This window comes from Ostrinia nubilalis, chromosome 19 (assembly GCF_963855985.1).
Source record: "Ostrinia nubilalis chromosome 19, ilOstNubi1.1, whole genome shotgun sequence".
NCBI classification, from domain to species: domain Eukaryota; kingdom Metazoa; phylum Arthropoda; class Insecta; order Lepidoptera; family Crambidae; genus Ostrinia; species Ostrinia nubilalis.
In genome coordinates, this window is record NC_087106.1 from 369,144 (window position 1) to 513,322 (window position 144,179).

The 144,179-nt window shown below is 36.7% G+C and overlaps 1 protein-coding gene across 1 annotated transcript; it reads right to left on the reverse strand.

Annotated features, from left to right (window-relative positions):
* Positions 1 to 12,882: 12,882 nt before the first annotated feature.
* Positions 12,883 to 107,219, reverse strand: LOC135081010 (neuropeptides capa receptor-like). Its single transcript, XM_063975732.1, has 8 exons — positions 106,922 to 107,219; positions 63,654 to 63,744; positions 42,366 to 42,565; positions 34,591 to 34,750; positions 20,610 to 20,722; positions 17,084 to 17,267; positions 13,799 to 13,927; positions 12,883 to 13,183 (listed from the first exon to the last, which is right to left on the reverse strand). The coding sequence occupies exons 1-8, from the start codon at positions 107,217 to 107,219 to the stop codon at positions 12,883 to 12,885; spliced, it is 1,476 nt and encodes a 491-aa protein (XP_063831802.1).
* Between the last annotated feature and the right edge of the window lie 36,960 nt (positions 107,220 to 144,179).

Below are 144,179 nucleotides of genomic sequence, written 5' to 3' on the forward strand. Positions count from 1 at the left end.
GAATTCGATCGAATATGATAGTGTAAACTTACGGTTTAGTTCGTTCGTTTGTTCTGTGCGCGGTTTCACGCGTGTTCAATCAAGTTCACGCTTATAGGCCAGTAGAATTAAACACAAAAATTGATTAAATCGGAAATAATTCCTACAAAAGATTTTTTTGCTTTAATGGCTTCATTGGTTGCCCATTAAGACTCTCCTAAGTTTTCGACTTCGACGGAGTTGTGCTTAAGTGGTGAAGGCCCCCGAAAGGGGCGTTTTTTCGGTTTTCCGGTTATACCGCGTAAAGGACTTACCCTATCGAAAAGTGGTCTTCATGACGGTTAAAGGGCACTTAATCCTATTCATAAGAAGTCTTATTCATAAGACCAAATTCATATGTTTTGGACAAACCGTTCTCGCGCTAAAGTTCGGCAAAGTAGAAAATATACGTATAATTAATGACCCTCTCCACGTCCAATGGCTTGTTACCCACATGCTTCCAAGCCTTGTAAAGGGTCGCCTTAACCAGTGTAACCCTAACAAGGCTCACGAGTTTGATTCGCTTATCCTTGTTCGTCCCAGCCGTTCCTTAACTGCGGTTGCTGCACTGGCACTCTCCTGAACGACTCTGTGTTACCTAATGTGGCTGCCCCTCTTCCTTGTACCCTCCTGTACGATTTCATTGGTTAGCCATATGCCTGGTCCAAGGTTCGACGCCACAAAATCAACTTCGTACAAGTGAAAATAGTTTAAATACTATTTCCAGTGCTTGCAACATTTTTCTTTACTGCTTCGCCTCTATTGGTCGTAGAGTGATTGTATATATCCTATAGCCTTCCTCAATGTATGAGCTATTCAACACAAAAATTATGATTTCAATCAAACTAGTAATTCTTAAGATTAGCGCGTTCAAACAAACAAACAAAAAACTCTTCAGCGTTTTAATATGAACTTGTTGTTGTTGATTTTTGGCGTCGAACCTTAGACCAGGCATACGGCTAGGCAACGTAGTCATGCAGGAGGATACAAGGAAGAGGGGCAGCCACAGTAGGTAACACAGAGTCGTTCAGGTTAGTGCCAGGAAGAGGTGCAGCAACCGCAGTTAAGGAACGGCAGGGACGAACAAGGATAGGCGCATCCAGCTCGTAAGCCTTGATAGGGTTACACTGGTTGAGGTGGCCCTTTTCAAGACTTGGAAGCCTGTGGGTAACAAACCATTGGACGTGGAGAGGGTCATTAATTATACACATATTTTCTACTTTGCCGAACTTTAGCGCGAGAACGGTTTGTCCAAAACATATGAATTTGGTCTTATTCAATGCAGGATTAAGTGCCCTTCAACCGTCATGAAGACCACTTTTTGATAGGGTAAGTCCTTTACGCGGTATAACCGGAAAACCGAAAAAATGCCCCTTTCGGGGGCCCCCACCACTTAAGCAAAACTCCGTCGAAGTCGAAAACTTAGGAGAGTCTTAATGGGCAACCAAAGAAGCCATTGGGTATTTCGCCGAAACAGTAAATTTTCTGTGTCCAGGCAGGCGAACACATGTTTTTTTATATCTATCTGTATAAAACTATTTTTATGGGAAAGTTCATCAACAGTTTTATTTGTTTTTGCTATTACAATAGCAGAAACTACAAATAATACCGTAGAAAAACTTAATCAAAAGTCGTTTTTCTAATTTCCTTGTTATGTCCATTACTGTTGTTTGCCAAAATGAAGGCTCATTATAACAAATTGAAGCGTAATTTAATTCTAATAGCACTCTCTTTACATTTGAGAAACGTTTGGCTATCGGAAAATAAAAACTTTAAATGTCAAATACTTATAGGAAGAAAATAAAGTGAAGTTAAGTTCTTGTCCAGGTCAAAAGTATAATTTCCCTGGGTCTTCGTTTCGACCATTGTTGTAACGAAACGAAAAAACTTAGAATGTAACGCACTGCACCACTACACTCGGCCATTTCGTCCCAAGAGGCCATCGAGGCAGGACAGTACGTCGTTGATCAGTTTCGCGACAAATCGCATAAATAGGTCCCTCCTTGGGTTTTTGTTTACTAAAAAGTCAATTTCTTTGGACGGTTTTTTGCAACTAAACAATGGATTAATTTTATTGTTTATTTACACAAATGTAGTGTCTGTAGGGGTAAACCCATGATTTAAATAGTAAATGCATAGGGTAAATAGGTTTTTGTCTGTGGTGTCTTTTAGGCATAAATCTAATTTCTTTGGTCCTAATTTCCTTGTTTTCCGTGGCATAAAATGACCTAGGAAATTATAAAAGACCATTAATAATTCGGCGTAAAGTCAAATTTTGAGTATTTCTTTATTGGAATAAGTTTAAAATTTACATTTTATGAAATAGGTATCAGAATAGATATAGAAAAACTTGTTTTTAACTTTTAACTCAATCTACTGCATTTATCTTCCTTGGTTGTGTAAAAAGATCGTAATGATATAATATTCATTGGCATGTTTGCTTGCGAAAGTACACAAAAATGGGTCGAACAAAAAAAAAAGCAAACCACAGAAGAAAACTTAGAGAAAAAAATATTTATAATAATTTCCTTGGCTACCAAAAATGTATGACCTCATAACTTTGTTTCTAAAACGAATTATGACACCCCTTCTAGATATATTAACTTAGTTTTTACTACTTAATGCAATGGGAAACTAAAAATAGTTAAAAACAAAAATGAAATTCGTGCCAAGGAAATTAGGCAAAATTGACCATTTTTGACGAAATACCCCATTAAAACAATAAAATCTTTTGTAGGAATTATTTCCGATTTAAAAGCTAATTCTACTGGACTATTATTGTAACTGCTTCATAAAACATAAACTATTATGGTAATGGCCACTTTCTAGAGTTATTGTACCTTCTCCTTACAATATTAATTACTCCAAGGTTTATGTTACAGAAATAACATAACGTTAATACGTTATTTTCTCACCCATAGACTAATGTGATGGAACTTTTTTGTATAATTGAGAACATACTGATAAATTGTTTAAGTAATGTTGGTAGACGTGCTGAGAAAACGCGGGAAGTAAAAAGGGATGGTATTCTCAGTTACTAATTTAATGATTTTATATTTTCGAAATAACCCCCCTTTTGGCGCAGTCGGATAAAAATCATTGTATATATTTTTATTGTAACAAAATAATTATTTTATAAGAATCAGTATAGATTTAATTTATTTTATAATAAGGAATACTTTATTAAAATTATGATATTGCAATTAGTTGTCTATGGTACGGTTTAGGCGGAGAGAAAGTTTAGTCTGCGTTCGCGGCAAAATTAAAAATGGCGGGTTCTGTTTCCAATCAGCTTTGAGGATACCTTTTTAATTTTACCTCTAACTAAACTAGATTTGTCTTTATTTTGATTGCGCACAGTTTAGGTATGTGTATAATGTTTTAAACTTTTGCTATAATGTCACTACATAAGTAACAAAGTATCATAATTACGCTGCGCCAGGAGGGTTATAAGTGAAATTAAGGTAATTTTTTTTAGATCTTTACTATAAAAAAAGAAAAATAGATGACTTATATTACCTATTACATTTTTCTGCTTTCTTTCTTATATTCTGATAAGAATTTTACCCGTTTAGCAATTTTACTGTTTCGGATTTAATTGCAGGTTTGAAAAAGTAAATATTCAACTTTATGTTACTAGTTAGGAGGCAATAGAATGTAAAGGTTTTCAGTGAAGATCTATGACTTGCGTGAAAATGTAATTACTAATATTGAATCGTGTCCAATTTAGTTCAAAACAGTAAACGTATAATTTGTAAGTATAATAATTTAACCTGAATAATTTAAAGGATTAATTTACTAAGGCACTAACCTAGGCAAATTGTTTAAAGTCTAAACGCAATACCTACCCACAATAGTACCTAACTCAAAACACGGAAGTCATGTCATTTGTGTCTGATGTTTATAAATGACGTGTTCGTGCAGTCTATCTCATAATAGCTACCATTTATCAGGCCTTTGGGGCTAAGAAATGCTTACGAGGCCATAACGAATACCATACCGCTACCAAAAAGGCAGCAAGATAGATAGACTACACAAAACAAGGTTTCTTCGGTGCTGTTTGAAAAACTTTGATTTTTCATTTAATTTTATTCGAAGAATTATTTAGATTGTATGCTGTATGAGTTTCATGTCAATGGCGGATAATAATAATTTAAACAATGGGATTCGTCTATCTATGCTTAAATTTAAAACTCGCATCTGGAATGTTGGCAACCTTGTGATAGATGGATGAGTGAGACGGTAGGTGGGAAATTCTTAGCGACAGCGTCCAGCGCACGCGCTTATAATTAAATATAGGTAAATAATTTGAATTCGAAAAATTCAAACAGTACTTATATGCACTTATGGATTGTCTTGTGTTTATGGAAATTATTAATCAAGTTAGTGTGATTAAAAAGTGAGGCGTTAAAATCGATTATTTACATGACGGACAGTAATCAAATTGGTGGCGATATGAGGCGACCCGAGCGATGAAGTGGTTTGGGATTAAAACACTTGTTGTTTTATTAATTCATTTTCAGGTGAGCTTATTAGGCAAAATTTTGTTTGTTCGAAAAGGGTCAGATTAAGGGACAAAATTGGTTTAGAATTACATTTTTAGCTGTAGCGGAACAAAAAATTTGAAGGAAAATAATGTCAGTATGTTGAGGAAGGTAGGGGCACCTTTGCCTCCTGCCAGGCTTGTCAAGAGTGAATACAGAGATCCCCTTTGGTTCGTCACCAAATAACACACGTTATACTACAATAGGATCATCATCAACAGCCCTTTACAGTCAACTGCTGGACTATGAGCCTCCTCCACTATAGTAGAGGGTTTTGCCATAATCCCCACGCTTGGCAGGCGGGCTGGAGATCGCAGTTTAAAAGATTTATGTTTGTCAGAGAGCGCTGCTGCCCGTTCTCTGTTTGATGTGTAGTCCCTAAGTCGCCTCTTACGACACCCGCGGACAATAGGATAGGTAAAAATAATGTCATTCTCTAAAAGTGTACCTTTTTTTTAGTTTAATCAAATGTTTTCTCTCTTTACAGATAGCCACGTGTGACTGCGATGCTTGGGTAAGTTGTAAAGTAAAAACCTACTTACAATAATTAAAATTTTTGACTTGGGTTGACTAAGACAGGGATTTAACATATGGGGAAATGCGCAAAAGGTTAAGAAGAAGTGAAGAATTGATGGGTTTGGGTATAAAATTGAGAATGTAGGTGTAATGTAAGTAGGTACAATCAACTTTTTTTTTCAATCATCCTACTCAACCGAACAGATATTAATTTCTTCGGCGGACACGTTAAGCCGTCCCGGTTTGATTTTGAGCTATGTTAGAATAGTCATGACAGCAGTGTTGTGACTTTAGTTTTGTGCTTTAGTTTTGTTACAACTCCATAAAAAGGAATGAAAGTCGATTGATTTTGAACCAACTTCATTACTTTATGAGAAATTTAGTAGGTACCTACGAATACCTGGGTATCATGCCGAAGATAAATGCATGCAGGTTCACTTGTATTAATTTGAAAAGCAATAAATTTATTAGAATTTTATGTTAGGAAACTAGGAAATGTAAATTTAACAAAAAGTCAATTTCTCACCAATTTCCGGATCGGCTCCGGATAAATTATTTATTGGAATTCGTTAATCCCATCGAACCCTTAACATTTTTCTTTTTGTGTGGGAAAAGTGGCTAGGATCTTAACACTTGTTTACAAATTGGAATAAGTACCTACGTCTTTCAGGCATTAATCAAACGGCTCAAAACGTAACTGTGTTTGCCCATACATTAGTTGGGCTTAAATGACGGGAAATCTACATCTTGGGCACTGGAAACAATGGCCTTCAATAATGATGATGATTATGTTCGTTCGTTTCAGCCGAAAGACGTCCACTGCTGGACAAAGGCCTCCTCCAAGGATTTCCACAAAGACCGGTCATGCGCCGATCGCATCCAGGCACCTCCCGCGACCTTCACCAGATCGTCGTCGGTCCACCTAGTGGGAGGCCTGCCCACGCTACGTCTTCCGGCTCGTGGGCTCAAGAACTTTTCTGCCCCAGCGGCCATTAGCTCTACGAGCTGCTTATGATTAAGTAGTTGCAATAAAAACTTAGGTATTCAGTATATTTAACTAAGGTACTTACCTACTTCCCCAAGGTAGGCCTTTGTCCAACAGTGGACGTCATTTGGCTGAAACGACGACGACGACTTACCTACTTATCTTTTTTACAGTGCACCGGTAGAAACTGCACATCTGGGGTAAGTGTTTTTCATTATTTTATTTATTTAAGTATTTAGATTTAGCGGTCGGAACTTGGTACCATTTTATACGGATCGGTGCTCATCTAATAAGTGTGTGGCGTTACGTGCCAACTTGCGTGATGATCATATTTACTTAGTACCTACCACAGATAACATAATGCTAGTTGGAACTTAGTTTCGCCTTCAGCCGAGCTGCAAACTAAGTATCTGCAGTATCTGCCTATTTACTTACTACATACTTAGGTATGTACCTTCCGAGTATAGGAAACACGTGAAAGGTTAAACACAAAACTTTTTTTCAGATGTCCGAAGCCCAAGAATGTTTTTCTTTGGTAATTAGTACAGATTCATATTGTTAATAATATTATATTACTGTGAAAATGCTTACGTACATAATTACCTACTTAGGTACCTATCTACTTTTTTAGACATTTAGTTAAAATACATGTTTTTATTCCAGTGTGTAGATGGGTCATGCAACGCTGTTGTAAGTTAATTTAATATTTATAAATCGATCAATTGAGTCTAAGCTATAAATGTTGCCTAAATACCTTGTCTTGTATCGATACACATCAACGTAAAAAACCCCAAAAGGAAAATCCTGCACCATATTGGCAACACAAAAAGTAGATAGTAATTAAGATAGCGACACTACAACATAACTACTTATTACTTATATTCCATGAGTAATCTGTGATTACTCCCGACATCATTCGATCGATTGCGCAAAGTTATTAGTTAGCGCCTTTTCCGTCTCCCCACACTTCGGGGCCGATTAGATCAATCACGGCTGAAGTCGCGACTCATTTGCCTTATTGTAGGGTTAAAAGAGCGATTACCTGTCAGACGTACTTTTTACACGAATTTCGCTATCCAAGCGAGTAAAAGCCGAAGTGGGGCGATATCCTGCTCTTTAACAGAGTGTAAAGAAATAGAAATGTACATAATAGCTAAAAGGATTTAAGCCTTTGACGGCGAAAGGAAGTTTATTCAAGTAGTTACTTGAACCTTAATACAAAGTAGTGAGGTTCAAAATATGTTGACAACTACGTACTGCTCCTGCCTTGTAAAAAATAAACACCTCAAAAAGGCACTTCAGAAATATGTTTGCCAAATATCTAGGTTTTAACTTAAGTAAACCTAAACTGTTTATGATTTTCGGGCTACTTTCTACAAACTTTTAGTTTCTGTGAACTAACTACCTGCACTACCTCTCTGATTTTAACAAGCTGGAGTTACGTTAAAACTGTGCTTAGTTTGCGACTGCATAATTAGCGTGTAGTTTAAAAATAAAAAGAACCAGTCCTAACGACATCGCCTAACTTCAACCGACTTTAAAAAATATTATCTTTGCTGAGAATAAAATAAATTGAAACGCATTAAGTAGCTCCCTAAATACTACATCTTAATGCCGTGCTTCTTACTAAATGGGGCAATAAATAAGATGCACAGCTGTGTTGCAGTGCAATTTGTCTGACTTATTTCCCATTTAGCTGTAAATACCATAAATTCTTGTTAAACCCTTTAAAAATTGTTTTGGGTGAAACTGTATTATAGATTTTTAAATGATTTTGTTTTGAATCATTACTACTTAATGTTGAAAATAAGATATTTTTGCGTTACCATGTGCTTACCAAGTTACCAAAAGAGCTGGTAAGTAGGTACATTAACTAACGCATGAAAATAGTTTGATATTGCTGTTAGCTTATTTACTTAATGCCTCATAAATTATGAACATGAAATTAAATTTTGGATTTGGTAGAGCATGGATACATGATCCTACTAATATTATAAATCTTTCATAATTAACTAACTAGGATTGTACATTATCTAGAATTGTAATTCAATTATAAATTAACGCTCGATGTTGTTTGCAGTGTCGAGGTGAAAACTGTACCGCTACGGTAAAACTGATCCCTTTTTTACTTTATTTTTGAACTTTATTTAAACCAGATTAAATATAAATGAAACTTTAAACTTCCAGTGTAAAGGCATAAGATGCATGGCGGGAGTAAGTAAAAACTTTTAGCTAAAAGTAATAAGTTATAAAAATATTTAAGATGTAAAGGAAAACAGAGGGACTGATTTTCTCCTAATTATTTTAGTGCACTGGCCCAAAGTGCAAATCCAAAGTGAGTAATGTAATTTATCTAAATAGCACGCTTTAATACAGTTTCGGGTACCTATTTACTCATACTAAGGGCGTTAACTTTAAACCGAACATTATGAAAATATCTTAACGCTGAAAAAGTAACTCGCTTATTTCAGTAAGAATTATTTGTCTATTTAATAATATGCCTTTCCTCAAAGGTTACGTTATTTTTCCACAGTGCATTGGCATGAACTGTGATGCTTGGGTACGTACATAAATGTAGCCTTTAAGTTTAATAACTTTTGTTAAAATGTACCTATCAAAAGTTGAGAAACTTAGCTACACAGTAAATATTTTGTTCTTTTCAGTGCCAGGGATCGCACTGCGACTATGATAGTTTGATATGGTGATTTTAAATCTCTTTTTGATACGTTAATAAAAGATAATAAATAAATACGTTAATAAGAAATACTAATTTGTTTTGTACATTTGCATTTTTATTAGATAACCTAAACTAGAATACACAAACATTTCCACATCGTTTTCAGCCTGAAAATACCCCACGCCGTTCTTGAGGGTCGAAAAGTTCTTTGCCTTAACCACTTGACGGTAGAGAGGTGCCTTTTTACGTGTGTTTGTCATAAAAAAAGTCTGTTCCTAGGATATTGTCGGTCGGTCGGCCTAGAGCGTAATATGGACCCAAATACATAGTGATCTTAGTATATCCGCTTAACCAGGCTGGGCTAGTTCAAATGTTTGTTTAGGTTTTCTCAAATGTCAATAAATACTGTTTCTTTAGGTGTTACACCAACAACTTGAGTGCCTAATTAGTATAAAAATCTCTACGGAAATCTTGTGACCTTCATGTTACTAGTCTAAGGTTATTGTAATTTGTGCTACGACAGCACAAATTATCAGACTACACCCAAATAACATGGACTTTCAGTAACTAAATTCTTGTTTTATGAGGTATGACCTAAGGGATTTCATTTTATACCCATCTATCTATTCAAATATTGATAGAAGTTCACCCTATTCTAATTTAAATTCATTCCAATTGCGTAGAGTTTTACTGAATCATTTTAAGATTGGATATTAAGTACTTCTCCTTCTTCTACCTACTTATAAACTGAAGAATCACTTCTAAAGCATTAAAATACTACTTATTATTACAATCTCTGCAAAGTTTAATCTCAGCAAGTCCTTGACCTTTTCAGTGTGAGCTTCGGGTTTCGATAACTTTGCATTAATTTTCTAAGAGGAAAGTTCACTCTGATAAAAATTACAGGGATTTTCAGGAATAAGGTGTTAATATCAAATTTAAAAGTCAGTTTAGGAATTCAATATTTATTTTAATAATACAAGTGCAAACATTGAAGATTCTTAGATAGACACTTACTGAATTAATAATTACATTTCATTCTTATATGATACTAATTATTTAAACTTATTATTACCATAATACTTATTTATTACATACCTTTGATTTCATAATACTATAGTCAACTGGGTCTATACGTTGCTTTGGTTGGTTCATAATAAGATGGAATGGTAATTCTTATATTAAAAATTTGCCTCGCCTTAATATCTAATAAAATTAGAAAATATCTATTTGGTTTATATCAGTCCTTCAATTATTTATTAAAACTTAAAGTACTAATACTTACAGTTAGTTACGTATTGAATACACGCATACAAATGTTTACCTTATTTTACATGTTCTACTAAACTACTCGTATTGAAGTTATATTACCTACAGTAAGTAAAGTAAAATGTTTTAAAGATTGTAAATTTAAAAGAATTGTTTTTTTTTAAATGGTAATGACAAAATTTTGTTCATTGGTAATTTTGTAAATTAAATAATGCAATAATATAAAACAAAATCGATGAACGTAATACCCCGAATTGAAATACTAAAATATTTAATTACATTGACAAACTAAATATTTAAAATTTCACATTTATTATTATCCACTCCTAAAAAGCTTTTATTCCCAAGTTACACTATACCCCAGGATGTCCAGGAACTCTCACATTTCCCTAGAGATGCACCAAAGTTATTCTGCCGAGTGACCGAGTCCCAAGTGACGCCGCGGGCGCAACCTAGTGAATAAGGCTGCGCTGGAGTAATCTGAGGCACCTCAATGTTTAATTTCGTCATCAAACCACAGACCGCGAGTGTTTATAATACAGATTGAAAGACTTTGTAATGAACGGAAACAACGTAGAAGTACGATGGGCAGCACTTCAAACTGTCAGTTTAGTTACAAATTATACCAGCCACAAGAAAAGCGTTAATTGTAAATAAAAATCTTGGACATTTTAAAGTGCGTCATCCAGTCCCAAACAAAACAAAGCTTGTACTACAGGTGGTACCAGACAAAGGACATAAACATTCTAATATGTTTTTTCGTACATACATGTAGGTACATCTTAAGCTTAATACATAGAAACCTCTGGAATAGTAGTCCACGTACCTACCGTACGTGAACCAATACACAAAACGGTCGTCTATTATAATTTCATAGTTGTTATGTCCGTTAAGCTAAATGGGATTTATACAGAGTGTCCCAGAATGGGTGAATCAAACTGATAGGGGAGGTAGCTCTACTAATGTACTGTCCCCAAAAAATATGAAAATAAAATAAAGCGCATAAGGAAAAATAAAAAAAAAGATTAAAAAGTTAAAATAAATCAGCTTTGCCTAAGTATCTGGCTATAATTGCTGCGTTTGAAGTTTATAAATTTGTACTTTTTTCACTAATATTAATTGTACATGATCGCTTCGTTTATCTGTAAACAAACTTTTGAAAATAATGACTAGATTTCGAGTTTAGAGCACATTATTTAAAAAAAAATCCGTACTCAAATTTTTTTTTCATATTTTTTAGGGATAGTACATTATTAGAGCTACCTCCCCTATCAGTTTGATTCACCCATTTTGGGACACCCTGTATGTAAGTAAAGGGGCTTGTGTTGTAGGTAGACTGTTATAATGTCTTCTACGCTTTAACGTTTCCTAAACTTACTGATTTACAAGCGGCCACAGCTGGGAACATAACTTCATTATCGCGAAAAGAAAAAGCGGCTTTAATAACAAACTGGGTTAATACGAAAACGCGAATTGGTGACAAGATCACAATTTTTTGACTAAAATTGGGCTGTTCTTATTATTTGCGACTTCGAACTACAATAATTACGGATCTAATTTCAAAATATTGTCAAAAAGAATAAAATTATACGAGGAATATTATTCAACCAATCGAAAAATACCCATCTAAATTTAATTTCAGTAGATATTATGTTTCATTGTATCCGGATCGAGACACTTCAGCTTTTGCAAGATTGTAATATAGCCCCGGTCCTGATTGGATATTATTGGGAATCGCCCTTAGGGCGTGCCCACACGCTGCCGGTGCGTTGTAGGCGACAGATCCCCGCATTTTGTATGGGAACTCAACGGCGGAACGCATTGCTGTGATGTTTCAATTCTGTCATACAAACTATGATGTGAGAGATATGCATATATATGCAGTATTTTAAAAATTACACTACAACATTCCTTATTTCTTGTCTTATTTTATGCGTTAGAGAGCCCTTTTTTCGGGATCTACATACTCAATATTGCCGGATTGCCTGGCCTACTCGTTCGCGTACTGTTCTACCGTTCTCCGTTGTGGACTCCAATCCTGCTGGGGGCAAACAATATAATGGTCATTTGACGAGCAGGAGAATATACGAGTGCTATACTTTGAATCATTGTGGTATGCAAGTATATTCACATGTATCTCTTTTGTTATATTTAAAGTCAGCTCTGCCTGTTTGGGCAAAGTAGATAATATAATAGGGTGCTACTAAATGCGCTCTAAATAAAAGGTCTTCTTTGTGTAATCGCCGGCGAAGAGAGAGTGGGCTTAGCGATGGGAATGTTTCCAGGTGCTTCATCAAATACTTTTTGTGGGAAATCATCAAATTAAGCACGTAATAATCTTTTAGGAAGTTTTTACTGAATGTAATCTATCTGTATCTACAGACCAGAAAGACACATAGTGTGGCCGCCCTACCATATTACCTGATAAACTTCAAGTGATTGCTTATTAGTTTATCTTCTTTTCTTGTTGGATTATAGAGATATTATCTCTACCGGGTGAGATTTTATTTCATTGCGTGCTTATTTTGCAACGAAAGTGTTTAGTCTGATGTGCTGTCTACTGTACACCATTAGTAATTCCAAAATAAAAATACAAGCGTGCGACTTAACAGTAGAAAAATATCACCATCTCGATAGTATCAGTCAACATAGTCAGGGTCTAATAAAACGAATTCAATGAATCCAAAATTATTTTTCTAAGGGGTGGAGAAATCAAATTACTCTAACGTTGAATAGAATTTGAATAGGCGCAAAGGAGTTACTCTGATTCCATGGAAAAAGTTCCGCTTTTAGGAACTTCCGTAAATTAAATTGGTAATACATTTTATTCAAGTATATTACATTAAAATTACTTGTACGCCTACCCAATACGATTACTTGTGCAAATGTATCGAGATGTTGATATTGATGTTGCTGTCATCGTTCTCCAAGTCTGAATCGAGTTTGTAGTCCTCCTTATCGTTGAAGAGGACCTGGTTGGAGTCGTTGTTGTTGCTGGGCGAGGAGGTGGCGCTGGTCCTCTCGCTCCGGAGCAGGCTGCCCCTCTTCCTGTCCTTGTAGAAGTCCTTCCACTTGTCGCTGCAGAGAGACGTGGTCTCCGTGCCGTAGTAGCTGCACCTCCGGAACACCTTGTGGTCGAGCCGGTTGCGCCGGTCGTGGCTCTGGGACCGGACTCTGGCAAAAAAAAAAATGTAACCTCAAATGATATTGTGATGTGTACTATTCCTAAATAAATAAAAATATATTATTATTGTGTAGGGCGTAGGCTGTTATAGGGTATAAGCTAGGCATTACCCGAATTTCTGATTCATTCCTCGAACACTATGGGCCTTTTCAAGGCGAGAGTGAATAAGCGCTTACAGGGCAGTTATGTACCATCCTAGACAGTATCTCATTGAAAAACAGGTGCGATTTCGGTTAAATACCTGCCTTGTTCTGCATAAAAAAAAATCAAAAACAGTTTTTTAAAGGTCGTTTCCATCTCTGTAGTCAAGGTGCACAGTCTGTGAAGATTGAGTAATTCAGAGCACAATACTTAATTTTTCCACGAGGAAAAGTGTATCTTGGGACCTTCAATAAATTTAATCAGGCTTAACCTAAATAAGAGGGGTTCGAAGTTTAAGATCGATTGGAGAAATCCGTGCAAAGTGGAACACGATGAAAATAAAGCAACAATTTAGCCTTCAAGATAAGTTAACACTGTATGTATGTGTAGTTTAAGATATATCTTTGCATTGCGACTTTAAGTAGCCCAAGGCTAGCACGCTAGAGTTTATGGTAATGCCTCACCTGACGAGGTGGGCGCCCTCCGAAGTGTGGTTGACCATAGTCTCCCTGATGCTGGAGTGCTCGCGGTACTTGCTCTGTTTCCTGCGCGCCTTGCTACAGCACAGCGTCTCTTTGAACGCGAGCCGGTATCTAAGGAAAACGGTCAAAAGCTTTTATAAAAGGACGAGTGGTACTTTGATTCAATTGGGTATTGGACTTAATAAACAATCAAGTATCAATATAAGGTAAAATTTATTCAAATGCTACTTTTATAAGCACTTAGCACGTGCCAAAAATAAAGTAATATTTCAGTAATCGTCTTACACATATTATAATACACGTCATCGCGTAATACTTATGAAATTACAGCAATATTATCGTTCCGCGCCACCAAAACATTCGCCGATGTTTGCTAATAAAATAAAGCTTAGCAGTTATTGATGTGTGCGACTTATCGACAGAACTTATTCGGTGGGAAGAATGTTGCTCGCAGTAACGAGCTCGTGAAACAATCTACAAATAGATGGGAACAGAAATCAGATACGTCTAGATGGTTGATTGTTTATTTGGATGTCAGGTTCCCATTAAACCCAACAACTTTGAGGAATAGTATGTTTAGGATAAGTCCTAAACATACTATTCCTCAAAGTTGTTGGCTTAAGACACAATCAACATAATTGAACTAGTTGTGCTAAGCTTAAGTAGGGGAGAGTTCGGTATATTGTACCGCCGGGTAAATTGTACCACCCTCATATTTCGTAAAGTATTTATTGAATGTTTGTAATTGCAACACTCAGCGATACACAACTAAAATCAATTAATATAGGCCATGTGGTTATTGCCGTGACAACAAACACGTGTGTTTTATTTTGAAAAGTATTTTTTCATTGTTTTCAAGTAACTTTTGACAATACATGTTTAGTTTGTAATTTTGTTAAATTTAATCACAGGGTGTTTCTAATATATTATTTAGAAGCGTAAATTAGTGTGGATTACAATTATTTCAAACATTTTTCTGTATTTATAAGCTATATTTTTTACCAATTTTTTAAAAGCACTATCACCTAGTCGGCTTAATTGTACCACATCAAGTTGTATGGAACTTTACTAAAGGATTTTGAATTTTTTTTTTGTAAATCATATTTTGAAGTTATAATAGCGTAGTTATGTTTGACTTACAATAAATGAAAGCAAAAGACTGGCAAAGTAGATTAGGTACAAGTGTGCGTTACGATAATTGGAATTACAAAACTTGTACTCAAAATCGTTATAACGTGTAAAACAATATCGATTGTCTGTGTTATTAACTACTGTTCCTTTTCGTTTCCTAATTTGTTAAGAATGTATCGTATAATATTTTGCCGTAGTTTTATTATAGGCTTGAAATTTATTGAAATCCAATTTAGTAACCCTGTGGTACAAATTATCGAACCGGTTGGCTAAATTGGACCGAAGCTCTGAACTCGTACTTTGTTGATTTGTGCTAAATATACAACAATCATGTTAATTAATACTTATGAAATAGTAAGTTGAATAATGTATCTTTTATTATATACCATGGACATTAGCAAAAACAAAAGAAAACTGTGTGTAAAATGGGATTGAAAAAAACTGGTCCAAATTAGCGGACTCTCCCTTATATTTCCCAAATATTTGAGTTTTGTGTGATCGGAGTTCACTGTTATTTTTTCCTGTAAGTTGGAAAAAAAGGCTCTGAGGATTATTGTTTATTGTCAACATGTATCAATGGTTAATTGTATGGTTCAATATTTATTGATAGGTATTTAAAGGTCAACCGTCTACTTTAATTTGATAAGGTAAACGGTGGAGCTTAAAAAGACTCTACCCTCATTCAGCAAGAAACGTAAACCCAGACGTTCATTAACACAAAGTTATAATCGAGATTAGCATTTTCCAGCCGATTTTATCATTAGAATAAGAGCCTTTTTCTGCCAATAGAATATTGATGGGCTTCAGACTAAGCTAACAGGACTCCCTTCGAAGGTATTGGAATTAATGGCGAGACAGTGGAAGCGTCGGTTAGAACTTGGATAAAGCGTTTAATTTCGACTTCACCCCCAAATTACTTTCGAATATCAATCTAACTAAGCCCCTTGAAGATTCCTTAATAGAGTTCTCAGTGTGCAGGTCAATATTGAGTTGGATGAGACCGATCTTGGAATGAGAATGCGAGTCTAGGATACGGAAATCAGTTGGAACTTTCGAACTCAGTTAAACAATATCCTATTCGTATGTAATTATCTCATGGTATTGACGTCATACTCCTAAACATGCCAACTTTCCTCGCTTTTGCTACTTTTCAAGCGGATTCCATATTTTTTCCAATTTATTAAAGTTAATTTTGTATGGTGATAGAGTTGGAGACTATTACTCGTACATGTATCTAGTACAGAGGGTTCAAAAAGTAATGAGAATGGGATATTTCTAGCCATCACAAAAATCTGAAAAAATTGTGTAGGTACTGCTTATTTCTTTACTGGTCGTGGTGAATGTAGTTCTTAACCAAAATGGTAAACTTAATGATTTTCTTACCAATTTCTAGTGAAGATTAAGCTACCCAATGTTTTTCAGATTTTTGTGATGGCTAGAAATATTCCATTCTTATTACTTTTTGAACAACCCTAGTATTAGGTACGTTATTTTCCCTGCGGGACTAACGTCAAAAATATAAATATAAATGTGCGTAATAATTTCCATAGCTTATCCCTAGGGAAATCAATGTATTTTAGAATTACAATATATCTCGTTAACTAAGATGGATTTGAGCGTTGTACCAGTTGTACCAAAATGATTTTATGCGAAGATACTAATAATCATTCCTAATTTTTTGTGAAATAATTCTTCAGACTGCTATTGTAGCATTGTTCAGTACCTATCTACTGCTAAGCTATGTAGTAGCTATCTCTATGGACCGCCGAACTTAAAAAAATAATCGTCGATTCACTGAATGACGTTTTTCAATTAGGTAGCCGGCATCGCCAACGGAGTGGCACCGTTTCCGACGCTACGTCAGTGTTTGGACTTTCCACGAGACGACAGCAGCGTCTGACTTTTGACGTTGATGGCGGAAAAGCAGCTGTAATAATAATTACTAGCCTTTACCCGCGACATCGTCCATGCAGAATTCGATGGAAAATATTGTAGAAGGCATAGTAGGTATGTAGTAGGCCCCACTGATTCCAACTTGAAAATCTGGAAATCATTATTTTTATGTTCAGCAGTGGACGTCCCGTGACTGAAACAATGATTTGATCCACCACACAGACAATCAAGACTATAACTTACCTGTGGCTCATCAAATTGTAGAGAATTGGGTTGACAGTGGCGGAGACGTAGTAGAAGGCCCCTGCCACGCTGAAGAGGTGCTTGTTGATGGTGTGGTAGTGCTTGGACTCCGTGCCGTAGATGAAGAACAGCCGCTGGAAGTGGAACGGCGCCCAGCACACGAAGAACGCCACCACCACGGCCGCTGTTGATACAATACTCTAGGTTACTAATGATGGTGTAGTCACTAATGACAAGAGTAACTCAACGTTACTTTAAAATTTATTTGAGAAATCTCCAATATTTTGTTGGTTGTCCGCAGTTCAGTCGTTTATGACGACCTGAGTGGTATAGTGGTCAACATGCCGACATACCACGCAAGAGGTGCCGTGTTAGATTCCCGGCCGGGCAGAAATTGTTTTAATTTCTGTGATGGGTCTAGTTGTTACTATGAAATGTATATAGGTATGTATGTATTTAAAAATCTTATGTACGTAAAATAACATGAGACTTGAAACAATGGGACAAGCTGCTTATCATCTTACATGCCTGAGCTCTCTTTCATAGAAAACTGATTAATAATTTAATTTGTAATTAAGTGCAGAACAAAAGCAGGTGGTATTTAAAGTACAGTGATTCCAGAAAGCGAAAAGCTAAGCTGGTTTAATTACGTTATTGTTAACAAACGCCCCGAAATTAATTTCAACTGGCTACCGCACGTTTTTGTTCAGCTCGTAGCCGCAATAAAAACGCGCAGTAGGTGCCATTGGCTATTGACTTAAAAATATTTGAATTTGAATTTAAGTAGGTAAGTCTCGCAAACCTAACAAAGAATCAGAATTTAATAACGCGTAATTATTATTCTTTAAAGAGAAAATAAGCTAAAAATATTTTTTCTATCGTACTAATCTGTTCCAAACATTTTTCCAAGTGAGGAAAAGGCAGTGGGAGAAAATACCAAGAAAACCTTAGTCAACACACTCAACTTCCTCAAATATTAAATGAATTGTTGTTTTAGTAGAAAATAACTCGAAATGTTATTCGTGGGTGTAAGTACGAATTACATATTTACTGAAATCAAATACATATTCCGTAAATACGGTCACTCTGCAGAATGTCAGATCCTGAGCAAATAGCTCACAGGCAAATCCTTTTGAGAAATTCCGAGAGCATCTCCTTGGGCTGTCACGTGTAAGCTTGTTATGCACCAAGGTCCACGTGCAAGGTCTCACACTAAGTTTACATTCTACAGCTCTTCGATATAATAGAATCAGTATCTGTACGTACTACGTACAGTTCAGGGAATCCCAAAGTGTGCTCCGTAGTAGGAAACAGGGATGTTATGGATATGAAGTTTCGGTTATGGATACGGTTACGGATATTAGAATAATATTATACCGGTTTCGGTTACGGTTACGGATATGAAATCATTTCGGATTATACGAAAGTATAGTAAGACACGGGTCTTAACGCGACGTTTATTAATGAGTTACATTATGTACTCACGGCTTGTGCCAGTCTGCTTGTGACCACGGCTGCAGCATAGCAGCCGAAACGTCAAGCCGTGAGTACATAATGTAACTCAAAACGTCGCGTTAAGACTCGTGTTTAGCTACTTTAGTTGAAATGGAACGCGAAAGTTTAAAATCTTAGATTTTCGCAAGTTTGGAAGTCGCTAGTATAGAGTGATTCAGAGACAGATGTCTATTGGCTATGAAAGGATTCTATTGTACGAGTATTTTATACACTCGTATGTAGTAGTAAAGTAGACGGCACCAGAGTGATGCAGCCTCGACGTAAAAGTTTAAGTTTATTTGATCAGTCGGCCGATAAATACTAATACGTTTGAAACAGTTTGTCATTCCAGCAGGGCCGGATTTAAAGGTCTGGAGGCTGCAGGGCAACACAGGAGTGGAGGCCCCCAGGCCCAAAAAATATCAAAGAAAAAGTTGTTTTCTGGTCTGAATTTGATTCTTTTTCCGGTCTATTGTGGGGGCACCTCTTTTATGGTACTTAGTGTGTGATCGGTCCAATTAAGTTAAAAGTTTACATCGCCTTGGGCACTGTAAAAAGATACTGCATGTACCTTCATTGTGAAGTACAATTTTAATTAGATGTAATGTTATAATTAGCGCGTTTGGATTTGACAGATTTAATTGATGAACAAACCGCCGCGCTTAACTAAGGAATTAACAATGTCTCGGGGCGTAACTCACTTTACATTCAAATTGCTAAGAATACAAGCCTTAAATCCAAACACGGTATATCTCGGATCCAGTAATGAATTTCCCTCTCCTTAATTAATAAAACATGTAAACTTAATTAAACATGTGAGTAGGTGTACTAAAGGTATTACTAAATTATTTTTAGACTATTTTAGATTTACGAGTAATACAGGGCGTTATGGATATATGAGCCACCACTAGCCTATGTTAACATATGCATATAAATGGTATGGTGAAGTTAGAAAGATTTAATTTTTTTAAATGTTCATACAAAATAAAATTTATAAAATCAGATTTGTATGAAAATAAAAATAACTAAAATGATGATATCAATTTTCTAACTTCACCATACCATTTATATGCATATGTTAACATGGGCTAGTGTCGGCTCATATACCCATTTACCTAACACCCTGTATAGTAATGTAGAAGTTAGGTAATTAATTAAGAAGAGTGGGCGAAACTTTATTTAACCAAAGTTGTTTTTCTGTTTTCTCGCTCAATAAATACTCTTATACAAATATTTTTCTCCCTATACAATCAAACTGCTATGGCCTTCAGCTTTATTTTTTCACTCACCGTAATGTAACGGACAACGTACGTTTAGGTTGATAAAGGTTGGTTCTTTGTTGGTGTTTTTATTTTAAGCTCTCATCAATTACTTAATTCCAGTTCTATTTATTTCGTGAACCGAAACTAGTGTATTTATATTAGGGCGTTAATAGTAGATTACCGGGAAGAGGGTCCTTAGGGAAGAAGCAGAAGGTTAGGAGGAGAAGTCTATCTAAAATTATCGTTAATAAAGAAACGTGGTACGGGCGCATTGGGACTATTTCCAGTGAGCTAGGTGAGTCGCCAATAAACCCGACAAGTGACTAAGTACCTAAGTACTAGTCTTAGTGCGTCCCTGGGCAATGTTAAACTCCTAAGGAGAGTCGATACTGTGCTAATGGATAAGTGGTAATTCGTGTGTGTGTAGTAATCTAATTCTTATAAGCGTGTCCTACCTAACCTAGGTCCTTTTTAAACACTCAAATGTACACATCTCAAAGCTTACCCTCCCACCAGGTTAAGTCCATGCACTCTCGTCATTTTAATATTCCTCGTTTTATTTACAAACATTAGTGGTAAACATAAAGATATTTTTATTTACCAGAACATGTGTGACAAAGCAATACAGAAATATATTTTTGGTGTTACTCGTAGTAGCTTTTGTTAGTATCAACATGTCTTACCGATATTCGGCGTGTAAAAATTATAATTTAGTCTGGTTTTACAAGTCATGGTAATATTCCCAACATCATAAGGTAATGTTAACGTACCTAACATCCTGATGATGGTCTTCCGGGACTGCGCCTGGCGGGCCTCGCCGTGCACGCTGCCGTTCACTCCGTTGAGCGTCCCGGGGCTGCCCGGGTTGTGCGCGTGCGTCGATCTGAGGGCAAAAGCTTAGATTATTTACATTATATGTGTTTTTTTTTAATATGTACTAATTCATATGATGTGAACTTATACTATCAACATTATACTTAATACCTAAGCCAATTTCATCGGTTCCTTGAATAGTTCCAGAGAGTAATTGGACCTTTCAAGCCAAATATTGTAGTTTACCTGACAGACAATTTCCTTATAGTATAAGTAAAAGATGTTAGATATTTCAGCAAGTAATGAGATTTCTGAAAATTATTTACCTATTAGGCTAGTGAGTCTAACACATAAATTCTTGTAACATATCACAAGGCGCCCGCATGTATAACTATAAATCATGAGCGTGACATAGGCTCAAGACCTATTAGGTAATCTGTGTCCTACGCACCGGCGTGACTGGCGGCGCTTGCCCTTCGAGGTTATTTATTATATCTTTCTGACTACCTAGGACGAGCGGAGGCTGAGCTAGACACCGAAATTAATGGATTTTTAAAGGATTGTTATTATTATCTAGCTAAGCAACAGGGTTGAAGTGTACTTGAGATTGTAATTGTTTGCCTCGCTGGTCCGGTCTATTCTTGAATGTAGGTAATTTTGTTTCTTTAGTGGCTTATTTTAAGTATATTACGAACCGTCTAATCGAATTTGTGTTGTTGACAAGTCTGTTTTTAATGAAAATCTCTTTTTTGTTACTATGATACTTTTCATAAAATCGCTTTCTTAAAGTCTATTAATGTTTCTGTCAAGCCTCAATATCCTGGTCGGCACGTGAGCCGTGTTTCAACTCGGTATCAGGCGTCAAAAAGAATGCCAAAGCCAACGAAAGTGCCAAGAGCACGTCCGATACTCAAACGTTACTCGTTATTGCGGCTCTCTTTAATCCAGCTTCAATAAGTAGTGTCGAGGAATAAGGTCGCCAGCACTAATATGACCCTCGTCAGTGACACTGTTTGTAGAACGCGGACAAACGTTTTGCCGTCAAATGTGTTCGAGTTTTACTCATTTTATTATGAAGTAGTAGAGATATATCCAAGTCATTTCAGTCTCTATTCTAATTGCATACTCTACTGTGCCTGTGCTGTAATTTTTATTAAATTCGACCATGAAAACGCCGGTCCTTTTCGATAACGGTATCACTGAGCGCGATCCTCGCCTATTCTTTTCCAACGGCTCTCCAAAATTTTTACCGTAAACCCTGGTTATTAAGTTGCGGTGAAAAGGCAAAAGTCGTACAATTTTAGGTGCTCCACAGCATTACACAATACCCTCATAAAGGCACGCCCGGGTCAGTTCCGATTAACGCAAATGTAAATGGGGAAATTCCTAAACTTACTCGGGGACTCATTTCTAAAAGTCCCCAAAAAGTAATAAGAAGATTGGGGCTTATAATCCTACCAATCTGTATTTGGGAGTCGACGGAAAGTTTTCAGCCTTTTTCGGGAAGTCCGTTATTTGGTTGGGGCACGCGCGGGAAGTAATTACGCAATTAATGTGGTTGTTTGCCCGGGGGAGTTGGATATTTTTAGTTTTTATTTACGTTACTCTATGTGTAATTAATACCTACACAGAGTTCGAGATTAATTAATTAGGATTTAGATTCTGGAAACTGTTTACTAAGTATTAGTCTACTGAATTTCAAGATCGATCTCTAACATGGTGTGATACAGTTGCGAAACTTCTGAGAACTTTGCGTAGTGTTTAGATTGGGAAATTGGTGAACGCACCGCTTGAGCCTGGGAGAACTTTCAATTTGTCGAAATTCGGTTAAATTGACCATCCTTTTCCCTTTTACCCTTAAGATTACAAGACAAAAGTCGGGGTGTGCGTAATACACTGGTCCGTTAAAATCTGAAAATGGTGTTTGTTATATGTAGAGTCGATTTTATGTAACTTTGGAATGTCTTCAAATAAATTAATTGCAAAATATCATTAATTCATCATCATAATGCATCGTAAATCGCAAATAGTACGTACCTACTCGTATATTCCGTCAGTAAAGGCAACCTCTAAAGACTACTGTAGCATTCTTAGTTGAATGCCCTTAGAGCTGTCGAAGCCAGATGAATATTTCACTTATTCGGTAGCAATTGCTACATTTAGCGCCGAATGCCTATTTAATTCATTGCCACCAATTGATCAGCTATTACAGGCTCCTGAACATGATGGAGATTTGCATTTAAGGCTTCAACCGCACTCAGTGGTTCTATTAACCATTTAATTGTAAAGAAAATTGGGGTTTAGTACTCGAAATTGCATTTGAAGAAGATTTTACTCGTACACCTAAGTTCGTTGGTCTGGTGATCGAGGCAATCAGTCATTAAGTATTTCTGTTAGAAACTTGATTGAACATTTGAAGGACTAGGGAGCCATTCAACTTCAGAAGTTTTGTTTTCATTAATTGAAAACCAGTTTCAGTATTATTTGAAGTCCTCTGCTACATTTATTTCGGCTTGTCTCGTTTCAGTCTGTCATGTTTTATCTTAGAAAAGAAAGAAAGTAGGTACTCTGTATCACTTTTTTATTATTTTGGTGGTAACAGAAAATCGTTGAAATAGCAAAAATTAAACGTTCCTAATGCGATATAGCATCATGTTGGAAAGAAATAGCCATTAGAAGAAAAAGAGAAGCTTTCGCCTTTAGTCGAAGATTTTAACAAGTAAAAAAAATACTTAAATTAACTTAGGTACTCTCTCAAAACTTACTGAAAGGTAAAACTTATAAAGATCTTGTATAACTTTGCTAAACAAGTTGTAGTGTGTTTTTACTGCAAAGATATTTCCAAAGCTTATTTCTCTTACTTTTAGTTGCGAAATTTTTCCTAACTTAGTTGTGAGCAATGTGTGTGAGCAAGCAGTCCGTTATGAACGTAGTTTTATATTCTGATAGTTATTTTAAATCCAGCTGTAACAAACGGAAAAAATATAACATACAGTATTACTCTGCTTATTCAATTAGGTGTTAAATTATTGATAGGTATAGGTATTAACATTATTTCTATAGCACATTTTCTATTTAAACGTTATTAACGAGTTTTAGATAGTTGCCTAATTGCCTTTATTAAAACTTTAAACTTAGACAAGTCCTATAGACATTCTCTAGACCGTTTCCAAATTGATCTAAATACTTGTTGATTACTTCACAATTGAAAAACGATGCTCAATTTGTAGCTTAGGCCCCGTGCACGCTAAACGTTTTGTCAGCGGCTGGCTATGAACGCCATACTGTTCTTTAATCATATTATGCTGATAACTTGCCTACCCTTTAGTTTTTGTGATCTCTGGTACCTACAGTCAACCAGTAAAACTTAAAAATATTTCAAAATAGTACAGATTATCACAACTAAGTATTTTTGATGCCACACACTCAATGTTGAAAAATACTTAATAATAGATATTACATTCATCTACCTATTTATTTCTATAACGATTGATATAAGAGTAAGTATGGGTATGAACCCTAATAAGAATAATTTATGTCTTGTAGCTGTCGAACTTACACGTGCGTTAACTTTAGTCAGATTAATAGATTATGTCTTATAGGTCGTTACCTTCGAGTCGCGAAGGCGTTGACTGCTGAATTAGTCTTTGATCGTTCGGAATAGTTACAAAGTAGCGTTTAATTGCGCTTCTATTGTTGTTCTGAAATGTCAAATGTATTCTAGAGAATTTGGATAGAATTCCAATAATTAAATCTATGGGTAATACGACTAAAGCATTAGTAATGACTCAAGGTAATCTACAAGTAACTTACGTAATCTACAAGTTACTTTACACGCTTAACTTTTATTAAAATAGATTATGTAAGTTAACAAGATACATAAAAGAACTTTATAATTAAATCAATAGTTGCATGAAGTTTCTTCTATTTTCAAAATTAGTTAGCATAATAAAATTGTATTTACAATGTTCGAAATTATTTGAATTGGAGTTACTCAAAATCATTCGCGAAGATTTCAATTTATGGTAATAGTTATAACTAAGCGTAAAGTTTGTGCGTAACAAACACGTTGCAAAAGTAGAATTAATTTTAATAAATACCCAATAATATTATCTTGTTGACCATTCTAGTGTGGAACAAAAGCCAGGGTTCAACGCTGACTGCGTGTTTGCGGGTTTGAATCCCCGGGAAGTCATAAGTAACAAGTACGAGTGTTGTAACAAAAATGTTGAGTACACCTTATTTTCCATTCTTGTGTTGCAACTTCGAGGTACCAGATAAGGGAGAATTTACTGTAACCGTATTCCCCAAGTATTTAAGGAATTTAATGGTAACCTGGAATTTGGAGATAAGAGCAACAAAATTATATTTCGGCGCTAAGACGTAAATGTTAATTGCGTAATTTTAGTAGATACCTTCTAAGTCTAGATCTCGGTCTAGATAACTTTAGCTGTACAGTTTCTGTTTACACTCTGTATGCGAAATACACTTGACCATATCTTCACTCATACCGTCCCATTGTTGGCTCGATTATACAAAACTAATTGAACTTGTGTGACATTCCAACCATGAAATTATAATTATTCCATAACAGCGAACCAAATTACAATGTTCAATACCCCATAGGATTAGATTATCCAGCAATTGCTTTAAATTGCGTCGGTGTTTACAAGAAGATTTATTATTGCCTACTTATTCAGGGTATGCGTGCGTGAATTTCCAATTTTCATCAGTACATTATTATTTGATATTGATTGCGCTCAAGTTTTGTTAAAATGATTAGGAATTATAAGGAGATGGATAGTAAACATATGGTTACAAGTATAGTGACAAAGCAATGAACAGTATAAGGTTCTCGACATAGACTTGGTGAAGTCTGTTGATGGGGAGGCGACCACACTAACGATTGCAAGAATCATAGGTAGAGTGCTCTAATTTGCAGTAAAATAAAATGTTTAATTGATCATTATCATGACGTCCACGAGTATTCTCAAATTAAAATTATTTATTTTTACGAGTGCATACTCATTTGTCCTTTTCAGGACAATAACCTACGAAGATGCACGTTCTAAAATACAATTGCCTCTTCAGAACTCCTGGGCTAATTTGGAATTTGTACATTGTAATTAATAATTAAGTTGTTCCTTGTGGGAATACGTTACTATAGTAAAATTATCATCGTTTTAAAGAGGAACTTGCTAACCTTCTAGGAAAAGTTAACTTAACCGAGGGATTGGGTGATAGATGACAATGATGTATAGTTTTTATAGAAGTTAATTATCTTGGCTTATTCGCCAACTTAAATATTAATAACTCTAAATCAAAACTTTCTTAATATACGTGGACTAAATGAATAAGTACTTTTAAGTCTCCTTAAGAGCAAACTTAAGGAGCCTTTACAAGCATTTGGAAGGAGCTGAGAAGAAGCGCTTCAAAAAATACAGTCACTACTTACTTATCCTGTAAAATCAAAATATGTTTTTTATTCCACAACGAGGATGCTCCTTGTAGGATTGAGTGGTCTAATGCTCGTAAACGTGATAATTTGAAGTTTTAACAATCAATAAAACAAGGGCCTTCACGTAATGACACGTAGGTAATACACAAAGCTATGCGATATTAATTACATTAGTTCTAATTGATCTCCCTTACATGTCCGAATTCGAATGCGCGCGAGGGCAGCGCCCGCGTCAACCGATTTGGGAGTTTAATTCAATCTGATTACCAATGCCGGCGAATCCAGTTAGAGATTTACTCCTGTAATTGTATTACGTACTTCAGTAGAGGTAATAATTCAATCTCCGCGTAGTACGTCAACACGGTAAACTTTTTGATGCGATTTCATCAATCTACATTTAAATAAGTTGTTTGTGACTGTTTACGTAAAATAACGCTAATGCACAGCCGTGACTTTATTCGCAAATCGTTCGGATAGTATATAGGTAGGTACTTTATTAAAGTATGTTTATTTCACGACTACAAAACTAGGAATCAATCTTCTCATACGAAGATAATAAAATGTAAACATATTTTGTTGATACTTACACCCTAATAAATAACTAGTTTACTATTAGTTTAACTCCCACGCCGAAAATTTCCAACACCTTCGATGAAATTATACAAAACTTTGAATGGATATTGTAGGTAAATTAATTACAGGCTCAAATACATCCGGTATGAGTTGCACTTTTACAATATGTTCAGTGATTCAGGTCATGTGATTAATTATAGTTTTCAATTTCATTTGCTGCAAATAGGTTGTTTGTCCCACAAAAGGTAAGAATCCGGAATAGGTCAGCCCTTTCTTCACGCGTGCAGAAATCTAATCACGTTGGACCAGTGGTTGTCAACCTTCTTTGATAAACTTCTCGGATAGATAATAAAGTCTTCGAACAATCATATTATACCTCGAGCAGCAGAAAGCGTACTTGTAAGCGTTACCAAAGCTGATGTTGAGCTACTTTACACCGAAGAGCTATTATTTTCTTTAGTGTGGTAAAACTTTTTAACTTTTTGTGGTAACTCTTTTAAAAAGGACTTTTACACGTCCCAGTATTAACACTACCACTGCTTCGGGACAACAGGTGCCTTAATAATAATAACAGCATGTAATTGATAGATAGTAAACCATTTCTGAAGAGGATGACTATATTTTCTCGTTTTACTGAGTTATAAAGAAAATGTTGAGTACCTCTGTGTTTGGCGAGTAATTTGCGGCGGGCTCAAACGTCTCGGGTAACAAATTATGGCGCTCGAAGAGTTTCTTGAATCAGTTCCAACTTTAAATTGAAATATTTTTAGCTCATTGACATCGACACTTTGAAATTCGTTCTCCGAGTACGTTCTTTGAAGACATTTGTCTATTTCGATTTTATTTAAATAGAAAAAATACAAAGTTTTCCACTACTTCTAAATTACATTAAAATTGTACCTATCTAATAGTAAAAGCTTATTAAGACTTTCAGCGTGGTTCCTTTCTACGCTAAAAGTTTTTTAATATTTTAGTTTGCAATACTATGTACACACGGCCACACTGTTAAATATCCATTTCCGTTTTTGCTCTCGCTCTTATCAAATGGAGATTCTTTGCGATAGAACGAGACGACATGACAGGCAATGGATAGTTAACACTGTTGCCGATGGTACATGTTAAATATCTTCAAAGCTAACTCTCCTTCACAGATGTCGTAATTAATATGGCTTCTTCATTGAATAATTGTGTTCAATCACACATGTCCAGAGGTTGGCGAACTCTGTCAGTCTCTGTATTATTAACTGTCAGACGCCGACCCTGTTGAGGGTGCCCTCTCAGACGCATAACATTTTTCATCATAATTTAGTTTGGTATAACAGTATTTGCATAAAGTTTTTTCGCATAAACTTTGATATGCATAGTTTTCTAAATGCATAAAGGTTTCTTAGGCATAATAATAACTTTCTCTAATTTTCAATACCATAATTTAAATAATCATAAATGTAAAGAACATAATTTTTATTTACATAAAGTTTGTTTTTAATAAAATACTATAAACATAATTTAATTATTTATAACATATAAAGTCATAAATATTGTCTATAAGAGCAACCAACATTGAAGAGTAAATAATTATGTATTTGTGATGTTGCGAACGATCCTCCTTCCACCTTTATACTCTTTCGGCTTATAGATTTGCAAAAACTAAATTCTCTGTATCATTGTCATTTTTGTTCTTAATTTTTGACCTGTTTCTTAGAAAACTTAAGCTCGTGAAAATACATTCTGTTTGATCTCGAATCCCTCTTATCTATTATAACGCAAATATTATACAGTCCACATTTCTTTTACAACATTAAGCTTGCCTGGTCTGAAATTATGTTGATCCCGACTGGCCGTGGTCTCTTCCACGTGGTACTAGTCTGCCCTATACTAGAGTGTAATTTAAAAGCCGGAGGCGCGGAGGGAGTGCGGTCCTCGCTCGCTGTAACATATTATCCGGCAGCCGTGCGAGCTGGAGCGGCTGAGGCTGGTTGCGGAAGCGGAAGGAATATTTTTTATGCAACCGAATATGGACCCCCCTGTTGATGTTAATGACATTAAATGTCTTGTGTTGGATAAAGCTGTCACGCCAATGATCAGTCAGCTGTGACACTGACAGAAATATCATCACTGGTTATTGCTTATTAACTCAACCTTTTCAATTAATTACCCAATTTTGATTACTTAGATATTATTATGAGGTGATTAAGTATCGCATTAAATTAATTGAATACACTTTCGTATTAATATTGCAAGCAGCAATAAGTAGTATTTCACTCATGAATGTTGCTTTTTTGGGTGAAAGGCAAAATATAAATAGGAAAGCTTTCCTCGTCTGATTTACTACTTATTCAATAGCTTCACTAACAAATTAACAGAGTTATTCTCACACTGACGATTTCAATCAAGCAAATCTTGATAAGCTTACATATTTTGCTACCGTACCAGAGCTTGTTCTGAGAAACGCCTAAACTCGTAGAGTTCAGACGGCGTACTCGAATTGCAATACGCACCACGTTAGGATCTGTAGGTATTTCGGTTACCTATTCATTGCCAATCTATTGAACTCAATGTACCTACAGTTAAAGCTTGGCTTAGTCTCAAAATAAGATAATTTATCGAATATTTAAAATTAATCACCCAAAATAAAATTATGCTAAAGTTTGTTATGAATTTCTTAAAATATCAGTAATAAAAACTGTTAAAATATCAGTACCTAAGCGCCTACACTAGTTTTAGTAACTAATGATTATGTAGCTTTGAAGTATCAAACTCCACCTTAATACAAAAATGTAACGAAAACTTTTTGCTTTATGAAGCAGAAACATAATTTCAGACGGTGTATTCCACTGTTAAGGCTTGGTATTTCTGCTAAAGTAGGTATTTCGCGCTGTCAAAATCTGCGCGCGCAATACTTCGCCGAAGACAGCGCGCCAAAGAGCTCTCGCGGCTACACAGTATAGAAATACGCAGTTGGTTAGGTTAGGTTGACTTCCTTCCGTTCAAGCGTCACACTCACAGCACTTTCTAATACAAATCATATCCAAGTGATACAAATTAAAACAACTTTCAAAATTTTTGGGAATATATTTTAGAATCGAATAAATATAGAATATAACTGCCAAAGTAAACACGGTTCAAAGAGGCGTGGCGTCACCCGACCTTCCGGAAGTTCCGCGCCGGCTAAAAGAATTTCAAGATTACGTCACCCGACCTATCGGTAGATCCTCGGGAGCTTGAGCGATTGGAAAAACATTTTATGATCAGTTATGTTACTCGTAGTAGCGATTATTTAGAGCTTGGATAATAAATTATAGTTGTTGCAATTCACAAAGCTTTGCATGTGGTTAATTACATTAATCAGTACACGCATCAATTTTGTTCAATCTTTTTGTTTATTAATAAATAAAAATATCATACTAAAATTGCATACATATTTGTTTGTATTGGTCTGGGTGTTTTCTTTCCATAATTTATGTATAACGTATGTACGGGGCTCTGTATCGAAAATCACTATGAGCAATAAGCATCACACACGGTTACCTGGAGTGCATTACCGCAGCAAAAAGCTTGCCATCTTAAATTAACGGTATAATATCGAGGTTTCGTCAGTACAGTTGCGAACAAAGGTGTTTGTGTCAGATTATTGAAATAATAAAACGAACATTTTATTTTTTAAATACATTTTAAAAATAATTTACATTACAGATAACAATGAGAGGATGACATTGCAAGGTGGTGCCAGTCCAGTCTTAAATCCGTTGATATATGCTGCATCTGCCATGTTTTTGGCTAGAAGATTCTTCTATCTTGCAGCTTAGACCTTTAGCTACAGACCTTAGACAGTATTTTTGTGAAAATTCTTACGCATGGTGGAGGAAGGGACGCTCTAGAGACTCAAGTCTACAAGGAGTCATATGAACTCCAGTTTTAAATCCGTTGACATCTGCTGCATCTGCCATCTTTTTGGGTAGAAGATTCTTCTATCTACAGCTTAGACCTTTAGCTACAGACCTTAGACAGTATTTTTTATTATTTATTTGTGTCAGTGTGCTCTTCTAAAGAGTGTAAGACGATTGTATGTAGGTACTATTAAAATGTAATTTTAATTAATTGATTTTGTCTCATATTTGAGGAATGTACTATGTATCATGAGTAGAGTCTTCGCTTAAAAGGATGCGAACGATTAAAATTTCAATAGGTAGACAAAATTGATAATTTTTAATTATCAAAAATTTAAGCTTTCTCCAGTAACACTGATATTATTATACTGTGACTCATCAAAGTCATCATTGTCAAAAATATTGACAAATCGCGAACTGTCACGGCCAAAAAACTGACACGCGTCCGTCCTCCGTAAGCGCCACCGCGCGACTGATTGAGATTGTCCAAGCCGTCATGGACGATTTTTTCCACATTTTTTAACATAGTAACTAAATAAGACGCAATATAAAAATTTCATCCGTTAAAAGCCCTCAAGTTATTTCTGAACTTTAGTTTAGTAAAAGATTTAGAATCTCAAATCGCTTATTTTAAAAATAAAACCATAAATAGAAAACGAATAGAGGTAACTTTGGGAATTTATTCTATCGAGTCAACTTCATCAAATCGTGTTTCCATCCGTTAATAGCCCTAGAAAATATCCTCAACTATGCCCAATAAAAATCTTAGCCTTTAATTTTACTGTTTAGTACCTCAAAAATGAAAAATGAAAACCTCATTTTCGCCATTTTCTCTGCTACCCGGCCTTAAATAAAATATCAAAAAGTTTGAACGTTTCGCCCGCTGTAGCAAGCATCAAACGTTTGTTTCTGATTGCACGTTTGGAATAAAAGAGCTGCATACCAAGCGATTTACCTAAACTGAAACGAATATTGCATTCATGAAACTTTGGAGCTTTGCTACGTAAAGTTTTAAGTCGGTAATTTTACAGTTTGCCCGTGAAATCATGTTATTGGTTGCTAGCACGTTATGACTGCTAAAATAAATTTTCCACTATGAAAATATTTCATGGTACACTTGTTATATTTTTAGTACAGAAATAACGATGTTCATTTGTCTGTAGGAGGAAATTTATTCACACAGAGCAAGTTAGTTATTTCTTCTTCGTGTTAATTTTCAAAGAAAGCGCAAAGATTTGTGTTGAGTGAAATGTTGGTACCTAGTTGCAATCAGCAGGAATAAGTTTGAATATAATACCAGACCTCGCCAATTTACGTAGTTTCGATCGTTAGGACGAGTGAATGTAGTGTGGCTCACTCGTACGTTCCGCCATCCACACGATCTTTAATATAAGAATTCCTAAATTATACACCACACCCGATGGATTAGATTCACAAAATGTGTGTTTTGAGCTTAAAACCATGTCGTATTTGCGATGTAATGTTACACAATTTGTTTCCCATAAAGCCTTACAATCGTCTTTTCATCCATCCTATGTTGTGGCGAAGCATAAACATAAATTGTTCCTAAGAGTCTTTTGTTGAATAACTCCAACGGTATCAATTTCAATAACGGGAAGAATGTCAGTAGAATACGAGAACTTCTGGTTTGTTTTACTTCGTGTAAACGAGAATCAAGAATCTTGAATAAAACATACTTTTCTCTCGTAATTAATTGAAGGTTTTTAGATAGAACACAAATAAGGCATATTTCCAGTTAAACACGTGTAGGTAGGTATATTGCATATTTTAATACGTTAATGTTAATACTCGTAATTACAGTGCCAGTTCTTCTAGATAAAGTAAAATCAGTGACAGTTTTAGTTTACTTATTTCCGTAAAGCTATTTCGGATATAAATCTGGCACGAGAGTTGCTTTGTCTCAACGGGGTTACAGCTCCAGATAGCTGATCATTCCTGATCCCAAGCTAAGGGCAATAACTGATTATTTTGTACTACCTAATTGTATCTTTGCACTTTATAGAATCAATAAATATGACAGATATATTTACTATAAACGCACTGAACGGTACTAGGCATTTGTCTATATTAGTTAATGAAAGATTTAATTTACACAAAAGATTCAGTTTCAAAATAAAACATTCCCTTGAAAATATCAACTTACATTGTGTGTGTACGAGTATATTAAGAGTAGTACGTAGAGTTACTTTTCTCGTGTTATAAAGCTTCGTTATTTAGAGATTAAATAGGGCGTTTTGTTGCTTTATCAATATGTCTCTACGCGAGGATAATGAGGGCGGGTTCTTTGAAAGATATGGCTATATATCTTTGGAAATATTTAGAATTTTACTGAGAGCTTCTATCCACACCCACATGACCCACATCCCATATCTCGTCACTGGCACTTCAATTTCTAAAATGTTAATGTAGCTTAGTAAAGCTCATAGTAGAGTGATATGGGTTTGTACCAACACATCTGTCAATTTCCTGTGAGTTTAAAAAGCGTGTTGATTTTTTAAAATTACAATTAAGAAATGTTGATTACCATTACATGGATCATTAGATCTAATTTTGTTCTATTTGAGTCTTCAAAGGTTCATCACCCCTGGTATTTTCACAAAGAAAGTAATTTGTAATTAAAAAATTCCTTTCGTTCAGGTTGATTTCGTTACAAAGCTTTGTGTCTGTTATTATTGCGAGTCGGGGTACATTTTTAAACCTTTGTCGACGAAGCCTAAATGTTTGAGGGGCTAATAATAAACCAGCCGTAATTAGTTTTGGGTCATTTCGCAATGCCCCGGCGACATAGTTACGTTTTTGCTTTTTGCCCTTATTATAATCCCTTTGTATAAAAATATCTCTCACTCCTTTAAAAAATATACTTATTTGAACTCAACTGTCAAGGTTTAGAATGAGCATGAATAATTATTATTCTCATAATCTTATTCTTTATTGTAATTTGTTAAAGTAACTTGACAAGTTTACTTGAAATGAAATGAATGAAAATGAGGAAGGAATCACGATTTACAGATAGTATTAGTACGGCAAATTTTACTTAAAATTTACTTAAAATTGAAAACAGTTTAATACATGTGAAAGTAAATAAAAGCTTGTAAAAACATCGACTTTAGTATACCTGCTCGTAGTTTTAAATCTTGCATGTTTAAGCTTGATTCATTTGACTAAAAATAGACACCGATTACAGTCGTCATGACGGAAAATGAAGAAAATTCTAAATTGCCGCACCCACGCTCCCTTAGCTTTTAAAATAACTGCTTACAAACGACTCAGAGTAGAGCCTACAAACGAAAAAACTTCTTTAAGGATCAGTATAAATCCGCCTAATTGTTACAAATGTCAAGCTAAAACTAGATAGTTGATTATTTTGCAAATTGAAGAGGAATTATCGTATTTTAGAACTTGTTATTACCTTTTACACTTTAACCTTCTATGATATAGCATCTAGTAAATCTTGTAATTAATATTAGACATTTAAATTAAATTAATTCTAAATCTGGTTTTGAACGACAAAATATTTATAACAACCAAGGTTCATCCTTGGTTGTTATAAATATTTTGTCGTTCGTCGGACTCGGAGGCGAACTGTAAGGAAAATAGTGGCGATCACAATAGATCGGTACCGGTCGTAGTGATACTGGGACTTCATAGACCCAGAATAGCCGCTCAAATTAAAAAAAAACAACCATGGAATTCAGTGTCTCTAGAAGTCTAGACAATGTGAGAGGCGACTATAACCCAACGACCTATCTGACTGCCGACTCGAGAATCGAGGAATGCTGGTACGGATCCTGCCGCCGCTGGATTTTTGACGTGAATTTACTCATAACATTATACTTAAACCTTAGCACGAGGGGTTAATTAAAGCAACACACATTACGTTTTGGGCTGACGCTGTGTAGGTTTGTTGTCGACACGACATGAAGAAGAACACACATTACTAATATTCTATAAAAAATATAGAGAGCAACATAACTTATATCATAATCAAATGATACCTACCCCATAACGTACCTAATGCGCAAGCCCATGCGGACGTAGAGGCACAGGATGATGAGGCCGGGCAGGATGAAGAACAGCAGGCTGCTCAGCTCGCACAGGTACCACGACGGCATCTCCAGCATGGCGCAGAAGGCCGACTCCAAGGACGAGTTGCCGGATCCTGGATATACAGAATTATTTATCATTCAGGGTATAAAGGCCTGTCAAAATCAAAATCAAAAATATTTTATTCAATTTTGATCACTGGTGGCACTTACGAAAGTCAAACACAGTAAAAAAAAAGTAGCCCTTAAGGGGAACTTTACATGTCTCATTATCTTTTGGGCCATACCAGCGCTTCGAGACAAACATAATAATATAGCAAGTGTGATCAAGTGATCATCATACTATACAAGCCAAAATTCGTGTATTGTGGGCAACTTACGAGCCTCGAACGAGTACGCTTCGTGCGTTTGGCTCGTGCTCGACTGCGTTCAGCCTAATCTCGGTTTTTTGACGAACACGAAAAAATTTGCATTGCGCAAATGAGAGAGATTATTGTAGGCTCGTTGTACGTCCACACTTGACACCGCGAGTAGAGCGGCTCGGTCGTGCTCGGCTCGTTAGCATAGACCCTATATAATAGTGTTGTAAACTCAAAAATTACTTGACTTTTTCCAGAATTTACGATAATATTGACTATTTTAATAACTCAACTACGCGATCTCTTCAAAACAACCTGGGAGAGGACAGTTTTACGGTTGTAGTAAGATACACATACAACCTGGCTAGAAGGTCAAAAGTTAAGGAACGACTTTGCCGTATTTAATAGAATTGCTTAAACCGCCTTAGGTTACCTACCTAGGATACCTATTTCAGTGTTGACTTTCGTCCTTATGAGAGAGTTTACTAAAGTTAGGTACACAACAGAATTCCAGATCTAGTAAACGCCACAAATATTTCATAGCCTTTGCCAAGCTCGACTGGTCTAATGAATAGCAATCCAGACTACAAAGATAGTGGCTGTGATTTGGTATTGAACCATCTAAATCTGTTATTAATTTAGACGACCATTGTTCAAGTATCTTAATTACTGAGTTAAGTTATAATATCTTATCACTGTAACCCATATGTAGCCAGTCTAACTGCTTGACCAGGTAAAGCCAAAACTAGGCGAGTTAGTTCGGGTTAAAAGTTAAACTGTCGGATGTGGCCGAGAAGGGTTACGGGTCAAAAAGGCCACTTAATGCGTTGGAGCTGGAACGATAGCAATAATACTTTTCGCAAACCTAATGTTTAGTGTAGCGCCAAGCCCGTTCTATTTTTTCGGCATTTTATACACTTTATTTAGTCCATGACTACTAAGCATACAAATGCTTAGTCGTCATGGACTAAATAAAGTGTAACTAGAAAAACGTGCATCGATCTCCACTATCTTTTCATTTTTGACCATCCAATGTCGTGTTCAAATATTGGCTAAGGAATTGTTTACATTTCCTGGCTCAAATTTACATGTGCACACGTGGTAACCTTTTTCAGGACACAGTTTACAGGCGGACAAAATATTTAAAATATTGGTAAATCTCAAATAAATTTTCCTTTTATTTCACATCCTGTGTTCATGACCGCATAAGTCAGCGGAGCGACTTGAGACAATGGATTTTCTGTCGCATAAATTTGCGACTTATTTACACAGTGGTAATAAAACGGTGTAATATTTCTATTAACCTTAATAACGGAGACATTAATTTGATTTAGTTCTAGACTGTATGCCCTTTCTGTTTACTGTAAACGTGTATTGAATTTTTATTTTAAGCCGTATGTTTCTGACTGTTCGTGGCCGTATGTTAGTGACACGATAACATCACTCGTGTAGAGCTTTTTATTCCACGATCTGCGAACAAAAGAAGCAACCGTTTGTTAAAATCTGGGTTTCGGAGCATGCAATATTGTCACGCATGTATGGTCGCGTTTTTTCATGGAATGCCATTGTCAAATTTATCTTACTTATGTAACCACTTAACTTCAAGTTGGACGAATTATACGGAATGCGGATCGCATTGTCATGTCCCGAGTGCGGTCTACTGACTACTATTTAAGATTAGGATACGCATCAACAAATAGGCAAGTTTGCAGGAAGGACAGAAGCCAGTAATGGAATTAATTTGTATGTAACTAGTGGGCACTACGCATCCGGTGGCGGATTGCCTGAATTTCATGCCAAATTCTGACGATGAACTGAATAGGTTGACGCGTTATTGAGTAAAAAACACAATAAGAATGCTAACTCGTTTTATTGATAATATTGATTTTTAAAGCTCGTAACTCGTAATTCCAAATAAGTAATTGATTTTGTAATTTTACTGCACAATAGGCTTTTCACGTGCCAAATGCGTCTGTATTTTTAACCTTTTACATCTATTCCAATACGTTTGTTTAGACTGGAGGTGATGCATTAGTATTCATCGTGCGCACGCTCGTCCAACGGTTAACGCATTGTGGGCAGCGGAAAAGCCTCTCCATCAAGTTGACTGGGCACACACAATAGCTGAAGGACATCCATTTGACCACTAAGTGCTTAATGTAGAGAGCATATGAAGAAGCGCTTATAATTCCACTAGTGTCATAGATAAATACCTACATTCGTTCAAAGTCATGGCTACTTGCTAAAAATAAAGTATACGTGTAACGAAAGCGTGAATTTATATTTCTCCAGCTAAAATGCCGATTGTAGCTAAGCATAATTCACTTTGTAATTAATCTCTCCCCCCTATGCAGCGTGTTAATAATAATTTACGTTACTTTGCGTTTCCTTTCATAGTCCCTCAACACGCGTAGGTGCTTATCGCCGAATCGTTTTAGTCCATGTCGTAATTTTCTAAGCAAGTAGCAAAGCTACGCAAGCTAAAATCTGCTATTGAACTTAGTTAAACTTTGTGAACTAAGCTAGATTATTAGTAGTATGGCCTATGCTTAAAACCAAGTGTAGACATTGTCGCGTTACACGATTATTTTATAGTGTTGTGTCAGTCTTGTAAGTTTCTTGCCATTTAATTGGGTTTGTTCGCTTAAGCCAACAAAGACGTGTCGCGCTTCGATACACACAGGCAGCCCGAGGAACTGGAAGAGGAAGTGTGTTAATGGTTGTAAAAAGTTTTTGTTTTGTACGGCCGACGCGATCCCACGGGCATTGCGCTGCGTTGCGTCGACACGTGTTAGGGACTACGTTGTTGGAGAAATGTAAAAATACACTGAAGGTTTATTATTCAAGCTTTTACTAAGTCTGATAAGCTTACAATTTGAATTTCAGTCCGAATGAGCTGAACGTATCAAAGTCAGGATAAAATGCAACATGAAATAGTTACCGCAAGGCCAGTCAGGTTCAAGAAAAGATTATGTCGAAAAAAGTAGGTATTTAAATAAACAGATGAAACTTAGGTGAATGAAACTATTATCCGTGGGAGACGTCCGTGTGTGAAGACGTAGGTGTTGCAAATTGAATTGTTCTAACCGAATCTGCATTGAGCCCTTGCTCGTAGTTACGTACATCTTAACCTTTACTACGTGCTGAACTAACACTGCTATCATGTGGGTGGTAATGTTTAACTTCAGTAGTTAGGTCCTAACCAAAGTGGAAAACATAGAGTTTTTGTTATTGCGGGTATCATAACTCTGAATTCGACTCGGAACTTTCAGGATCAAATAAATCTACTACCTAACGTCCAAAAAGAAGTCTAATGCCCGTTTTCACCATCAATCCCTAATTTTTAAGTGACCCCTATGATAACACAGACGCGCTCGGGGCAGGGCACCGACGAGATGGTCGGACGCGGTGAGGAAGACGGTGGGCGGCAGCTTGCATCGTGCGGTCCACACAGCTTATGACCGCAGTCTGTGGAGGAACACTATCTGTGGTCGCGATCCTCATCAGTGAGGGAACGAGGAAGAAGAAGAATTATAACACATAACAGGAATTTCGTTTTCATAAGGGTCACTTAAAAATTAAGGAATGGTGGTGAAAACGGGCATAAAACACTCATTGGACAGAAGTATCTTTACGTGGTTCCATCCGCTTGTGGTATCTTCTGTGCTACTACCACTGCACCGTTTCCAAGGAGTCCAACTCTCACTACCGCTCATACCAACAAGTAAGATGAAAAACTTCGGACGAAGCCGTAGGTTTCCGCGCAGGTTTTCCCTGGGGACTTTTTACGTGGCTTTAAGATACGACTTATTTTAATAATTAAACTCACACCACCACTTACTAAATGAGACTGCACAAAAAAATGTTTTCTGTTGTGTTTTATTTTGCTGCGCTTTGTATACTGAGAGAGGTTATGCATATAACTATTACAGAAACGCAAAAACTTACCAAAACTGGCTTTGACGTCAACTCCTGCAAATGATATAAAAAGAAAAGTTTTGGAGCCAAACAGAACTGAGTGTGTTTGTAGATAGCATATCGGAATATACGGCGGGGTAAACAAAACTTTACGCGCTATATGTGCCCTTTCTGGCGGAGACAACTGTTTGAGATTCAAATAGGGCACAGGATCTTTTATACGCTACAGAGTTGTCAGTCTTAAAAATAAATTGTTTGGAAAATTTTCATGTGTACGAAATAGGTAGGTAGGTACTTACTTTTTAACTTTTCCTAGCAGCTTAATTAATATTTTTATTGATATGTTTTGATGTGTGAAAAGTACAGTGAAATAAACTCCAAATCCTGTTTTTAATAAACAGGCAACTCTCAAATATTCTAATCCAGTTACAATAAAAGTAAATAACAGACATTAACACAAATCTTCACTTTAAGGAATAAATTACATTGTAAATAATTTTGTGGAAAGGATGTTAATATGCAGAGAGCAATTTACAAGAAGATTTTATGTGACAGTAAAGCCAGCTCTGCGGGAATAAGCATGTCAGTACTTACAATATTAAAATATGCTAACGCTACGTACACTCAGAAGCATGCGTATTAAATAAACATTCATAGAGTAAAGAAGATTATTTTTAGTTTGGGTAAACTTCATCTGCTTCAAAAGAAACATCCTTTTTACTTTGTCTACTTAGGTTGTCTCCTGAATAACTTACTATTTTCGTTCTTTGATGAGCTAGGTATAATTCAAATAAAACTTCTTAAAAATTACTTTAGTCATTGAAAAAGCAAACTATGGTAGTTTTTGTTTTCTTCCATATTTTTACATTCAGACGGTTTTTTTTTATCGCAAGGACTTGTAATAATTCAGTGCTATCTAGGAAAAATATTACATATACAACATTCGCGGCCAAGTGTACACAACAGCGCAATAAATATTATTAAGAATTCATAAAAACAAGACGTATGACCCTAAAAGGTTGTAGGTAACTTTTTGTTTCATTTGTATATTACTGTCCGTTTTGGGATAATAAATAAAAGGATAATATTAATGGCAGCTGCCACTTTTCGAAACAAAGAATATACCTGCAGGCTGTCTTGAAAGTAATGTCAAGCAGAGTTCACAAAGTAGCTCCAGATATGACCAAATTATTCCAAAGTAGGTATCTTATGTTAGTTTTCGACTGATGTTTTTATTATAACATTGACATGATTTTCTACTCTATTGTAAGTGTACTGGCGAACAGGCCTAGGGCATAGCCTAGGGGTTGCATGCTGGTATTGTTTCGAAGGGGGTATGTTGAGTAAAAGTATTTTGATACTAATCAGGAGCAGTTATTATGAATACCTCGTTTTTTTATGCATAAGAAGGCAAGTATTTGATAGATTAGATAGATTACTCATTTAGTTTGAAAATCTTTGTTGGGCTCAAGGACAGTGTGTTGTATGAGTGGTCGCAGGTATACTCTTTGGTATCCATTTCTTTCATCAGTCCTTACCGGGAGGATACAGAGTGGTGGAGAGCGTGAAGGACGCGGCGGCCACCAGCGACACGGCCCAAAGCGTCGCCACGATCCGCAGCGCGCGCCGCAGCCCTGCCAGGCTTGCAGGTGCAGCGGGTGGAAACTGCCAGGTGCTCACCGGGCGGATAGTCGTGCGGATAGAGCGTGAAGGGCGCGGCGGCTACCAGCGACACGGCGCGCCGCAGCCCCGCCAGGCGTGCAGGTGCAGCGGGTGGAAACTGCCAGGTGCTCACCGGGCGGATAGTCGTGGTAGCTCACGGTGGTGTAGAGCGCGAAGGGCGCGGCGGCCACCAGCGACAGCGCCGCCACGACCTGCAGCCCCGCCAGGCGTGCAGGTGCAGCGGGTGGAAACTGCCGGTGCTCACCGGGCGGATAGTCGTGGTAGCTCACGGTGGTGTAGAGCGCGAAGGGCGCAGCGGCCACCAGCGACAGCGCCGCCACGACCTGCAGTCCCGCCAGGCGTGCAGGTGCAGCGGGTGGAAACTGCCGGTGCTCACCGGGCGGATAGTCGTGGTAGCTCACGGTGGTGTAGAGCGCGAAGGGCGCGGCGGCCACCAGCGACACGGCGCGCCGCAGCCCCGCCAGGCGTGCAGGTGCAGCGGGTGGAAACTGCCAGGTGCTCACCGGGTGGATAGTCGTGGTAGCTCACGGTGGTGTATAGCGTGAAAGGCGCGGCGGCCACCAGCGACAGCGCCGCCACGAGCCGCAGCGCGCGCCGCAGCCCCGCCAGGCGTGCAGGTGCACGCACAGGAAACTGCCAGGTGCTCACCGGGCGGATAGTAATGCGTATAGAGCGTGAAGGGCGCGGGGGCCACCAGCGACAGCGCCGCCACGATCCGCAGTGCGAGCCGCAGCCCCGCCAGGCGTGCAGGTGCAGCGGGTGGAAACTGCCAGGTGCTCATCGGGTGGATAGTCGTGGTAGCTCACGGTGGTGTAGAGCGCGAAGGGCGCGGCGGCCACCAGCCACACGGCCCACAGCGCCGCCATGATCCGCAGCGGGTGCCGCAGCCTCGCCAGGCGTGCACGTGCAGCGGGCGCAGACGGGTGCTCACCGGGAGGGTAGTCGTGGTAGCTCACGGTGGTGTAGAGCGCGAAGGGCGCGGCGGCCACCAGCGACAGTGAGACCACGATCCATAGCCCCGCCAGGCGTGCAGGTGCATCGGGTGGAAACTGCCAGGTGCTCACCGGGTGGATAGTCGTGGTAGCTCACGGTGGTGTAGAGCGCGAAGGGCGCGGCGGCCACCAGCGACAGTGAGACCACGATCCGCAGCCCCGCCAGGCGTGCAGGTGCAGCGGGTGGAAACTGCCAGGTGCTCACCGGGAGGGTAGTCGTGGTAGCTCACGGTGGTGTAGAGCGCGAAGGGCGCGGCGGCCACCAGCGACACGGCCCACAGTGCCGCCACGATGCGCAGTGCGCGCCGCAGCCCCGCCATGGCGTACAGGTGCACGCACAGGAAACTGCCAGGTGCTCACCGGGCGGATAGTAATGCGTATAGAGCGTGAAGGGCGCGGGGGCCACCAGCGACAGCGCCGCCACGATCCGCAGTGCGAGCCGCAGCCCCGCCAGGCGTGCAGGTGCAGCGGGTGGAAACTGCCAGGTGCTCATCGGGTGGATAGTCGTGGTAGCTCACGGTAGTGTAGAGCGCGAAGGGCGCGGCGGCCACCAGCGACACGGCCCACAGCGCCGCCACGATCGCAGCCCCGCCAGGCGTGCAGGTGCCGCGGGTGGAAACTGCCAGGTGCTCACCAGGTGGATAGTCGTGGTAGCTCACGGTGGTGTAGAGCGCGAAGGGCGCGGCGGCCACCAGCGACAGCGCTGCCACGATCCGCAGCGCGCGCCGCAGCCCCGCCAGGCGTGCAGGTGCAGCGGGTGGAAACTGCCAGGTGCTCACCGGGAGGGTAGTCGTGGTAGCTCACGGTGGTGTAGAGCGCGAAGGGCGCGGCGGCCACCAGCGACACGGCCCACAGTGCCGCCACGATGCGCAGTGCGCGCCGCAGCCCCGCCATGGCGTACAGGTGCAGCGGGTGGCAGATGGCCAGGTACCTCTCCAGGGAAAACGCCACGATGGTCAGCACGGAGACGTAGGATGCCCTGTTGAACAACAAAAAAGAATTAAGATCATATAGCCACATGTTTGAAAGAAAGAAAGAAAAAAATATTTATTTGGTACTAAATGATACACATTGACATTAAAAAGTGAAATAATACAATTGTTTGAAAATCTTTTTGACTGATATTCTTTGATTCTGTTCTTTCGGTTAAGTGCCAATTTTTTTCAGATATCACAAACACACATCGAAATATCCATGTTGTGACGGCATAAAAGTTAGGTCCAGAACAGACGGTGAAACGCAACTGCAATGAAACTGCAACTTTCTGATGATTCTGATGAATGAAACTGAAACTGAAAGTTTCAAACTGGTCGCGTCATGTGTGGTCTCTCAACGGACGCTATGGCAGAAACTTAGATGCAACTCAAAAGTAACTAGCAGTTGCAGTTGCGTTTCACCGTCTGTTCTGGGCCTTATTATTTATTTTTGCATTGCATCAAAACATGAGTGTAAGAACGTTAATTTTCGAGTTGATTCGTGTTTCTGCTGTGTCCAGTATGTTACGAATAGACGAGTAAAACAAAAAACAAATTAGAAGTATCCTTTCGGTTGCCATTTCCGGGGAACATTAATGAGATCCTATTCGGGATAGAGGTCGGAACTTTTTGACTGTTTTTACCAATCGGTCTCTTTCCCTTACCTACACTAATGCTAAGTAGGTATAGTAACATAGGTAGGTAAGTCTCTTTCATGAGCCGCGTAATTTCAAAGTACGCAAGAGTGTAAGGGCCCTCGCCCACGGCGAATTTTTGTAGTGATGCTGTCGCGCGTTTCGTAAAACAGCGACAGTATCGGTACTAATGGGCGTTTTTCGCATTTGCAACGCGCTACTAACGCGCTACAGCATCGCGACTGAATCGTTGCAAACGCGCGAACTTCGGACGACATCGGGGAGAGAGTGGAAGGAGGATGGAGCGATCGCATGGTAATTTTATGCCGCGCGTTTGAATCGCAACAGAAACGCGATAGTATTGCGTTTGCATAGTAACCGCATTGCTACTGTATCGTTGCGAATGCGCGATTGAATCGCTACTGCATCGCTACAAAAAGTTGCCGTGGGCGAGGGGCCTTAGAAAAAACTTACTCCAGTTTGAGAGACAAAAAATATTTAAACACTTTTTGGGGCACTTAACTAATTCGTGACCATCCATTTTAACACTTTTTCTAACCCGTGATTTGCATTTAGAAAGCTTCATTTTTAACGATGTCGGGTTGTTTGGTTTGTGTAGTTGTTAGCACGTAGTAACAGTGGTGGCACTGAGATAATAACGGATTATTGTGTAAATATGTGTACGATTTATGTAGTGTGAGTTATTGCCCTTAATGCCCCTGGTTTTTTTTATGCATAACGAGGCAGGTATTTGACCACCATCGCACCTGATGTTAAGTGGGATGCAGTCTAGGATGGTACATATCTGCCCTGTAAGTGCCTATTCACTCTCGTCTTGAAAAGGCCGTCTGGTGCTTGCATTGGAGATAGATAAATGTAAATGGTGTCAACATTCACATTCTAAGTACTACTCGTAGTAGTCGTATACAGTGTGTCCGGGCATGTAGTGATCAAACTTTAAGGGCGTAATCTATGGACAATTTTATCGGTGAAAATACTTTAAATTTGGGGCTTGACCCATTTCTCGCATATTTACAAGGATTTAAGTTTTTAATTTTAAGTTTTCACCTCTTCCTTCAAAAACAAGTGATAGCGTGGGTAACTTAACATTAATAAGCAAATATTTTATATCATGCGATAGCCAATAAAATTATCTACTAGTAGAAGTAGAAAACAGACACAAGTTTCATACATTTTAAGGGAGTAAGAATGGATTTAATTAGAAATAAACATGATTTTTTTCACATCTTTTTCAGTTATTTCCCAACACAAGAAAAACCAGGTCGTTAAGGTATGTTTTATTTGCATTATATTATTAGTATTTGAGTCATTCTACAAAACGAATGTAAATTTATTAGTCTACGTCTATTAGTTTCGACGTAATTGTTGAACAGAGATACCCATTCCCAGCGGTGTCCATAGTAATCGGAATAGGTTGTGTGATTCTTTCAGGCAGTGCATTTTCGCATGTCGCGTGCGCTATGGAAACCGCTGGGAAGGGGTATCTTTGTTCAACAATTACGTCAAAACTAATAGACGTAGACTAAAAAATTTACATTCGTTTTGTAGAATAGCTCAAATACTAATAATAAAATGCAAATAAAACATACCTTAACGACCTGTTTTTTCTTGTGTTGGGAAATAAATGAAAAAGATGTGAAAAAAATCATGTTTATTTCTAATTAAATCCATTCTTACACCCTTAAAATGTATGAAACTTGTATCTGTTTTCTACTTCTACTAATAGATAATTTTATTGGCTATCGCATGATATAAAATTTTTGCTTATTAATGTTAAACTACCCACGCTATCACTTGTTTTTGAAGGAAGAGGTGAAAACTTAAAATTAAAAACTTAAATCCTTGTAAATATGCGAGAAATTGGTCAAGCCCCAAATTTAAAGTATTTTTACTGATAAAATTGTAAATAGATTACGCCCTTAAAGTTTGATCACTACATGCCCGGACACACTGTATACTCGTACCATATTATACAAACTGCAAATGTGCCGAAATATAAGGTACTGACTCTTATTGAGATAAAATAGTGATGTACTCGTATAATCAATAGTGATGTAGCGGCAATAGTTGTCAATGTCGACATTTAGCGATCGACAATCGGCAATTATCACGCCCTAAATGCGTTAGCGCTTAATGAAGTACTCTATTGGTGCAATCACGGATTCACAGGGCAATTATTTAATTTTAGGAGTAATGATGACTAAGTTCCTGGGAGGTAAGTACTTTTATTTTTAATTGTAATATCTAGTTAACATTCCATAACATTTTATCGTTACTGATTATTATGGTGTAATTTATTTTCATGTCTCTAACATAGCCTATTTTATTGAACGAATTTTATCTTGAAATAAAAAGTGCACTTCTCATTAATTTAAAGTAGAAAAAAATCTCTTTTTTCTTGAGTAAATCCTCTTCAAGGCACAGCCAATTAGACAGCATTATGCCACCCGTACACCACAGAAAACATGGTGAACAAGCCCTCATTAAAATAAACAGGCTACTAACGGAATTCTATTAAAAAACCGTAAAGCGAAAACCTTTTTTGTGATAAAACGAAAGTTCAAATAAAATCGGTTAATATAAATATTGTTACTTATCTGAAGACATGTTAATTTATGTTATCGAAATAATTTCATTTATTTTAAACTGTAAAATTTTCAGTTAGCCTCCGTGATCATGGCGTTTGCCACAGTATCGGATGCTCGTAATTAACAGGCAATCCCGTGGATAACTATTCTAATGTTAGTAACCATGAAAGTTTAAAACAATATTTTTATCTGTTAGTATTTTCGCAGTCGAAATAAGGCCAACCCAACATTTTATGTATGTTTGCGTGTCAATCTCGTAGCTGCTACGACAGGTGTACTACGATCGTAGCTATCTCGTAGCAGCTACGATAGGTATACTACAATATTACGAACTGTGGGCACACGATGCTACGACGCCGTGCATTGCTACGGATCGTAGTATGATATGTATTTTTCATGAGGACAAGTTTTGAGCAATGACGAAAGGTCAACCTTTCAGTAAAAATAATAATATCTTATTATAAAATGTTTAACCTCGTGCAAACAATTTTACATTGACATTGCTAAAGTTATGTACGTATAACCGGGCATCATTTCAATTCTTTGTGAGTATACTATAGTTTTATGCTGTATTATTTTAACATGATATTAAGTTTATTACCCAACTATTTTGGACTAGCTAACTAAACATGACATGCCATGTTTGTTGAAAGCACAAAGTTTGCCACAAATTAATAAGTTCTCAGTGAAACGGAACCCAATGCAGTGCGCAGGCACATTCTAGTTCTGCGGCTAATTAATAATTAAAACTTTGCCTAGCGCGCGTGTTGTAATGTGAGACTTTGAAGGAATATGCTGAACAATATGTTTGGTGTTGTCGGCTGCACTGTAGGTGTTATTATCGCCGACGCACTGTCATAATCTATTCTACCATTATTATTATGTATAACTGCATTCAAAGAAAGACTTGTGTTTAATTTTGGCTTCTTAGTTCAGTTAGTAATTAATGGCGCAGCTATGATTTATAAATTAGGTTAAACAAACTTAAGCTCTGTGATGGAATGAGCCCTTGAGACATTAAACATAATGTAATTTCAATATATTTTTGCCATGAAAAGACATCAAAAAAAATCTCTATCAATTATAAAAAAAAATACCGAATGAATTTTTATGGTATGTCTTAGGTACATTGTATTGAAAATACATATTTATCATGCAGTTTAGCAAGCAAGTAATTAGCTATATGTATAAAGATACCACACTTCTCAAAACACTGGCCACACCATTATCGGAATCGGCTCGCGCCCGCACTCGAAGGCTCTGGAATAGTTCACGAGTTGTTTCGAACCAGTCTCTCCTGATAGAGCATTGTCTGAGATCTAGCACCAGAAGCGGTTGAGTTTAACCCGCGGTTAGTCACGCGGGGTCTTGGAAGCCTGGAATTTTTTTGTTTTTTTTTTAAATTATCCTTTACGCTTCAACAGTGAAAAAATTAGTGATGGCAGTTTTCTTCTCGTATAAGGACTTCTTAAAACTGTGGGGTGCTCTTGATACCCCGCAAGCGTCCGGGTATAAAACAATTAAAAGATTTTATTGGGCTACTTATTATCCCCATCACATAAATATACTTTTATTAACAATTTTTATAACGGTCATCATATCTTCACAAATCTATGGGTGGCAAAGATCCACGAGCGGTCGGTAAAAACCGCGCGAGTGACACACTTAATTATTCACTGATGATAACTTCACTCTATTGTCCTGTGACAATTATACTAATTCTGTTGTGATCTCCGGAAATACAGTAGTACTTGACTAGTTTGACAGCTAGCTGGTATTTATTTTAGGATCATCATTTGACATTTCATTACATATTTTGTTTCTATAGTAAAGCCTGTTGAAACTTTAGAACTTAAATTGAATCTAGCTTCAAAACGAGGCAAGAAAAGACGGAGTTAATCCGCAGACGCTGTAATTTTAGGCCCACAATCGGCTTCATAATTAAATAATTTGGCGTGGAAACTACGTGAAAATATTGAGTTCATGAAAGGTCCATTATACACAATTAAACATTAATTCATTTCAGGACATGTCATAATCACAGTTTATTCAACTCTCATATTAATTAGTCGTTAAATATTACACAGAGTGAGGTGTTAAGTAATTACTGGGTGTTTTCGTTGGGGCCATATTAACTTGTGAATTGGAATGTTTTGTTTAATATTCGCCCGAGTGATGGGTGATTTTTCCCCTTCAAGCCCTTAATTTATTTTGACGTTAAGCCGGGTCTTGCCTACATGCTCCAAGTGGAGCTCGGGTAAAAACGAAATTTATTTATAGAATAAAGTAGGACTACCCTTGTATTTTTAATAGCTTTACTGAAATAATAACTACAAGTTTTTGCATAATACATCATGCTACACAGTACACATGTTTATGTTATGTTTTATTGGAAGAATTTGTGGATAAGTTGTCTTAGAGATAAGAAAACAAATATCTCTATGCCGTTACCATACTTTCCCGTAAAATTTTTTTAAACCTACGACTTTGTGTAAAATAACAGTACCTACCCTAAAGGTATTCATTACAGTGACTTCAGCTCGCTGTTCTCAAACAGACGTGGCGCATACCTTAGCAAATTGTATTCAGAATGACAAAAAGCTTAATTCAAATTCTTTTTAAGCGTGTAGGCCCTTTTCAGAGCGACCTACGACAGAAATCTCGCTAAGAAATAAAACCTATCTCAAGAATTAGATACCTGAAAAGATGTGTCACGGAAGAATCAGATAGTACTGATATGGCACGGATAAGTATCATCAATCGGCCATAAATTTCAAACCCTTTTTGTACTTTCAATTTATTTATTTATGAATAGAACGGTAGCACCAATTACACTATTCAAACAAGACGTAACAAAGTTCAGTATAACATGTAAGTACTTATAAACAATTTAACTTAGGAAAAGTCCATAAATCAGATGCGATTATTTTCAAAATCAGATATTAGCAATACATTCAATTTTGTGAGTTTACTTTGACAGAGACTGACGATTATGTCTCCTCGTCACCATATTTTCGTTCTTTCTGTAACATTCCGTATTAAAGTGACAGCTTGTAAGTGAAGCTCTGGAGCCGCCGGTGCGGAGTTTGGAGCTTAAAATGAAATTCCGCCAGTCTTTGTCATCTGGCACAGTCGAGCCAGTGCTTAATGTCGCTTTACTCGTGCTGTAGCAATGTAAAACCAGCCTTTTAAAAATATGAATTTGGGGGAATTTTTTGAGGGTTCATGTGGTAGCATAATGTCATTGTTTAGGACTGCTACTGTAAGTTGCAGCTATTTATCGATTGACTGGAAGAGACAGTAAAAAATGTGTAAAATGTATTTAATAAATAAATATTTTTTGTCACACTTCAATTTTATTTTGTACTAGCGGCCGCCCACGACTTCGTACGCGTGGACCCCGTTTTACCCCTCGATTTTTTTAGGGTTTTCCTGGAAATTATTCGAACTTTTCTCGCCGTAAAAACCATCCTTGGACTTCAACGAACATTTAAAAAAAAAAGAATTGGTTAAATTGGTCCAGGCGTTGACACATTTTGCGATTCATATCTATGTAAAGCAAGGTAACTTAAACTTACTCTCCGTCCATAGATCTAGTTAGCGTAATGGTAGAGATCGGCGCGAGATCGCATGCATGGGCACCATTTCTCGCTTATTTCCGCCGCGCAACAGTTTTCCTGCAGTCGCAATTTTCTAGATGAAAATGCTGTGATGGGTAGTTTTGAATTTTAAATTGATACACAATGTTAGTGACCAAAACGATTATCCTGATGTATTTACCAGGCCAAGAAGTTTTCACTGAGTTTCTCAGAACCCAAACGGAAGTTGATTTAGAAAAAATATTTTCGAAGAAATTGAAATGGTAGACCCAAGTCGTTCCAGGTGGTATTCATTGCGCTACAGAGCTGTTTCGTCTAATAAACCGAAGCTCCTCAAACGTAGCGTTGTCTATCAGCACTTGTAGTCGAGGCACGCGCAGACACAGCTATTCGCTTCGTTAGCGCCGGGCACTCGCCTGATAATAAAATATTACTGGCTTTATCATAAAGAATATTCATGCTAATATATGGAAAATAGTCTAATACAAAAACTAGCCTTATGTAGGTATTGCCTAAAATTATTCATGTCATCCTTCCCTAACTACAGCATAAGGACAATTTATTTAAATTAATTTTACACTGATACAGTATTAAACCTGAATATCACCTGGGCTAGGCTATGATTTAGTCATTCTAGTTTTATCAGTAGTTCGAGATCAGAAGTTACTATCCTTAACGTGATAACAATGTCAATCAACCGTATTAATCTACTAAGTAATTATCATAAGGATCCTTTACAAAAAAAGACAAATAAATTACATTAAAATTGGTTAGGTGCGGTTTTTAAGGATGCGGATTTTTTATCGCGCTTGCGTTCGTCACCCAATCGGCCCTTGACCTAAACCGATCGTGCAACCGCTGTCTTTGAAATTAGGATCTCTAACCACCAGAACAGGGTGCCGCCAAATATAATTAGGATATATTTTTGACAACAAACCTAATTTTAAATAAAGCTAAGGCAATATATAAAGAGCGTAAAACAATAAAAGGCTATTTATTTAACTAGGTAAACGGTTACTTTCCTATTTTGAGCAGCCCGTAAACATAAACTTTCTGTTTACTCGGGCACAAAACTCAGAAGTGACCTAACTTTTAACCGTGGGTATTCATTTACATAGCAAATCGAGTTATTTCAACCTAAAAACAAAATTAAAATATGGACCAATAACAAAGAAATATTTTAACCACACTATACTATGTAGACTAAACATATGAATATTACATAGGTACTATATACTTTATTATGCTAAAACATCTGGCTCTAGACATTGTATACGTCATAAGTAGGTACGCTATGACTCCAGAATGACCATTTACTCATAATATTGACAATTCCTATCAGTATTCCTGCAATAAATCAAGGTCACTTCAGTGTGCATGCCTCTCTACATATGCTCGAAGTAATTCGCTTTTCCAATACACAATTTATTAAACTTTTAACTAACTAGTGACGACCACGAGTAGCTATCAAGCAAACCAATGTGCGGCAACTGCAAGTTAGGCTAATGGTTTGACGAAATTTACGAAATTGGACCTAAGCCCCGCGAAATTGGCTAAGTAATTCACGCCTTCACCAAATTGGCTTTCACGCTGTATAGGACCCGATATTCGTTAAATATTTAATACACAGAGTTAATAATACCTATAACGATACACACTTAATAAAACGTGGATGAAACAGGGACAAACATTTGAATAAATATAATACGAATATGCCCCGTTTGTTTTCTGACTAATTTCCATACACGTAAGTAGGGGTTGTGAATAAAAAATATTTTAATGAAGAAAAAAATCGAATACTCCTAAGCTTTTTGTGAAACGGCGGCCTTAGTGTGATGAGGGTTCTAATGATATGACAAAAAATAGCAATAACACTCCTTCTGGCGCAGTCGGTTAAAAAAATCTACATTAGGTAACCTACACTCTAGAATCGTAATGATTAAACGTCTTCTTTGACTGGACGAATGTAATCAAGAGTTACAAGTTACGGCTTTTTCCGCAAAACTGTTTGCTCAACAATCTCTTGGGTTACCAAGCAAATAATACTTACTAGATTTCAATTTAATGGAAAAACTCACAAACATCAAATAAGAAAGCCTTAGCAATATCCCTAAATAAACAAGCAGAGTAAACCAAACATTTTTCTTATACACATAACACGACTTGAAAAAATATCAAAGTGAAATTAATTTGTGTTACCTTTGCAGAAGTTCGAATTGACATAAAAGCCTTAAGGCATATTTTTGTCGTGAAAGTTGTAAGCTGGCACCAAATTAATCTATTAATAATTTATTTGTAACGAATAGAATATATACTTTATTACATACTAGCTTTTGCCCGCGGCTTCACCCACGTGAAATGTAACTTGTCACAGATTGTCATAAATTATAGCCTATATGTTATTCTGGGTTATAAACACTAATACTGTAAAGTTTCATCAAAATCCGTTCCGTACTTTTTGCGTTAAAGAATAGCAAACATCCATACATCCATACAAACTATCGCATTTACATATAATATTAGTAGGACACGTAGATAATTTAATGGAGATACCTTAGTCACCGAGGAGTACCTACCTACATTTAGGGCAGCACCACACGAGAGACTCGGCGTTAGTGGTTTTCCAATATCTACCTCCAATATATACCTATCTATTACCACAATACTCTCTCGCACCTGAATAAGTTATACAGAGGTATCCAATGTCAAGTACAAGCCGGTAGACGCCGGTGACGCATTGGCACTCCCTTCTATAATGCAAATGTCCATGACAATAGGCACTTTCTGTCTGATGGATTGCTTGCGTACCGTCTCAAATGGAGAGAAGTATTAAACCTTTCTGAAGCTATTTATTGTATAAACAAAATAATTAGGTTCCATGACAACCCTGTATTAATTACACCTCTCAAAATAATCATTAGCATTTGTAATTTGCCTGAATATTTTCTTTGTCCCAAGTCGAGAGGTTGCGTACTTTGTTATTGTGCATTAATGACTTCGAGGCTTGCCCAGTATTCGATGTAGTGAATTGCATAACGAAGCAGGTATTTGACCGCAATCATATCTGCCGTTTCCCTCACATAGGTAGCGTGAAAGTCTAGCGAAGTCTAGCGAATACTATAAAAATGATACTATGAAGTAAGGTTTGCATTGTTTACATAAACAAAATACATTCGGTACATTTTAAAAGCATCGTATTTAGAAGGGATTGAAAAGATTCGCATAAAATCCATGTGGATACCTAAGCAATTTTCCTTCGCTCGCGCGATGTGCGGTGGGCGTGCGAGCTATTTTACCGCTCGAGTGGCACTAACACTACAGACTTTTATACAGAAGTCTCCTCCCAATTCACTGTCAAACTACATACTGTCAATGTCAAATAATGTATCATGTTACATTTTTTATTTTTGTAACTTTTACATATCCCAGACACTTCTGCAGAAAAAAAAATGAAAGTTTAAGTTTAATATAATGATAATAATAATACGTTTATTTCAGACCAATTATGATCCATACAGAGTTGTGTTAGTAACAATATTATACTTTAAATCTAGGTTAGTATAGTCTATCCAATATAGCTTGATTAGAATGACAGCTGCCATTAAAAGTAACGACATAACTTTGTAGTAGCGATCAATCAGAGCTAAATATTGGCGGACGTGAAATAATTCACGTCTGCCTACAAACAATATTTTCGACGACATTGCTTCCAATAAAAATGTTAATTTCGTGTAAATGCAGCGTTAAATTACACCAATAAGTAGTAATTCGAAATCATAAAAATCAAGCTAGATTATTAACGACGTCTCTACAAGGTTATCTCGAGTTACAAAAATGTTAGTGATGGGACATATCGACAAATGTCATATTAAAATTAAAACGTAATTTTTTAACATAGGTACCTATTTAACTAAATTTTTTTCTAACTAACTTTTTAACATATAAGTCAAGTTATACGTTTTTCTGACGTTTTTTTTTTCTGAGCGCGCGGCACAGGACCGGTCTTTGTGGAAATTCTTGGAGGAGGCCTTTGTCCAGCAGTGGACGTCTTCCGGCTGAAACGAACGAACGAACGATACGTTTTTCTAAATGTTCACTATTAAAAACCAAAAAACATTTCATTCTTAAATAATCGTTCGTTTCAGCCGAAAGACGTCCACTGCTGGACAAAGGCCTCCCCCAAGGATTTCCACAAAGACCGGTCCTGCGCCGCTTGCATCCAGGTACCTCCCGCGACCTTCACCAGATCGTCGGTCCACCTAGTGGGAGGCCTGCCCACGCTACGTCTTCCAGCTCGTGGTCGCCACTCAAGAACTTTCCTGCCCCAGCGGCCATCAGCTCTTCATAAATAATCAAACATCGGAAATCAATCACCGGTAATTTTTTGGGTATTCATAGCACCGTTGCTCTAGAAGAGATGCCCACCGCCCTCTAGCGAGAGGAAAAAACCACTGAAGAACACTGATGATGATGACTACGACTTAGGTTGTACACCCTTGACACAAATTTTAAATTTTACTGTCTTTAAATATAAATTTTTATTGTCATTTTTATGAATAAAGCTATGAAGAAAAATTGGGTGTATTTTTTAAAAAATTTTTTCGAAAACTTATCGATACATTTATGTGAACCGTACGAAACATACCCACCACTAGTCACATTCGTTTGACAGCCGTCATTCTAATCAAGCTATATTGGATAGACTCAGGGCCGGATTAACCATCTCGGGGCCCCTAGGCACAGCTCATTTCGGGCCCCCCTTTTTTTCTGGTCGCGGAGGAAATGCTTTGCGCCCCGTCACCACTGCCGGGGGATAGGGTGGTGTGTGGGACTCCCGGCGCCCTAAAAAGGGCGCTGCTCCGTCCTGAAAAGGACGGGGTATACCCCGCGGCGTTCCGTCATCGCCCAAGTGGGGGTGTCACGAGTATCCGGCCGTAGCCTTAGACTTCCGCAACACCACCGGCGACAGCTCGCCTACACGGCGGACCCTACACGCCCCCATGTGGGGGTCCGACGGGAATGGCCCGAAACGCCAAGCCGTTCCCGTCAGACGGAGGTGACAAGGGTGGCCCCGCACCCCCGGCCTGCTGGCCGCCATCTGGGGGCAGAGTAGAACGGTCGTACAACCGCCTTCTCCACCAAGGGGGTGCGGAGTGATGAGGCGAGAGGATCGTTCTCCCGCTCGCGCTCCGCTGCCTCCTTCTGAAGGATGACCTCTTTGCAAAAGGAGGCGACCGCCATCCAGCATCCTCCACTTCCCAGCATGGCGTTGACCAGGCTCAGAAGCGAAAGATCCCGGCCCACGACCGCAGTGAGGACACGGCGCTGCTCCTCCCAGCCTGTGCAGACCGCGAGGGTGTGCTGCACCGTGTCATCCACCGCGCCGCATTTGTGGCATAGCGGGGATTCCTCTCGCCCGATCCTATGCAGGTACGAAGACCAATGGCGTCCAGAGTGCGGCGGCCAAACTGCGCGCGAGTCATGTCTTCCTTCCAGCGGTCGATCATGATCTCGCGCTCTTCCTGCCTGACGGCGACGCGCCGCTCCGGGGCCGGGCGCTTTCCACGCGCCTTCTAGTCTGCCATCCAGTGATAGATGACAGACAAGACCCCAGCTTCTAGCTCCCAAGGAGGAGTATCAGCGAGGACGCACGCCGCAGCGTAACCCTACCGTGCGGTAGGTCCTCGCGAATTTCTGCGCTATGGCCTGCTGGGGCCTGCACAGAAGGGCAGCATTCTCCCTGTTGTTGAGTGCGTCCGCCCAGATTGGGGCGCCATACAGCGCCGGCATAAAGTCGACGACACCTCGTTGGTGGCCCTCCCAAATTCGAGAGGAGCCAATTCAGTGCGCCAGCTGCCTTGAGTAGGCGTGGCGCTAGCCCGTTGAAGTGCGGGCTAAAATGCCACCTCCCGTCAAGCGTGAGGCCCAGATATTTCATCTGGCCTTTGACGTCAATCCTAACGTCCTCAACCATGTGGGCGTCGGGAGGGGCGCGCTGGCGAGGCCCCGGAAAGAAGAGGGCCTCAGTCTTCTCCAGCGCGACTTTCAGACCGAGGCGTCGTATTCTGCGAGCGACTAATGTGCCGCCCGCCGACGCCAGCCGTGCCAAATGTCTTCCCCGGGCAGTGACCAGAGTGTCATCCGCATAGCATATAACACTCATGCCCTCGAGAAGGACGCCCCGGAGGAGCTAGTTGAAGCCTAGGTTCCACAACAGTGGACCGAGCACCGAACCCTGCGAAACCCCGCTGGCTACGCCGCGCCGTTTGAGCTGGCCATACAGGACTTCGCGGTCCCGTAAGTCATCGGCCAGCAGCGCTCGAAGGTACTAAGGCAATCTGTGATGTTGAAGTGCCTCGAGTATGGTGGAATGAGGGATGGTATTGAAAGCGTTGGCTATATCGAATGACACAGCCAACACACCCTCACCCCTCTCCCTAGCCTCCGCAGTGATGAGATGTTAGCCCTCCCTGTCTTACCCCACATTCAAGAGTGTATTCATCAGACAGCTCTCCAGACCATCTGACCTGGTTAATCTGATTACCATACCAGTACTGAAAAGTAGTAATTAGTTCAGGTGGTAATGCTATGTCAGATAGTTTCGACCACAATAACTTACAATCAACCAGGTCAAATGCCTTAGAGAGATCTAGGAAAGCAGCATACACAGGCGTCCTTCTCTGTGTATAGTACCTGACTGTATGCTTAAGCGAAAACACAGCACTCTCAGTTGACAAACCGGGTCGGAACCCAAACTGAGCATCATTAAGCCTGATTAAGTCGTCGCTCAAGCACACCGTCAAGGACCTTTGCCAGTATGGTGGCCAGCGAAATAGGCCTATAGTTGCCTTTGCCTGACATGTCCCCTGTCTTGTTTTTGACTATAGGGACCACAATAGTCTTCATTAGTGCAGAGGGTAGGTACGAGTGCCTAATACAGAAGGTGTACAGCAATGACAGAACCCTAGGAAGATGAGATCCAGCATGGTGAAGGTGTTCTATACTGAGGCCGTCGTGTCCAGGCGATTTACCCTTATTCATCGTCTTGAGTATCGCTCTTACTTCACTATGTGTAATATAGACAGGAACACCCGAGACGACGTCCCCAGTACACGCAACCTCCATGTCACTCGTCCGGAGCACTGGCTTTAGAGAAAAGTCATCTCAGAACAAATTTGCAGTTTCTTGCGGATTACTGACTAATAGGTTTTCCACGCTAATAGGGGCAGCCGGCCTTGGACTTAGTTTTTTAGTGTGTTTCCAGAAATTGGGGAAGTTTTTATTTTCATGTTCTGATGCCAGTAAATCCATCTTAATTTGATCGTGTTTCCTTTGACATAATTTTAACTTCGCCTTAAATTTTCTTCTGGAATCACACATATCCTGATACAGAGGACCCGATCGAGGTTTTCCATGCCAAACCCAGTCCAAATATTTTTTTTTTTTTTTTTTTTTATGCTAGACAAGGCAGGTATTTGACCGCAATCGCACCTGGTGTATACCTGTCTAGCCCTACCATGAGCTTCCTTGACAAACCTATTCCAACCCGGAGTGTTTCGGCTTCGTTTATTACGGTTGCTCTGTACGCAACTAGACTCAGCTGCCTCCTGAAGCGTAACTAGGATATCGTCATAAAACCTATCTATCACTAATCTATGACCCACATCGCTACACATACTGTCACAACATGAAGCAAATTCCTTGGGAAAATCTATTTCTCTTAGACCTTCAGCACACCTTTTGCGATAACATTTAACCTGACAGGAATTTCTCGAGCCCCATATTACTCTATTAACCGACGTTCTTATCGCGGGACTAAGTAATGTTGGTCCAATTACTCCCAAATTAACTTGAACTATTAACGGATGGTGGTCCGACCAGTATATGTCATAGTATACTTCGACATGCTCCACAAGCATCCACAACTTAATTAGGTAGGTATGTGTAATGTAACTGAACTGTGTGTTATGTATGTTAATTATTTTTTTATTTCCTTGGTACTGTAAGTGCCTTTTCACACGTTCCGGTTGCCGGCTATCCGGCGCCGGGTACCCGGTGGTGAAGTGTATGGGCATGGTACGGAGCTTTCACATGTTCCGGCGTAATTAATCCGGCATTCGGTCGCCGGGTGCGCGCCGGATCCACCACTGTACGTCCGGTCGCCGGGCATCGGTTAGCCGGCGGCCGAACTGACAGTGGTGTATGGAACACGCAACTAGCTTTCACACGCGCCGGCCGGTCAGTCGTCCAGGTACAGTCTGCGAGAGTTGCAGTTTCTCATTTTTGTATCATGACGTTGCAAAGAGTTCTTCAAACGGTTATGTAATTCATCAAAAGTAGTTGTACCTACTTGAAAAACCTGTCTTCATGTGCTCGTAGATCTGGGAATAATGTATAGAATGCACCTAATGCTTCTCTTTTCATATTAATTGTATGAACCCAATAACTTCTTGATGTTTCTTTCCGGCGCAGATATTTTCGTCTTCGATATTTTATTTTATTTTATTTATTTTTTTTATGCATAACAAGGCAGGTATTTAATCACAATCGCACCTGATGTTAAGTGGGATGCAGTCTAGGATATAAAAGCCACATTGCAATTATTTGTTCACGGTCCATCTTTGAAAGTATGAAATGAACGAGACTGTACTCTTGTCGGCTCTCTAGTCGATACTGCCGTCATCAACCGGGGCGTGTGAAAGCTCATTTGACGCCGGGTAGCCGGCGCCGGATAGCCGGCAACCGGAACGTGTGAAAAGGCACTAACAGGTATGTCACCACATTTTTCCTAGAATGGTTGTAACGTTATCATCTGTCTGTCAAAAACGAGCCCTCTGTACATACCTTGAGTATTGAGGCTTTAGAATATTCGACACCTTAGGAAGGTCGACGAGAAGTAACATTTTATCCAATCCATCCTAATATTTTATAATCAATATGTTTATAGAAACATTTATTATTTTTTATGACATGTTAATAATTGTGTAAAAGGGAATTAACGCGTTCTAGGTTAGGTCTACGGAAAATCTTCACGTTTTTTCCAGCGCTATAGACACAACAATATTCAAACGTGTGCAGCCGTCTATAAAATACCTTTGTAATGTCTAACATCTCAATCGAGTTACACTGACCTGGTTTTAGCGATCCGTACACGACGTACCTACCTAGATCACCTAAAGTCACCCCTCAGGCCCGATTAAAGCGTTTGCCCAGTCAGTGTGTATAAAATTCTGATAATCGCAAAACACCGCGTATTAAGATGTAAAAATTGACTACTAAATTGAATCAGTAAAACGGAAAGGGAAGAGAGAAATCTATATTTTCAAGAAAATCATTATTTTGTAACAGTGTGGACATTACAAAAAACATTTAACTAAAGAGTAATCTAAAAAGGCTGATTTCCTGTCTTACCTTACTCAACAGATTGTTCTTTATTTATTGTTCATATAACCGGGCGTTCACCACGAGAGGCGTGATGCGATATCTCTAATTAAAAGTATCATTAATAAATTACTTGTATCTATTATTACCGACAGAACATCTTATTTTGCACAGGACATTGCATCGCAAACTGAACATTTTCTTATTTATCTATTTATTTATTATCAGAAAATGTATGTTTACAGACAGGTCCAAAACACATACATATAATATAATTAAATTAACATTTAGATGCATGTCATAAATTAGGATTACCATGTCAAATCAAATACAAAAATAAAATACATTATCATCAATATGGTCATTAAATACAAGTAAGGTACAAGTCATAGCTCCAGAAACAGGCGTCCAAGGAAGAAGATATTAGATGTAACGTAAATGCGCCTATTACCGCCAGTTTAAGCTCACTTCGGATAAACGTTAGAAAATTAGATATAAGACGTGGTGATAGAAAAGACACTTTAATTTATTTATAACAATGATGAAGTAATCTTTAAATTCAAATAGTAAAAATGAGTATTCAATCACAAAATAATTAATAAATAGCAATTTAATCTGAAAAAGCAGTTGTTTCTATTACCGACCTATAGACGAGGTGTGTTTCTATTAACGTTTTTTCTGTTTCTATTACCGACCGCTAAGAATATTGCTCTTCAATTGGGTATATTCCAAGAGGCACGGGTTCGATTCCCGCTCAGAGGCTCGGGAACTACTTGATTTTTTGACGTTAAATTTGTTTTGCTTTTAGTTTTAGTTAAATTTGTTTTTTTTTCAAGTCAATTTTTTTTATTATTAAAAGAGAAAAGGCACGCTTCTCGAAAATCAATAAATAAATCAAGCAAAAACAGTAGAATAATAAATTCCTCTATTATACTTGATTACGCGGTACCCGGTGTTCTAGTGAGTAGTGGGGGTCATTATTTAAACTATATTTGAGGTTTAATAAAATTAAATAAGTATTCATTTAATATTTTATTTTTAATTTGACTATAATTTTCAATTAGTTTTTGACTTATGTTTTTGATTTTAATTGTGTGTAATTGTGTATTTTAATTTAAACTATGGATAATGGACACTGTCTGTATAATTATTTTAAATATTTTTTTATTATTCAAAAGATCTTAAAAAGTTACATAGTAGTTGTGATAACGCATGATTGGTTTGGTGTCATGTCATAAATGTTAGTTAGATACAAAATACAGGCTTATAAGTCTTCGCAGGTGGCGTTATAGTTATGAGGCGGTAATAGAATTAAGTATGAACATTACTTTATTCTATTAGCGACCGTAAAAAAAAACAGTAACCAGCTAAAATATCTACTTTAATGAAGACGTGATCAGTGAAGTATCATTTTTATTAGGTTTTATTTTATATCAAATAGGTACTAATTAGAATTTAACAGGTTTTTATAAAATCTATTGTCATACATTATTAGAGATATTCTTTAATGTTCATTGCAGTTTTATGCCAAACCTATGACAATTAACGTATGGCGTTAATTGATTTAATTATGTGAAATATTCTTATGAATCGATCAAGACAACAAAATGGAGGTTAAATGCGTAGTTAAAGATATAAATACTAAAATAAAAAACTTTATCAAAATTCTAACAACGCCATGGGTCGTTATTAGGAACCAAATTATGAAAAGTGTTTCTATTACCGCCCTTGTTTAAAATTGTATTTAAGCCACAAAAATACAGCGAGAGGGCTATATTGAGGGTATATTAAGGAAACTAAAGTACGAATTAATATTGTTATGCAAAAACATGTTGGTATACTCATTTTAAATGTGTTAAAATCGCTAATTAATAACAAGGTGCACCTTAAGTAGCTGGGAGCGCGTCAGTATGAAAAGTGCGTCCGTTGCGGGCGCGTCCCATTTAATGTCAAATAACTCCGTTTACTGGTTATTTACGAACACAAACTTTAATCGTTTTGATAGTCAATAAATATATCTAGATATTTTTTAGGTAACGTGTTTTCTGGAACCTGTTATTATGTATTTTATGAAAGAAATAAAAATAGGGCGGTAATAGAATACAAATTTTGGGGGGTCGTTAATAGGCGCACTTACGTTAAAACGGTCAAGTCAACACAAATCATTGCAAAGTCAGAAATAAACAATAAAAGAAGTCACACAATGTTAAGTACAAATGTAATTAATAAACGAAAAGGCTTTGCAACACAACTGCCCAAAACTGTCAGCAAATAGGTCGGTATCATAATCGTGAGCGAGCATATCCCCAATTAGACGCAGAGCACGAGTGGTGGGCGCGTGTGCGGCGTACCTAGTGCGCGTTCTTGTAAAATTGACGTGCCGTCGTCTCTACATTAGGAGTGAATAACACCATTAGCTTTTACTTCCGCGAGATAAGACTAATGATTTCGATATCGGATGAATGTTTTGATCCTTACAAGTCGAATGAAAAATGAATTTGGCGTAAATAGTACAAAGGTCTTAATTAATGTAAATTTTTTTGTTAATGACTCTCAGAAATTATGCTTCAAATGAATGCGTCTGCCAAAACTCTTGTAATTGCTGTGTCTTTGTACTTTTTAGAAACACTAATGGCTGAAGAATACCGAGGGTAATCAGCGAACTTTGCCGCCCAACTATCATCCCACAAATTACTAGCGATTCATATTCCAAAAATATAGAGAATGAAAATGACGCAAGATACTTGGATTTGGTAGGATCTGATCCTACCAAAAAAAACTATTTTTTTTATATTTTTGGCCATTTTACTATCCTAAGGAGAGGCGCACTTTTTGGTTCTTTTGTAAACTGATTCGCATCTGTGAGTGGGAGGTGTCAGGCGAAAATTCGTTGTCTGGTAGATACCTATCTCATAACAAAGGAATATAGTCTTTTGTTTTGAAACAGTATACGGTGACATTGGTTAGATATCTGAAGCACATTAAATAACAGGTAAAGATACATTCATGCAGGCAGTGTGGTGGTAAAAGAATACAATCAAATTTTGACCACATTGTTGCTATTTTATTTTATTTTTCATGTGATCATATCATGCATAAATAAAAGCGTTAATTGCATTCATTTAATGAAACAAATTCACGTGCATACGTGAACGAGTGAACCTACCGTGTTAAGGGTTTGTAGGAGCTGTTAGAACAATGGTAGGGATTAAGCAAATGCCAGACGAAATCTGGCGGTAATTTGATACAGTCCACTGGCTGCGACTTTGATTATCGCTTTCTTCCACGCAATTTGAAGTAATAACATTTGCGTAATTTCCAATCAAAACGAAGTCGCGTTGTTCGTTATTATTTGCTCATTTTTTAATAAGTACGTTAAACCTTCAATCTCCACAGTTTACATAGTTATAATGCGAACCACGGCTCACGGATCATGATGTTATTAAGACACTCATGTTTCAACAAGGTGTAAACATTTGTTTCATATCAAAATAAAATATGTTAGGACATTCCTGTAATTTCACAATGAAGTGCTTATTGTATTAAATCCCCTATCTTTATTACCTACTCAAATAGCATTGTTCAAAAAGTATTTTAAAAGTTTTAACATTCAAATTACAATCAAAAGTTATACCAAATTCGTTGGTGCCAGAATACTAACGATACAAAACTTAGCCGAACAAACACCTAAAGTATTTTTTTATTTAGTCACTCATAATTTTTGTTTTCGAGACAACCCACCTGATAAACTTTTTGAATTTAAACTTATTTATGACATTGAAATTGATAAGTAAATAAACCGAGTTTCAATCTTAATTATGCAATAAACTGCAAATTATTCAAAAAACTTCGCGCAAACTTGTTTTCGATACGGTAAAGTTAAATAAATCGGCATCTTTAAAAAGCTTGTTGGATTCTTTACAACTTTCGGGACTTTCGAAGTGATAATTATTTCGGGCACTTAATAAATACATTTTCTTTAGTGTAGGTAGACCTTTGGTATTGTAGATGGTATTTATCCTAGCAACCTTCTATAAAATCTTAAAAAAGTAGTAAAATAAACACTGAAGTTCCATAGGGAACGGAAGACATTTAACATTCAATTCAGGTGTACTCTTTGTTTGTGTTTCAAAGATATTTCTCATTAAAATCATTAATTTATGTTAAAATCAATTTTATCAACACTATTATCTAATGCTTTTGAATTTTAAATGATCGTTCGAAAGGCTTTATTCCAATGAAAGCATTATCATGTTAGAATCATGATGAGGATTGAAATCCATATTAATTAGTCAAGTTAATGACTTATTACTTGTTTCAGCGGGCTTATTTTAAATCAAAACTTGATAGAAGATAGGTAGATATATGGTTTATTTGCAAAACACATTGACACACAAGAAGCAAAAACACAGGAGTAGCAGGTAAGATATAGTACATTACAAAGACTAGCACAGGACTTTTTTGTTAATTCAATATTACATTGATAATAGTATTTATTTACTTGAGATAATTTATGTTAATTTTTATCAAATAAACAGCAAGTCATTTTTTCCTTAATTTGAGTAGAAGGAAATCGAAAACCTTAAGCGTGAAAACTCAGGTCTAGAAGAAAGTTCCTCGTATAATCGGAAAAAAATACCTTCTCCTGATTTGCGTGGCACTTCTGTGGTCGGCTTTCTACCAAGTTCCTACTTTGTGAAGTTACCGTGGAAATGTGGGCATGTTGTGGCTTCCCAAAAATTAAAATAACTCCGCAAATAGTTCGTAACACCCAAAGTGTCCAAAAAGTTGACAACACAACCTTATTCCAATTGTAACAAAGACGTGTTTCGAACTTTTTACGCTGCCGTCTGTACAACGAGTACTTACGCTTCAGATATGAGTGCTCGTAACTTGCAGAACACGATGCCCAGGCTGTAGGGGTACTGGTGCCAGTACACTGACAGATCGTTGGGCAGACCTGGAACAAGCAAACACAGTACAAAGTTTAATGCTGCTCTTTAAAATAAATGACAGCTATTGTTCTATTACAGCTGTGTATTACGGAATCTCAAAGTTAAGGATAAGATTCTCTGCCAGCGTCAGTGTTTGACTAAAAAAGTTATATGTATAAAGTATAAGATATAAATAAAAGTTACAATTGTCGTCATAAAACCTGTCAATAACGAAAAATATAAGAAAAAGAACAAGTTGTAAGAATTTAAGGTAGTCCAGTCAATGAATGCTTTAACGACGGTGTAGAGAGAAATCCGTGGAACACAATTTCTGACCTCGGGACTTTATTTAGACTAGTTAGGAGGTGAACATAGCAAAAGTCCCCGCCCTTAGCCCTTGAGCCGCCGGGGAGAGGGGGGTTTGAACGTCAATACCTAAAGAACCGTTTTAGGTATATTTATGAAATTTGAAGCTGATGTTTATCTTGCAAGTCTCAACACATGAGCCAAATTTGAAGTGTTAATGCACAGTAGTTTTTGAGTGATGAGGAGTCAAAAGTGGCTCCAATTGATTCTTTTAAATATACGCACAGTGCAGTCCCCTCCCTGGAACTAGGCTTAACATGCTTCCGCATGTCTAAAATATTTGCTCAATGTTGATTTAGTCGATTTTCTCCTGATGGGAACATGTAAGACAAAAATAAAATTTCCAAGATTACGGACCTTCTAGAACAGATGCCGCAAAAACTATACAAGATAAAGAAAAACTTGACTATCTCACCTGTAGCAAATTGAATAAGCTTTTTTTGGTTCATAGTAGTCATGTCACTAGGACACATAGTTTTCGAGGATTAAGCGAAAAACCGAAAAGTGGTACCTTTAAACCCCCCTCACCCCGCCGGCTCAAGGGCTAAGGGCGGGGACTTTTGCTGTGTTCACCTCCTAACTAGTCTAAATAAAGTCCCGAAGTCAGAAATTGTGTTCCACGGATTTCCATCTATAATGCTTTATTGACTGGACTAAGGTCTTATCGCTAGACTTGTGAAATAAAAATTCACAATCCATTCCATCACATACATAAATTCCCATTGATTTGCCCCATCAATGGGAATTTGGAATAACTTTTCACATTCATTTCTCGAACATGGCTACTGATTCTTTATGATGTTAAATATTTTGTTTGAATCTTAAAACGTTTTTCATAGTCAGTTAAAATTAGTTTTCAGCTTCCTGAAAATCTTGCAGTCTCAATTCATTAATTAAGTCTTGAAGTTCAAGTAGCTGAAAATGTTACGATTTTCCTTTAAAGTCCCTAAAATTTTAATTAAAATAGTTCTCGCTGCGAGATGTTTGGCTTTCTGTTCGGAACTTCGACAAATTGCATCCGATTTGATTACAACCTTTGATAAAGGATGACATCTGACTTGATTAAAGTTTTATTTCATTTGTTTTACAGTTTCATACTTATTTCAAGATTCTTCAGATATCAAAGTTGTTTTTTAGTGTAGAAGTAAAAATCAGAGTAACTATTCCTACAGAAAGAAAAAGACCTGAATGTCTCCAACTTCCTCATTGGCCCTAGAGCAATTCCAAGTATACCATCAATAAAAGCCTAATTAGAGTCATCAAACCTCTCAGTCATTCAATTAGAGCCATTAGAACTTCATAACTATGAGTTGTTTTCTATGTGTAAGCTGAGGACACGTGTCTCCAGCTGACACATCTGTATCTTCGTAAATATTTATGCTACGATAATGTATTATACCTCAAAAATTACAGTCGAATCCAAATAGTAGGCTTTCCACTTTTCAAGACTTTAGCTCAAATACTGTTAAAACCACGATCAAAAAACTATGTGCGAGCTGGAGTACCGTGTCTCCAGCTTACACATCTGTATCTTCGTAAATATTTAAGCTACATCAATGTTTTATATCTCATAAATTAAAGTCGAATAAAAAAACCCGACTTCAATTCTTTCAAAGCTTTATTTCGAACCGTTTTCGAACTACGAACCGATACGTATGTGTAAGCTGGTGACACGTAACACACGGTGGATTATTAAAACCGTATAAGTTAGAGTTGCGTTTTAAAGATCAAATAATTCGTTATAATTAAAGTACACACGAGACATAATTTCAAATCTCTAGGTCTCTTAGTTTCAGAATTAAAAGCCAAAAACTATTTTCCCGCCAAATAATTCAAATAATATGGGTCGACTGCGACGTTGCCGTTCCGTGCGTCCACTAGAGCAGTCGAATTTGAACCTAAAAACTAGTACTGTTTGAATCATTTTTATTTGTAGTTTAAATCATTTAATTTCGATTATAAGAATTTTAGACTAGGAGCCGGCTGAATTCTGTATTGAGTACCTAATAACCTATAAAATATTTTGATGATAAGTTTTTATTTTGATCACAATGTTTTATTTAATCGAGGCAAAAACATTGCATCTATACTAATATTATAAATGTGAAAGTAACTTTGTCTTGCTTTCACGCCTAAACCACTGAACCGATTTTGATGAAATTTGGCATAGAGATGGTTGAGTCCCGGGAAAGGACGTAGGATAGATTTTATCCCAGTTTTTGAAATATGATAAAGATTTTCATCATTATCATAATCATCTGAAAATTATAAATAACTTGAAAAAATCGAGTATTCGGGTAGCCCTAGTGATACTCTACCTCTGGGCTTCGGCTTGACAGTACTTTTTGGGAAACCTTGTACAGGTGAACAATGGTGGCGCCCCCTATCAATGTGTTTGGTGGGACAGTTCAGTTTAGTGGGTCTTTTATAGCTGAGACGGTTCATTGTTCAATACAATCAATTCTTTCCTCTCTATTATTTTAGGTGCCTTATGTACGTATACAGGGTGTCCCAAAAACAATGGATAACCCTGTAATCATCGATAGGCCTCGCCATGATCTCCCTAACGTCCATTTTTGACCCCAGTAAAAATATCACCGATTTCAAGATTTTTAAGTTTTTGTGCATTTTTAGAAAATTGCCATCTGTGATTACTTTTTCTCATGCCATTTCTACAAATGAGGATACTTTTCAATCTAGTTTTTTTCCTTATCACAAGGGATAGTTGGGCTATCAAAAGAAAATATCAAACTTCAACAAACTAGTTTGAAAGTATGAAAATTTTAAGAAATTGCAGAAGAGAAGGAAAAATTAATTCATTGTCTTGCACTTTTGATCAGCCATCGTGTAAAAAAGATGTAGGAAGACCATCGTGCCCATTACCTTAAAAACTTCCTTGGTTAATTGAAATTCTGAAAAGGTATCATAAGCCTATGTATCCTGTATTATTTTTATCTTATGGCTACTTGAATAGCAACTAGTATGAAAACTGCAAAAATGAGTTTTTCTCGTAATAGTTAAACTAGGACTGCATAGTGGCATTAAATACAAATGGATAATTTTTAGCGTAGGAATTTAAATAAAGCAACATTTTGTCATCATCATCATCATCATTTCAGCCGTAGGACGTCCACTGCTGAACATAGGCCTGTACCCTAATGATTTTCATAATGACCGCTTGGTAGCGGCCTGTATACAGCACCTTCCTGCTTATCTTTATGAGGTCGTCGATCCACTTTGTAGGTGGACGTCCTACGATGCGCTCTCCGGTACGTAGCCTCCACTTGAACCCTGCTGCCTCAGTTCTGCGAACTACTGTGCCTTGCCCTTTGCCACTTCAGCTTGCTGATCCGTCGGGCTATGTCAGCGACTTTAGTTCGTTTACAGGTCTCCTAATTTCTGATACGGTTTCGTAAAGAAACCCGAGCATAGCCCCTTTCATAGCACGCTGTGCAAAAAATCCACGTTTCCGAGTCATTTATCATCACGGGCATCTGTCTATAGGCACATTTATAAGGTGTAAAATAAAAAATAAGTAATCACAAAAGCGCAGAACGGACGGCCAATGGGGCAACAGGGTTCAAGTGGAGGCTACGTACTGGAAAGCGCATCGTAGGACGTCCACCTACAAAGTGGACCGACGACCTCATAAAGGTAAGCAGGAAGGTGCTGGATGCAGGCCGCTACCAAGCGGTCATTATGAAAATCATTGGGGTACAGGCCTATGTTCAGCAGTGGACGTCCTATGGCTGAAATGATGATGATGATGATGATAAAATGTTGCTTTATTAAAATTCCTACGCTAAAAATTATCCATTTGTATTTGATGCCACTATGCAGTCCAAGTTTAACTATTACGAGAAAAACTCATTTTTGCAGTTTTCATACTAGTTGCTATTCAAGTATCCATAAGATAAAAATAATACAGAATACATAAGCTTGTGATACCTTTTCAGAATCTCAATTAACCAAGGAAGTTTTTAAGGTAATGGGCACGATGGTCTTCCTACATTTTTTTTACACGATGGCTGATCAAAAGTGCAAGACAATGAATTAATTTTTCCTTCTTCTCTGCAATTCTTAAAATTTTCATACTTTTAAACTAGTTTGTTGAACTTTAATCTTTTCTTTTGATAGCCAAACTATCCCTTGTGATAAGGAAAAAAACTAGATTGAAAAGTATCCTCATTTGTAGAAATGGCATGAGAAAAAGTAATCGCAGGTGGCAATTTTCTAAAAATGCCCAAAAACTTAAAAATCTTGAAAACGGTGATATTTTTACTGGGGTCAAAATTGGACGTTAGGGAGACCATGGCGAGCCCTATCGATGGTTACAGGGTTATCCATTGTTTTTGGGACACCCTGTAGATATAGATTACGCACATTCTTTTTATATGAACGTAAGGGTGGGATTTAGGGGGTCACAAAACCGGTTTTACCGAAACCGAAAAAAAAACTGTATTCAGACATGGCAAAACCAGGTTATTCTTGGAAATATAATAGCTAGAATGAAATACTAAAATAACAATCAAAAACATTTTTATTCAGCTTGATTATTATCACAGATCAATTAACATTTTTAATAATTAAGGTAGATACACTTTACTAGAAATCCGATGATCTACGTTCTTGTCGGGTATCACTAATGAAATAAAATTCCTACTTCATAAAACTAATTAATCAGGTAAATTATTTATCACAGATCGATCAACTTTTAATAACCTAGGTAGGGTAAGGTGGGGCACAATGTTACACGGGGTACAATGTTACAATGCATATTTCTCCGTCCCTTTCTATTAGTTGTATGATGTTGGTATACACGTTTGTCAAGCTCATATTTAAGAGCTGCTGAACTGAGCCGCTGAACATCATACAACTAATAGAAAGGGACGGAGAAATATGCATTGTAACATTGTACCCCGTGTAACATTGTGCCCCACCTTACCCTATACTTTACTGTGTAGTAGAATACTGGTGATCCACGGTCGGGTCGGGGAGGTTTCCGGCTTTTTTTTTTTGAAGGGACGCGCGCTGGTAGCTGGAGGAGCTTTTCCAGCTTCACCGGGCAGAGTGGCGAGTACAGAAGGTACTCTAGCCGTTTGGCGATCGTCGGTGCGCGTGCCGCCGAGGCCGAGTGTGGGCTTCGCGAAGCGAAAGCGAAGACGTTCGCGATCGGGCCGTAGATTCCGGCTACTGGGACCGCAATTAACTGGGACAGTGGTCCCAGTCGCTGGATCGATAAAAATTAATTATTTTTCTTCCAGCGACTAGGTTCACTCATAGATAACTTAAAAAAATATATTATTATTCAAGCCAAAATCGGTATCGTACTAAAAGGACAATGACCAAAAGTGGTCCAAATGTCCACCACTAATGAAACCTATATTGGCTTATGGTCCATTAAATAGAGATTAACTTTCAGTATGGGACGAAAAATAAATAAACTGTCAGTAAAAAGTTATGACTGTATGAAAAATTGTAGTAGTTTACGCGCTAATCTCAGGAACTACTGGTCCGATTTGAAAAATTCTTTTTGTTATGGATAGCCCATTTATCAAGGATGGTTTTAGGTTATATAACATCACCCTACAACCAATAGGGGCGGAGCAGCGACCACCCGACCATAATTCCAATATTGTTGTCTTTCTTCTGAGTTTTTTTTTCTTTTAGCGAGAATCTTACACGGCACACTAAGCGACATGACATAATATGCATAGATTAATCCGAAATGTGCGATGGATAGAATGATATCAAGAACATTAATTTTCAGATGAAAAGGTAAAAACATGACTTTTCATTCAGACATAACTTTTTACTGACAGCATATTTTTGATTGCGGTTTGGTTATAATGAATCAGTATTTAGTAGACTATTTTACTACATAGGTCACCTATGTAGAAAAAAATAGTCTACTAAATACTGAGGTGGTGTTTGACATTTGGACCACACTCCATACATTTTTGGTCATTGTCCTTTATGAATGGTCCCAGAAAAGTATTTAATTTTTACTGATCTGGCGATTGGGACCGCGGTCCTAGTTGATTGCGGTCCCAGTTGGCGGAAACCTCGGGTCGGGTATCACTCATCCATCAGAGATTCGTAAATCTAATTAATCTATTTAATCACCACAGATAAATCATATTTTACTAACTAAATCACCTAAAAGTAACCTTTTCATTAGTGTAACCTAAAAGTAAACCAAAGCAGTTCAAAAATCAGCTAAAAGGTTACAAAAGTAACCTTCTGGCAACACTGACTTATTGCAGTCAACTGTCATCTTTTTTTTTAATACAAGTTTTACGGCTATTGATATAGATCCTTACGGCCAATTCTGTGCAAATGCTGTGTTTCGTCTATTTTGTGATGTCTTAGTAGTATGTGGAAGCTGGAAACATTGAATTTTCAGATAGATCCAGTTTATTCTGTAACTTATTATTGGTACCGTTTGAAAGAGCTCATTAAGCACTTTCAGGATCAGTAACCAGTTTTTTAATATCTTGTATAGTTAAGAAATAATCGAGTGAGATCACTTAACGTTTCCACCCTGTATAGTTGTTGCCCATTTTTGCCACTTGACGTGGCAGAATCGTGGGACTTCACGGTATTTAAATAAAAATTAAAGTGGTTGCGTTTAGAAACGCCACAAATATTTGAGTCTTTGGAAACAAGTTCGTTATTATACTTGTATATTAAAATATAATTTTGTTTTACCTAGCTTTTTCTTATTAATAAAATATAGGTTATTAAGTACTCAATACAGAAATCAGCCGGCTCCTAGTCTAAAATTCTTATAATCGAAATTAAATGATTTAAACTACAAATAAAAATGATTCAAACAGTACTAGTTTTTAGGTTCAAATTCGACTGCTCTAGTGGACGCACGGAACGGCAACGTCGCAGTCGACCCATATTATTTGAATTATTTGGCGGGAAAATAGTTTTTGGCTTTTAATTCTGAAACTAAGAGGCCTAGAGATTTGAAATTATGTCTCGTGTGTACTTCAATTATAACGAATTATTTGATCTTTAAAACGCAACTCTAACTTATACGGTTTTAATAATCCACCGTGTGTTACGTGTCACCAGCTTACACATACGTATCGGTTCGTAGTTCGAAAACGGTTCGAAATAAAGCTTTGAAAGAATTGAAGTCGGGTTTTTTTATTCGACTTTAATTTATGAGATATAAAACATTGATGTAGCTTAAATATTTACGAAGATACAGATGTGTAAGCTGGAGACACGGTACTCCAGCTCGCACATAGTTTTTTGATCGTGGTTTTAACAGTATTTGAGCTAAAGTCTTGAAAAGTGGAAAGCCTACTATTTGGATTCGACTGTAATTTTTGAGGTATAATACATTATCGTAGCATAAATATTTACGAAGATACAGATGTGTCAGCTGGAGACACGTGTCCTCAGCCTACACATAGAAAACAACTCATAGTTATGAAGTTCTAATGGCTCTAATTGAATGACTGAGAGGTTTGATGACTCTAATTAGGCTTTTATTGATGGTATACTTGGAATTGCTCTAGGGCCAATGAGGAAGTTGGAGACATTCAGGTAAGAAAAAGATGTTAGACCGAATTTTGCTTCATAATAAACTCAAGGGTTCTTGAGCTGGCCCTTTGAATAAACTTAGTTTGAATATTTTATCCACACCGCAAGTTCTCGGCGTAAAAAGTAAATTTCCTCCATCCATCGCACGCTTATCAAGTTATGTTTCTTCAGACGTTATGAATCATGCGCCTGTCAAGAGCGCAGTATAATAAAGATCAGTAAATCCAATTTTAAAGCCACTAAAAAAGCAACTTTTATATTACCCATTTTACGAAAAAACATTTCACATTCATTCTTCATATTTATTTTTCCAAGCTTATATCGCTGCAAATCCCTATAAAATAATAGTAGATTGAGATGTAGTTATTAAGTAATAATGTATTCTTCTACCTTATTACTTATTTAGGTTGCTTTGAAACTAGATAACGCAGCGCAGTGTGTAAGAATATTACTTACTAGCTTTCCGCCCGCGGCTTCGCCCGCGTGGAATTTTGTCTGTCACAGAAAAACTTTATCGCGCGCGTCCCTGTTTCAAAAACCGGGATAAAAACTATCCTATGTTCTTTCCCGGGACTCAAACTATCTCTATGCCAAATTTCATCAAAATCGGTAGCGAGGTTTAAGCGGGAAAGCGTAACAGACAGACAGACAGACAGAGTTACTTTCGCATTTATAATATTAAGTTGGGATTTCTCATAGAAGTACTCAGTAGTCTAGAAGAGTAATTATAAAGTTTTAATCTAGAAGTAGACACTGACAATGATGCAAGCAGCTTTTTCCAAGTTTAGTGTACCTACTTGTATTGGCTGTTATTATTTATTTAAACTTTTGAACATAGATACAATGCACTGTGGTGGACTTAATACCTACAATACATATTGTACAAAGGATACATGCCTACTTCTTAAATTACATTCTTTTTTGTCAGCCTGTGCGCCTCGGTCTTTCTGTGTGCTCGTATATTGTAGTCGACGTATCTGCAAAAACAGGCAAGAAATGTGCTTACTGGCTTAATGAATTTTTTCTCTCGTCTTGTCGTTTTTAGATGACTTCTGACATATCCTCGTTTTTATTTTCAGTCAGGCTTATTCTATTTTGAAAACAAGTTTCATTTAAGTTACATAATATAGCAAATGTTTGTCGCGTTTGCTAGCGGCTGTCTTCCTGATTGGTGTGTAATTTTCTCTGAAGAGTTAATGAACGAATTAGGTAGGTACTTATAGTTCTCCGGCATCTGCAATACAACCATGAATAGAGCCAATCAGCAATTGCGTGAATAGGACATTTTGGAAAATTAAATCATTTTCATGGAATCTTGTCGCAGCTAAATTGAAAGGCTTTCATACAACTCAATCGGTTCCCTGGAAGTCAACCATATTACTCGTATTATTTAGGTACTTAACACGTACATTTTTGGTGGTGAAAGTTTATGGCCACAGTGCTGCGGTTGGTTAGAACTTTCGTTAAAATCCGTCGAGTGGTTTTTGTTTCTATAAGGAACATACAGACAGACAGACAAAAATTTTACTGATTGCATTTTTGGCATCAGTATCGATCACTAATCACCCCCTGATAGTTATTTTGAAAATATATTTCATGTACAGTATTGACCTCTCTCTACAGATTTATTATAAGTATAGATGATGCGTTCGGTGGTAAAGTAATTAACGTTTTATCATATTTTTTTTTGTTTCAAGTAGCATATTTTTAGTCAGATTGAGTAAGTACCTATAAACTTTTCAAGATCAGATGGCAATGATAACAAACAACTCATATTGTCTTTCCAGTTGGAATGGTACAAAATTATTCCCCCATAATTCACAACAGAGTTTCAATTGAAACGTTTTTTCTGTATGAATCACACACAATCAACAGTCCCTTGTTTTACAAAACATGGTAGGTACTTATATCTCCGTGACGGTTGAACAAAGCAATTAAATCTTTTTGTTGCCACGCGCGCGCGTCAGAATACAGATTGATAGAGTAGGTCTGAGGAGGGTTTACTGAGCTGGTGAACACACTCGTAAATAACGCGAGTACTGTTTTCCTGAAGAAAAAAAAGATCCTACAAGACTAATTCCTACAAAATACAGCAGGTTTCGAACAAATCAATCACTGCGAGTGTTGTAGCACGCAAGCCACCAACCTAGATGGTCATATAAGGCTAAAACTACAATCAGAGCTTAAGTCACATCAGTGATGCCATGTCACGCGTCAGAAATGCTTACTGCACGCAACTGCACTGTCTGTGAACAATAAAACAGAGGCATATTTGCGCTTGTCTGACGCTCGCACAATAGCCTTGTTTGAAGTCGGTAAACACATATCGTCGAATTGAGGAGCGAGGCGCATCATCCTGCAATTGAAAGACGCTGAAAAACGAGTTTTTATTACATTATTAGACTGGGTATGTTTAACATGCCTGTTGACTGACAAAGCTCGACGGCTGATTGTGACTACAAAGCATTGAAATGTCTTACTCTGCATTAAACCTGTGGGACCTTTTATAAAACTTTGAAAAAAAAGTGTTTTTTATTTCATTTTGATGGATATATTTTTGAGCAGTTTAATTTAGATGAGGTTTTTGCAAAGTCCAGTTGTGTAGACTTTTGGTAATACCTATACTTGCCGTAAATAGGTACTCGTAGTCACGGTAATATTATCATACAGTATTGTAACTTCATATAAACAGGCGAAACGCGAGATTTCCTTCGAAATTCAAATCTCGGTATGCGCTCGACATGCAAAAGTCGGGGGTGTCGCGAATGTGCAATCGGACGTGGTGTTGTTTTTTAAAAACAGTAAGCGCTCTTTTTTTATAAACATAATTACAAGTACCTATTTATACAGGGTGTTAGGTAAATGGGTTTATAAACTGACACTAGAACATGTTAACATACCTATGCATATAAATGGTATGGTGAAGTCAGTGATATCATAATTTTATTTTTTAAATTTTCATACAAAATATATATATAAAATCAGATTTGTATGAAAATTAAAATTATTAAAATAATGATATCAATTTTCTGACTTCATCATACCATTTATATACCATGGGCTAGTGTCGGCTTATAAACCCATTTACCCAAACACCCTGTATAATAATCAAGCATTTTGTACGCCTAAGTCGAGACGCATACATTTTACGGTCGTAAATTTATAAGATTTGTTACTAAATCTTAACACAAATATATTATTTTAATTAAATCTACTAATCACAAAACAACATGCATTTTTATCCTATTTCATTCACAAAGTATTTTGTTTGTCAAAATAAAATAAAGATTACAATCACAAAATACATTCACAATACTAGATAAAAATTTAAAGTAGGCAGATGTAATGAAAATAGGTCTGCAAGGCAGGCAGCCCTATCGCATCTTGTCATACGGTGACGTTCCGCGCGGCTGTTGACATTTATTTCAAAAATATGGCCGAGTTGGAATACTGTATAGATAGTATTACCGTGTCGTAGTTTGTCTGCTTGTGACCACGGCTGCAGCATAGCAGCCGAAACGTCAAGCTGCGAGTACATAATGTAACTCATAAAAAAAATGTCGCGTTGAGACCCGTGATAATGTGTTTCTCTATTTTACTCGTAGTTTGTTTTTATGATCCCAATAGATATGAATGTATTCGCAAAGCGACGAGCTCTCGTCAGTAATATCCCAACTCGGATCAGCAGTTATGCGTTCCCGATACATTAGAGTTGATTGCATTTTATTTTATGTGGGTTATAACGTAACGAGAACATACAACATGGGGTATCGTGCGCTGACACGGTGCTTATTGGTTTACTTTTGAAGATTACTTTCAATGTAGCATGCAAAAGGCCATTATGAGAAACTTTGTTGAAGTTTATTTCCATTCATTGCTGTGTTCTGTCTTAAAGTACAAGAATAAGTTGATAAATAATAGTCGTGATTTTGGAAGTTTACGTTTAGGTTACATCGTGTAACAGGGTTAATAAATAGTCACCTGTATTCTACCCTAATAAACGTAGTACAATGTAAATGTAATGTTGATTGTTGTTACGCTCAATTGAACATTTCTATTACTAAATAAAATTTTATTTTTATTGCGCCATATTTTACTTATCCGGCTATCTATCGGACGCTACGAATATTTACGGATTAGTAATAGCATCGTCGGGTTTGTTCCAACGTAATAAACGAAATATTAGAAAGGTCACGAAGATCAAACAGGAGGGTATTATTATTTTTATAAATCAATTTGCCTGCGGCTCCGTGGTCTCGGGTTTTGTTTTGCTAAGCGTTTATTGCGCATCGTTCGGAAACTATGCACATTCTCGAACCAAAGAAAAATGTAAGGCGCAAATAATTGTCCTCAGAAAATCTAGAGAGGTTTTACATATACACTTAGAAATATCAGAACTTGGAACTTCATAATAACATGCGTCATTATCAACATGAACATTGGCAATGAAAGTTTTGAGGGCTTAAGTTCTTAAATGTAAGACCACTTATGTACCTGGAATTACGCAAATAAAGAAATTTGATTTTTGAAATGTTTGGTAGTAAGTACTCATAACACTAATTAATTACCCGAATTGTCGCTAAGCGATACTAATAGGATAGGTACCTACAATAATAATAATACACAATGGAGTACTAAATACGTACGGCGGCAGCGATAGTCTCAAAAAAAACCAATTTACTTTAAACTAATTTAATTAAAGATATAGAAATTACAATTACAAATTAATTATTACTAGAGCGATTGACCAAGTTCGATGTTGGAACCAAAGTGATCGATGTGGCGGTGGCGCGATGGGACGCGGCGGCTCGGTGCATCACGTTCTGCCGACGCAGCTCCTCGTGTCGCCGATTGACGCAATTACTTGTTTAGCCAAAATCTAGGTTGGTACTTCGTAGGCGTTTCCCTTAGACTGGCAGGGTGTAACACCTCCCCCCGAAGATCAGCAACTATTGGAGAATTTTCTTCGAGAATGTTGCTGTAGTGAGACTGGATACATCTCGTTGCTTATCTGAGATTTCTGCATAGGTTTCTTGAGGGCTTGACGTATTCACTTGACGTTTGATGTAGTGACGTCGAATTAATAAGCCAATAACGAGTGCGCCTGCACTTAACAGTACTACGTATAAGGGTATCGTAGTATGGTAAAGGCTAGCTTCCACAGATTTGCTTATCTCTACTGGATGCTGCAGAGATATCTTCGTGTTACTTGCGTGTAGATTTTCTAAGTTGATTGAGTTCAATTTTATGAGTGATCTCTGAGTTGATGGGAAATTCTCTGGAGGTGGCAGGTTCATGATTTTGATAGCTGTTCCTCTTGTGCGGTCGTTGCTGTTGAGTATAGTGAACTCGGACGTTTGGAGATAACATCCCGAAGGGACGGTAGCCAGATAACTGCCTTGAAGAGTAGAGTAAGTATTCTTTCCACAGGATGTCTGGATCTTCGTTGGTTTTGGGAAGCTGACTACATAGTGTTTGTCGTCCAGTTGCTCAAGGGCTTCTCGATCGAGTAGAACCGTGGTGAGCTTGCATGTGATGTCCAGTTTCTGGGTAGCGATGAGAGTCTGGATGCAGTCAACTTGATCTTGTGGCTTGTAGTTTATTCTTAACTCGCAGAGATACCAAGTATTGGACTTCGGACATTCTGTCTCTATGTAGATGAAATCATTTCTATGTATTGCTATATAAGGAGAGGATGGGATGAGAACATTATGGTGTTTATTGGGAACAATGGCTAATTTATACAGATCATAGGAATGTGGGATAGCGATCGGAATCTTGAACACTATAACTATTTTATTTTTAGTGTAGTAAGAACCTAGTTTTATAATATCGTAATATTCTCTAAGATTGACTTCAATAACTTCGTCTTTGTTATATAAAGTCTTTAACTTATCTAACATTGATCTTAAAACTTCTAAACTTAACATAGAATGGTGCGTGCTCGATGCACGGATAAATGCTAAGAGGTTTTCTAACTTAACTAACTCCTCTGCAAGATCTTCTATATTATCTCCTAAGATTAAAAGTAACTGAGCCAGATGGGCGTATTTTACTAAATCTGTATCTCTACTTGCTTCGCTATTAATAATTAGATTAAGTACGTTCTCAATCTTTATTTGATTTTTAGAAATAGTCTCTAGTATGTTAGTGTGTTCAGTCATCCATTCTTTACTTAGACTTATGTGACTGTTAAATTCTGAAACTATTTTTTCTTCGTTACTTTGTAAAGACTTAAGAGCATTATCGTAACGCACAGCATCTGTATAATCTAGGTTTCCTGAGATGCTTTTTATGACTGATCCTAATCCGTCTATCAATCCTCGTTTAACGCGATTCATTTCAAACGTTTGCAACTGGTCAGCAACCTTTTCTAGCTTCTTACTCAGATAATCAATATGCGGTTCGTACAAGTTTAAAGTCTTATTATTTAACTGAGGCCGAACATCATTTAACTGTGATCTAACTAAATTTACCTTAGACTGTATGTAATCGATATCAATAAATTGGAGAAAGGAATGATAGTGGGATATTATTTTGGTAGGACCTAGTTTGAAAGGGAGAATGCCTGGACCGTCTTCTAAGCTGTCAAGTAGGATCTCTTGTGCGACTGCTGCCCGGAGCAGGATCATCATTATTATCCTGCAACAAGCGTGCACTATTAGGGACTCTCTTTAACCTAGACTTAGCCACGGGACCACGCTTTTTCTTAGTGTAAATATGTATAGGGAGATCGGCTAAAACAGTATCGTGAGTGTATCGCGGTGCTAGTTTCTGACGACTGGCCATAGGGTTTTTAACAAAAACGTTTTGCTCGGGATTATACGTTTCTTCGGCCTCTCTAGTTTTATTACGATTCTCCATGATCTCAGTACGGAGGCGTAGAGATGAATCTTGTATCATCTCATAAGCCTTGCTCATCTTAGCGCGATGATCTATGATATATTGTTGCAATAAATGCTCTGTTAACTCGATATCTATTGGGTCGCGGGGATCGAAGTGACCAGTAATAACCTCTAAGGGTCTACATTTAGTTAAACTGTGTATCGAGCTATTGTACGCTAAGATCGCATAAGATATAAGATTTACTACCGATTCGCTGCGATGCTGTAGTTTTAATAATCGCAAGTGCTCTAACAACGTCGAGTGAAAGCGTTCTACTATTCCGTTTTCGTTTGGAGCATGAGCTAAGATCTTGTGATGCTGGATCTTATGAACGCGAGTGAACTCTAAGAAAAGCTGGTTTGTAAATTCAGTGCCACGATCTGATACTATAATTGAAGGGATTCCATGATGGGTACAAAACTTTAATACAGCCTGTACTACACTAATAGCAGTGCCATCGCGAAGATGGTACGCCTGGGCATACTTAGAAAAAGCATCAACTAGTGTTAGGTATTTTTCTGTATCAACTGTGAATAAGTCAATGTGCAAGATTTCAAAAGGCTTGGTGGGCGGAGGAACTATGTGAAACTGTTGCTTGATTGGACTACGGTCGTATTTAGCTTGACCACAAATATTACACTCATTGATATATTTCGAGATGCTATCTTTCATCTTAGGCCAAAAATATTTATTTGACAAAGCTAAGTAACATTCAGTAATACCGCGATGGTTAGTTTTTCCTTCGTGGTATTTCTGTATTAACTCTTGCTGTCTTAGATACTCTTTAATGTTTTCAAGTTCAGTTTTAGTTAGTACAATGTTCATAGCGGAACTTTTAAAGTGGGTTTGAATAATAGGAACAATGTTAAACATCTCTAAAGGAGGATGGATGATGATGCCTGTCTTCACTTTCGGATTAACGTATTCTTTTATTGCGTTAACTACATCTTGTTCGAGATTAGACTTAGATAATTGAATAGCGGTGCGTGTGTGGCTTTCGAAAGGTTTAGATACAGTGGTTTTGCCTTTGATATCACCGACTACTGTGAAACAGATCTGTCTATGGAATTTATTAAGAGGTTCATCTGAAATGGGGACTTCTAAGATGGGATTCTCAGCATCTGTATGTACTGTCAATGTGTCTGAATTATCTAAAGAAGGGGCCTTCTCGGTTGGGTTAGCTACTATAGAACTGATCTCCTCATTGTGGATTTCAATGCGAGATAGCGCATCGGCGTTGGTGTTACATTTGCCTTGCTTATAGATAACGGTGAAATCATATTCACTCAGCTTTAATCTCCAACGAGTGAGACGAGAGTTGGGTTCTTTGAGATTCATAACCCATTGCAGGGGCTTATGATCTGTAATGATCTTAAATTTACGTCCAAATAGATATGGACGGAAGTACTTAGTGGCCCAAACAATCGCTAACAACTCTTTTTCAATAGTACTGTAATTTATCTCGCTGGTGTTAAGAGTTCTAGATGCATACGCTATTGGCTTGTCGCTACCGATAGGTCCTTGAGATAGTACAGCGCCTATTGCTAGATTGGAGGCGTCAGTAGTTAAAATGAAATCTTTAGAGAAATCCGGATACTGTAATATGGGATCATTTGTGAGTAGTAATTTACATTTCTCGAAACAGTTGACATAATTTGGATCTAAAGTGATTTTCGAACCTTTTTTCAAACACTGAGTTAACGGCTTAGTAATCCGTGCGAAATCTGGGATGAACTTCCTGTAGTACCCTAAGAGTCCTAGGAACCTCTTAATTTCAGTGGGAGTTTTTGGTATGGGATATTTCTTGATGGCTTCGATCTTATCCGGGTTAGGCTTTACACCGTCTTTGCTGATTATGTGGCCTAGAAATGCTGTCTCAAGTTTGAGGAACTCGGACTTGTCCATCTGTATCTTGAAATTAGACTCGCGGAGTCTTTGGAACACCTTTTCAAGATTATTTATGTGTTCCTGTAAGGACGTACTGAAAATGATGACGTCATCAAGATACACAAGACAGATAACGTTCTGTAGACCACGGAGGACATTGTCCATAACGCGTTGGAAGGTGCTTGGTGCGTTCTTTAAACCCATCGGCATTCTGAGAAATTCGAAATGGCCGTGTTCTACGTTAAAAGCTGTTTTAGGTATATCCGAGGGTTCCATTTCCACCTGATGGAAACCACTGGCAAGATCCAGGGTGGTAAAATATTGACAGTTGCCTAGTTTGTCCAAGATATCCGCGATGTTAGGGATAGGATACTTGTCGTCGATGGTTTTATCATTTAGTTTCCTAAAATCAACGACAAGACGCCACTTAGTTTTGCCAGAGGCGTCAGCTTTCTTGGGAACTACCCAGATAGGTGAGCTCCATGCTGAACTAGATGGCCTGATGATACCTTGTTCTAGCATTTTACTAATCTGGCTCCTAACCTCTTCCCTATGGATGTACGGGTAACGGTAACTCTTGGTATAAACTGGTAGCTCGTCAGTAGTCTTGATCGAGTGTTTGATCTGATTTGTAAAAGTTAAAGCCTCGCCTTCGATATAAAATACGTCTGCATATTGAGCGCATAAATTTTGTAAGTTCGCGCGCTCTTCAGCGTTCAAATGGCTAGTCCGTAGACGCGAGAGAACGTCCGTAGCACGTTTAGATAGCTTCGTAACGCTTTGATGACGCGGGTCACGCGGTTCACTACTCGTAGTATGAGGGTGACGTAATTCGCTCGTAGCATAGGTAAGTTCCGTAGCATTTAGTTCGCGCTCGGTACGCGTGGACTCTACATTATAGATCTCTGCGCTAACCTGGCGGTCGACGGAAAAAATGACGTCATTATGACTTGGGTTTGATATCTCTAAATATCCACGATTATCTTTAACGCTGGTTAAACATTCTCCTACAATGCAATTAGATATTACCTGTTCTGGGATAAACGCATCTCCGTCTCTGACATTGATAGGTAGTTTAATTAATTTAGAGGAACGCCCTGGAATGATGTCTTCATACAGGTTAACGTTCCGGGAATCATAGACATGAATCGGGTTAGAAGCGTGCCGTGTAATAAGTAACTTATTTTTAAAATCAATTGACGATTCCCATTTGTTCAATAAATCTGACCCAATTAAACCGTCGAAATAATTATGGAATTTATAGACAAAAAGTGTAACATCGGTCGTATCATTGAATTCCGAGAAACACGGTAGCGTAATAGAATAATCGCACCGGCTTATTGCGTGTACATTGACGACTTCAAACGGATCGTAATTTAATTCATAATTCGAGAAATATTTTTCGACAGCTTCCGGACTTATAAACGACTGATTAGCTCCGGTGTCTATAAGTAATTTTAAAGGTGGGTTCAATATCTGAACATACGGGAGTTGTCTCTGGGTTTGCAAGTTTAATTCTATTTTGGTTTGTTTGAGCGGGCTGGCTCCTGAAAATCCTCGGCCTTGCTAGGTGAAGGACTTTCTTCCGTAATTTCACAAACGGGTTCGGGGTTAAATAGTTCTGGATAATTATAATTGGGTGCATAAAAAATATCATTAGAATAGTCAATGTATTCGCAATAGGGCATGCTGTTATCGCCGTGATAGTAATCTGAGTAGCCATCGAAATAAGGTCCGTATTCATAATCCAAGCAATCATTAAAATTCATTTCTCGCGTTTTAAAGTAATTACTTGGTGGTGGATTACCAAACCTACGCCAATCATGACCACTAGGTGGTAAAGGTTTGCTAACAAAGTGGCTTACGCCGCTCATGGGTTTGGGTGCCTGATAATTAGCAACGGGTGGATTCCTATTGGGCATTCTGAACACATGACTTTGTGGATTATAATTTGGAGGTGGAGCACTGAACATCTGCTGGGTACGTGTCGGTCCACGGTTCAGTTGTGGTTGAACTGGGTTTGGTCGCCATTGCTGGGACGGCTGGGGTATACGGAATGGTTGAGGTTGAGGACGAGATGGCCCTGGCATGCTAAAACCTAGAGGCTTTGAAGATGGCATTGGTGGCATGGGAAAATAATTAGGAGGGCTATAAATTGGTTTAGTAGGTGGAGGTAAAATGAAAGATTGCGATTTCCTATCGGGCAATTGCTCATTTCTCTGCTGTAAATATAAGGTATTAATTTCCTCCTGTACAAATTCTAGCGCTTGCTCTATAGATGCGGGCCGCATACATCGAATACGCGAACCCAGCGGTTCCTTGAGGCCGCGTAAATATGATTGCAAGGTTAATTTTTTGTATAACTGACGTTTGGCCTCTACTGTAGTGGGAACACTATCATGCAAAGTTACGTATGTTATTATAGTGCTGAAAAGGGTCTGACAGCGCTCATAAAATTCCTGCGGTGTGCTATGGCCCTGCGACTGTAATGCTAAATCATTGTACAACGCGGTTTCATCGCGTTGATCAGCAAAGTTATTAATTAACGCATTTCTTATGCCTTGCCAATCGCTAGGAATGCCATGTGAATTTATAAGACGGGCGGCGGGCCCTGTGACTTTATTTAAGATGCCGTTTAATAAGGCCTGGTTTTCCAATTCGTGTCCCGGCCCTGTGTTAACGTGCCTGAGAACGAGTTGATCGCACAAATGTATGAAACGAGTTAACACGTTGGGGTTCCCGTCAAATTCCGGGAGTAACCTAAGGGATTTAAAGATGTTGTCTACGGGATCTGACATTATTTCGACTTCTTCCTCTATTACTTCCTCTATATTCCTATGTGCGTCTAGCCTATTAATCCTATCTAACCTAGGGGAATCAGACCCCGATCGTCTAGGATGGAAAATTTTGGAAAGGGATAATTACACTAGGAAAGGTAAAAAGGATTACACAGTAAAAGGAGAGCAACACATGAAAGATTCAAATGTACTCACAGTTTCATAATCTTGGTTTTCTCTGGCTATTGGTATCGATGTCTGGATGCCTGCGCTGCTGCACGTCGTAGGTTCAGGATACTCAGGATGCGACTTGATAGCCACGCGGTCGTCTTCTTCTAGAGTCTTCTCGATGAAGCGCGAGCCCGACCGTGAGTATCCTACCGACTGCGCCAAATACGTACGGCGGCAGCGATAGTCTCAAAAAAAACCAATTTACTTTAAACTAATTTAATTAAAGATATAGAAATTACAATTACAAATTAATTATTACTAGAGCGATTGACCAAGTTCGATGTTGGAACCAAAGTGATCGATGTGGCGGTGGCGCGATGGGACGCGGCGGCTCGGTGCATCACGTTCTGCCGACGCAGCTCCTCGTGTCGCCGATTGACGCAATTACTTGTTTAGCCAAAATCTAGGTTGGTACTTCGTAGGCGTTTCCCTTAGACTGGCAGGGTGTAACATACTAGTTACAGTCTCATCAAGTAAATAACTTAATCGTTATGTATGTTCAATGTATCGTTGTGCAAATCCTTGGGGGAGACCTTTGTCCAGCAGTGGATGTCATTTGGCTGAAACGGAATAAGTCGGTAAAACATCGAGACTCAATCAACAGTCGGGAAATAAGAAATGTAAGGTAGAGCTGGATAGGAGACGGGGAGGACTCGGAGATTAAATGGCAACGTGATATACTCGTACATAAATAGAGATTACTGACGATATTGCGAGCACTGTGCTTGGAAACAGCAGTTAGACAATATGAGGTAGGATTTTTTTTATCCACAACGCCTGATGGTAAATTTCCTGTGGACGGAGTTCTCGATTTAAGTTAGGTACATACTTTTAGAATCATATTTGAAGCACCTACATCGATTAAACTGGTTGTAAAAGTTACAAAAATAAATTGGAAGATAATGAAAATGTAGAGCTCCTAGCATACTGGCGTGACCAGATCTTCGAGCCAGCTTTTAGGTGAACCCACTGTAGTAGCCTGTCAGTTGTCCTGCACCTCAACGGAAGTAGTGTCGCCGTCAGATAAACGGGGAGGAAATTAATTACAGCTAAGTAGAAGAGCGCTGATTGTGTTAGCGGCATCATTAAGGCCTTGCCACATTGCCTACACTTCTTTATGTTACGATCTTTTCTTCCATTGGCATCGTGCATTTGTTGTTATTTTTCCTCTTTCGTCTCATGAAGCGGTGTTTTCAAATTTAATTCATGATTGATGCAATAAACTCAGCATCATAAATGGTTCTGGTACATTGAGATAATATTAAACGAGTTGCGCATTGAGACTTCATTCCTTAATAATATCTGGCGAAAATTTTATAAAAATCGTTTGTCTTTCATTTCTGGGAAAATGCGAATAAATCAATTTGAAGACATTGATTTGAGTACTGCTGTTTAATTTTCATTTTGTCCTATTACGTAATTGTGTTTAAGAGCTACCAATTTATTTGATCTTATGGTAGGTATAATCCTCCATTCTCGTCTCCATGTCTACACGTTTGATCTTCGTTTGAAGGATCGAATCGGCTTATTTATTAAAGGGATTAAGCAGATCTTTGTATGGATTAATTATACTCTATTACGTCATGCTTACTTACCTTTTGCGAGTGCGTCTTAAGTGCGAGCTTGTGTTCATCAAAAGTACACACACTTAGTTTAAGTGACGCATAATTGCACTCTGCTCAATTTTGATTGAATTACAATTTGCGTAACATGTGCATGCAAACTTTAATATATGAAATACGAATATTACGTTTATTGAATGGCACTGGAGATACGAAATGTCAATATCTGGATATGTGGTAGTTTAGTATTGAGTTGAATCTCTCAAAATTGCAGACAGCAATAATTAAATTCCTATCTACAGAGCGCTAATTATTGAAGTGCAACCTGTTTAATTACTACGAGCTTTAAAGCTGAACCGGGTTCGTTGTTCCCCCGAACATTGCGAATAAGTTAGCTCATAAGCTTACAGCATTATTTCGGCAAGGAACTAAGGAAATTATTTTAATGAACTCTTCTAACAGGCAACAATAAAGCAAGGAGCTGATATCTAGACTTATTATTGCTAATAATAAGCTATAGAGGAGACCTAGGAGAGTTGTGACATTGTTGATTTTTTGGAACTTATTAACTGCTAGCGAGGTCGTAACAGTGCGCGTTTTTAGTTCAAGTCTCGAGCTAACAAATACGCGCTGTTGCGAGATCACTGATATTTAATAAGTTTCCAAAAATCGACAATGTGACAACTCTCTTCGGTCTTCCCTACATGGTTTACAAACACTGGTTGTGTGTTGTGGTGGTTGACTGGCAGAGAATGCCACTTGGCATTAAGTCCGCCACTGTACAGTTTTATGTGCAAAAAGTATAAATAAAATAAAATACACGACAAATTATGTAAGCAACAAAGTAAGTATCATTATTGTCTATAACTTAACCTATTTACCCCACGCAAACCTAAAAGAAAATTCCAACCCCGTTATTAGGTTCTGCCATCACAATTTCATTACTTATTTTTATGGAAGTTTTGACATTGACCGATAGTCCACAAGACTAGTGGTAGCCCGGGTTAACAGTCTCCTGTGGGGCTTTAATCATTCCCCGCGGTCGATCATGAAAACAATATTCAGTCCCCAGTGTTTTATGGCTTTTAAAACAGACTAGGACAAACGATATTGCGTCTGCTTATATAGAAAAGTGTGTCATGTTCTTATATTGCTGGACTTAAAATTAAATTAATGTTGAAGCAGAACTTAAAGAACTTTATTTGAAAATTGATGGCCTCGATTGAGAACAACTTGGAAGTCCTATTTCTTCTGATCACAACTAAATTCCCTTGCGGTCGAATGACAATTAAACTTTTCTCTGGACTAAATTTGCCTTTATTGATCAATTAGATAATCCAAGCTACTTACACAGAGGTGCTGGAAACGAGGTAAGGATGAACTAAATTATAGAACGCCGATTATCCGAACGCCGATTAACCGAATCGCCAATTATCCGAATCGGTCCTAAGCGTAATATTAAAAATTATAACCAAGTAATTTTTGTTTTGTTTTATTGTAACAAGTTGGAACTCACAGGAGTCTGGATATTTTTCAACTGGGCGTTATTGTAGAACTCTAAACACAGTTAATAAAGTTTATTCTATATGTGACAATTCGTTTTTTATTATGCTTTTTCTTTATACCAGTCTATGTCCGATTATCCGAATTTTCGATTATCCGAATCGACCCCGGTCCCAATTAATTCGGATAATCGGCGTTCTACGTACCTAGTTTAATTTTTTTTAGTAAAAGTAATTTCTGAATTTTATTGACATAAGAAAGTCAGAAACATGGTTTCTTTCTGGTAAAATTATTTATGAATGTTGCATAAATCCTGCACTTTAATGTTTTTGCTAGTATCTATTCGTAGGTAACAAATCTGCATTAAGAGCCATTTTACATTTTCGTGCGAATTTCTAAGATTTTGGAAGCATGAATTACTATCTTAAGCAACACCCAGAGATTATTTAATAACTGCGAAAGATAGGTCAATCCTTGTTGTTGACCATTAATGAAACGGATTTACTAAAACTCTTTTGCTTAATTCACAGTGCCCCATCTCCCACAACCATTTTACGAAAAAATTGCCGCAGACTCATTTTCAAAGTCCTGTATCTATTATTTATGCTCATATAATAAGCTTAAAAATATATAGTAATCATCGGACATATATTCTTGTAGTCCATTAATGAAATAGATTCTTGAATTTCATTACCATTATTGAGTAAAATCTAAAAATAATTTGGCAAATTTGAAGATTAACGTCACATTTTGATCGTGGTTTTTGGTTTAAAAACACAGTATAAACTGCAATAAAAGTATCCCAAAATAAAGAATATTCATTGTAGAATTAATTTCTACAGTTATTGTTTAAATATTAGTAACCACTTTGTCAAAATATTGATGTGAATATCAGTATAAATTACAATGCGCAAGCCGACATCGATTAGTATGGCGCGAGCGCCCGTCAAGGCAGGACCTGTGTCATTTTTCCCGCCGTGACGTTTACGTGCGTTCGTGTCGTAAAGCGGTGATTTGTACGGCGACCAAATACATTTGATACTATGCCGAGAGGCTGTTTCGAGTCGGCCGGCCGAGCAGAAATTGAAATGATGAATTTTAATTTCTTTGACGGATCTGGGTGTAACTATGTATAATATGTAGGTATCATGTATTTAATTTAATAAATAAATTATAAAAAAGTATATCCATTATGATAGCACCCTTAACACAAGCATATTGGTTGCCTACTTTTGGACTAGATGGCGCTGTGAAATTGTCCAAAGATTTGTTTATTTATTTATCCGCTTTGAGTTTTGTTTCGTGAAGAAGAAAAAGAAGCGTTTTGTTTTGTTGTTAAATCTATACTAATAAAAGAGGAAAGATTTAATTGTTTGTTTGTTTGTTTGGAGGCAATAGGCTCCGAAAAAAATTTCTTTCACGATTTAGAATCCTAATTTTTTTCTATGTAGGCTATAAAATATTTTCAAAAACTTTAGTCCAAAATCTTTGATAAAATTCGACGTTTAATAAATAAATTAGATAACATGTTAATACTTTTTTTTTCAGTACGATTTTAGTAGGTACTTGTTTTCCAGAAATTCTACGATTTAACTAAACTTCTAAAGTGTTTATATTTTATGCATAATTTATTAACTTCTAAAATATACATATATCCTATTGATAGATGACGTGCTTCGTATTTTATTAAAATTATTACCTGACTAGGTTAAAAAGGTGTGGAATGTTATTTTGGAGATAACTTGGTTGATAGAAATATAGAGAGATGCTAAGTAATGCGCTGAGTTCGAAACTCAGTGTCGTATTAGAAATTCACACACACAAAGAAATCAAATTATTTGCTCATTATCCATTGCGGTATCAGTATTCAACGTTCGAATAATCTTTAGTACTATGCAAGCAATATAAACTGTTTACATAATGACGTCGCTACTGTCATCATTGCTTTCACAAGCAATATGTTCCAATTTGTCCCTTGTCACCATTTCCCTTTAGTTTCTGTGATCTGTGCTTGTTTCTAAGTTGATATCAATGAAATATTCCTTAGTACTTTTGATTTTAATTTTTTTTTGACACGTGTTTGAAAAATCAAGGTCAGATTACAATAAAATAACAAGTGAAAACGTAACATTGCATTACAACTCGCAATTTCGCAATATTGATGAGGAGATTCCATTGAAAAGTCTGTATTCATTCCTAGGATTCCCCTAACACCATCAAATTCAAGAGAATTCAAGAGAGTGCAGTTTCCCATCTCATGCTTAGGGACCACGGTTTAAAATAGTGTGGTTGCATAGAGCCTGCAACGGGCAACCGCGTGCGCAGCTGCTCATACTAATTTTCGATACAAAAGCAAGTGTTGGCGCCCTCACGAGTTTTAGCGGAGTTCCATATGGTAGCGGGAGTAGACTTAATGGAAATCTATGCTTTTCCGACGACCAGTTGTATGTGGAATACTCCAGAGTATGCGCACACAATAGCCTGGTGATTTTAGCACCTGAAGGAAAAACAAAAAAACATTGTTTACAAAGAAATCTGCGGCAGGTGTAGTGTTTTAATTTTGTTTTAGAAAGATCTCATAATTTTGTAAGTATTCAAATATTTAAACATAATGATGTGTAGATTTTATATCAAAAAATATAATCATTTAACAAAATTAATTTTCTTAGAATATTTTAATTCTATTAGAACCATTTTCCACTTCATCGCAGAAGAAGTCGCGGGCAAAAAGCTAGTATGAAATATGTAGTATTGCCCGCGGCTTCACCCGCTTGAAATTTAGTTTGTCACAGATCGTCATAAATTATAGCCTATACATTGTTATTCTGGTCGACGCCAGGGATGGATGAGCGTCGCTGTCGCTGGCGACAGGGTCTTCTGGTTCAGGGTTCATGGCGTAGGTCTCAGGCAAAATGAAATCCACTCGTACAAATTAATAAACTCAGTGTATTAACGAAAATAATTACACACAGCACTAGAGTCGTATCGGAACTGAGTGAACCAAAGGTTTTGCGATAGGAACGTCCGACCCGAGTCATAGTTGAACACAGACTGCCTAGTACTGCTGTACTGTACTGTAAAGTTTCATCAAAATCTGTTCAGTAGTTTTTGCGTGAAAGTGTAACAAACATCCAGACATCCACACAAACTTTCGTATTTATAATATTAGTAAGACTAGTAAAAAGTAAGATAGTAAGATGAATTATTTTAGTTATTTGTTTACTTATAATAATATTTATTTATTTATTTCTTAGCTCTGTCTGATAATGGATCTGGAGGAGATGCAATGGCCACCTCCGTAACAAAACAATAGAACCATATGGAGTTTGGGCTTGTGTGATTCGCCTTGACGAATATTTCTTATCCAGGGTCCGATGATGGAGCTGTAAGGGGGCAGATTTATTTTTCACTATGTGACTGTCTTTATTTTGTACTTAATATATATTTTACATATTATACCTATTCGTGTTTCATTATAAATCGAAATATAAAAGACTTAATAAACTCTATTAAAAATTTAAATTAATTAATCAAGTTTGAATACCTCATTCTACCTTAAAATTAATAACTTAAATCAAGTCTTAATACGGTCACGGCTCAAGATTTTTTTGTCCATTTCAGCGTTCTTTTTACTCTTTTGACGTTGCGTTGACAGCTTTTACCTAAATTCGCGCGGAATATTTTTGTGAAATGGCTCTTAAGGCTTGGTATTTCTGCTAAAGTAGGTATTTCACGATGTCAAAATCTGCGCGCGCAATACTTCGCCGAAGACAGCGCGCCAAAGAGCTCTCCCAGCTACACAGTATAAAAATACCAGTTGGTTAGGTTAGGTTGACTTCCTTCCGTTCAAGCGTCACACTCAAAACACTTTCTAATACAAATCATATCCGAGTGATACAAATTAAAACACCTTTCAGAATTTTTGGGAATATATTTTAGAATCGAATAATAAGTAGGTCATTTAATGATCAGTTCATCAGAAAAACATTTTATGATCAGTTACTCGTAGTAGCGATTATTTAGAGCTTGGATAATAAATTATAGTTGTTGCAATTCACGAAACTTTGCATGTGGTTAATTACATTAATCAGTACACGCATCAATTATGTTCAGTCTTTTTGTTTATTAATAAATAAAAATGTCATACTAAAATTGCATACATATTTGTTTGTATTGGTCTGGGCGTTTTCTTTCCATAATTTATGTACAACGTATTACGGGGTTCTGTATCGAAAATCACTATGAGCATCACACGCAGTCACCTGGCGCAGGCACCCGCTCTGAGCACTCATGGGAGTTTATGCAGAGGTTGCTAGAGTTTGACTTTGAGCTTTGTTTATAGTCATTACGAAGCAGATTTTCATGGGAAACTGCACTGTCTTGAATTCGAAAGGGTAATTTGACGGTGTTAGGGGAATTCTAAGAATAAATGCAGAGCCTCCTCATTGAGATTGAGACATTTCAATTTGAGTTTCACTTGACATTGATTGCAATCTGACATGGAGTTTTCAAACACTTGTAAAAATAAAAAGTAATTAAATCAAAAGCAGTAAGTATCTAGTATTGATATCAACTTCGAAGCAAATGACTCCCAAAATAACTTTCTACCCCTTTCACACGTTTGTCATGAATTATAATATTAAGGAATTGTTAAGCAAAATTTCAAGTAGATTGAACCAAAGAATCACTGTCCCATACAATCTTTGCCCCCTTTTTTCACCCACTTCATTTCATGACCCCATTTCGGAAAATCGGATGCCTACGTCATACAAAGAACACACCTTCCAACTTTCAGGTCTCTACGATATAAGTCAGTCATTTAGGACAAAGTATTTTTACTAGTTGTCCAATACTCTAACGTTCCAGGTATGTCATTGACAGGAGGGCGCTACTATCTTAATGGGTTATTCATTAGTCCCAACTTTATGCCACTTGACATTTCAGAATCGTTTGACTTTAGATACCTAAGCGATTTGATATTCAGAGTCTTTTAATGAAATCAAGTTCTAAAATAATTTGAGGTGTTGTACCCGATCAAGCTTTTCATTGCAGGACAGTTAAATCGTTTTATTATTAGTTTCTTCTTTAAGTCTTGATTTGTCAGAGTAGGTAAAGGCTCCATGAGAGCAAAATTTAGCTTTATAATAGTTTTTAATTTTTTTCTTGAAATATTTGACGCCTTGTAATCTCTCGTTAATATAGGTCCACACAAATAAAGAATGTTTGACTTTAGACTTTAATAATTATTATGCTCGTACATAATTATAAATAAACTAGCTTTCCGCCCGCCGCTTCGCCCGCGTAGTATTTTTCGGTTTTTATATAACCTATTACACTCAGATATAAAGTGGCTTTCTATTGGTGAAAGATTTTTTAAAATCGGTTCAGCAGATCCCGAGATTACCCCTTACAATTTTACAAATATACAAACACACAAACTTTACCTCTTTATAAATTAGATAAAGATAGGTAATTTGAAACCCTATTTTGTTTTATTCTTTTTTTTATTTTAAACATTTCACAATCCAAACTAATATTTACTGTAGGTAAGTAAATGCTAAACTAAATAGTAAAATATTAGTTTGGATTGTGAAATATCCTACTTCCTACTAATATTATAAAGGCGAAAGTTTGGATGTCTGGATATTTGTTACTCTTTCACGCAAAAACTACTGAACGGATTTTGTTGAAACTTTACAGTATTATTGTTTATAACCCAGATTAACATATAGGCTAACACTTATGACGATATGTGACAAATAAATTTCAATAAATAAATAAGACGTGTCTAAAAAGCGCCATCTACCTATCGTCATTGGTTAAAATCTACAGCGCTGGACAAACTACTGTATGACGTTCGTAAATATTCATTTGGGGCAAGCCGTGAAACGCCATCTATCAACATGATATCTAACGGGGGTAAAACGAGGTCTACGCGAACGAAGTCGCGGGCGGCCGCTAGTTTATATAGGTAGCTTTCCCTCCGCAACCTTATTGGTATTCCATGTATGTGTCTTTTAACTGATTTCTGTTACACATTTCATGTAAAATTTGTCCAGTTATAACTCCATTTACATCTGCATCTGTAAACAAGGGTTCATGTTCTCCAGCCCAGATGCCGAGTAAACAGAATCGTCTTTCAGTGACGTGCAGCTGCCCCTATATTTGACCCACTGACCTAATTTTTTATTATTTATTTGTATCAGTGTCAGTGTCTTCTAAAGAGTGTAAAGACGATTGTATGTAGGTACTATTAAAATGTAATTTTAACTCATTGGTTTTGTCACATATTTGAGGAATGTACTATGTATCATGAGTAGTCTTCGTTTAAAAGGATGCGAACGATTTAAATTTCAATAGGTAGACAAAATTGATAATTCTTAATTATAAAAAATTTTAGCTTTCTCCAGTAGCACTGATATTATTATACTGTGACTCATCAAAGTCATCATTGTCAAAAATATTGACAAATCGCGAACTGTCACGGCCATAAAACTGACACGCGTCCGTCCTCCGTAAGCGCCACCGCGCGACTGATTGAGATTGTCCAAGCCGTCATGGACGATTTTTTCCACATTTTTTAACATAGTAACTAAATAAGACGCAATATAAAAATTTCATCCGTTAAAAGCCCTCAAGTTATTTCTGAACTTTAGTTTAGTAAAAGATTTAGAATCTCAAATCGCTTATTTTAAAAATAAAACCATAAATAGAAAACGAATAGAGGTAACTTTGGGAATTTATTCTATCGAGTCAACTTCATCAAATCGTGTTTCCATCCGTTAATAGCCCTAGAAAATATCCTCAACTATGCCCAATAAAAATCTTAGCCTTTAATTTTACTGTTTAGTACCTCAAAAATGATAAATGAAAACCTCATTTTCGCCATTTTCTCTGCTACCCGGCCTTAAGTAGATAAAATATTTCGAGTTACTTCATAAACTGAGTTATTACTTACCTCTATCTTTATGCCCGGAATAAATCTTTGTTATGACTGCTCAAAAAGCTTTTTTACTTAAGAGTCCCACATAATACCATTTTATTGGTTCAGGATTTTAAAATAATTTAATTATAAACTTTTCATTTTGCTTGTTATTTATGATAATACAAACAATAGTGTAATAGTGTAATATTACATAAAAAGTAATAGTAATAGTATTTATATCAACTGTAAAACTTCTTATAAAATTATTTTTGAGTGGATTAATAAATAATATTAGTATTATCTTTCCATTAGGACTTAGGCATTTACTTTCTTTGAAAATCATTTTAAAAAAAGAGCCATACATGACTTTGGAGCCTTAAGTGAAGTTTCTTCATAAGCTCCTTTAAGTTCTCGTCGCATTTTTATCACTTTAATATTTATTACGATGAACACAGTAACTTATGTGTTTTATTCTTTTGCTTTTTTTAAATTTTAAACATCTATTTTTAAAGAGTACCTACCTAGACAGCAATAGCACCATGCTATTGTGTACAAAAAAAAGATTGAAAATACTTGTACAAAACTAAAATATAATCATAATCCATAAGATTCTCACTAAACGGTACTTTGCAAAGGTATTGTTTTGTTCAACTTGGACAAGTAAACAACTTGTAACACTTAAACTCGTTTGCAACTTAAATCTGACTTAATACAAATTACAAAGCTGTTGTAAAGTTTTCTATGATCAACTACTTAAATTGAGGTACAATGTACCAACTCCAGTTATAGCTGACAGGAGTTAGCTAATCCGTCGTAGTTTGTTCGTGTCAGCGTCAGGAAACTTTAAATTGAAGCTGACAAGTGCCAGTAGGTACCTAATTGCTTGCTTTCTTCACCCCAAGTCTAATTAAAATTGTTATTCGCTACTGCCTAATTTAAAAGTACTGTAAATTAATTTTTACTTTCGGTTTTTCTTCTTACTTAGAAGGAGTTTGTAGGCACACGAGAATCGCAAAAGACAAGTAATTTTAATATTTTTCAATATCTCATCTTCTACGTTTAATAAAGGTTGAAAATGGCATATGTGAGCAAGATTGCAAAATACATAACAAAGAATAAAATATTAATATCACAAGAAAATTAATTTATAACAAATTGTGGTTTCTTCAAAATGTCTGCTCTAGACTGCTAGGTAATTAAGGTTAAGAATTAACTCGTAAAAACAGTGTTAGAACTTGAAACTAATTTCTACAAAATATCGAGTATTTTATAGCTGTAAATATTTAATATTTTAGTGACAATAATTTATCATGGAATATGCTTTTAAGGGCCTCGTTAGTAAGCCTAGGCTGTAACGTAAGCCTCTGAGAACCTTCCATTATATTCGGATTTGTTGACACTATCTTGTTGTAGGTATCTAGCATTTATTAAGGTTGTAGACACAAGGGTAAACTCGGTACGACTAATAAATACGAGTACTATCCTTAATTAGGTACCTATACCTACTTGCCTTCTTAACTTTAGGCCACTTTAGTAGAGTTCTGCAGTTTTGAGACATCGTGGTGTCTACACATTTTGGGCCTGTAACTAGGGCATGTAATATCGGAAGGTTTTCAATTCCGATATTGGATTCCGATATTAGATCTCAATATCGGAATTCCGATATTAATATCGGAATTGAGTTAATGTGGTATAAAATTAATATTTGGTTATATTCGTAAGAATTCTGGATTGTTTACAATAAAAATAATGTTTTCAATCGATAACTTTAATTTGGTATAAAACAGCACTTCATAAAATTGAAATATTTTAAAACCATTTTTACGTCACTTATTGGTATCCATTGCATTTGGTTACTACTGATAATGGGCCTATAGCCGTAGGAGAACCAGACCAAAGGGCGGGGCACATAGCTCGTAGAGCTGATGGCCGCTGGGGCAGGAAAGTTCTTGAGTGGCGACCACAAGCCGGAAGACGTAGCGTGGGAAGTCCTCCCACTAGGTGGACCGACGATCTGGTGAGGGTCGCGGGAGGTGCCTGGATGCGAGCGGCGCAGGACCGGTTTTTGTGGAAATCCTTGGGGGAGGCCTTTGTCCAGCAGTGGACGTCTTTTGGCTGAAACGAACGAATGGACTAGCAAAGAATTTAAGGCTGAGTTGCACCACTTAAATTTAACGGTAACTATGACGATAACCGGTGCTTTTTGTATGGAATTTGGCAGATTTTTGACGTTTGTCAAAGTTAAAGTAAGATGGTGCAACCCAGCCTAAATGTTTTTGTAAAATCACAGGTATCAAACAAACTTTTACTCCTTCATGATATTAGTATTACCCTTCAACCAATAGGTCAAGTCACACGTTACAAAAATTGTAGAGAGTGGTAAAAAACTTGAATATGCTTGTAATTTGTTCCTTTTTGATTTTATCGATGTACAACTCACATAACCACGAACCATCATCATCATCATCATGTCAGCCATAGGACGTCCACTGCTGAACATAGGCCTCCCCTACTGATTGCGGCCTGCATCCAGGGCCTTCCTGTTAGCTTTATGAGGTAGTCGGTCCACCTTTTGGTTATGAGTCCCACGCTGTGCTTTCCGGTATGTGGTCTCCACTTCAGAACCTTGCTGCCTCATCGTCCGTTAGTTTTGCGTAGGTACTAAGGCATAATCGTTGGAAGACCTTATCACAATGCTCGAAGGCCTTAATCAAGTCACCCAACAGGTAGGCCTTCGGATGAACATGGAAAAAACGAAACTTATGTCGAATGTCCATGTTGCCCCTTACCCAGTTTCGGTAAGAAGCTAGATTCTCGAGATTGTTGACAAGTATGTCTATGTCTCAATTAAAACTTTTATCTGATTCCGATATTACGATATTGGATCGCTCAATATCGGAATTGTAATATCGGATCTAACATTCCGAGATTCCGATATTACGAGATTCCGAGATTCCGATATTCATGCCCTACCTGTAACATAAAGGGCTTTATTATAAAAATGTTAAACCCGGGACGAACTCTGGTTTAAAATGACATTTCCATACTAAATGTCAATTTAAACCAGGTTTTAAACTGAGTCTAACTTTTTGTAATAAGGGGGATTGTGTCTATGTTTATGAGTTTATTAGTATGACAATTATTGACTAGTATCTTTGGTCTATTATGTTGGTAAATTGAGTAAATGTGTTGTAGCGCTTGGCTAATGGTTTTATTCGTTTGCCATCCATTTACTTGTTTGAAAAAGCTGTGACAGCAAACATTAGTCCAATTAAAATTTGAACTGAAAATATAAAATGTTTCACCGAAATATAAATTGGTTTGGCTCAGTTTAAGATTTGTTTAGGGTTGAATAGAATAAGATACCTAAGTATTGAAACTTTTTTGGCTGTGTTGTTACTTAATCCGTATATTCCGTATGTGGTATAGAAATTTCAGGTGGTATACGTCCCGTGGGAAATTTGCCAACCATATCCACACCTTGGATCTTTGGCCAAATCGCAGAATATTTCGCAAATTGATGTCGACATCGAATTTATTATCGTGGTTGTTGCACGATCCGGACCCCTAAGTTATATGGTTCCAATATCGTAGTTCACATAATAAATAAATGTAAATGGGCCGTAATGTTACACAGAGCTTATATGTTTTTTTTTGTTTCCACTCAGTTGTATTGCGGTTGTGATTTTATTACGAATTCAATACTGATAATAAAATCTTGGAACCATTTCGCTCGCTTTTGGTCGTTTAAGTTCTCAATCGTGTTTACTATCATACATCATTTCTCATTTGAGTCAAAGAAATGAGATTCAGAGTTTTAAACAAATTATTACGTATAATGGTACTCAATCCATACGAGTGGGTTTTCACGACCAACCCTTGAAGATCCTTTTTCGCGCTTTTCTCAGTTATAAGAGCTGTGCAAATAGTGTGTGTTCTCGCTAAAAAGCTTTTTTATTGAATCTCATCATATGTCGGGGATTTCTTCTTAGTCGAGAGCTAAGTATCGAGACCGTTTAACATCCTCAAAGACTTACATGGTGATTTCATTTAAGTGGTTTTCTTTAGCCTTTTTCTGTCTCATTTACTGTTTATACGCCGCTGTTAGTGTGAAATCTGGCTTTGAAACGAGTAGTGTTTCATGCGTCGCGAGGCTTATATTTTTTAAAAGTAAGTATGCTCTTTGGCTCTGTTAAAGTAGGTAAGTAGAAAATTTAATATGAACCCATTTGTAACGAAGTTGGTTGTTTTCAGGCTGCCGGTATTTATTTAAAGCAATATTGAAAAGCTTAAGGTAAGTGCCCCCTACTTCGGTATATTAAGGCTCTTACGACTTTAACATTTTATTTAAAAATAACCAAGCATGATATCAGTATGAAAGCTTTTGTATGCTAAAGTTTGGTCTTTTGACAGTAAGTTAATACATCATTTATAGTTATATAGTTTGAACTTTTTTTTATATTAATTGTTCTGCGGACCTCTTGTTTGGATCCTGTTTCGTGATAAAATTTTGCTCTGTTTCTAAGTTCGTGAACTTATGTCCCCTATTTCGGGATAAGGTTTTATGCATCCAGTTAGGATATTTTAATAATGATTAAGGGTTTAATAAATTTAAAAACGATAATATAAATTTAGAATAAAAGAATGATGTGAAATTGACGATATTACTTACCCGAAATATTGATAAGAAATAATGTGATGTGTCTAGCTAGGTACGTACCTACCTACGTATAAAATTTTGATTTGTTAATTCTAACAGTATGTGAAAATATACTTACCCCCCCCCCCCCCCCCCCTTCGTACCCATAAAATTTTGATTTGTTATTTGTAACGATAAGTATGTGAAAATATTTACACAAGCCATTAGAAATGTGAGGGGGGACTACCCCCCCCCCCCCTCCTCCCCATAATCCCACCCCTGGAACTGTTTCAAGTGAGGGTAGCCCCCCCCCCCCCCCTGAAAATAACCCCAGATACGCCAATGACGCATAATAAAAAGTAAGTAATTAATTAATTTCTTAGGTAGGTAAGTATTAAAAACTAAAAAATATGTCGATTTCTTTAATGGTATGTGTCATAGAAGTACCTAACACCATACATTTATATATCACGAACTTGGAAAAAAGTAACAATAATACGGTTCCTTGTTTCGTGATACTGATTATTCCAAATTTCCCAAGTAAAATTCATGGATTATTGTCAAATTGTGTCAATTAACTATTATCTATCCCATATACAATACAAATAAACAAAGATAAATAAAACAAATCGAAATAAAACCAAAATTACGCTGGTACTACTTATGCTAATTTATCTTAAAATTGGTCATTTATGTGAACTTCAAACTCGTGTCATATAAATTCTAGTGAACGAAACATATACCGAATTTAGGTCATGAGACACTTAAATAAATGCATTATTTGTTTCATAACTTACATTTAAATTAGCATAAATAATTATTTAAAAACCAAGCATCAAAATGTTATCCATAATATCCTTGAATCGGTAGTGTCACGAAATAGGGGACACCCGAAAAATAATATGTACGCTATTTCGTGAGTCAATTAATCGCAATTTTAAAGGAATTCTAAGTTTTCATATAACTTTTTTTTAAGCCAAATCAATTGTCAAGGAACACTTGAAACCACTATTACAAGTTTTATTTAAATGGACGTTCCTTCGCCTTTTTATAAGCTTAAGAAGTTGGAGCGCTAACCTTACGGTGAGAGCAACCTTTGCAAGCCGCACGGATGTTTTTGTCTCTCTGAGAGTTTGAAGCTTCGTATTGCTCTCATTTTTGGCGCCACAATGTTGGTACTTGGTTTTTTAGATAGCTTAACTAACAGAGTTTTTGTAGTAACGAAGAATTTTTATAAATAATATTCCATTTGCTTATTATTTGAGCTAGAAAAAAAACTTACGAACTTACGTACTATCACGAACTAGTAGCCGTTTACCTTAATGCAATAATTTCCGCGTGAAAACACATCACGCTCAACATATTCAGAATCAGGATAATTCACGCATCGTGGCATGTTGCGAGTCAATTGGTAATAATCGATAAACAACTTAAAGTATAAGTAACATGTTTAAAGTGATAATGTAGGAAGCATTAATGTTGTTGTGTATTTTTTTTAGCTTTAGGACTTTAAATGATTCTTCTTCTAGCATATTGAAACAATATAAACTTGTGATTGCTTAGGAATCACACTGCAAAATGATTAATTGCGAATCCAACCAGAACGGAAGAGTCATCTTTCTAACCACTACATAATTCATGGAACTTATCTGTACTTTACCTAATACCGATATGTGTAATTAAACACATTAAAGCTCGGCTCGCGACGACTTTCTGTAGACAAAGCAATTTAGAAAATGCTTTTCTCTCTTTTTTCGCTTGAAATGGAGCAAACCTTTGGAGCAACTTCATTTTTCAACGGCAGGAACTAACTGTAGGTGGAGTCGGAAAGCTCATTTATCACTTTAGGGTCGAATATAGCGAAGCGGCAAGTCACCTGAGTACGTTTTATTTATGATTAAATCTTGAGACTATAATTGAATAAAAATTCTTTAGACTTCAAAGAACATTACATTCTTGAGCAAGTGAAGAGAAACTGTACGACTAATATTACAGCGTGTAATTAAATTATCGCAAAAACCAAATTAGTTTATTCAGAATCAAAAGAAAAGTTTTACAAATGTTTAATTTATTTATTATAGGTATTATATTTCTTTTTGTACTACTGTAGGCTAGAAGGCATAGTAACATTAATTAGTGTGTAATATATTTTTTATTCAAGAATTATGTTTTTTTTGTCATATCGCTTTTTACTTAGTCGTTTAATGAAATTATAATGTTTCGGAATATAAATCTACGACTTTATAATGAGTAGGCACTCTGTTACACTCGAAAATTGTAAAATAATAACAGTAATTAAAATTGTATCAATCTCGTCGAATAAATGTTTGTCCGGCTTAGCGCAGGTTCGGGACGGGTATTAAAATGTGTATCCTTTTTATTGAAAATGTTTAATTAACTACGTTCTGGGGGTTGCTAAGCGGATTTTTAGCATTAAAGTATAAAAGAGCAAACATAATATGGGTGGGGAATGACTGCTCTCTGTGCTGTTTTGACATAATAAAAACTGAAAATATATGACCGATATTATGTTGGGGAACAGTAATCCCTACTTATGTTTTTGCCATCATGTCAAATACATCGTCGCCACGCTGACAGCTCTATTGCCGTATTGCCTCAAAAGCACGATTATGCCCATTTGACACAGCGCAAGCCACATGCCTTTGTAGCTTAGACATTTGTGCGCAATATTCTGGCAATTGAACATATCGCTTTGTGTAAGTCGATTTCCCACGAATCGAAAATCCTACATGTAGGTTACATTACGTTTGTTTCGTAGAATAAGCTATTCAATATATGGATGAATATAAATGAGATGATAATTCCTTTTTAATAAGAGATCGACTAAGTACACAATGCTAAAGCAAAACAATAAATAGAAAAAAAAAATCTATATCTAAGTGACACTCAAATTTAAAATAATAAAATGCTTTTAAAATAGAGGTGAAGTTTCCCCGCAGACCAATTTAAATGTGTTGTGTTGAAAAATATTGGAACGGTTTTTAATTACTATTTGGAATCAATTACTGTTTCCAATCAAACTAGTAGTGTTTTTGAGATTTTAATTATATTGGTCTCTTAAGTTAACACTTGCCCCTAAGGCTTGCTAATAGTTTTTACGATACAAACAATCACAGGAATAATGCGTTTAAAAAAAAAAGTTAAAAAGTACTTACTTACGGAACGAAATAGCCTCGTTTCGCATCATTTACCCTACTGTCTAGACTCTAGACTAGGTGAATTTACCGTGGAATTCTCCTAGATAGGACCCATTACTTCCATTTTGAGGACGTAAATTCTTCAGAAAACAGCTTGAGATACTCATTTACTTTGTTTCGCATGTCTCCCAGCTATCTGAAACCTATAGACACTGGCGAATCTGGCCAATAACTTTTTATCAAAAAAAGAAGCACCTGGGTAGAGCAAAATATCAACAGGGAATATAGATAGGTATTATTCTATTTACCATTGAACCAAAGTTAAGTAGTTAGTATTTGTTAATATTTAGTTGTATATATGTATAGAATATTGAACCAAACTAACTTTACCTAAGTAATTGTCTCACTAATATGTAGTTTGGGGAACTGATGATAGCTTCGACCTAGCAGCTATCTAATAGATATCTCAATCTGCAAATACCAAAAACACTTCTAGCAACTTCGCCGGATAGTTTAGGTCCCTCCTGCTCCCTCGGTATGAGACCCTCCACTTCGAACTACGTCGGTGGAATGTTGGCATGCATTCATGTATCTTATTCTTTTCCCTAGCCCTTTTTATTTTATTTTATTTATTGCGGTATACCAACAACATTACATACAAAGTAATTACATGAAAATCTTACATAAAATCTTACCTTTTTCCCATGATTTTGGATCGGCTTGTATGTCGTTGAATAATGTATTCTACCCGATCGAAAATAAACTTATTACATCACAATCTATTGTGTCTCAGGAATCGAGGAACTATCAGATCATGGGACATAAACAGTATTTTTCTTTCTTTCTTTAATTTATGAGTCTTATTTGAAGCAGATTGTGTGGGAATGTTTTATGTAACTAAACTGGTTCGCTGTTAAATCGCTAAAGTAAATAACGACAAAATTAGAAAGAACAACTTTTAAGTACAGTAGTTAATACCTATACCTACAGAAATCTGCCTCCAACTTTCGTTCAGTTGCGATAAAAAGAACAATAACCTAAATTGAATGTTTTAAATTGCTTTTGCACACAATTTCATACGCGATACCTTTTTAATCCCAAGGGAGATCAATTACAAAAAAGGTTTAATTATTTTGCTCGCGACATCAATGTTTACATGTGATTAAACGATTTGCTTGAGGTCGTAAAAGTTGATAATTTAATTAATTTTTATCATCGTTTACGCCATAAAACTCATTTTTGCAAATAGGCTTTTAAAAGGCACTTTTACACGTCCCAGTATTAACCCTACCACTGCTTCGGGACAATAAATGGGCCAGTGCATGCTGAGAAGTAGCAGCGCATAAAACTCAGTCACTATTGTCAGCCTCCTTTTCAAGGGTTTACAGTCTTTAAAATATACATAGTCATAACTATTGATGCGAGCTAGGCAGTTAAACATTCCAAACAATCTTTTATATAATAATCAACTTTACAGTTATAAAACATACAATAACTAATTAGTAATCTCTGGTCATACTGTCTATATACAGTTACTTCCAAGTTAATAGTAGGTAAACGTACCTATTCAGGTTTATGAATAACTTTTTGAATTACTTAACTAAACAATTTATCAGACGGTTAAAGGTCAGAATACATTGACGAAATACGTCGAGGTTTAGTATTTGAAACATTTTACGGGCCTTTTGAAAGTTAAACTTTTAAAATAGGATTCCACAGCGAACAGTTTGCGAATGTAATTGATGTTTTGAAGGTATCTTCCCTAACTTTTACTAATCCGTTCCGTAACCCTTTTAAGTTCAGTTAACTTCAAAAACGTTTTAAAATATCTGAATTCTCTATAAATGCTGTAAAGTTCGTACAAATCCTTTTCTATAAATAAGGTTATATTTTTTTTGATAGCAATTGTTATTTTAGGGTAGCAAGCCTACCCATCTCACACGGTCCTCTTACTTTCTGTATACAATATGTACCTATGAGGTACAGCAAAGTGAAACCATCCGAAGTAAATTCGATAAGCAGAACGCAACAGACGTTCGTAATATTTTTAAACTTTTAGGTAAATCTAATAATATCTTGTCTTTTTTGGGAAGCTATTTTTAACGTAGTTAGATTTACCGTCTATGGATCTTCTTAGGCATGGTTTGCGAATGCTGACTTAAAATATCTACTGATTAAAAATTAGACTTTAATAAAGAAATCTCTCAATCCATCTTTCTCCTCTTGAGAATCTAAGATAAGCTTTATACTCGTAATATAAATCTTGATCGTTTATATTTTTAGCTAAAATTGATCCGACACTTTTAGTCGTGGGCGGATTTTATAGGCACGAATATTAATATCAGCAATAACAAGGGCTTAGTGATGGGGATTACAAACTCTGCTATGAATATAATTATGAGTGTGTAGGTAGAAAGTATTTTTCTAGTTCGTTCGTTTCAGCCAAATGACGTCCACTGCTGGACAAAGGCCTCCTCCAAGGTTTTCCACAATGCACGGTCCTGCGCTGCCCGCATCCAGGCTCTTCCCGCGACCCTTACGAGATCGTCGGTCCACCTAGTAGGAGGCCTGCCCACGCTACGTCTTCCAGCCCGTGGTCGCCACTCGAGAACTTTTCTGCCCTTTCTAGTTACTTAAACAAAAGTTATGGCTTCTAACCCTTTAACTGGTATAGAGGAAATTATTTTCATTGGTTTTGAATTTAATTCTCACTAAAGTTTGGTATCAAGTCTGCCACCACCAGTTAAAGGCTTAAGAAAAGCCCCAGATAATATGCACAACATCAACCCTCTATAAATCTTAGACTACCCCTGTATAGGGGTGTCATGCATCTTGAGCTCACACATGAAGCGCCCTCGATAAGCAACGTGAGACACGATGAGCAGTTGACAATAACATAGTAAAAGAGAATAGTAAAGTATCTTCACGCCTCGCTGATGTGTTTACTAATGTAACAGTGCCTTACCGATCTATTATGATTCTCATTTAATTCTAACAGAAAATGTGGAAAATAGTTTTGTAACTTTAGTTAGGTATAGTTTAACAACCCACAGAAAACAGGAAAATTTTGAAAGTGGTCTACTTACCTACTTGAAAAAAGTTAGACCTCTGACATAGACGCAATAATAAAAAGTAATAAAATGAGTTTATTTTAGAGTAGGCGCACACCGTTGATTTTTAGTTGGCCGATAGTTGTGCCCGATTTTAAATTGTATGAAGAATCAGCCAAATCGAATAGGCGTAGTGTGCGCACTCCCATACATGCCCATACTGATCAACTGCCCGACTAAACTATCGGCCGACGAAAAATTAACGGTGTGCGCCTACTCTTAGGTAAACTCAAATTTGAATAAATTAATTAATCCCAATGAATATTTTCAGATTTGAAGTTTTTGTACGTTTTATACACGGCTCTAAATAACGCTTAGAAGGTTTTTACTATGTCATCGAGTACATTAAGGCCAAAAGCTTATCTTTTTTCCTCTCAATAGTTGCCCTGCAACCCCTGGCTACAAGTCAATAGCCCGGGCCGGTGACGGATGTCGTAGATATTTATCACAGACTAGTGGCCTAATTCACGTATTTTGACACAGTCAAAATCTTGCTGACGTTCAGAAGTCGTCCCATTGAAAACAGTTCTAAATCCGTATTCACAAGGGTCATTTCGATAGAACAAAATACTCTATAGGATCGCAACTCAGCGATTTGTTGTCATTGAAGTTTTGTTACGTCGTCCCATTGAAAAACAGTTCTAAATCCGTATTCACAAGGGTCATTTCGATAGAACGAATACTCTATAGGATCGCAACTCAGTGATTTGTTGTGGTTGAAGTTTTGTTACGTGAATAAGGCTATAGGTCTCCATCCTGAGAAGTCAGGATAATTATTAAACAGTACCTAATATACACATTTAAATCTGATGGATCAACTTTAGCAATATTTTAGTAGCGATGAAAAGAGTATCACACATGACTGAACACTATAGCCATTCATGTTTCGACTTCAATTACTAACAAGAAAAACAGAATTGTTACAAATAGTCGAAACATCTATGTAGGTACCTTTTACTTATGTACAGACAACCTACTGTATTATGTGTCTTATTTCTTGCGTCAATAGCAATTTACTAATAATATGCAAAATAAATGTTTCATGTACAAGTAGACAAAACCGCGGCAAAACAGCTAAAGATAAATAACGAAGTGGTGTCATCTATACTTATAATAAATTTGTAGAGAGGTCATTTCTGTACATGAAATATATTTTCAAAATAACTATCAGGGGGTGATTAGTGATCGATACTGATGCCAAAAATGCAATCAGTAAAATTTTTGTCTGTCTGTTTGTATGTTCCTTATAGAAACAAAAACTACTCGACGGATTTTAACGAAACTTGGTACAATTATTCTTCATACTCCTGGGCAGGTTATAGTATACTTAGGAATTCCCACGGGAACGGGAATTATCTGGAAAATCCTTTTGTATGAAAAATCTAAACCGCGTAAGATAGATGAAGAGGGTAAAACGGGATCTACGCGTACGAAGCCGCGGGCGGCCGCTAGTTGATTAATAAAATAAATAAATATCCTTGGACATTTTTACACTGCGCCTCTAGTCCCAAACTAAGCAAAGCTTGTACTATGGGTACTAGACGACGGGATAAACATACTTATATACTTTTTTTTTTTAATATTTCTAAAATGTTTGCCAAAATCAGCGCTATGATGCCAACTATCTAACTACGAGTAATTTGCAGCTTAGGTACGGCCAAGATGAAACTTATTGCACACCATGTGAATAACTATCTTGATTTATAGTGACTTGAATAACCACTTATACTCGTATATCCACATTGTGTTCGAATAGGCAATCGCAGAACAAAAGGAGCCAAGTCATCGTAGATGAGGGGCTTAATAGTAAGTTGAGAGTGTGGGCTATATTTTTTTTCGTGATAACTTTTGTTGGTCACTTTTCTATTGTTTGCTAATGTAGGGGCGTTACTATAGTTGTGGATTCTTATATTTTTCTTTATTTTGCTGTAATAATAGATTTTATAAGTCTCTTTAATTGAGTTTCATGGCTGAAACGGGCTGCGACGGCTTAGCATACTCTCTGGAGTATAAAATCATAATTCTTTAGATTTATTCTGCCTACACACAACAGGGAACAAACTTTGTTGAGCCTCAGATATTACATAGATCGATCTATTTATAGGCAAATATTCAGAAAATTGGGTAATCTCTGCTAATCATTAAAATATCGAGAATATTTTCCTTTCACGACAGCCAATAACTTGTAAAAACATCTGTTGTAAGTATCGAATAAATATTTGTTTGAAGACAAAATAAAGGGAGAACTTTTCCAGCGTGATTAAGTTTTCGTAGGTACCGGCTTTCTCAGGTTTAAGCATTATTTTATATAATTTATTTTAGATTATGTCCAATACGATCATAAGACGATTAAATAGGTAACAACTAAACTAAATTGTTCTCCAAAAATGTTGCTGCTTTAAAAACAATTTTTAGTCTGAGCCCCGGTAGATAATCGTAATTTCTAAAATACGTATATTATTTTTTTATACATTTATTGTACATTTATTATACATAATTCAAACATTGTTAGATAGTATTAATTATAACATAACTTTTTATTGATAAAATCGCCTAAACTATTTACTATTGTTAATTGAATGACGAGTAAAACTTACCAAACAACAGCAGCAACAGATCGCTGAGCGCCAAGCTGAACAGGTAATAGTTAGTCGCGGTATGCAGCGCAGGATGGCGGACGATGACGACGCAGACCGCCGCATTCCCAGCTACACCAGTCAGGAAGATCACCACCAGCACCAGGGAGATGGGGACTATCTCCTGGAGCGGCAGCCGGCGCGGACCCATCATCCACCACAGCATCTCCTCCTCGCTGCAGTCGAAGTAGCTGAGGTTCGTGCATCTTTTGTAGAATTGCTCGTTTGTCTCGTTCGGCCGAAGGAACGACTCCTCCATTTTGAGGCTTTTTATTACACTTCAAAAAAGGTAAAGTTTTGACACATTTTTTTAAGACACTAAATTAACTCAGTTCATCACTAAAAGTTTACGACCAATTCTCATTTCATCTCAGAAAGTTATTAACTTAAAAAAGGTGTGAATTTTACTTAATAAACTGCACCAAATTATATTTAAAACTTCGAATACACCTTCAAAACACAATCATACCTCTTAACATACTAGAAACTTCAAAACCATTTGATTTCTAAAGTAACTAGTAAGCTTTACGTAGCGAAGTAAGTTCGCTCTCGTAGCGCTACGGCGTAGCAGCGCGTTACGACTGGTGCGCTCCGTAGCTACGGCGGCACTGCGCGATGCTGGCTTGGTAGACTATGTTCTGTTTACAATTTACTGTACGTACAGTTAACTTGTGTTGTCTTGATAGTTTTACAAGTGAAATATACATTGCTACAGTAGAACAGACGATTTAGTGTCTGGGTTCTAAGTAATTACAAATTCAATAGAATTTTTTTCTTTTCCGTTCTTTGTCAACTTTCAACAACTTTTAGTTCTAGTTCAGTCGACGGAAGACACCGTAAAACGCTTTATTGCTGTGATTAACATATATAAATTTTTATACACTTGACTTTCATTAACAAAGCAGTTTATTTCGATATAGATATTAGCCAGTAACCTACAGGTCAAGTGCGGTGACCTACAGTTTCATTAGTTATCAGAAACATTTCAAAACATTTGCAGAATTCTTTTTTGTTTTCAATATATTCCCGTACAGCAATAGTTCGAATAAAATATGATTTTCCCACAGACATTGTTTTCAAAGACATTATTCTCTGGAAAAACCTTTGTTACTCACAAGTAACAACAATAGGCCCGCACTGTCAAATAAAATTCCCCAGGTATTATTCCGAGAGAAATATTTTTAATTATTAAAAACCGTTAAGAGGACGCTGCTCTCACGATGACTTATGAATTTAATAAAACTCCCCTCGTGTGTACGCAGCAGCCTAATACAAAAGAATATTCATTGATGGCTTAGCTGGAAACACCAATTAATAAAGCGATGAAAATTAATAAGTATCCTTTAATATGCTTTACTTGCAGTGCCGCCTGTACACCTATACATATACGGGGCATTTCACGCGAAGCGGACAGCGAAAATCATGTCAGGTTTTGGATTTTGTTCATATTTGGATTAAATGTACTGCTATATGACCTGAATGGATGTGCATCATTATATTTTTTTTATGAAGCTTAGTTTGTTTTTTATGAGCGTTCAAAAAATTGGTAAAATTTTATTAACAGATTTTTCAGAAGCTATTACTGCTATTATTACATTTGCCCCATACGTCAATTCATTGTACATAGTGCATTGTATAGAAAATACAGGCAATTACTGACTCCAGAAAAAGTTTGGATGTATGAAGAAGAAAACTTTTGGCTTTTTATTTTGGTAGAAGGTAATGCTAATCAGAAAACCTTTTTTCGAAGTCCTTAAAACTTTTTTAGCCTTCTACATTAATTTAGGCTTTTGGTAAAAGGTTTATTCGATTAAGGGTGGATTCGACCAAACAAGAGTAAATATTAATCTCAGAATAAATCGTCAGTTTTGACGTATTTATACTGAAACTGTCAATGTGCCAGTTATACCAAGTTATTCTCGGATCGGGCTCTCTATCTATCTCAGATAGTTTGGTCGAATCGGGCCTTAACAATACAAATTAAATAAGTTATTTTCGTACTTAATCCCTGTTATCCGTACACAAAAGTATAAATCTGTTCCCCATACAATCCGTATAAAATCAAAATCAAAATCAAAATCAAAAAAATATTTATTCAGTTTAGACCACAAGTGGCACTTATGAACGTCAATAGAAAATAATAAAAAAAGAAAAGGTAGCCCTTATGGGGCACTTTACATGTCTCCTTATCTTTTGGGCCCTACCAGCGCTTCGAGACAAACATATGGCAAGTGCTGAGAAGAAACGCCGGAACAAACTCAGTCACCACTTATTGCCAGGAATTATCTAACGGTAAGAATAGTCAAATTTAAGTACATCAAATATGTGCAGACTGAACTGACCACGCATCCTTGTCATCAATATAGTCTCGAACCTTGTAGTACCCTTTGGACATAAGGGTATTTTTTATATGTATCTTAAATTTGTTTATTGGCAATTCGACAAGGTTGTGTGGTATTTTGTTAAATATGGTAATACATTTCCCCAAGAATGAATTACCTATCTTATGCAACCTAAATGATGGAACAGCAAGTTTATTCTTATGTCTCGTGTTAAATGAGTGGACGTCACTTTTCTTAGTAAATAAATGTATATGTTTACGGACATACATAATGTTATCAAATATGTATTGCGAAGCCACAGTCAATATATTGATTTCTTTAAAAATTTCTCTAAGCGAGTCACGTGGTTTAAGACCGTATATTGCCCGAACAGCTCTTTTCTGTAAAATGAAAATTGATTCTATGTCTGCTGCTGAGCCCCACAGTAAAAGACCATAAGACATAATACTATGAAAATAACTAAAATATACAAGCCTTGCTGTTTCAACATCAGTCAAGTTTCTGATCTTTCTCACCGCAAAGGCAGCTGAACTAAGTCTTCCCGCCAAGGCAGCAATATGGGGGCCCCATTGTAATTTACAGTCTAGGGTAATACCTAGAAAGACAGTAGAGTTTATCAGTTCAATGCGTTCATTATTTACTGTAATATTAGTATTAACTTGTTTGACATTAGGCATAGTGAATTTTAAACATTTAGTTTTTTTTGCGTTTAATAGCAAATTATTAGTTGTAAACCAGTCTAATACTTTGGAAAGAGCATTATTCACGTCGTCAAATATTTCCTGACGCCTGTCAGTTTTAAAAATTAAAGAAGTGTCATCAGCAAATAATACTATCTCACAAAGGTCCTTTGAATAAAAAGGTAGATCATTTATATAAATCAGAAAGAGCAATGGTCCCAGTATTGAGCCTTGGGGCACTCCCATTTTTAGGGGGGCGCCCGAAGAGTTAGTTCCGTGAATATTTACTTTTTGTAATCTGTCTGAGAGGTAAGAGTGTAATAGGCTTAAGGCCTTGCCTGATACGCCATAATGTTCTAGCTTAAATAACAGAGTTTGATGATCAACACAGTCAAACGCCTTCGATAAGTCACAAAATACACCAATAGCATCCTTTTTCTCCTGCCAAGCATCGGAAATGTGTTTGATAAGAGCAACCCCTGCATCGGTCGTACTTTTCCCTTTTGTGAACCCATATTGTTTTTCATGAAACAGTTTATTTAAGTTAAAATGAGACAGTAGTTGATTGAAAATAATTTTTTCAAATATTTTACTGAGCGCAGGTAGTATCGATATAGGTCTAAAGTTGGATGGGTCACTTTTGTCTCCTGCTTTAAATAATGGTATGATTTTACTATGTTTCATCAGGGTAGGGAACTGACCTTCGTTAATACATTCATTAAAGATATGAGCTAAATGGGGAGCTATAAGAGGAATGATGGGTTTTATTATGTCTGTTGATATGCCCCATATATCCTCTGTCTTTTTTATATTTAGTTCTTTGAAAGTTTTTATAATAACTATGGGGTCTATTTGTCTAAATTTTAATGGGCTATTGCAAACATCAACACAACCCTCGAGAAGAGACATTGCCTGATATGAACATGAATTAAGATTGCTTGTTGTTATGATTGGTACATTTGAGAAGTAACCTTCGAATGCGTTTGCTACCTTATCATTGCATTTAATATACTTATTATCAATTTTTAATGCGAATGTGTCATCCCGAGATATAATTCTACAAGTTTCTTTATTAATACAATTCCAAGTAGCTTTAATTTTGTTGCCAGAGTTTTTAATTTTGTCACGTATGTAAATAGATTTTGCCATGGTACAAACTTGTTTAAAAACTTTTGAGTATTTTTTTACATATTCTATAAAGTCCGGGTCGCTACTATAGGCTTTTCTACCATATAATTCAAACATTTTTTTCCTACTAATATAAATACCTACTGTAGCCCAGTCACTGAATTTAGTTTTATTGTTTTTAATAATAATTGTTTTCTTAGGAAAAGTTTTATTGAACTCATTTTTAATTAATTCAAATAATTGCTCATATAAAATATTTATACTACAGTTAAAATAATGCAAAAGTGGGACCTTATTAGATATTTGAGATTTAAATTTGTCTTTCTGGGATGCAGTGACTGGTCTATATTCTATTTCCTTGCTCGATGGCACAAAATGGTGTTGAAATGACACTATTTGACCGCAATGATCAGAATTAACAAAATTTATTATTGATTTCTCTAGCACTAAGCAGTTACAGAATATATTGTCTAAGCAAGTAGCTGATGTTGGAGTCACCCTAGTTGGTTCAGAGAAAAGATTTAACAAGTTAAAAGATTTGAATAAATTTAAAAACCGTATTGAAAGAGAGGAATCTTCTATTATATTAATATTAAAGTCTCCACATACAACTACTTTCTTTGAACTATTACACACTCTTCTAAGTACCTCTTCCATTGTGGTTTCAAATAATTCATAGTTACTAGATGGGGGTCTATATACACATACAATAACATAGTCGTCCAGTTCTGCACATGACAGCTCAATAGTTCGCTCAACAGAGAGAGATACAATATCTTTACGCTCTTTACATTTTAATTTATCATTGATTAATATTAGTGACCCTCCACGAATAGCTAACTCTCTAGTGAATGAACTAATAAGCTTATAATTATTAATGCTCAGCATTAGTTCATATTGCCTGAGCCAATGTTCCGTTAAACATAAGACATGAATATTCAATTCTTGGATAAATAACTCAATTTCCAAGTCTTTGCCGGAGAAGCCTTGTACATTTTGATGCACTAAATTAAAACCGTTAAATTTCTTTGTACCCGAATTTTGTATGCCAGAGTTATCCTCTATTGTCTTACGATGTAATTTAAATTATGATTTGGAACAGATTCCAAGGGTCGAACATCCATGTTCTGCTCAATAAAAGCAGTTTGGCTAGCCAAATTAATGGCTAAATATTTAATAAAATATGATAGCGAATTCGCTATTCGTCTTTTACAATATTTATTTAGATAATTATATTTATCTATTGTCAATAAACATTTATTTTTTAAATAATTGTTAATGTCAATTACATGGAATTTGCATTGATTATATGTCAGTGTATTCAATGTCAAATTCAATTTATATCTTAAATTATTTTCCTCCTGTGGCAAGCTTCTACTGTAGGGGAATGTGAACAAAATTATTTTATCTACATTAAGTAAACATAAGCTATCAAAAATATTTAGTAGGTCTTTTTTGCCTACATTGCCCCTATTTCCTATTAAAATTACTAATGTGGTATTTATTGAGAACGAATAATTTGTTATTTTTCTCATAATTTGTAAATAGGAAGCACCCGGTAAACAATGGTTGATTACACTTTGTCCCAAGTAACTATTAATAAGTTGGCCCATATTTTTGCCTAACTCATCACTGAACATTACTATGTTGGTTTTTTCAATATTTTTAGTTGGGGAGCCGCTGGTAAATGTGTGTGATATCCTAGGACAGTAGTCTTTGTTTAGGGTGTTTAGAGTAGGTGGTGACTCACAACCAGACTGAAAACTATCTGTACAAGATTCATCCAATAGGATAGAATTTTGACAGTTGCAATTAGATATAAATTTTTTCAAAGCCTGGAAATGTTCATCACACTCTTTTTTTGTACATTGATACCGTTCAGACATTGTGTTCAAAGATTTCTTAAGATTACATAATTTATATTCTAGGTTTTCGACATCATGTTCATATTTCAGTACACTATTCTCTAACATTGTGGAACATATGTCAAGCTCATTCTTTAGACGCTGTCTCTCATTTATATAGTTTACTTTGTTGTATAAGCATTTTTGTTTTTTAATCAACTTATTTGTTTTTTTAATATAATTACTAATTTTTACATACTTTTTAAATTTATTTTTACTGCATCTGACAATCTTACCACATACAGGAGTATTGTTTAAAGTATTATCACAAGTTAGGTCTATGGTAATTAATTGTTTGTCAGATGCAGTTTGGGTCAGGCTGGGTGCACTACCGACTAACTCGTCAAACATGATTTGGGTTTTGGTGGCTGTGCAGGCTTCTCTTTCAGCTTCCATTAATTCGATATGGCTGTGAGCATCATAAAGGTCTTGTTTCATGATGGTCATACGTCTGAGGTTGTGTACGTACTCTTCATTGCACTCACCAAACCCGTCAATGATTAATTGTAGCCTATTCCGTTCCTCTACAATTGTCTCATAGTTGGTGTGCAGCTCAGCCATCTCTTTCTTTAAATGCTTGTTTTTATCCCACACATCCATCAGCTCCCTCTCATTGTCCTCTCTTTCCCTATTTAATTGCTCAATCAAGTCTTTGGCTGCCTTCAAATCTCTCAAAGCCAGTTGGAGTTGGGACTCCTCCCGGCGAGCAAAGGCTTTACGTGTAAGCATTGTTTCTTTTGGTAAATAATAAAGTATTAAAATGTAAATGCCAAAGGATCAATTGATCAATAATTGGAGGTTGACAAAAATGTAGGTAAATATAACCTCTTACGCGGGTGACAGTATAAGGTCACAATAATAGTATTTCGTTTCTAAAATATGCACTACTGTTGTAAATATAAAACAAATAGGTACCTGTTTCGAAAGATAGAACAATGTTAACAAAATCCAACGTAATATTTTCGTAATTGCACTGTCAAATCGGTTCTAAGTATTTGCACAATTTGCACCATAAACACAATGCAATACACAGATTTAAACGTTATTTCACTTATAATTACATAAAACAGTAACAGTGATGAGTTTAGAGACCTTTTATGATATTAAATTAAATAAAAATCAGTAAATATATTGGGACAAGTTCAAATCAGCTGTTAGCGGTAGTGTTGCCACAGGAAAAAAAAAAAAAAAGAAAAATTCAGAAAGGTTGTCTATTTGTCTTAGATACTAATGTTTTATGTATGACTACCCCAATGCTGAGCTTTTAACACGACGGAATGGTTCTATTTTCTATTATTGATAACAGACAACCCGGCTCTGATTTTACCCGAATATATTACATAGTACCCTTAAATATGTATAATTTATATTACTTTTCACGTGAATCGTATTCAAGGAATCGCTACATGGGTTTCCCCAACTTTATGTGTAGGTACACAGCTTAGGTAGTACCTACCTACTTAAATTTGCCTAGGCTCTTTTATCAAATTATTTAATGGTTTAAATCTTTAAATGGGAATTAACACCCAATTGAAAAAGTTACTTTTTCCACTTGATCACTCAAGGTCACACTTCAGGTCACCCTGGGAATCAAGCCCTGAGCCCACGAGTGCCACGAGTATAACTCAGGAACCACTAAAACATAGAGAGACTTACACGAGTAGAGACCGGTTTTCACGATCACTAAAGACCCAATTTCGAAGGTGTGAATTTATCGAAACAGTAATAAATTGTCGGAGCGCAAGTTATACCAGGTTTGATTTCCGGCCGGTTCCATTAAGAAACGAACTTATCTAAATTGGGTCGGGTCACAGAGGTCACTTGAAATAATTTGGTATTTCTCCTTTAAGTGAGTACTGTGCTTAATTTGTTGAGGCACTTTACTCAATAATAAAACCGTTTAATTACACAACTGTCATCAGAGAAGGTGCTCGTACTCATATTGCCATTTTCAAAAAGCTATAAAAGGAGATTGCATTCTTATAATACACTTCACCTTTAAATGTTTATCTTATTGCTGCAGATGCGAATAATCCGATCTTTTGTTCGGGTTCGCAAACAAAGCCTGGATCACTCCCATTTGCATTGTTAAAACGGACTGTTTCAAACAACGACACGTCCCTAATTCAAATAAAACATTCTGTAAAAATCTAATAAAACGCTGTCTGGGTTCCATAGTTATACCTACTAGGAATTACATAAATTAAAACTTGTATGCTTTCGCGTTTAGGGCAAGAGCCGTCTCAGTGCCTTCAGTAAATTAAATCGAAAAGGGTCAGTTGGTTTTTTTATTGATCTAATATGAGAAAATCAACTAAGTATTTAATGTTGATCGTCGTTCATTTCTTTGATTCGTAGCACTAACTTTTTAATACTTAAAAAAATATTTTTAGACACAGTACAGATCCCTAAACAATTTAAAATACTGTATACTCCCTTGAACAATTCATGTTTATTATCGCAGGCCGAATCTGAGACCACTCTATACCTACAATGGTTTCGATATATTCAGCTCTCTCTTTCGCTCTGAGATAAAAAGAGAAGATTTTTTTGCGGATTTGACCCCTAGACGAGGCCTTAGGGACGCTTTACATACGTTCTCGATAATATTAATAGCCATACAAATGACGCCGAAAGCGGTACTGAACATTTTAGAATGGACAATTTGTGAGTTATCAGATTTAACGGCGGCACTCACTTGTAATTTTTGCTGTAAAAGTGCCGTTATTCACTTAGAAATTCTTTATTGACGTACAGTCCTCTTTGCTCCTTTGCATGCATGTGCGGTCAAGGCAGTTAGCCGTTTTCAAATAATTTTATGTGTCTCATCTGGAACCTCAAAGTGGGTCATTAAGTTTCAGCTACAGAAGCCTCATTTTTCGAGTAAAAGTATCGGTAAAGTAATTTTTCAAAATATAAGACGCTGTTCACTATAAGCTTAGCGGAATCCCCACCAATACAGCTGCTTTTAGCGGAAGCTTAAATGAAGATTAATGAACCTCATTAAGGAAAGCTACTTCCAACTCGGTTTGCGTGACACAACCGGCGGAAGGGCCTGGGTAAACGTTCATAAGATAATACTTTTAAGGCTTAATAAATCACTAAAAACTATTAACCAACCCACTCATACCTACCTCTGGTATACCGCGTGACTGTGACAGCAGTACCATGTGACGTTTTGTCATTTGACGGTCGTAAACATTAGTAAATCCTGTGCGAGATATCGACGGTCAAAATGTGGTAATATTATTGTGGGTATTAGGAAATTAATAACATTATTGTAGTAATAAATTAATGGTAGTTCAAACGTGTCGAGCTCACGTCGCGTACTCACGTCACGTCAGTGGTTTGTCAAAGTCATTAAATAGACGTTTACGACGAACGTTTAGAGGGCACGTGGCTCGTTGTTTGTGACCTTCATGTACGAGCCAGATGGCATCTTATATGTATTATTAGAGGCCGGTAGATCTATTCTCATAAATAAAACACTGGATACTCATCTTTCACATTATATTGCCTTATTTTAGATACAATTCATCACTTAGCACAAAAGCGCGCGGAGTCGTCTCCGCGCGTCCCTCTATTCTTTATAGATTTTAAATCTCAACAGGTTATTCTTCGCAGAATGTAAACATGAACAAATGAACACCGTTCAATTTAATTTGATTTACTAAAATAGTTTATTAGGCATTGCAATTAAAATGAGCACATACCATAGCTTTCACACACATTCCTGGCATTATCAGTAAAGACTGACAATACCTATAACATTTGATGCATCATTCACTTCCATGCATTATTTTGCTCAAAAAGGAAACGTGTTAATATTGTTGCTGTTAGAATAATCGATAATATTAATGAATCGTACCTGCTCTGGGGCCATCGTTAGTCAAATTGTTCACCACTTACGTGACCACAAGCCAAGTTACGGAAGGAGTATCTTCATCATTCGAGTCCATCATTTCTCGTACTTAAATACTTTTCTGCATCTCACAAAGCTTGTCAGCGTGGTTTCCTTGATATTCTCTCTTCATCATATTCAATTATAATCATAGAATCGTGGGCGTTTTGTGTTAACATTCGTGACAAATAACACGAAACATTGGTCACCTGGAACACTTTGAAATCACGCTACTATCATAGGTTTCAGATCCCACTTCTGAACTATTAGAGGCCGGTAGATCTATTCTCATAAATAAAACACTGGATACTCATCTTTCACATTATATTGCCTTATTTTAGATACAATTCATCACTTAGCACAAAAGCGCGCGGAGTCGTCTCCGCGCGTCCCTCTATTCTGACGTTTGATGCCAGCGTGACATTGACGTATTGTCAATGTCACTATGACAGCATCTCATTGGCTATAACGATACCGCTATTTTAACGTTTTATATTTTTCACAATTAACAGTATGTAATTCGTGCGATTATGCTATATCTAAGACTAGCTTTTGCCCGCGATTTCTCCCATGTGAAATTTAGTTTGTCACAGATCGTCATAAATTATTGCCTGGTTATTCTGGGTTATAAACTATAATACTGAAAAATTTCATCAAAATCCGTTCAGTAGTTTTTGCATGAAAGAGTAACAAACATGTTAACATCCAGACATCCATACAAACTTTCGCATTTATAATATTAGTAGGATGTATCGTGAAGGAATTTTTCCTTCGGCCTATGTATTTACTGTCGGCCGTTTGGTGTAGTGGTTCAGAACGGACTACTATGCCGAGAGGTCCCGGGTTCGATTCCCGGCCGGGCAGAAATTGAAATTATGACTTTTAATTTCTGTGACGGGTCTGGGTGTGACTATGTATAATATTTATGTATTTAAAAAAAAAGTATATAAAGTAGTATAAGCTAGCACCCATAACACAAGCATTAAGTTGCTTACTTTGGGGCTAGCTGGCGCTGTGTGAAATTGTCCAAAGATTTATTTATTTATTATTATTTATCCTTATTGAGACATTATTCGGCAAATAATAACTATATCAGATATTAGTTTTCCACTCGAAATCAAAATCTTTCAGAAGACTATCCTCCGATATGCCCGACCAGACTCACTATATTCTTTACTACGTGACGGGAATGTTGTCACGCGCGTAATAATTAAAGAACACTTCGGCATTACTTCTCCAGCTCTGGTATTGTAATTTATTTATACAGTATTTGATTATGGATCAGATAGACAATACAGTGTGAGTCACGTTAAAGTGTACATATGAAAATAGATGAAACTAAACCTATTTTTATCGACAAAAAAGAGGTCAAAAAATTTTTGAGATTTTTTTTAATTTTTTATAGAATTTTTTTTTCTTCCAATTACTTATTGTAAAGAAAACGTAATAACTTTTAAACTAAGCGGTATATCCTGATAAAATAAAAACAGTAATAATGCTAAATAACAGGCAATACTAAAAAAATACATAAAATACACAAAAAAGGCCAACAAATAATAAAAAATGATACTTTTTGAAAAAAATCTGCTTTAAAATTCGTATTTTTTTGGTTATTTGATAAATTTCTCCAAAAAATGCCCCTATAACCGGTGGTTTTTACTACTTTGTATTATTCTCTATCGTATTACCTTCGTAAAACCAAAAATCGCATGTCTCTATCCCTATCACAACATTTGCAATGATCGTTTGAACTAAGCCTCTCCGGGCGCGCTATTCAACGCTTCGTTAACAACGAAACTGAAAATGGCTCTAGATTTGTTATTTAGATAAAGACAAGTTAAATTTCAAATAAAAACAAAAGATTTCGAAGTAAAATAAGCATTTTAGTTAAAATTAAAATTTTCTCTACCTGCAGCGGAGAATAATGTTGTGGCAGGCCTTTGTTCAAACGCTCATAGCAAATGTTGTGATAGGGATAGAGACATGCGATTTTTGGTTTTACAAAGATAATACGATGGAGAATAATACAAAGTAATAAAAACCACCTGTTATAGGGGCATTTTTTGGAGAAATTTATCAAATAACCAAAAAAACACGAATTTAAAAGCAGATTTTTTTTAAAATGTATCTTTTTAATTATTTTTTGGCCTTTTTTGTGAATTTTATGTATTTTTTTAGTATCGCTTGTTATCTAGCATTATTACTGTTTTTATTTTATCAGGATATACCGCTTAGTTTAAAAGTTATTACGTTTTCTTTACAATAAGTAATTGGAAGAAAAAAAAATCTATAAAAAATTAAAAAAAAATCTCAAAAAATTTTTGACCTCTTTTTTGTCGATAAAAATAGGTCTAGTTTCATCTATTTTCATATGTACACTTTAACGTGACTCACACTGTATAATACGAGGCTTGATTTTATGTTTTAGGTCTATTGAAGAATGGATATCTTAATTTTTGTTTCCCGCTTGGGAATCGATCCCAGAATCTCCAGATCAGGATCGAACTCCACTAACCACTAGACCACAAAGGTGATAGTTTAAAATAACATAATAATATAAATTATAAACATTAAAAGAGCTTACATTCGATACACTTAAATTATGTATGTAGTACTAGATTATGTTTGCGACATGTCCTACGTTACATTCTGAAACAGAAATGTACCTAGCTTAAACCTATATACTTGGCTACATATAGCAGAGTAATGTTTTATTGAGCATACTCGTACCTCAGAGCTTTCATAAACAAGACTTTAATATTGTATAACGTTTGGCAAATTCTGAATAAACCGCAGAGGTAAAGCAATATGCCTTAAAATAGTATGCTCACTTGTAAATATATCTTATGGCACTACAAATATTCTCGTAGTTACATGTAGGTACCTATTTGTAAGTATAGAAACAACAATGTTCTCTGTGATCTGTCACTTAAGCATATTTCAAACTGTCGAATGATGGCAGGCACAAAATGTTATCTGTGATCACTTGAATCACTTTGCAAGTGCTATAATGAAAGCATCTTAACGAACCCTAGAAACTACTTATCAACTGTTTTCTGTCGCGATGCGCCCCACGAGCCTACGTCACCCTGTCACGCCGTGATGCGCCCGGCGCGATAAGTCAAGCGTATGCCATTAGGGCAGAGCTGCCTTGTGAGATCATTATAATTTTATTATATTTTTCCTCGGTGCAATTTCTCGCCATTTGCAATTTACGCTTGCGTTAGAATATTGCTTCAAAGACCCTTACGTTTAATAGGGTTGACAATTCATAAGACATCTAAAAAGGTATTTTTAAGTCTAACGCGTCAGTATCAGTAGCTATATTACGCCAAAACTAGCAGCAAAGAGGTTTGAACTTGTGAGCTTTCGAATCGACAGTCAAATGTCGAACAGTTGGGCTACGCTGCTACTACTTAAAAGTCATCCATTTCCAAAGAAAAGTCCAAGATACAATACCTACTTACTTACCTAACAACTCTACCTCAATAGAAATTTTCATGGAATTGAATATTTTTGGAAATAAACGCAAATGTAAGGCCTATAAAGAGTAATTCCAATAAATCATCTGAAAAGTGCGTAATTTGGTTAATATTTATAGAAATACTCGCGTTCCACTGGGTAATTAAGGACGATCAACTCTAAAATTAATTTATTATTAAGATTATTGCGAAGGCAGCCCTAACTGACTATAGCTCTAATCGAGACAGAAGTAGTAAGGAATATTATTTTATATCTGAAAACAATACAATGCAATCACTTATACAACTTATACATCAAGAGATAATTCCTGGAATGTAAATATTTGATGCCGGTGTCATGGCACCTTGGGTGATACGTACCTACTTGATCTTACTCAACGACTTGCCGGACCAGAAATAAAAGCGTCGTATAGTCACAAACTGAAATATTAGGCCGATATGAGATTCATGAAATTGAAATTTAATATTATGAGCCACTTAGCACGCCAGGGAAACCTTCTGTATAACCATCATTTGTGGCACTATGTTAACTCTAAGTATTAGTAATTAGTAACTCAGTAGCTATAACTTTTAAATTTATCATGTTTATTAGTAGTTTTCTGAGAAAATATCTCGCCAGAGAACATCAAGTTTAATGCTCCAAGGGCAAACTTACCTATTTGTACAAAAGCGATCAGTCAAGTTTTTATTAAATATTTTTTACTAAATGACCTGAGCCCTTGTAACTTTCTGAGTTAAATTAAATTGCAAATGAGTTCAGTATTAATTAAGTAGACTACAAATAAATATTTAGTTGTGTACTAACAGACGTAATTAATTGATAAAGCGATTTTATAAAGCTTCATTGTGTTGTCGGCCGTTTGGTGTTGCGTTTCATCCAAATGACGTCCACTGCTGGACAAAGGCCTCCTCCAAGGTTTTCCACAATGCACGGTCCTGCGCTGCCCGCATCCAGGCTCTTCCCGCGACCTTTACCAGATCCAGAAAGCTTCATTATAAAGCTAGAAATTATGTATTTACCAAAATATGCAAAAATATTTTTATTTTTGCAAAGAGCAGGAACTGATCGGACGTTTATTTTATCGCAAATGTAAAGGGATCGCAAAAACCTACTTCAGCGTAGTTAAATAATAAAGGGAAAACTACTAAAATACAATTACGACTAAAATCATCATCATGTCACTAGCTAGTTCATTATTTGTTAACCTATTCTCTTTTCAGTCAAAAACGATTTACAAATATGCCTACGCCGACTACCTTCCATCAACTCACGTGAGTTTATCCCAGAAAAAGCTTGAAGCATTACTCGACGTTTACAAAAAACGTCGCGTCTGAAATGCCCCGTGTATAATGGTGCAGCTTTTACTTGCCGCTCGAAAAATCATGTTTAATGACGGCCCATTCAAAGCCGCCATTGTCGTGCTAATGATATCCTATTATGGCCGCGATGCCATTTGTGAAGCTTCTTTTTGTTTCGTAACCTACTAATCTTGTGACAGTAAACATTTGGAAACGGTTGTCAGTTTGATGGTAGCGTGTTCAGTCGTTGTTTACACTTAGGGAAGACCGAGGATAGTTGTAACAGTGATGGGTTGTCACAAAGGCAATTTCTTTGAATCTAGACTGTATCGAGCTAGCAACTTTGCGAATTCGTTGCTCTTTCGAAATTCCACAGTTGCGTGAAATTTTCAGCTTGCTAACTGTCATAGACACAGAGAAATCGGCTTTGTGAGAACTCACCACTGTTACAACTCTCCTCGGTCTCCCCCTACTACGACCTATTCATCATCATCATCATTTCAGCCACAGGACGTCCACTGCTGAACATAGGCCTCCCCCAATGACTTCCACATCGCACGGTTTGTAGCGGCCTGCATCCAGCGCCTTCCCGCTACCTTTATCAGGTCTTCGGTCTACCTTGTGGGTGGACGTCGACCTATTACCTTTTTTTATTTATGGGGAAAAAATGTGCCATCCTTGTAGGGCCCATCGACACCGTGTAAGCGGGCAATCGCCGGGAGGGGCTGTGGTAAAGAAGGCTTTGTCCGGAAACCCACAGTTTCCTCCCACTTATGCCGAGTGACGGAGCACCGGGCTCTTTTTAGTGGGTATGCCTCGTCCTTCTGACTTGGTGAGCCCCACATAACCTACCCTGTCCCCGCAGGGTAGGTAATAGGTATGCGTTTCAATGACCTATTACCTACATTAACGTTTTTAAATGTGATGTAATCAAGTTTCCATAATAACTTCGGATCGTTTGAAACAAGGTAGGTAATATTAGTAAGAAAACATTTATTAATTTCTTTGCATTTACTCGTACTTCTTTCGGGCCCTCGTCGCTCACACGTGTTTTGTTTATGTGTTCCGTGTCCGGGATGCTACAAGCAATTTCGAACTCACCGTTTATTCTTATTAACCCCAAAGCCCCAATATGTTATCCAAACAGGAATTCCATGGAATTAATCGAAACGTTTAACCTGTTTGTTCGACATCATCGTTCATAAGGATGTAAGTCGATCATACATTAGGATGTATTTGTTGGAAGAGTTATTTGTGGAGTATTCTTGTAATAGGTAATTGTAGTAACTTTTACTTTCTGATAAACTAAAGCAAGTCATTAAGCTAGGATAATAATGTTGTGTACAATTTATTTTATGTTGAAAAGCAATATCTAAATGTAAATAATGTTCGTCACATATTAAAATAAAATTATATTTTTATTGAAAAACAACATAGTCGTAGTTAGGTATATTCATTTTATCCGAAAAAAAATGTAGGCCAGCCTTACCCGACAGAAAAATGACTTTGAAATGAGTACCAAGTTCAAACAGCTAGATTTCTTTGTGCTTTTACTGTCTGGAAGGAGGATTTTCTCCTCTGACATAAAGCTGTCTTATGTCCGTTTTCACCAAGTGACCCCTATGAAAACAAAATTCATATTATATGTTACCATAGGGATCACTTTAAATGGGATTGATGGTGAAAACGGGCATTAGTCCCTCGTTGGACTCAGGATTCTCTTACTCGTAATACCGGACACTAGGAATCATAAGACCTACTGTGTATTGCTATTTATAGCTATAAGACGATTATCTATACCTAATTCAATGTTTTATTTTATTTTATTTTATTTAGGATAATAAACAATTGTACAATTCAGATATGCAGTAAAGTTATACATCGACATTTAGTTATTGTACAACCCGCACCGCTATACCGCTATCGCTATAATATATAATGTTATTTTGGAATTTTGCATTTAACAGGAGAAACACGCCGCGCATCACACGGGGACTTAGAGCCCTAAAAATTGATTAACTCACGGTTTTCCACTCGCAAAATTTTACCCTTAAATTTGACCGTGAACCAACCGCCTGCCTGCGGGTGTCGGATTAGGCCTCATAAATTGTCGGGCCCGGGACACTGGATCCGACGCGCCGCGACCTTTCCAGACACGTCCGGGGAACCGCTTACAAGAGGGAATAGATGAAATATTATGTGCTAATCCATTAATTGGAGACTGATAATATAGAAAATATATGTGCGAAAATTAAAGTGCCCTGAAACTACATATATCTGCTATATTTATAAAAGCGAAAGGTCACTGATTGAATGACTGACTGACTCACTCACTCATAACGCAAGCTCAGAAACTACAATTGCTAGGAGTCTCAAATTTTGCATGGGGGTTCCTTTTAGATCGTAGATGCTCACTAAAAACGGATTTTACGAAACTCCACCCCTGAGGGAGTAAACGGGATCCAACGCGTACGAAGTCGCGGGCGGCCGCTAGTAGACTTAAAGAATTTGAATAAAGTTTTTTCATAGGATATGAACTACGAGAGGGATTGATGCTTAAAATAACTTTTTCTTTGAAGATCAGTTGCAATAAGAGTCTACGAATTTTGAATTGTTAGCACCAGAGAAATGAGAGCAAGCTCGCTGGCTGTGACAGCGCTGCATGTAACTTTTAATTAACCATCTAATATAGGTATCTCTAGCGCGAAAATACTAGATGTGTGTTGCCAGTGTCGGTGCACTCCCACAGCGGCGGGTAGTAATAAGTTCATGCAGTATGCACCGCAGCTCAGCTGGCCCTTACACCTCTACATTAATAACCTTTGTTTAAATTTTACATGTGTACCGTCGACCGCACGTTAAACGTTTCTTGTCAAAACCACACCTATTAGGTACAATAATTAATCCTCGTTGTGGATAAAAATAAATGCCACTTTTATAAGCCGTTGTTTGTACATACATTTATGTTTTTTCCAAGCTAAGTAGTCATGAACCAGACCACATTTTAACACCACAGGTAAATTTAAATAATCATAATAATGACAAGTTTGCAATTTTCGGAGATTAGACGTCGTTGTAGTAGAGGTCTCAATCACTATGCGCCGTATCGATCATCTAATTAAAGTACAATTACATACTTGTACCTGAGTACCTAATATCCATTTCCAACGAAACATCGTTCAAAGTCGTACAATATCAGTAGATTGGCAATTTGATCGTGCCATTTCTGCCTGTGACACAATAAACGAATTCCTGAAAAAAATTAACGAGCTCTACCTGTTTTTCCTCTTCTTGAAACTGTTCAGATAAATGTTTAATAAATAAGTATGACAAAAGCGTCGGCGTTAATCAAGGAAAAATCTTTATTATAGGGCAATTGTTGTAATATTAATATTGTGTCGATGATAAATTATTTATTTTTGGGATTCCTTTCAAAGCTCCATTTAATATTGGTTGCCGTGTTTTTTCCTCGATCATAAGGTTTCTCCTGGTTTCTCGTGTTTTAGATGTAAAGGAGAACTCAATTGGTATTTCTTTTCTTAACCTTCAACTGGTGACGTGAATATGGGTCACAGTATTGGTGAGGTGACGTCATTTTGACGTAATACTAAAAAGCCGAAATTCAGGAGACTTACAGCATAAGCAATGTAATAAATTACATTATTTATAAGAATATGAGTTTGTTTTCGTAAATAAAACACACTGGTCGCAATAAATATTGAAAATTTTAATTAAATAACGCTTAGAAACATGGCAGTCATTTTTGGTCTGTTTTTGTAGACATGAGATCAATCATAATATAATTTTAAAAAAAACAAAGGAATTTAACAAAAATTACTTTCTTCTTAAAAAACAATAAGTAAAAAATAAGAATCAATCATTTTCAGTATTTTGTCCCATAGAAAAAATAAATAAGATTAATTATGGAAACAAACAACAAATTTTTTTTCTGGGCTATCAAAACATGCGGGTTTCTTGCACTTTTTGCAGAGGTATGATGTTCTTTTCATCTTCTTAGCTGGACATAATAGTGCTGGATCTTGATTTTTTGTGTCGCATAGTTCACTCGCAGTATTGTGATCCGATTCTAAGCAGTGAGTGTCGTGGAAAAATCGATCTTCCGTATCGCTGATGTCACTCACATTTTCTTCTAATAAACCCGATACAATACGTTTGAAATCCTCGTCATTTGGATTCATTTTTAAACACAAAATGAAACAAATCATGAAATAAATCACTGACACTAATGGTGACGTGACGTCAAATTGACGTTTGGTACCCTCTATCTCACTAATTAAGCGCGTGCAACATCCGATTTCAGTCACGGCAGACGCCAAACTAAGAAAGAATCAGCTACTGAGGGGTGCGGGGGCGGGGAACAAGCCGTTTGAATAATATGTAACGTTTTCTCCTGTGCGACGTCAATTTGACGTCACGTCACCAATTGAAGGTTAAATGTTTTAAAAAATGGGACAACTTGTTTGTTTGTTTCTAACCTCAATACCTGATTCTGAAACAAGCATGACGCTCATACTGTCCCATTTAAATAGATAGTATTGAAACCGTTGAATTGGGTCAATTTAAATATGTTAGAGTCTCATGAGCTAAAGGTTCGGTCAAACCAACGCGATGGCGACCAGACTTAAATGCATTGATCGCCATCGCTGCACGCCAGCTGATAGCTTGTGATCGCGTTGGTTTGGCCGAACCTTAAGTCTCAACTCTCTACATGATTAGTGTTGATATTAGGTTTACCTACACTACCCAAAACTTTCAATCAGTTACCACATGGCATGACCTAAATTGAATTAGGTAATAAAATCAAATCACTCACGAGACCCTTTTGATCCTAATAGTCGTCAAATTCTAGGAACCCGATGCCAATATTAATAAATTCTTGGGCACGCGTAACTATTACGGATTATCTTCTTTTTCTATTTACCTACATGTAATAAAATTCTAGTTAGACCTCTCAAAATATTAGTGGATAGTCACGCTAAGCCAATTACATGTGTTTCGGGAATATCACAGATCGTGTAGGTGGGTACCTACTCCATTCGGGCAATAATTAGTTCCAAGGACCAATGGTTAAACTTCGTTTTAGTCACACAAATGTTCTTATTGGTTACGGGCTAATTTCTTAATCATATAACTTTTTTTTACAGTTAGGTTTGCCTTAGTTTAAAAAAATAAAATCTGTTTATCTATATATATAAAAGAAAGTCGTGTTAGTTACTCCACTTATAACTCAAGAACGGCTGAACCGATTTAGCTGAAAATTGTCAGGGAGGTAGTTTAGAGCCAGGAGAAGGACATAGGATACTTTTTATCCCGTTCGAAATAAAAAAAAAGTCTGCTTATTTATTGCCATTTAGGCGGAACAAAGTTCGCCGGGTCAGCTAGTTGTAAATAAAGTTAAAAATCATATAATAACAAAGGAATTAAAATAGGATTATTTTTACCCAAAAATACTTAATACTTTAACCCTTTACGCAAATGTTTGATGAAATTCAATCACCATAAACGGATTGCCTTGTAGCAATAAAACTCCAATGGAAGTGTAAGACGATTACGGGTTTTTACAACCTTTTTTTTCTACAGGTGCGGGGAGACCAGCCAGTTTAGAAGCCACCAGCTTTGCTCCGCATTGCGCATCATCACCATGTAAGTACCATTTGTCTATTTATAAATACTAAGAATATATATACATACATACGAGTATATATCCGACAATTGAGTTGAGGTCAAGTTGAATGTTCTAAAATTTTTCTGCGAATAATCACAGTAAAAATTACATAAGTCCAAACCCAAAAGTATACGTAACACGTTTAAAATCCAAGCACTGCTTGACTCTGAACTGAAATCTACCGCGGCAACTTTTACATGGTAATTAAAACGTTTCAAACAAATCGCTGCCATGTGGCAGAACTTTAAATTACTAAGCATTTAGCTTAGGTTCCACTTGAATTTCATGTGTAGTTCTCGTTAATATACAATCATGTTTATTTTTTTGTGCACTACCAATATTGGTCCACATTTCCACCCCCTACTTACTGCGTAATATTACTCGTAACGACTTCACCCTCTGGAAGTATTTCGAGAAGTAGGTAAATATTGATGTTATAATTATGTAATGTACTATAACTATACTCGTATAATGTTCGTTTCTAAGTTTGTTTAGGACGTTGCAGGCTTGAAATAAGATGATTCTACGAAAAGAGAAATAAGTAAGTAATGCTCCAAATATGGGTCCGAAGGACACGTTCAAATACCGCACAGCGTTGGTCCGATTGAGCAATGCGAGAAGAAGTCAGGTTCTTCGCAGCTTTTAATGGTTAAATGGACCAAGATTTCTAAGATTAATTTATTAAATAATTGTTTTGTCTTATGGCGATATAATAATTTTATTTGGGAAGATATAGCGATCTATTATATTATCCAGGTGTGATTCATTCAAAAAAATATTGTTTTTAAAACTAGCACAGGTAACGACTAAGTATAATGTCTATTAAATGATTTGTCCAAAGTACACCAACCATTTTGACCTCATTAGCAACAAAAACTATTCGCTCAGTGAAGAGGAAGAGTATGAAGGAAGGAAAAGAATAAAATTGGAATGGACCGCGTAATCTGGCATGACGTGCAAATAGTTTGAAAGGGCCTGTAGCGGCGTACAGGAAGCTTTTACAGTGTTTTGTTTTAGTGATGTGCTGTTGGGAATTGCAAAAGCTTATGGGAATAAGCTTTTACACTGATGCAAACTTAAAAATAATTAATACTTGCGATTAAATAATGAAATAAGCAAGTACATTTATTATAAGTATTTTTTATTTGAATAAATTGGTAAATAGACATTGTGTGCGACCGGTCATCCGGATTAAGACCAAACTCATCGTTAAGCTAGAACTCGGATCAACGGATTCATCAGTGCCACCAGTGGTCAAAATTGTATAAAATATTTTTGAATTAATTTGAACAGATCAACAACTAGACAGCCTGCTCACTGTTGTGAAAAACATTAATGTTATTTACTATCTGATGAATTGTTATTCGAATCAAAAGTGTGGATAAATCACTCGTTTCCAAATTAATACGTGTAATTACAAAAGTTATTCAAGCATGATTGTGGTGTGTACGCTTGGATTGAAACGTTATGGTAAATGATATTTGTTTACATTACGGTCGTGTTGACAAAGCTACTTGTATTACGTAAGGAAAGGATCGAGAATCATGGATGACATACGAAAATATCATTTAATAATAATTGATCTCATAAAAACATTTTCATTTAAAATGTTGCCAAAATGAGACCATAATAATATGGCTCGCACCGTCAATGTAATAACAGATCCCATGTAGAGCCAATTAATCTTCTAACTCTTCACTACCTGATTTCAAACTCTTCAGATCAGTCAAAATAGTATGTGGCCCGGCCGTAAGGTGAAATTCAGTGACCATTACAATATTACAACAAAATCTACATTTACAGATCTATTATGTAATAAAGAATATTATGTAATAAGAAGCCATGGCACAGGCCAAAGCTAGAATCTACCTACTTTATATTTCGTCGTAGAACGCAGTTGATGCTCTACTCGTATTCAAAACTTCCACTTTATAAGTAACTTTGGTTAGTTCGGTATCGCGCTCAGAATTTCTCATATATTATTCTTTTTGCCGTAAACGGGTGCTGCATTTGAAACGGCAAAACAAACGCTTCCACTCGAGCCGCTACACAAACATCCGCAGTGACGAGCACTATGTTTGCGATTAGGCACAGTTTTCACCAAAGCGGATCACAGCGAAGAAGTGCCGGACCGTCAAATTTTTCTATAGAACTTGACAGCGACGGCGGTGCGGAGCGGAGCTTTGCGGAACGGAGAAGAAAAGTGGAAATAATGAAATATGATTGGTTATTCAAAACATTTCTCTGCTACGCTCCGCTTTAGTGGAAACCGGGCCGTAAAACAACTCAATGGTACTCGCGAAGTAAACAACACGGATAACTGGCATAAATATTGGTTAAATGAAACTCAACGAAGTGGCAGTCAAAAATATCGGTGACAACGAGAGATAGGGAATATGTATGATACTCTTTGTTTAGCCTTTTCAATAACAATAAATCATTCAACATTCAATGAACGTTTCCAACTGTTACGCTACTAAAGGTGTTTGATTCACCACGACCTCTGACCGCTGTTACAAAATACGTTTCAGAAAATCCACGAAGATTATTGATGCGAAACATTTGTACAACCCTAAAGCTTATCGTGGTGCGAATTCCCTTGCTAACATTAGTCTTCAACACATTTGTTACAGCCCAAAGGGCCTAAACGTTGTGAAATGCCTCACAAAATACTTTAAATAAGTATGTACAACATAACAACAACATGATATTTTATTGTATTACGAGAGTTACAATTATGAATAGGTAATGTTAAGTTTAAACGATTTCAGTAACTAAATGCAAAACAAAGGCTGTTAGATTGTTATTACTCGTAGTCGTACTCAGAGATAAATTTAATTATAATTATTATAATTAGACGTTTTTCCCCAGTAAGTTACTAATTCGTAACTCGTAGTATATTTCTAATGAGAATAAACTAACACTAAAATTTATAAAGTTACATTTCTACCACAAACAGTCGTGATAGAGCTCTAAGCTGAGTAATGAATAAATGATAATTAGAATTAACTAAGTTCAATGAATTCTGTTTTATACAAGCTTAAAACACAATGCTCTTACGATACTTTCTTCGCTCAACCACTTAGAACGTAAATAAATACATAGTATTAAATTGTGTAATTCGAGTTTGTTTAAATAAGTATTAATGTCGTTTATGAAGCCAGATGGCTCTATATTCGTGGTTTGTACAAATTAAACAGTGCTTGCAAATTACGGCAATTGAATTAATGGAATAATAAGGCCCAGAGGTTCGCGTGCCGAAATAAAACGTCAGCGGTTAAAGTCATGAGAAAGAATCAGGAAATATAAAATTAAAATTCAATTTCAATATTACATCCCATTGTGGAACTCAGTTTCGACTAACCGTATAAAATTAAGTATGAATAAGTTAGTACAAGTATATGCAATTATGGCGAGGATTTTGCGTATTTATATTGTGCTCGACTCGATAACATCAGGCGATGTTAAGTTTTTTACTCATTCTTATTTTAAGTGCCTTAAAATAAGAATGAGAAATAGTTCATTCTTTAAACCTTTTGCTGAGTCAAGTGTGAGTGAGATACAAAGTTCAGTACGCACCGCACTGCGCGGTTTGTCACGCTATCCATTCATGCTTGAAATGGTCCAAGACAAGCCTAGGGGCTCGGTACCCGTGATGCGACCATTAAATATGCCCACGATGTTTCAGGACTAATTGCTAGATGTTTGGAATTAAGCTGTTGTAGACGCCGCCAAATTAATTGAGGGACTTTTTCACATACCTAAACCAGCTTGCGGACATTCATTAAAAGTCTAAAATTACAGGCACGATTTACCACTGTAATTTGCTAATTCGTTATCTACCAGTAAGTTTGCAAAACATTTACGAGTACGTGCTTTATTTAGCATCATCCCTTAGTGACCATTAAAATTACAAGCGATTTGAACAAACCACTACGCTTTATTAGCGTTGAGCGTTAGACATTTTTTGTAAGTGTGTAAAACTTGTCCCCAATAAAGTATTCTAACAACATGATTATGTCTATGATATGTTGATGACACAGTAGAAGTCAGACGTTTTGTCGTCCTATAGGTATCATTGTTTGAAGTCACTTTTTGTACTTCCACTTCTCTGAACTGTCATTTTGAATTCCTCGAAATGGAAGGACAAACGAAATTGACAGGTTGATCCGGGATACGACTTATTGACTCCTTACGACTTATTGACGAATCTCCTTTGTAACTGTTTGTAACTTCCAATTAAATCGTTAGCGAAACAAAGAAATGTAGAATATAATATAGCCCTTTTTTAAGAAAAGTTTCTTTCCAGAACCTGTAGAGTAGACAATGAATTTAATTCAAAATTTTAACTCAGTAAACTTCGTAAACAATTTTGAGACGTAGCCACATTGCCAAAGCCATTGACGCGTCATTTACGTAGGGCCGATAGCAGATCAAGGATCTGTGACTTCTTAAATATGTAAGTAGTTATAATAGAGGCAAGTTTGCAAAAAACATAGTATGATGTGCTGTCAACTGCTCAATCAAACATGGTTCAATCGTGACGTTAGTATTCGTTCATCAAACTATTGTGAAGTCCGTCAAAAGAACCGCACAGATCCATTGATCCCGCTACGCAGTTTTCGACATCCGGTTGATCCGGCAGGCGGGGTATTGACAACTGGTATCCTTTGAAGCCTGCAACAGATAGCTAGTTTGGCTAAGCTTAATTTTTTATTCAATAAATTCACCTTGGTAGACTACAAACGAAGCCCGATGTAACATTTTAGGCGCCTTATCATAGACATTGGAGAATAAATCTTCTTTTATTTAAAAACGTGGCCTATAAAGTTTAGTGCTACATAAGACAGCTTGAAAATTAACTACAGTGTTACTAAAATTTAAAATTTTGAGGAAGTCTATCTTAATAATTTGAGGAATATTTTTACTGAACTAAACACAGAAAAGTTTTTTGAAAGCTAGAAAATGGGTTAACATTTTTAATCCAATTCGAGGTAATTAGTATAAGACTCGTAGTTCTCTTGACTAGTAATCCTATTAGGTACCAATATTGTTGTAATTCTAGGTACGACATTTAGTACTACCTACTTACCAGAACAAAGTTCAGAACTCCGATGCAGTCTCCTTTGAACCAACTTTCGAACAATTCTTGGTACCCTTTGTAACGTCGAAGTAATGCTGCTAGTTTAAAAACAAGTGAAAAGAAATAAACCTATTTGCTTGATGTATCGACCGTATACCTAACTCTTACCTATTTGCTTGATATACGGCTACCATTATAGGCCGCCCGATGAGATTTGAACTTTGATCAAATAAATAAAGGTAAAATATTTCACCTAAAAGTGATTTATATTTTTATTTAATCTTTTTTTAAATAACTACGCACCATCAAAGTTATAAGCACTCTATCTAATGCTTTGTTAGTGCTAATGCTTTCCATTATAGTTTATTGTATTAGACTAACACAACAATCTAAAATGTCAGTTCAATCAATAACTTTGGACGCTACAAATTCTTGCAGCACCCATCATTGTATCGTTTTGTTTATATTATTCGAATGATACCAATACCCGGGACGTCCCGGCGAATATTGTGCGATTTGCATTTGTATTGCACGGACGGCTCTCCGGAGCCGTCTCCCGGCGAGGATAGGTGAGCGACCCAATATCCACGACACAGTTTGACGTAAAATATTGTCATTTACTGTTATACAGAAGCAATTTTATCTATCACTCGTCAATCATAAAAGTTTGATTGTCCTTATGATTTAGAATTTCTTAAATTAATATTTGAATTGAATTACATGATTAATATTTGGGGCACATAGCTCGAAGAGCTGATGGCCGCTGGGGCAGGAAAGTTCTTGAGTGGCGACCACGAGCCGGAAGACGTAGCGTGGGCAGGCCTCCCACTAGGTGGACCGACGGTCTGGTGAAGGTCGCGGGAGGTGCCTGGATGCGAGCGGCGCAGGACCGGTCTTTGTGGAAATCCTTGGAGGAGGCCTTTGTCCAGCAGTGGACGTCTTTCGGCTGAAACGAACGAACGAACGAAATGAATACTAGGTGGACCGACGATCTGGTAAAGGTCGCGGAAGGTGCCTGGATGCGGGCGGCGCAGGACCGGTGGTTGTGGAAATCCTTGGGGGAGGCCTTTGTCCAGCAGAGGACGTCATTTGGCTGAAACGAACGAACGAATACTGAAAATGTGAAACGGTAATTAGCAGTTGTACAGACGTAGACGTCTGTTTTGGCAGATGGGAGCATGCTATCAACTATTTTGATAATTATTTCATAAAACTGAAACTGGATAGGAACTCTTGTGAATTTCAATTATACACAAATGTTTTCACTTACCAAACATAGCATGTCTAGTTGTAACAAGAATTTCGCTATCACAACTACTAAGTTGTAACATGCACTGCTCTGGATTGTTTGACATAAATGTCTCTGTGTTTGCTGAAAAAGCAGTTACAAACAACTCTATTTCATTTTAACTAAAACCAACTTAAAACAACCAGCAGTTGTGGTGAAAACTCGTCAGTTGAATTGCATGAGATAAATTGACTACACGTGCATAGCGGATTCTTAATTACGCGATGCCAATACCGCTCTAAGCCTGACATTGCACAAAGAAATTGCAAAGCAGAAATGAAACTCATTTCGACAAAGAAATCCTCGAAGTTAAAACAATAAAACCTTCTGTTTCTATTCTCGATATAACTGAAAACATCGTAGGTATATGTAGATTTAGAATAGTGTTAGAAACGCCCACATTGGTCCCATTAATGGTCTGTTCTTTGTTCTTTTCCCAGCGACTGATTACATAAGTGCAGACGCAAGATACTTGTAGCTTTTAAAGCGTAAAGTAATTTAAGTTTACCGTCACAAAAAATCTATCTAATGGTTTATAACTTCGTATAAATAGTTGGACACAGTGACCAATTAAACAGTCAGATATGGTTAATTGGTTACTCATTAGATATTATATTATTATCCACATTATTACAGTGTAAAGACCATAATTGTTCCACGAATCCAATTAGCGTGACGTTGATTCCCATTTCCATGCCACATAGTTACAAAATGTTGACTTTGCCAAAATTTCAAGGGAAATCTAGGAAAATGACATTAGTTAGGCCTCCCAATTGAGCTGCCTAAATGCCGGCGTAAAGCGGCTTCGTACACAACTAAGGGCGCTTCGCCCCGCCCTCGGGCCCGTTACAAAGGCACACGTGGAGCAGACCCAGTTTGTTACGGCACGAAAAAGCCTCATTTAAGCTCCGGTGCCATTTTGTTGGGTTAAGGCCCACAGCCCCAAATTGAAGGTACGCTTCTGGCGAAACATATTACATAGGTTTTACATACGCACTCAATGGTTAACCCCTCAAAAGGGGCTATCTACCTACTTACTATCATAGAATTTGAATGAAGTGAAAGGACCGTGAACGGATAAAAGAAAATGCGTTTCCGCGATCCAGTAAACTTATTAGACGGTCTTATACATTACTTGCTGGTAACTGGTGATTCTGGTGAAGTATACCAAACGTATATATCATAGAAACGCTGCCCGTTATTTGTTGCATGATAGGTGCTACAAACAAACCAATATTACCTACAAGTTTTTAAATTAGATTAGTTCATACCTTGTTTCGTAAGCCCCAGCTAAACGTTTTAAACTTTATCAATAACACAGTTCCCTTTGTTGAACAATCTATTTTAGAGAGTCAAGTTCAAGTTAACAATTTATTTATTACTTCAAGTTCTGTTGGTAACAAATGTTAGCACAATCAAAATAACCCGCCCAATCTGGACGAAAGGTCTACATTTAATAAGGGCTGTATCACACTGGTAATCCATCTCTGCAAGTCAGACGTGGTTTCCGACGATCACGTCCCGTCAGCGACGTACACGACACTATGCTATGCGTAATGTAATTGGGTCGCGCCGCGCCGCATCGCACTGTCATATAGGCCATTGAGGGAGGTTAGTTCCATCGCGATCGTAAGTTTGTAATGCTAGCCGAATTTTAATGCCATGATAAATTCTTATCGACTACTTTGGACGATAAAATGTAGGGGTTTTCATCATAAATCACTAAAATGCCCTGCTCGTCTCATCACGTCATCACGTCGTCTCATCTTAAGATAAGACACCGCATTACAATGCTACATCGTCGTGTCGCATAATTTGCAAAGACGATTTCCTTAGTCACGGCCATCCATTATGTATGTCCGTCAGTGGCCGAACTTTACTAATTCGCCAAACTTCCTGGGGTGAACGTTTTTGGCTACAATTAACTAGTTTTGGATTCAAGAACTAGGTCTATCATTAAAATACTTGAGGAACCGGAAATTAGGGACGTGACTAGCTCACTTTAAAACAGTGCCTAAAATATTTAAGGTTAATCCAGTATTAAATCTTTCGTCAAGTCAATCAACCTACAGCAAAGGACAATCATTATGTTTGGACGATGCATTTTATGCACGTTTTTTATGTGGAAATGCGTCATCTAATCATAACCCTTGAATTACCACGTTGTAGTTCATAAAGCGGAACGCCCGAGTCATCGCTATCCATTATCTGTCCAACTGAGGCCGAACTTTGCTAAACCGGCAAAGTTTCTAGGATGACCACTTTTTGTTACAATTAACCAATATTACGTTAATTGTTGACTCGCCCCTCGTAGCTTAGTTCAGAAGTTTTAGATAATGTATAAAACATTTGCTTATTTAGCATAGTCATAAACTTGTTAGGAAATAAGTGAAGAACAAGTGTAAAAAAGGGCTAGAAAAACCAATTTACCGTTTCCTGATAAAGTAAGATTTGAGTCTAACAAATAAAGCGTAATCATGATCCCTTCAAGTCGCATCACTGTACTCGAAACGTGTAAAAAATTATCAAATTCAAATCGTTTATTTCTCAGTCGAACGACTTTATCTTTATGGGAGACAATATTAATTGGAATAGGGCTCAACGCGATTATTGCCTACAATAATATCGCTATGCTGAGTAGACGTCATTAGACGAAAATCGAAAGCAATTTATACCCTGAAACTGTAGACGTAGTACTATTGTTTGTATTATTTTAATGAGATTCTGTTCGTCAGAAAACAGGTAAACCAGTATTTTTACTTGTTCTACGAACTCGATCTGGCGCAGAGACTTGAGAGGCTGAGAGCTACTATCTAAAATCAAATGGTTTTAGTAGTTGATATTCATTTGTAAAGCTTCAACCACACCAACGCGTGCAGATCGCCATCGCCGGCGCGATCACGGCGCGATCATAGGGAAATGACAGGTCTCGTGAACTGTCATGGGTTGCGCGACCTGTCATGCCTTTGATCGCGCAGGCAATGGTGATCTGCACGCGTTGGTGTTGTTGAAGCTTAAGGCTTCTGAAATAAAAGTCTACTGAAAATAGAGTAAACAAAGGAAAACAATACTTCACAATATAAGAACTCTTTTCTGATACCACAGATCAGAATTCCAATTTGTCATGTACGTGTACGCGGGATTTCAGGCTTTGTTTCCTTGGGGATACAAGATATCGCTGAATATCAATAGAGCAATTTGGAGTCGATTTCTTCGATATAGCGAGCGGTATTAATAACCGACTTCTAGTATTTGTTAGGTTCTCTGATTCGAACCTGATTGTGGAACTTTTCTGCCCAAAATAGAGTCGTTCGTGCCCTACTTGTTAGTTTCTAAAGCGAGAAAAATATTGTTTGATGAACAACCTTGAGTATTAAAACAGCTGGGTACTCCTAAAGTTGTTAAAGAATTTATTTATTTATTTATTTAATGTTCTCTCTCTCTCCCTCTCTTTGCTTAGTTTTTTTAAATTTTATGTATAAATAGGAAAAGATAAATCTGTCTCTCAGGCTAATTTTGGCTCCAAATTTTTGCAAATAACTTCTCAAAAAATATCTACGGCCGCTAAAATCGTGATTAGATTCTATTAAAGAAATTCTCTGAACGCGTTAATGAATCGTGATTAAGTGATTGGTTCAATTCGCCGATCACACGATCTGATTGAGTCGGACCGAGTTTTTCACTTCGATTGACACCGCGTAGCGAAAACAGCATAGAAGAAGAAAAGCCAGTAAATTAATCATTTCGATAAAGTAATGCAGACCAATCGAAAACCTCATATTTTCTTCAATTTTTTTTTGTGTTCACACTTTAACAGTCATTTGAGATTATTTATTTGGAGGTAAAGTGTAAGTAAGTGTAAAGTGGGATTGTGTCATTGTTTATTTCGTTGATTTATATGAAAATCAATAAAAAGCGTTGATTCATCATAACAGATGTCGAAATGTGTTACTTGGGTACTTATGCTATGTTTGTGTAAGTAAAAGCGTTATAAAAACCTATTTAAAGGAAATAATCACTTTTATGACTTTTCCGTTCTCCACTTTAATCGGTATCGAGCTATTTTCGAAGTGCGTATCGTTTGATAGAAATTAAAACTGCCTGGGAACGCCTACGGGCTTACACTAATAGGATTGTAACGTTCTTTTCATTCTTCTAATCAACACTGTATTAATATTTTTTTAAATAAATACGTATTCAGTGAACGAGAAATAAATTACTCTTACAAACAAAATCAGTATAATACTCTCACAAATTGATATCAATGAAGTTAAAAATAAATAAAAACCTGTAGATAAATTGATTTTTAATTGTAAAGATAACAACCTACTGTATAAAAAGTTGAGTAAAATCCCCTCCTTTATGGTGGTATAACATATTGTAAACAAGGAGGAGGAAACTTGATCTACTCTCACAGTAGAACTAACTTTGAAATGTAGCTTTCAGCAAAATTAAGTTCAGTGGCAAACTATAAGTAGGATCCGAAATTTCTCATATTATTTTATAACTTGATTAAAACTCGGGTGTATGAGAAGGTAAGCTATCATGCTGAATTTTGACTTACCACTGAACTCAAAATACTTTTTAAGTGATCTCTTAAATTGGTCTAGTCCTAAAATTCATTCAACAATAAAATATTGCTGTGTTACTGAGAGTTCAAGTGAGAGTCATCAGGTGCGATTGTGGTCAAATACCTGCCTTGTTATGCATAAAAAAAAAAAAAGTTTCCTCTTTGCTACTAAGCTTGGAGTCGCAACTCTTTTATGACAAATCAAACTCTACACGTGTCATAAGACTTTATACTTAGTATAATATGCGGCCAGAACTAAACATTTGTGTTTAAAATCTATTCACCATTCGCCGCGAGATAAGTATCAAATGATGGACAGTTGCAAGTTATTAGTAGTCCACGTGCACGCGATCGGGTTGCATTAGATACAGTCCACAAAACAATTAAACTGAGGAAACCCATTCACGTCTTTCTCACTTATTTCTTTGTAAGACTTTGTTCTAACTAACGCGTGAACGCACAGGGTAACACACGAACCAATCACAGAGCTTTTTTCAACACTGTGCGTTCGATTTGCTGCTTCACTCACATAACCATCATCGTTTATAAATACGGGCGTAAGTACCTTACGACGCGACATGACCAGTGACACTGACCACATTTATTTTTATAGCATCATTTCAGCCACAGGACGTCCACTGCTGACTATACTAGATTTACATGAATCGCCCAGCCCGCTCAGCACATCTCTGTCACTAAGTTCTACCAAAAAAAGTAAGAAAAAACGTAAACAAACTTTGCTAGAGACTCATAAAAGCAATTTAGAAAAGAGTATGTCCACTACAAAAGACTCATATCTAAGTCAAGAAGAGACTACAAAAACTACTTTATATCATAAAAAGATCATAAGAAAGGAGGTGTTTCCTAGAAAGTGCTCTAGTCCCACTATATACATTTTAGGTGGACAATTTTGCAGCGGAATGGCAACAACTTTAAAGTACTCCAGAAGAAACACCAAATATGAAACATACAAAATTACTTCCACCACTAAGCCCAATGCCCCATGTGAAGAAATTTTAAAGACAACAGAGACACAAAATGCTGATGAAAATGATATAATTATTATAAATATTGGGGAAAATGATAAAAATCCGACAAAAATTTGTGCAGAATTAAGCTTTTTTATGAAATCAAATAATAAACCAACTGTTATCGTAGTTGGTGTTAAGAATAATGTATATCTAAATGAAACAATTTTAAATTCGACACTTAAATTATATTGCAAATTATTCGAAAATTGTATATTTTTAGATATAAGTGACATTGACCAATATGATATTAATTCTATTTATAAAATATGTTGTAAATTAAATGTTATTATTGACACGTTATATTATGACAAAAAATATTTGGGTTACAACAAACTTGTAGTCAGGACTAAACATTCGCTTAAAAATTCTTTGATTTTTCCATCAACCGACATCAAAAAATGCGAAGTAGGTACAATTCCTTACTATTTTAAACGTGAATCTAAAAACTATCCCATTCCAAAAAATAATAATCTAAAAAAGATCGTACAAAAATCAATAACTGATTATTTTCCAAAATGCGACGTGAAAGAAATCTCAGAACAAGATTTTTTTCGTGAATAATGGTTTCTTTTCTATTTTTCACCAAAACTTCGCAGGATTATTTAGTAAAAAAGAATTAATAGAACTAACTTTTGCAGAACTCAAATGTAATAATAGGACTTTCGAGGTAGTTTGTTTTAGCGAAACCTTTGTAAAAGCAGGTAGTGAGAAAAATATAAATGTATCAGGATTCAAACTAATAACATCTTATTCTAGATCTCATCAAAAGAGAGGTGGTGTTTGTATTTTGGGTACCTATGATATTCAAGCCAAAGAGTTGGTGTATCTGAAAGAAATCGCACAGGATTTTGTGTTTGAATGCTGTGGTATAGAGATTCCAGAAATAAAATGTATAATAATATGTATTTACCGAACACCGACTTCAAACTTAACAGTTTTCTTTACAAAATTGAAGGTTCTCTTTGCGAAACTTAAATTAAAAATAAAACATAAAATTATTATAACCGGAGACCTTAACATTAATACATTAAAAAATACAAATGAAGCTGACGAACTCCGAAGAATCATAGCAAACCATAATTTTACCCTGAAAATAACAAGTCCGACACGTAAAACTGCATGCTTGGATCAAATAATCAGTAATGTCTCTGATAGTCATGCAGGTACTATAGGACTCGGGTTGTCTGATCATGACACTGCCCAATATATTAGATTTCAAACACTTAGCAAATCACCGCCACATACACATTGGTATTACAAGAAAAGAGATTATAATTTAGAAAACATGACTAAATTTCGTAATTGCGTGAAAGATCTTACATGGGCTAATGTTTTTGAGGAATCAAATATGCATAAAGCATTTACTAACTTTTACGACGACCTTAAGCTCTTTTATGATTTATGTTTCCCAGTAAAAAAGATACTAGCTAAACCACAAACAAAGTCTTCAAAGTGGTTTACAAAGGGCTTAAAAAAATCTACGATCACAAAAAGATGCCTACGATTTTCCTACTATAGAAGTCCAAACGCAAACTCCAAAGCAAAATATAATAAATACTCAAAACTTCTTAAACGTTGCATAAATCAGGCTCAGAAAATTACTAATACTAGGTATATGCAGAAATCGAAAAACCTATGCAGGGCAACATGGAATGTAATCAAAGGCGAATCTCAGAATGTATTTTCTAATACAAACATTGACAAACTAGTTATAAATAATGAAAATATTGACAAACCTGTTGACATTGCAAATGCATTTAATGATTATTATATTAATTTGACTAAATCGAACTCGAAGACAAATGATGAATCTGATAGCTATAAATTTTTAAAGTATAGTAAGGACAGCATTTTTTTGTACCCGATTGACGAAAAGGAGGTTCAAAAAATTATTGCTTCACTAAACTCCACGAATTCTACTGGATTCGATGAAATACAAACAAATGTTTTGAAAATATGTGCAATAGAATTATCATCGGTATTGGCCTACCTAATAAATCTATCCTTTTCCACTGGTATTTTTCCAGAAATCCTTAAAATGTCTATTGTTAAACCACTTTATAAGAAAGGAAGCAAATTTGCAGTTGAGAACTATAGGCCTATATCTCTTCTGCCTACAATCTCAAAAATATTCGAAAGAGCTACGTATGCACGTCCGTATAACAAATTTTTTGAACAAATATAAATTAATAAAACCGGAACAATATGGCTTCCAGAAAGGTAAATCGACATCTTTAGCTGCCTTTACATTAATAAACAAAGTATCGTCTTATCTAGATAAGCGTACACCAGTTACAACGGTATTTTTCGACATGAGCAAGGCATTTGATTTTGTGTCTCACAATATTCTTCTTAACAAATGTAACGCACTAGGGTTAAGAGGAATCACAAATGAGTGGATTAAGAGTTATCTGAATAATAGAACGCAATACGTAGAAATAACAAAGATGGATAAAAATTTAGAATTAAATAAGTTTAGATCATCTATAAATTTGAACAATGTTGGAGTACCGCAGGGAAGCATTTTGGGCCCCTTACTCTTTTTACTCTACATAAATGATCTCCCCGATGTGACTGTACACGATTGTATACTTTTTGCTGACGATGTATCTGTTATTATTCCATGCAACAATACTAAAACATATAATGACGACATAAATAAAATAATCTATAACATTATAAAGTGGTTAGGTAATAATAATCTCAGAGTAAATTTAGAAAAAACGACATTTATACAATTTATTAACAAAAATGGTAACAAACACTCTTTACATGTTGTTTCTGGTTCGAATACCATTAAAGAGTCGAGGGATGCCTTATTCCTGGGTATCAAAATTGATGATGAATTGTCTTGGCTAGAACATATAAATAAACTCTGCAATAAAATAAACTCTTTTGCATATGCACTATGGCGCCTTGGAAGAGTTAGTGAAAGGAATATTGCAATCCAAGCATACCACGGATATGTATGTTCTTTATTAAGGTATGGCATAATTCTTTGGGGAAACTCGTGTCATGTCAACCGGGCACTTATAGCACAAAAGCAATGCATCCGAGCCATCTGCAATGTCGATGGTTTAACATCTTGTAGACCATTATTTAAAACACTAGGGCTGCTCACTGTTCCTTGTATATACATATATGAGATTTGTGTCTTCGTCAAAACCAATCTGGGATTATTTGTGATGAAGAAAAATGTTTGCAGATTTAATACAAGATACCCGAATGCACTTGTGTTGCCCATCAACACTACAACGCTTTACAGTCGGAGTACGTACTGTATGGCAATAAAAATATATAATAAATTACAAGATGACTTGAAAATACTCCCACTAAACAAATTTAAATGCACTCTCAAACGATGGTTGATAGAAAAATGTTTTTACTCAATGGACGAATATTTTAATTATTTTAAATCAGGGAAGTTGTTGTAACCTTGATATTTATATTCTAATTTTTGACTACATACTCGGTGACTTTATTCATATCTAATATTTGTGTTCTATTTGATGTTAATAACTTTATTGTTGACATAATTACTTAAAATGACATTGTTTAAATTTTATATTTTTGCATGCCATACTCTGGCGAAATGTGTGATACTACTCTAATCTACTTTACCATCACTTACATGTACCACTTTCAAGCGAAATAAATGATTTGATTTGATTTGATTTGATTTGATTTAGCGGCCTGCATCCAGCGCCTTCCTGCTACCTTTATGAGGTCGCCGATCCACCTTATGGTTGGATGTCTGGACGTCCCACAGTTTTTCAGGATGTTCCGGTACGGTCATTTCTTTAATATTTTTACCTTATCATACCTGTTTTGTTCGGGCAATCAATTTATGACCATATCATATCATATCATATCATATCATTGGGACAATAGGCGACACTGTCATTTTCTTCGCTGTGGTGTAATCACAGTAATCCTAATTGAACAACCGCGGCGCTTGTAGTCTCATTAATTGGAAATATACAAACTAACATTATCTAAACGGTAGTTAGATGACGCTAGCAATTTTACTAGTTACATATTCAATAACTCTATTTTGGTACTGTTCAATGTTGTTCGCCAGAAAAGTAATTTGAATTCCATCAAAATTGTCGGGTACATCCTCGCCTCCTCCTACTTGCGTAATACTTTAATATGTGGACGGCGAGTTGTGTCATGCTCTGGGGCGGGACCACCTTAACGTAGGTACATATAATATATACGAAAGAAATGTATAAAATATGTATATAATTGTAGACTTAGTTAAAAAAAATGTATATCTATAGTTTTGTTGTAAACATTAATTCAAAGTGGTCCCGCCGGAGAGCATACTCCCTAGCGGGACCACCTAGAAGATTTCGTTACTGAAGGTTTCTGAATTCGTTTATAAGCCCATAAAAATGTATATTAAATGTATACAAATCTGCTATACTCAATTTTTTATTTGATTTAGTATAAACCGATTTACGGCAAATTTAAAATTTCCTTTCGGAACATTTAGGGGAGACTGGCCCAAAGCGGGCACCAAGAAAAAAACACATGTGAAATGAGAAGTGAGTGAGTGAAGCGAATCTCATGAGCATGAATACTATGTGAAATGGAATTTCCACAAAAAATTTCATCCCCTATTTTAATTTTACTCCCTTTTTTACCAACTTTAAAGGCAATATTTGTATCTAATCAACAGCCCATAGTGAGAGGACACGTTTCTGAGCCGTACCTATATTACACGCACACCTGGTTGTAGACTTTCGTCTTTAGGTACTGAGATATTTTGAATGAAAAGATGTTGCGTAGTTTACTGAATGCTGCCCAGCCGAGTTGGATG

Bases quoted from the DNA above. Each gene is read 5' to 3' on its own strand.
- LOC135081010 (XM_063975732.1), bottom strand. From the start codon at position 107,219: ATGGAGGAGTCGTTCCTTCGGCCGAACGAGACAAACGAGCAATTCTAC. The intron at 42,566-63,653 runs GTAAGTACTCGT...GTTGTTCAACAG, and splicing joins CGAGCACTCATATCTGAAGC to GGCATCCTACGTCTCCGTGC. The intron at 20,723-34,590 runs GTAGGTATCATT...TTTTGCCCTCAG, and splicing joins CGCATTAGGTACGTTATGGG to ATCGACGCACGCGCACAACC.